The sequence below is a fragment of the Clinocottus analis genome, unplaced genomic scaffold (genome assembly GCF_023055335.1).
Source record: "Clinocottus analis isolate CAN_PGR_092001 unplaced genomic scaffold, fCliAna1.0.p SCAF_22, whole genome shotgun sequence".
NCBI classification, from domain to species: Eukaryota; Metazoa; Chordata; class Actinopteri; order Perciformes; family Cottidae; genus Clinocottus; species Clinocottus analis.
The window spans coordinates 11,447,549-11,591,727 of record NW_027175954.1 but is presented as its reverse complement, the minus strand read 5'-3'; the positions used below and the strand labels follow the sequence as shown (position 1 = coordinate 11,591,727).

The window sequence follows — 144,179 nt, the reverse complement described above, 5'->3', positions numbered from 1 at the left end:
ATCATAGGTTATTTAAAATGCTGCTCCAAAAAGTCATGAGATGATGGGAATAGCAGGAATGTATTTAAATGCTTGTGTGCTTAAAGCGGAAATCTTTAATATTTCTGTCCTGGTTGATGAAGAATTTCTATTTGAGTAAAAACAATATAGTTGTGCTCAGAGCACAGAGAAGTTCATGTCTGCAGAACTGTGTGTATAGTTACATTTTGTGTGTATGCAACAGAAAAAAACTGTAATACAACATGTATTTATGTGAATGGGAACACCAAGTTTGTGTTTCTGTAAATCTATAGATATTGCAATACCTTCATCATATAGGCTCAATCCACTATTGCGTGACCTTATTTGGCTATAGATATAGTGATTTAACAGACATTTTTTTAAATGAAAATCGTAAGGAAGATCAATGGATTTACTGCACCTAGCCAAGAAGTAGTGCACCCATTGTTCCCTGTCAAACTACAACTTTTAGTCTTCACACTTTTTGTAAAAATCAAAAAAACAACAATACAGTGTTAATTAGTGATCTCTGGAGGTGCTAATTATGTGGTTACCTTAACAAAGCCAGGCGAGCTGTAAACAAGATGAAGGATGGTTTCAAAAGGTAATGAGCACTGTTAAAAGACAAGACACTGATTTTCAAAACTATATAGCGACGTTCAGACGTGCATTGTACAATAAAAAACATCGGTCCAAATCCTTGCTTAGATGATATCTACATGTTTTAGTCCTTTTGTAAATGCAATGGTCCAGACAACAAACATCAGAATAAAAATAACAATAATCGCTCCAACAACAGATATCCACTACAGAACATTTCCTTTAGGCCAGTTCACCACGTCATTAAAGTGCTCGACATAACATATCATGAGGTAATATGATGCAGCAAGATTACTGCTTTGCACGTTGAAGCACTTTGTAAACTCTGTTTTTGTAGAGCACGATATAAATACAGTTATTATTATCCTTACACTAAATGACGGCAGCCTTCACTGTCTGTCTGATGGTAACGGCTCATATGCACTCTGATAATCACCTGGTCTTTCCTCACCACACAGACTCACAGATCATCATCAGCCATGTTGCTGTTGTCCAGCTATTTTACTCGACATATTGGCAAACTCGTGCAGTTTGCTATTTTTATTATTCACAGATAATACAAAACTTGCATCCTTACTTATTTACTGCATCTTTACTTATTTACTTACTTCCTTCCTACTTGTTTTATCTAAATTTTATACTTTCACTTGTATAGTTCAATGTTCTTTGTTGTTGTTGTTGTTGTTGTTGTTGCTGTTGTTGTTGTTGTTGTGTTATGATGCACCTTCCGCCAGGACGAATTTCTCGTTTTTGTACGAACTTACGTGGCAATTAAACGTTTCTGATTCTGATTCTGAAATATAAAAAGTCAATGAAAAGTTTAAATAGTCAGCACAAATTAGCAATAGAAGAGAACTAATATTTGTCTGTGCACTAAAAACTGTCTCAGTTTACACATGAAATACAGGCGCTAAATAACCCAAGGAATATTATTCCACAGATCCATATTCAAATATTTCAAACCTTTTGTTATTACATATGCACCAAAACTATTGTTTCTGTTAACCGCTCAATTCTGCATGCTCGTGAGTTCTCTTTGTGAATAAAAACATAAAATAACAAGTAACCTTTAGCACTACTGAAATTATATTCGCAATGATTTCAGATTGAGCAGTTAGCTTACATAATTGCACATCTAGTCAACACTCTCCTTCTCCTCTTATTAGTCACTCAAAAAGCTGTCATCAGTAAATACTTGTCCACATCCTTATATATTCAACCTGACCATGTTGCTTACTTGTATTAAATGAGAGCAGTGAGAAAGCTTTCTTTAGCTGGCTAACCAAAAACAACCTCTTCTCCCCCTTTCCTCAATTGCTCTTTAGGCTACAGCAGGTAAATAGGATGTGATGGGATTGGCTTCAGCAGGGCGAGGGGGGGTCAAGGTCGCCTGAGTACAGTGTCAGGAACCTTATTATAGCAGACAGGCTATCTAGCTGCGCTCCTCAACCACAACCCAACCTGATCTGTGATTGGTTGGGACTGTTGCAGATGGGGTCATGCTACGTCCTCCTGTCGGCACCAAGAGGACATCATGCTCCTCAGTAACTACACACATCCCAAAAGAAGACAGAGAGAAGCAGAGAGGAACACGAGTGAGATTTCAGAGGTCCGAATGAACAAGATTTCCATGAACACCCCTGGAGAGAGACAGTAGGGTGGGAGTCATTATGACCATAACCAAAAATAATAAACTGATTTTATACAGTCAAAGTGAGGAATATACATGAACTGGAAATTGGGAAGATTTGAAAAACATTCATGTTTGAACTAAATAAACAATCATTTCAAACATTGTTGGAGTTCATACAAAAGTCTGGCTCTTATTTGTCCTCAAGCAGTCAATAGTTTGTAAACTATGCGGCATTGTGCAATAATAAACATGGATAAACTGCCAGGATTTGGGGATGTTGTAGATTAGCAGTCTGATTGCAACGTTGAGCCCAAAAACCTGCAGTAAATAGTGTGCCAATATTTTAGCACAGCAAAGTCATGGTGAGAAGGCTGAATGGTCAAAGAAATGTGGGAATGTAATGCAGAGAATTAGTTTTTCACAGTCAACGTTCTTGTCTTTTTGTAACAAACAATTGGACCCACAATTAATTGTATTGTTTATTTTGAAGGGCTTGTTATTAGTTGTTGAGGGGTGAGAGGTCTACTTTGGATCTTATTAAGGTTCAATCAATCAAGGTCGAACTATAAGTGTTTGGGACGAGCCAGTAGTGACAGCAGCAAGAACTTTTGCAATTTAGTGGAGAGAAAGTGTTCTAGGATGAAATTTGTTTGGAGAAAAAGAGATTTGGGTTGGATTTTCATTTCGCCGTTTAGACAAAATTAACGTAATGAAAGGATGGAGAGAGGCGATAAGAAATGTTCCTTCCTCAGGTTATAAATAGTCCTTCCGTGTGATAGTAATTAACATTTTTATTGTAATCCATTCATCATTTCTTAATACAATTTGGGATTTCACATGAGACTATATAGCACGCATGTGTATACAGGGGTTCAAATTGTTTTCTACTAAACGTATTGTTAATTCTTATCAGTGAAAAAATTCTCCTCACCACCTAAAAAGACCTGTCGGCGTTTGCCAGGCAATTATTTTTAGCAATTTGTTACCAATTTACTTGGCTGGAAAAAAAAGAACAAAGCATCACCCTTGGTTCATCAGACATCCCTACCACACAGTCAGCATGCCAGCAAAACCATGTTTGATGAATGCAGTTGTAAAGCTTAAGGTTATATGTAAATGACTGCGTTATAAGGTCAAGCATCATTCTCATGAGGGAGAAACCCGTCTCATGGGTTTTTAATATGGAGGACAAATCTTTTATGTTGGATCTGGAGTGTAATTATCAGTCAGCATCATACGTTAATTTATAGCAATTTAAGTCATAAATTGTACAATGTTTAAACTTTGGTGTCCACAACATTTCCCAATAATGTCTCTGCAGCGCTCGAGTTACAAAATGCTCTTAAAACGCGGTTTAAAAATATGTGCCAAGAGCAGACAGTAGGTGTATATCATTTCAATAAATCTGAGTGAAGGAGACAAATTCATAGCTCTCTATCACGACTCTGATGGATACAGAGGAGGAGGCAGAGAGCACTCAGAAGTCTGTCTGCAAGCCCTTTAACTCACCGGCTGTCTGCACTGTAGGTGTGGTGATGCTGCAGGAAGAGACGGCATACACACACACACACACACACAGACAACTAGAGTGCAAACACACAGGCATCCACACACACATACACGCGCTTAAGTGCACTTGTGCAGACAGGGCATGTATACTGAAGATAACTGCTTTGTTAAGCACACAGCTAACACGCACACATCCTAACACAGTCCGTTTGGGAGCTGGTTCTCAATTGGATCCTCTGGATGACGAGAGAAGATGATCTGTGGGCTATTCCTAACGGCTGTCATCGGCTCAGGACACCAGTGTGGGGGTGGGGAGATGATGGCAGGTGGTATTATATTAACAAGGAACAATGCTGAGGAAGACAATCGAAAATATACTATATAAACAATGCTAATCAGGCGTTGTTTCATAAATAGGTATCAGTTTTAACTAACAGTGAAATGGAAAAGTGAAGACTGTTGCAATCGGTGCAGAACGCAATGACGTTGCTAACTATACGGCCCTTATGATGTTTACTTCCGAAATAAGGCACAAATAGTTGTGTAACTGATGTTTTTTAAAAAGCTTGAGAGAGAAATTCAAATCCAGCTTACTTTCTCACTTCTGCACACCAAACCAAATGTTAAATTTAATAGGAGAAGGCATATGCTTGTGTATGAGGGTTCATGCAGAGTAGAGACAGAGATGTTGCAGAAGAGACACTGTGCTGAAAACAAGGACATGAAAGAAGTCTTCGTTTTGCATTTGCTTTTTGGATATTTGGTATTATATCCCTCGCAAAACAAACATCACCATAAGTAATCAAGTCAGCCTAATTCACCAACTCTTGCAATGATTCACCAATAAATGGCATGCTATGACGCAGCTATGGGGGTAAATGGATACCAAGGAAACTAAACCAGGTCCCAGGGGTATCCATGCCTGTGATAAACTCATGGAAATTAGTCGCGGCTCTCTCATTAAAGCGATAATCAACTATGTTCGCTGAGGTTGTATTGATTGGAAAACAGTTTGATTGACAGCCATGCTAACCTCAGGGGCAGTTAGCAATGAGTCATGGTGAGTGGGACTTTTGAGGCATCCTCTGTGTCACTTGTCATATCCCGCCTCCTCGCTTTGATCCGGTGGGACACTGCGGGTCACAAGTCGTGACACTGTCTGAATGACCCACGAGACGATGACTGGATTCACACGCTTGCTTACTTGCACTGTGTATTTAATGCAAGTCATTTGATGACTAGGATGACCAAGGGAAGTAAGTGCACACACAGGTTTACTTTTTCAATAGATTGTGTAAGCTTCTTTTTTGTACTGTAGTGTGTTTGATCAGCCAGATCGTTCTTGCAAACGGTACCCTTGATCTATTGCCACCTCATCCTCGGTCTCTCCAGTCCTCTCCTCCCTCCAACTGTGTGGAAGCAACCACACGGATCTCTCCACCCACGGGTTATTGCTGAGAAAGTTGCTTCCGCCCACCTGTGGAGACACTTTCCCTCAGTAAGTTATTAAACATAACTCCCCCCAGTCATGATGATATTGGCTCACCGTCTGCGTGTTTGGTTTCATTTGCCTTTCGTAAACTAAACAGAGTTCCCCGCACGGTGCGGAAAATATTTGTTCAGGAGTGTGTGTGCGTGTGTGTGTGTGTGTGTGTGTGTGTGTGTGTGTGTGTGTGTGTGTGTGTGTGTGTGTGCGCGCATGTGGTGTCTTCAGGGTCATTGCCCACTGGCCTTCCATATTGTCTCCTGTGGGTATAAATACATGAATGGAGGAGAAAAGCTCAGTGAAGGCCCAGCAGTGAGCTAAACAGCAAACAAACACATAAAAATCTGTATATTTTCTGTCAGTGCCGAGCTTGTGCCTGTGAAAAGTTAGGTTTAAAAAGCAAAAGTTGGCAAAAGTCCCAAACATAAGACAAACAACCTCCTATTTTAAGCAGCAGCACATTAACAAGCTGTGTCGGAGCACAATAGCATTTATTGAATCCGATCTAAATGTTCTCCCCTCAGCCAAATGAAACCAGTCTGCAGTCTGCCATTGATTTCTCATCCAGGATAGTGACAAACAACCTGAGAGCTGATGTTATTGCTGAGCGAGGATGTAAAGTTTGCATTCAACCGTTGCTGCTGTTTAGCACTTCCCAATTTACAGTATTTAACAGGATGTTTGTTTCCTGAGTTCAGTAGGAATTGACCAAAGCATGTTTTCCTCTTTCGGTTGGGGGACAAGCTTGTTTATGGAGAGGAGAGAAGAACGTGTGGTTACTCTTTACAGCAAAGAAAATCCTTTGTCTCAAACAGGTCAACAATCTATCCAATTTGTTGGATAGATTGTTGGACTGTTCAGTACAATGGTTTGATTGAGAGTTATTTAGGAGCTTATTGTGAGCGAAGTAGTAATTTGTTAATTCCTTGATAACTACTCAGGAATGTGTTCGATGAGAGGACAAACTCATTGGAACACAGATACTGCCACACGAGCGGCTCCGTGACACTGCAGTCCTCATTGTAAAGAAACACAAATTGTGGACATTTTCAAATTTGACATTTTGACCCACAATCGGTACAAAAAGACAACAGAGGAAAAGCCTGCACACAATTGTCTGGTAATCTAGCTAACAGTTGTCAAGGCATTTCACTGTTAACCCCAAAATCCTGACCTGCTTTTGGCGCCAAATGAAAAGGTGCTAGTGTCATTCGGGTTCATCCCCTGCAATTTCTTCCTTAACTCACGTACAAATAAGGCCTATTGGGAATTGGGTTGCAATTACTACATTTTCCTTTAACATTTAATAAATAAGACATATTATCATGAATAACATATGTTCTTGATTTGCATACTACTAGAAGGGTGACGTTGCAAAAATAAAGAATCCAAGAGACAAAGAGGGAGAGAAACTCTGTCGGCTGCTTTGTGTATCCCATCACCAGCTCTTAATAGCCGCCCCTGCAGGTGTCTGTCGAAATATTCTTATTAAAGGGTTAAATGTTTGCGTATTCCCCATGTCCCAGTACAGAGTTGCAGCAGGCTTAGCAGGTGCAGAGCCAGACGCCTATCCTTTGAGCCGACAATCAGCAAGCTAACGGTCACTAAGTCAGCCAGAGCAAAGTTTAGCCAACACATTGTTGCTATAACTTCTCTTAGCGAGCCAGAGAGGTAAGCCGGAGAGGTAAGCCAGCCTGCCAGACAATTAGAGGGTTGAATAGCGTGCAAGGCAGCTATCCAGATACGTGAGGAAGTCAAGCAGACAGGGACAGGAAAGAACTGTGGAGGCAGGTGTAGAAGTAGGCTGGAAGATGTCAGTCCGTCAGACCGTCTGTCCACTGACTTGTCAGCCTATAACTGTCTGGTGTGTGTGTGTGTGTGTGTGTGTGTGTGTGTGTGTGTGTGTGCGTGTGCGTGTGCGTGTGCGTGCAACAGCACTTGAGGGAAATCACTGTCAGAGTGCTGGAGACGTGTGTCAGCCATGACCCCAGAGGATGACCATTGCGATTAGCAGGGCTGCATGCTTGTGGGTGTGGAGATGTGGACGGCGGCACTGTTTTGGTGTCTTGTCCTGTGTGCTGGATATAATTATCAGCATGTCACTTCATTGACAGAGTAAAAGCTTATTCCCAAATTATCTTTATGTGCATTGGTGATCACGCACATGTGTCAGCTCATGATAAAATGCGATCCGTGTCCATTCCATGTTTGTTTGTTTTGTGCGAGGCTTCTAATATTTCACACAAACATCACACACAAGCAGGTCATTGGCTTTGGCCATCCATATCCTCCACTTTGCTGTGATGCGGGTGTTTGCTGTCATGTGAGGTTAATACAGTATATGAACACAATGTGTAACCTTGTCTGTGACCTTCATGTGCTTTGACATGATGCGACCTCTGTAAAGGTTGGTTTTATCTGCAGTATCACAGTGTTATTCATCAATCTTTTGGAATGTGTTCACATTTGGGCGTGAATGGAATGGTGTTACAGTCTGGAAATAGTCCATTATTGTCATTATTTTGCTTTCGCCCACACGAATGCAAAAAATGCATTTGCTTATTTTCTTAGCTGGTTAACACTACAGTGATGAAATGTATCCATGGCATAGCCATTTTAAGTTTTAAGTCACGTACTTAAGTACAAATACTGATTCCCCAATTCAGAAAAAAATCAATTAATATATGTCACAGCAATCCTTTTGAATTGAGGTCCGGTATTTTCTGATCAGGCATCTGAGATAAAGGGACTATCAACTGCGATTGACTGAAATACTTTTTAATTATTTTTTTTTTTTAGTTTTTGATATTTATTTAATACATATTTTTAAATAATTGTCCAATTCATCCCTAATAACGTGTAGGTATGAGATCACATTTTTCTTAGAAGGACAACAGAAGAATTTGCTCATAATGTAAAATTCTGGTCTCAAAGTCAATGTGTTTTATGTTGGAAACCTGAAATAAGGTCTTTGATTCAGACTAGCTTGATTTTAGAGTTTTGTTCTACAATATGAAAAACATAGATACCCATATCAGGAATTTTTAAGCTTCTCCAAAACATCCTTATGCTGAACATCAGTCAGCCTTTAACTTCATGCTAATGTGAAGTCCTGCAATGGTGATGTGGTTAATTTATAGCCTAACATCAGCTTTTTACTTTTGGCCATCACATTTACACCTAAAAAAAAAATCATAAAAGTGGTGTTCATTTGTGAAGATTATCTTGTGGAACAAAACCTGTAAGTATCATAAATGTTTGTTTGCCCCAGAGCTGTCCGATAGGAGCGCTTATGTCTTGTCAGACGTCAAATGACAAGCTGTCAACATCGTTCAAGTTTCCTAGTTATAAAAAAAAAAACTACATTGTTGGAAAATAGGGGGAATCTGGAAGAAAGAATGACATAAAAAAAGATAAGTCAGGGTAGTTTTAAGGTCAAAAGCAAATGGTTTCATGTTGAAAGGCTTGTAGTCCAGGCAGCTCGTGTTTCAGTATGCTGCCAGAGTACTGCGCCTGAATCTCCATGAGGTGTCAAATGGCCTCTGCAGTAGTTACTAGCCATCCTGCATTGGTACTGTTACTGGAGATCTGCTGCTGTCACAGAACGCTCTGTGAGTGTGTATGTGCACACACAGGGAGTCCTGCCTTATTGCGTCTGTGCTTGTATTGATGTATGCTATATTTCATGTGCGTGACAATATTTCTCAATTGTGTTTTGTGTGTAAGACACAGCTGTTCTCCTATCTTTATCAACTATATTTTGTGATATGTTCTTATCGAAAAATGTGTCATATGTCAAATCCCCTTTTATGTGTGTGTGCTTTGCCTGAACCTGCCTGTTGCAAACGCCTCCCTCTCAGGGACAATACAATATCAATGCTCTCTTCATGTGCTTACTGGGAAATATGTTTGAGTTTATGGACTTCATTTCCCCCTCCCTTTGAGAGAGGCAACACGTCATCGAAGTATATCAACTCTGGCAGACTGTGTTGGCCCTGATGGTGAAACAGACAATAGCCAAGCCTCTTATAGCTCCTCTAGAGGGAAATACCCATAAAAAGTTAACAAAGGTCACCTCTTAGACGGCTCTCACAGTCTATTAATCACGTTAAGATGATTACGTAAAGGGAATTATCTATCAAAGCGGGCTCAGGCGGGTCACAAGAGTAATTTAGGCTTCTTTTAGAACGGGAACTTTGCTGGAAACGCTTTTCATGGGTACAAATAAGCTTGGCTTCTCTGTCCAAACAGATGCTGCAGAGAGCGTCACAGAAACTAGATGTTTCTGCTTCAGGTCCCCACATTCTATGTCTTTTAGTTTCTCAGCCCTATGTGGGAAAAGATCAATACATTTACAAGTATAGCAAGTAGTTACAGCAGATTCTAATGTGTTTTACATTTAAGCTATTAATAGTAATGTACAGATTCAGATTGTGCAAACAAATCATGGCTCACTAGTAAAATGTCGATAGGATCTCTTGTCTTTCTTGTTTATCACACTTTTAGGATATTTAAATTCTTCTGAGTTCAGAAAAATGTGGCCCAAAAACCTGCCTCTCCTCACCCTCACCCATCAAAAGCCTGGAACAGCTTGGGAGGCAGTGTTGTCGTGGATGAACCGGGGAACCCCCCTCAGGCTATGTGCGTCCTGGTGGGCCTACTGAACCTGAAGTGCATGAAAAACATAAAAACGGTGTTCAGTCTCCTTCTGGACATGAGTTGATTTTGAAACCCAATCAAAAAGATGAGCTTCAGAGTGCCTCAAATATTTTTAATGTAAAGACAACTTGTCCGGTTTAACAGTGCTCATGCTTGGTATTGCTATATAGCCAGTCCAAGGTTTGGTTTATTTATCTCAAATACTAATATTTGTGTGAGTGTTGAAGGTTCCAGGTATTATGTCTACTCATGCGAGGCAAGTTCTGTGCGTAAGTATACGTTGACATGTGTGTCTGCCTCACAGCACAGCAGACCATCTCTGTCCTCACCTTTGGATGCACCGGGTCTGTGTGAGACAGCCGGCTGTTCCTGCTGCTTCACTGATGTCATCACCAGCCCCCTACAGAGCGGGGCTGCATGTCTCCGTCTGCAGGGTGCAGATTGTTGGGCCATCCTCCCTTTCTCATCTTCCTCTTCCACCTCTGTGCTTCCTCCACACCATCCTTGCTCCAACTTTGCGTAACCTGTGGTGACAGTTGGTTGACAATCCCAGTGTGCCAGAAGCCTGCCAGCAGGACGTTGTGTTCCTCTTTCATACAGGAGAACTGATGAAAAGGGAGACCACCTACGGTAATTGATTGAACCCACCGTGTGGTTCAGTCAACAAGTAGGAAATTACCTTTTAGGAAGTAAGCAGCGTTCTGATTTTCTGTGTTTAAGATGGCATACAATTAAACTGAAATGAGAAATGTTCCGATGTTATACAGCATACTTAACACAGCATTACAAAACAATCTAAAAACAGCCACATGCAGACAATATTAACCTGCAATGATCAGCTTATTTCCCTTCCTGCCTGCTTATTTCAGACACATAGCACATGCCCTCTCTGTGTTTCTTTCCCTCTTGTCTAGCCCCCTCTTCCTCTCCTATGGGTTGTTTGCCTGATTGATATGAAATGCATTGCGTTTGAATCTTTAATTCTCATTAAAGCAAAGTGTTCAAGGCCTGTATAATGGCTAGCAAATTCAAAATTGTCATCAATTATCTATCTAGACCTCTCATTAGAGATTCTGGCCACAGTGTCGGGCTGCCGCTGCTGCTGCTGTCCCCGGCAGGACGTTGGCAGGTCCGCCTCCACTAATAAGGAGAAAAGTGCAAAGTCATAGAGAGGGGAGAGGGAGCGCCACACATTTCCTCTGTTTTTCTCTCATTTGTTCATTTGTATCTCTCTCTCAGTTGGTGTTAAAGCTGTTACATTATGCAGGCGAAAAGGATTGGCAAAGGATAAGGGCAGTTATAATATAAAAATACTCAGTGCCCAAATAGCTATGTATGTAGCAACAGGTCCATCTTGACATGAACTGCAGATTTGTTATATATTCGTTTTTTAAGGATGTCAATGTGGCAGCTCATGAAGACATCTGTACCAACCGGTATAATTATTTGTAAACAGAAAACATGTGCTGTTCATATCCAACTGATGCCTCCTAAAAACATGTTTTATTACTCTTATATTAACTGACGTGATTATTGTTTCCTCTCGGTCTTTTTACTATTTTCTCGATGATTTCCAAACACACATGATATAACACTCTTCAGTGTGACAGTTTTTAAAGAGATGTCAGAGTTGATGAGTCGAAGTCATTCTGAATCACAATAAATTACCAGATTAATGGGATACATCAGCTGTAGGCTATGTTCCTGCTGACTGTCAGCGACTTCTGGATGCGGTCTAGCAGCCAGATTTGGACTTTGTGGTGAGCGGTCTGCAATGACAGATGGGAAATGTTTGGCCTTGATTTTAGAGTCCTCTCAAAATGCAGATCAGAGTTGTTACTTTGCTTTGTGTACAATGAGGGAAACACACACCTTCATGCTCTCTCTTTGTTACACGCACACACTCAGAAGATTGCGTTTGCCAAGTCCAATCAACAGGACCCATGAGGGGCGAGAGGTAGAGAACCAAATTCAATCAGGCTATTGATTTGAGGGTGTGTTTGAAAATGGAGGGGAAGCGTGTGTGCGTGTGTGTGTGTGTGTGTGTGTGTGTGTGTGTGTCCTCACACTCAACACCATGTCAAGGCCCACTTTTGTCTAAAACAACCCTCCAAGTACTTCTATTTAAAGGTCTAGTGTGGCTGCAGCTGGAGAAATCTCTCATCTTCAGCCGCACAACCATTGTTGCATCTTACAGGATACCATGTGAGTTAAACTCAGGCTGACATGTTTCAACCCAGGCTTTGCTGAATATCAACATTACTGCAAAACATTGCGGCGAGGGCCTCATTTAAAAAAGTCCACTCTTGTGTCATAGACACTCAAGGGTACGTATGGACTAACATGAACAGACAGTTGGTACCTGAACCTGAGGGATTGGTATTGTGATATGCTCAGTGTTCTTTTAATACAACCTGCCTGCTGCTATTTGTTTAGGAGCTGGAACAGTGGCTTGATCCGTTTCTTGTCCTGGAGCCTCCAAACCTGAGTGTGTTTTCAGATTCACCTCACCTCTTTGCCTCCGGGTCAGCGCAAACATGATCCGAGTGCATTTATGCAAACGTGACGCTAATCTCAACTGACAATTTACGACAATCCATCGCTGTGACTGCTCTGTACTGATGCATAAAACTGAGCCATAAATGTCCTTGTTACTACACAACACCTTGTCTGGGTATATGAGCCACGATGAAGAGGCAGAAAGTGTGCCACGATAAATGGTATGCCCCCCGGAATGAGACAGCAGTTTATGTATGGAGGAAGAGAAGCACATTTTTTTTTTTACTGGTGTGCATGTGGTGTGATAAATCTCAAACCCTGGTGGCCATTTTAAGAGCAGCTTGGCCTGTTTTTGCAGACCCCCCAGACCTCTGTAAGGGAGGAAAAGGCAGGCCCCATTCTGAGATGTGGTCTTTATATTCTTAGGCTTAAACTGTACTGCATATTCAAACGTTACATTATTACAAAAAAGTAAGAGTAGCAACTCAGAGAGGCTGAAGGATAAAATACTCACAGTTCTTTTAATCATTCAATAGCCTGGATCTGCCCACAGCTAAAGAAATGCCCTCAAGCTCCTCTAACGGTGACCAATTCATCTGTGTGGTAGACATATAACATCACAGTTTGTGGTTTTACGACGCTGTAACTATTGTCAAACGATGCATTGTTTCCCCCCCCGGGTGAAGTTGCCAGATAGCTGGCAATAGTTGTTGAAAAGACCAGATACAACATCGTAATAATTAAGTTAAGAGGTGCTGGAGGAGGGCCCTCGCTGTTTCCCTCTGCTTCTAGTCTTTATGCTAAGCTAATCGCCTCCATACTCTGGCTTAATGCAAAGACATGAGAGTGGTTTCAATCTTCTGAATATGTGGATTTACCAACAGTAAATACTATGGATTTTTCCTGTGATTTGGGGGTTGAGATGCGAGTCAATAATCACATATATAGTTAAGATTCACGTCCGGGTGGAGACCTTTTTCTTAAATCGCTTTCTTTCATTTACTTACATCTGACCACTATTGCTATCTAATTAGAATTAGAATAGAAAGAAAACTGAAACACAATGTACCATAGTGAAATATTGTTGACCAGTAATATTCAAGACAGAGAAAGATAATGCTCGGAATTATTTTCATAAATGATTGTGCTCACCTCTCAGGACTAATACGTGTCAAGATTTAAAGCCTTTAATGGGCTGCTCTATCATTGTCTAAAGCATGTGCTGTCATGAGGACATGATGTGACTTTTGCCATGTGACCCCTAAGGTGAAGGTCACATCATAATTTCCAATATTGTTCGTTTCAAATGGTTCCTCGCTAATGCTTATCTATGAGACCACATCTTCATTTGACACACGTATGAAGCTGCTGAAGATGGTGGCATAGATGTCCCAATAAAACAGTCGTCATTGGAAATAAAAGTGTCATCCACATGAGCTACAGGTCAGACATTTATTTCCAGGTGAAAGAACAATGTACCTTGCCCACATGAATTGATTCACAATGACTCGGAGGCATGGTACTGTATGTTCGTTCTATTCTCTTCAGACTGGACACAAGGGGAAATCAATACTGCTCTCTGACAGGTCCGTAAACAGCCTCCATCCAATATTTACTGATGTCGAGGTTCAGCGGTCCTCCTCTTGCAACTGTCGCCATCTACCACACAGAGGTTTATATTTCTACCCAGGCCGAGTCACTCCATCACCAGGCCTCCTCTCTGACAGATATCCCCTTCTCCTCCTGCTGCTATCACCCACCAGGGTGGCAGCCGGGTCTTTAATCGATGTGGAGCCAAATGAGTCCTGAAAAAAGCCACATAGCCTGAGTTGGTGACATTGCTCCCAGATAAATTGATAAAGCTTCTTGTTGGAGATAAGTGGAGGCAGTGAGGCGAGCAGATAAAAGGACAGCAGACATAATGAGGGAGCTGAGGCGAGGCCCGCCTACTGTATATATGTAGTGTGTACATGTGTGCATCTGTCTTATACTGAAAAGCTTGACTGAATGAACACTAAATAAACACTCAAAAGTGTCAATTATTTATAAACACAGATGATGCCCAAAATTAAGAATCCATGTTTAATTTAACCGACAATCAAAATCCATGCATATAATGTCTCTGAAAGGATACGAGCAGTTCATAAAGGCTGTGCTGATCACATGTGATAGTTGTAACCCTGACTACAAGTGCTCAATTTACTATTTTCAAATGCTGGCATTCCTTTTGAACTGAATATCAACTCTCAAATAGTCTCGTCTCAGTTACATAATGTAAAGGCTTCCCTGTTTTATTGATATTTCTTAGTGGCTAGTTGAGTATTATCAGTATTGCTTAGTGTCAATCAACATGACATCCAAAGGAATAAGCAGACATTTCTACCGGCGAAAAAAACCCCTTTAAGCCATGTTGCTCGACAAACTTTATTTTTGAGCGCATGTGTCAGTTGGGACATTGTTGTTGTTGTCAAGACAGGTGCCTAACAGCTAGGTGCCATTCTGTGAGCAACTGTGAACAGAGCCCTTTGAGGCAGGAATACAAGTTTTCATATGACACGGATGTCATGTGGATTAGTGTCACCTTGATCAGCTCGAGGTTTGTTACTCTGTTTTTGCCATGAACTGAAAGTCCATGATGATGATGATGAAAGATCAACGGAATACAATTTGTGAAATTGATCATCTGAGCACCGTGAATGAGTTCACCAAATTTTACAGCAATTGATCAAGTATTTTTTTGAGATTTCACAACACAAATGTCAGCCTTAATTGTTCATAGAGAAAGTAAAAACAAGTAATAAGAAATCATCTAATTACATTATTTGGGGACCATGAATGTCTGTAAAAAAAAAAGAAAAATAGTGCCAATCCATCAAGTTATGTAAAAACTTTGATGGTAGTGCTGCCTACTCAATAGGAATTATCCTCTAGGAACCATGGATGCCTGTAAAAAAATGAAATGGCAATCAACCTGACAGTTGTTGAGATGTATTAGTCTGGACTAAAGAGGTGAACCTGCAGACAAACATTGCCATCCCAAGATTCACTCTAGTAGTCTTGCAACAACAACAAAAAGACTAAGAAAGCTGCAGTAAGAGCAAACTCCAATCGTGGCCTCTATGAGCTCTCTCAATAAGAGTAAAACCTCCAAAGAAATAGACAGCAGCTTTACATTGACTGAATGCTGAACTTTTAAAAATAGCACCTTGCTTCTTGTCAACTGCATGACCACACACATCGAGCCAATAATGTCACTGTGATGTCAGGGCAGCTCGAATAAGGGCAGAGATCATCACAGCTTTGGCTCTGCTTGGGCGCACGGCCATGTTATCATGGTTCAGCGCACGGCCCTCTGCTGTGAGTAACCAGGGGAAATACAGAAGAGCGCAGCATTCAATGCTGCACGCCATGGTACTCCATGGACTTGTGTTTCCCTAATAATAAAGGGCAAAGTAAAGACAGCAATTCATTTTCTCCATGCTTGAAATCGTTATCGTAAAGTCCGCCATCAATAGTCTCCTGGTTTATCATAACTGAAGCAAAGCATGAGTCAACATGTGTCCACAATGTCTTCATGTTTATCTCTACCACAAACACCATTGTTCAGACGGGAAGGGAAGTATGATCTCACAGCTGCAGGAAGAAAGAACAAGATCTCAGAGTGTTAGAGGTGGAAAGGCCAAGCGTGAGGGAGACACAGAAAGAGACGAGGCAAGCAAAAAGCCAAACTCAGACAGAGATAGCACACTCTATTGGGGGAGTTTGAGTGTGAGGATGGAGCATCTGCTCCTGCCCAGTGGGCATCCCAGCTAGTGCAAGCAAACACACACACACGCACACATACACACACACACGCTCAGAACCAAACTGCTGCTGATTCTAATGAGGCCAAGGCCTGCTGGGCAGTAGGACGGCTGTCCCAGCGTGTCTCCGGCTCTCTGATTCTTGTCCCAGAGCTGCTCACACGTCATCCACTGTTTCACACCATCCACACTGTTTTACACCCAAGCCCCCCTCCTCCCTTCCAGCGTTGGCTCTTCAGAGGAGCTTCACATTTACAGAGTTTGACAAGACTGGACAAGAATAGAAAAGACCTGGATTGAAGACAATAGAATACAAGGAAGTAATGAATGGCTTTACTTTGACTTCATCCGTTGTGTGTCATCCAGTGTTGTTTCTTAGCCTCCCAGAGCCAGCATGGCTGTAGACGCTTTGTCTTGTTACGACATATTGTAAAAAAAAAAAAAAAAAAAATCAAGATTCTGCGCTGGGAGATTGATTTGTTTGTAGCTACTGGATTTCCCTGAATTATTGTCTATATTGCTTGCAGTGTCTCTCCAGAAGTTGGAGCAATGAAGGTAGCAGCTGGCTGAAGTATGAGGAAAACAAACCATCAAAATGATGAATTAAGTAAATTAATCTTGTGGGTTATTTCCTACTAGTTATCCACTCCCCCTCTGCAGGCTCCCTGATGTGTTGCAATGTTTGCCTCACAAGGGCCCACCCACTTTATCTCTTCCAGTTTATTCAGTCTCTTTGAGTCTCTTTCATGCCCACTATTCATTCACTCCAACTCTATTTCCTTTTCTGTCTTAGAGTATCTCCATCATCTGAAGGGATAAGGCCAAACAAATCTGTCTAAAGCCTTTGCTGGGCTGATAGTCTCATAGGATTGATACCTATTGCCTCTCATTTCAAACGACACTAATGGCATATTGACGCGTGGTGCAGATTAACAGATTATTGTATTTGTGTGTGTATGATGGGTGGGAAATGCACTCATATCAGTGCATTTTCTAATTCAAGTCCAGGGCGTCTTTTCTGATCACTCAGAAGAAATCTCCACTTGTCCCTCAGCCCTCCTACCTTAAACAGGTGCACATTAGCATGAGCTATACCCCGCAGGAGCTGAATCATAATCGCTTGAGGTTCCTTTGATTTATTGTGGACTGACTCAGATCATAATACATTACAGCTCAAGGAAGAAATACAGTAATATACAGTAATTTAACCATTTGTTATTTCATTTATGTATTCATTATCATTTTAAAATGATGTATCTCTCTAATGTATGGAGTATAATCCTTTCTCACAAATACATCTCCCTTGTCAGACATCACGTCAGCAGTCTTTTGCAGATGGTTGTTGGGGCTTGGCTATTTTGAAAGTGATAAAACCACAGAAAAAAAAGAGACTTGTGGGGAAGGAGAGTGTGGTGAAGAGCAGGAGGAGACAAAGTCATCAAAAATATCCCCAAGGAGCCGTCTCAGCCTTTATTTCAAGCCTCGTAGCTAAACTAATATAGTGAAACGATGTGAGATGGCCTTTATTTCTCACCTGCATCTTCTGGGTGTGGGGCTTTGTGTGTGCGTGCACCCTTGTGCCTTATCATTGTTAGAGCTGGTGCTAAAATAGTACCCCACTGGCATTTTGTCCAATAGATTCCTCTTTCTGCTGAAGATTTAACTCTCCTGACCTCACACAATGGCACCACCATGGAAACGTTAGCTCTGGCATCATTGTGTGTTACTTAACCATCACACGCTGAATGCCTTATATTCAAATCCTAAGAGATCATTTAAACCAATTTAAGCTGATCATTAATCAGAGAGACAGTCACCATCATCAGAAGCCAACCAAAACATCTGTCGTGTCTTTGAAGTGAAAACTGGACCCTTCTTGCTGCAGCTTGGTTGTCCAATGTTCTTGTTAAATTGGGTCAAATGATAATGAAATTGCGCGTATGTGCGGCTGCGTCGGATGGCTTATTGCTGGCGTTCTCGCTCTGGTAGGGACAGTCTTCAATAATTTGATCTTTGACAGAGATAGATTGAAAGTCATAATGCCCATCATTAGAAATTCATATCAGCTGAAGATTTGTTTGCTACAATACCTGAAAGATCAGCAGGCGATTAAGCACAAAATCGTCAACCAAAAGCAGTCTTTCTTCATCGGTGAATACCATTTTGTCATTGTACCAGGTGCTGTTCGTGCATCCAATACATGGTTTGCCTCGCAGCACTGCAGTGAATTCAAATCCATTTCCTTCAGTAAAGCTATGCGTCCAGCTGAGGCTCTTTCCGTCTGCTCTGTCCTACTTAGCATCTGGAAAAGTAATTCTCATCAACAAGTTTGATGTGGTTTGCGTGTCGGTTTTCTCTGTTGCATCAATTTTCTCTCAAATTCGACTGACATCAGCTGGAGATTCTGTTCAAAGGAGTGAATGTGAATATCGGTCTAATTGTGTGTTGGCCCTTGCAACGCACAAGACTGTTTTCTGCCCTCAGTGTATGTTAGGATACACTGCAACAACAAAAAAAATATTTTAGAGTAGTGGTGTACATTTTAGTCAAAGTAGTCATGTGTATATTCTCCTGAGTGTATTCTACTATATTAGAGTCGTATCAACGTGGACATACTAAATGTAAGTAATTCCGCAAAATGTACTGCACACAACTAAAAATATGAGTATTTTTGCTCTCTTGTGGTCCTGAAAACATAATTAAATTATTTAAATAATCAATTTTATAATTTTTAATTAAAAAGGTATGGATTGCAACTCCTGATGCGTTGATAACAAGGCAGACATACATATGGGGCAGTTTTGATCGGAATTAAATATTTGGCCCATTTAGAGAAACAGGCTGTAAACCAAACTTTGACATTGTTTACAGAGCAACATTTTCATTCTATTAGAGACGTTCTTATGCCCACCTGCAGAATGTAAAGATGAAAAATACTATATCATATATATCATTCATTATACATATCATTATGTGTGTTAGCTTAAAAGCAGCTAACAGAAGGTTTGCTATGGAAATGGCTCCCTTAGGTTCATTTATCCAGCATTACTGAAAATGAAAGTATTGTTTTCTTTTAGCTGGTCCACGTTGTTTTCATTAACATTAAATACAAAGAAATAGTAGGAGAAAAGACAAACAGACCATCAACATTCCCTTCATGTGTCGACACAGCCTGTAATGGCCATTAGCGTAGTTACATTAGCTACAACAGAGCTGTCACATCGACTGAGTAATCAGATTTGAGAGGGTAATATCCACTTCCTCGGTTAAAGAAATGAATGATTAGTGGCGGACACACAGACATCCTCGATATTAAGATGGAAAAAATAAAAAACAAATTGAGGCAGCAGTAGAAAGGTCGTGGTCAAGAAGTCACAGAAGGCAGTTTCATGTGGGATATTGGCGTAAAGGTCTGGTCTCTTGTTCTCACCGCTGTTTTGATGAGTCAGTCCTGAGTCTCTCTCTCTCTCTCTCTGAGTTCAGCTCCCACCTCTGCCTCCACTGCTGTCACCGCATATCAGCAGCATTGCGTTACTGCTGAAATCTCACTTCACCATTCCTGATTCTACTCACCCACTCAGGAGACAAAAAAAGAAAGAAAGAAACAATGAGACAAAAAATAAAGGGAGAAACAAAACCAGAAACAATAATCATAAGAACACAGATGAGCTGAGATCACATCAAAATATCAAAATGTGGAGTATAATGTGCGATAATACATTATTTACATCTTCTCTGCGAACAGAAAATCTATGAAGGTTCACCTAATTTGCGAGGGTCATGTTGTGTTGGAAATTCTCCACCTCTAAAAAACAAGATACATATTGTGCAGGCATATTGGTGTGGAGGAAAAAATGTAATTAAATTTCATTCCACACCAAAATCTCCCTGACAGCAGACAGAGTGAGGACATCGCGAAACGTCTCAGGGGAAATTGAAAGAAAGAAGCAGTTTTCACATAAATTCCACCGTTGAACTGCACCCTTTAAGCTCTCCTCCACTGGCAGGGTGCACATAGGAAGCCAGCAGTACCAGTCGCTGATTGCATGATTAGCTGCTGCCTTTAGTAAATCGGATGCTAATTACACACAGATTGCAACTGCAAATAGAATGAATGCTTTCTGGTGGTGAGTCTTTGCACATCCATCAATCAATTCATGCGTCCATCAAGCCACCAATGCCCATAACATGAGTTAGTGCACTGCCTCATTGCCTCGCTATGCTTTATTGGTTGGATAGTTTTAGTAAATGTCAGACAGCAGTTATACTTCCTGCTGCTTGGCACCCTGAAGCTCTGCCTCGAAGACAGTAGATTTGACACTTTATGGAAGACATATGGAAGGGCCAGGACAAACATGCGTTGAAAAAGCCTTGCTGAAACCCAAGAAATAGCAAGAAAAAGGACAACTGATCAAAATGCAGAAACATAACAATAACTAGCACCCATCGTGCGATGGGATCAAACCAGCCATCTACAGGGCGATTAAGGGACTTCTACATATTTCCATTTTTTTGCCACTAAAGTGTTTTCTATTTTCACCTAATTTGTCTTAAACATACAATTGGATTTTTTTTTTTTTAAACAAAACATATTAATTTGTTGTTTGGCACTTAATGACATGAGTATTAAATGAATTGTGGAATTGCAACGAAATTCAGATGACAGGTGAACACATCTATAGTCGCAGCAATTATGCAAAAATGTATCTGCATTATAGTGATACTGTAGATGATGCTACAGCAACATGTGCACCAGTCATACTTGTACAAAACTCTCTTTCTAACAGTAGCCATAAAAAAGTGTCCCCACGATGAAGTTTGTTTAATAAGTCCTCATCCCAGCTAAGATATTAGACGAGTAATGACAGATCCGTTATCTCTTTTGGCCATTAGCCTTTGTGTGAAGTCATTACAGGATGTAATTAACTCCTATTGTACTAGCGACGGGTCATTAGCAAACGAGTCTTATGCGCGTGAAGCATCGATGTGATTTCATGGTGACCTACATGGGGTGAGAAGTTTAACAGGCTTTGCCAGGTTGTGTTGCCGCTGTGTTTACAGCAAACTGTGATCACCGAGCAGTTATGTTCCTATGATCGCCTACACAATGCAGATGAAGCGCATTGTTTCCTCACTTCGTATGCAGATGCCATTGCAAAGACATTCATCACAGTACAAAAGTGTTTGTGCTCATAGAACATGTTGCGTTCGTGAGTCACAGATATGGAAAACTTTTTTTTTTTTAAAAAGGCCTGTCCAGACCACGTCCATGTGCGCGTTTATTCAAATCAGCGTAGCTTCAGGATGCTCCTCGTTTCTTTCCGTCTCCAAAGAAACAACTGTCAGAGTGCAGGGAGAACATTACAAGTGATATTCCTGTACTGGCTTGTCTGATGTGGTTTGTGTTCTACACCAGAGAGCTCACTGGGATGCCACCCATTTATTGAAATATTTAGGTTCTTTCATATAAGGGATATTTGAGACTTTGCTGTGTTACAGTAAATCATAGGGAGGATCTATTTGTTTGTTTCCGTTGTATCTAGTGTAGATGATAAATCATTGATAGCTCCATTGAAATCCTCTTGCCGCGTGAATGTAATAAAACCCCAAACATCCTGGCAGATGAGCTGAGGCTGAGTATTTGTACAACAAGCCACTGGTTGTCAAACAGATCTCTGAAGCCACATTGGACAAGAGACATGTTCAGAAGGCAAGTCAGACAGCTGTCACAAACTGCATTTCCCAAGGTGCTCTTTATTTGATTAGTGCTTAAATTCTCACGCTTCAATGATTGCAAAAAGAACTGTCAAATGTATGTGTTGGTGGTAGTTTTTGCTGGGATTAACGGATGTGTTTTATGACAATGTGTGACAGAGGTATTACATGGACTTCTGAAATTATGAATGTACTGACATACAGAACCACGTTGCATTTAAACAATATCTACCCCTTACATTTAGAGGATGATTGTAGGTTTTTTTACATCTTTTATCGTCACTCGTACAATTTGTCCGTCACTCGTACCAATGATTAATTGTTGATCACTTTGAAACAACACAGAACTGAGGCAGTATTTCTAAAAAGAAGTTTGACAGGACAAGAAAACAAGCAGTCAGACAATTACACAGATGTTATACAACCCTCAAGTTAGCCGGAGAGGAGTCAGCTCATGACAGACAAAGGAGACCAGGACTCTGAGGTCGAAGTGAAAAGCGAAGCCCTTTCTCTGGAAGCATTGCTCATGTTCATGTACTCATTGGAGATACAAACTGATAAGACTGAACCCTAATTCCTTAACCCTCTTGTAAGATAAGTACAAGATACCTCAGTTGTATACGTTCACCACTACTGACTTCATCCTTGAGGTGCCCTTTTTGGGGTTTTCTTTCACATTTTTTTTATGTCTGGAACCTCTCAAGACGTCTGTAATTATACCGTGAAATTACTAAAATACATTTAATTTAATTGTTTAATTCTCCCCTTAAACTAGTCAATCTTCCAACGAGTGTTTGTGTGTGCACATGCATTTACACATTATTGTTGTATGTTTGTTTTTTAGTTGCCTTTCTTAACACGCTAAATACTGCCTTTTTCTATTTCTCTACATGTTCTCTCAGTCAGTGCTTCACTGAATAATATTTTTGTTTCACAATTAATTACGTATTTCGGACATTTTAGGTCATAAAACCGTGGCTCTTCATGCTGGCGGCTTCCAGAAAACCTCTCACCTTCCACCGATCGTCAGTAAATTCCACCAGACTAACAGCTCCCAAGTCCAAGTGTCATATTTGACTTCAACTGCATACATTTGCATGTAGAATGTGTGTACTGCAGTAGTTCATTGTGTTGATGGTCTACCAAGTTGATCGACCTGTCATCTGGGTAGATTACATGTCTCGTCTCCACGTTGATAGATTATCATGAACTTGCAACCTGAGCATGGTTATCCCCGGCTCTGGTTTCTTCTGGTGTCCGTTTCTCAAACAGCCGACAGATTTTGTGTGGTGTTTGTGGATTTACCCTTGCATCGGCTGGGTGTGCAGATGGGGAGGATTGACCTGCTGTGACCTTGGAAGAGTGCCCTGGTGGAGGACGACGGCGACCTCGGGATGGGCAGGACATGCTGCAATGCAGCAGAGCAGATCAGTGGCGCTGCATGCTCTCACCCACACACACACACACACACACACACACACACACGCACACACACACACACACACACACATAGACTGCAGCTCACCAACACACTTCACACTCGCGAACACACCTACTCTACATAAATACCATTAAACAGCAGAGTTCCACACAAATCAATAGAAATACACACACACACACACACACACACACACACACACACACACACACACACACACACTTTGTTTCCCTGGATAAGCAGTCGAGTCGAGGGTGTGTCTTAATCAACCTGCCACTGTCTGGCTGGCTGAAATGTACACTCCACCCACATTACTCTGCGTATTGAGCGGCACGTAAGCGTGCACATGCTCACACGCAGTTACTTTCACACCTCTTCGTAGATGCACACGTGTACACAGAAGGAGAATGCCTGTGGGTGCATGCACACACACACACACACACACACACACACACACACACACACACACAGTACTTGAATTTGGAAGTAACAAAGGAGCAATCACATTATTGAATTACACTTAATAGCATTATATAAAGATAATTACACATTCAAACATAATGCACTGATTCCAACATTTGTACTGTGTGCTCCTCATCATGCACAACATGATGTGGAGCAGCGCCGAAAGTATCTTTCCTTTTTCTCTGCACGTAAGCAACATCCTTCTTATCACAAAGATGTAGCCTATACTTTTCTTTTTTTCTTCGCACTGCAACAACAGTCACTGCTTTACAGATCAGGCGATCACTCAGTTCCAGCAAGGCATCCCATAGGAGGACAATATGTAGCAGCAGTGCCAAGATGTCTGATTTAAATACCAGCGTGGCACAGACCTCATTAAAGAGATTTTCCAGGGCAAATAAGTAAAGCATAATCACTTTAAGCAATCACATCAAACCAGATCAGCCTCAGTTTGCTTTACTGAGTGCACTGGTAATACCTAAACCCAGTGGACGACCTAATACACATTGGTATTTGTTGTGACCTTGTACTGACTTTCATTCATTTCCTGGGGGTGTGCCCATACTGAAGCATCACCATAACTATGCCTTACTTCAATGCAAATATTAGAGAAGTCTGCTGATGTTCTTTATGTTTTGTTGATAACAAGTCCCATAGAAAGACCAAAACCAACAATGAATCAATCCTGCTAACAAGTACTGTGTAGAGCCTGATATATGTTGTTCTTCTGTTGCTAAGAGCTCCATTGTCGTACTAAATATATTAAAAACACACCTACAAGCCCCACTTCTGGATAACGTGTTCCTTTAGTATAATAAACATGGGCACTGTATTTTAAGCCTACACGTAAGATGTTGCTGTGAATCTTACCAAATGTGTGTTAATGCACTGATGAAAAAAATACTTCTGTTTAAAAATTTCAGTGTCCAACTGTCAGGAAACTATTCCGTCTTTAAAATAATGAAACTATATATGTGTGATCTAATTGTAAAGATTTACATTTAAAAATGTGTAAATATTCAGTTGTAAAGTAGAGTTGCACCTATAGACATGGCTGTCTACACACACACACACACACACACACACACACACACACACACACACACACACAATGGTGCCGGAAATCCTTGGTCGTGCAGCAGATGTTATAGCACAACTGGAGTGAGCCTGTTGGCCGGGATGTGAGGACGGTGATGGGTGCAGAGGAAGGGGAGCTGCTGGTACAGTTCCAATAATTTCACAGGAAATTCCTCCCAGTTCGACTCTATTGTCTTCAAACTGACCGGAGGGGACATGGTGATGCGTGCTGTTCAACGTGAGAAGGTTAGGATGTGTTTTTGCTTGTTGTAATTCATCATAATCCCTATTATCACACTTAACCATATTGGTTCACACCTATCAAAACAACTGAGGAACAACTCTCACTCTAATCCTTTTATTATCATTGTTGATGTGTTCAGATAGATTTCTTAAACTTGTAATCGGCTTCCCAGCGTGTCCATTGTGACCTTGGGCCTGAAGGGTCAAAGGTCAGCACACACTTCGTCATTTCAGCACACTGAAATAAAACCTGAACAAGCGATGCACTTTTACATAAAGAAGTCTGTTTATTATTTGTTATATATCATATGCATCTTCATATAATAGTTCTAATACCAGTAAGTCAAAAATAATAATCATATTATATTTATATATAGATATATAGAAAACTAATCCAATAATCTACTTTTTACTTGGACTTTACTTCCTTGTAAAAAACAACATGGAGAAACGTATAATCTTCTCCCCAGCTTCAATATAGGCGCTTTACGGGAGCAAAGAAGATAATACAAAAAAGAAAAATTACACCTGAACATTGCATCTTATAGATCTAGAACATCTGTCAGCAGCTTGTAATGATGACCATCGCGGTTTAAGACACAGGAAGAGGTTTTTTTTTTTTTCTTTGCTAGAACACCTTTGACAAATATGCTTTTTGTTTGTTTTTAAATTCAGCTAAAATGTCTGAAAACATTGAAGACAATGGCATCCATGTGATCAGCTGGATTTGAGAGACAGGACATTATATTACACCAGTCTCATTACACACCGAAGATGATGGAAATCTAAAGATGAAGGAGAGGAGGGAGAGAGTGGTTAGACAGAGAGGGGAAAGTAAAGGTTTAGTATAGCGGGGTATAGAAAGTTGAATGTATGTGCTTCTCCGCCAATGATGTACATTTGTAAACAGAGGGCAGCAAAATTAGTGCAGAGTCCTCTACATCTTCTCTCACTGATCCTCAGCGTCCTCCCCTTTCTCTGGGTGCTCTCCGGGAGGTAGCCGTGTCACAATTGGAAGGGAGAGAGATCCATGCTAATCCATTGAGCTGCGGCAGTCTTTGCAAAATGTACCAACCGTACTAATAGCATTCCCCCCAAACCTCTTCTTCTCATAAACTCTCGATATGTAGAAATGAAAACTTGGAGGCAGGCTGTTTCAGGGCTGTGGACGTGGAAGAAGCCATGGACGGCGGCCCATCCGGAGTCGTGGAAGGTGGCGTCCCAGGGCTCTCGTGTCTATCAAGGCCAGAGACGCAGGAGGGCTGTACCACTGCAACCTCTGGTCCGTTTGAGGAGCCTAGCTGGTCCAGTCTGGGTCAGGAGGAGGCATCAAAGCTGCACAGGAAGAGAAGAACAAGAATAACAATTCATGTTATGGCCCAGACCCAGTGTCCCCCCAAGGCCTCAAACTCTGAACCCTCAGGGACTTACTGACGTCACATGTTAAGTCGTTGAGTGTCAGAGGCTGTGAGGGCCGAAATGGTGTAAATAAGAATGGGACGGCACTTTGAAGCAACATACCACGTGACCATGACAACATCAACAAAATATTGTCTAATTGTGGTACTTATTTTATACTTTTAACTCCCTAATTTAAACGTCTTCCAGGCTCTTTCTTTTTTGTCAAAACAGCTTTAATAACGAAATTAAATGTTTGCTGAATAAATGTGTGTGTAATTCATACTTTTAATCCTTTATGTTGTTGTGTAAATGTTTTTATCAGGCTGAACACCCACGTGCCTCTTTGTTTACCTTTTTTTTTTTACATTACTACATTCTTCTATTGGTAACTGGGTGTTTAACATCACATTGCTATGAATTGAGCATAATTCCCCCCGCATCTCATGCTGACTTAGGGAAATGGTTCATAAAGAGCTCAAAATGTCTGCCAGAGAGCCCTCGCGACGATTTGACATTGGGAAAGAACTAAACCCTTACGGGGTTACCTGAGCGCGTCTCAAAGCCTGTGAGTCCGTTAGGGTGGAGATTGAGATTGGACCTATTCAATTCAATTCAGTTTATTTTTTATAGCCCAAAATCACAAATACAAAATTTGTACACATAACAAACACCCCTGTCCCGGATCAGGAAAAACTCCCCCAAATAAAAATGGTAAAATCCCTTGCACGGGGTAAAAAAAGGATCCTCCTCGCTGGATGGACAGAAGCAATAGATGTCATGTGACCAGAATTAATAACATAACAGAGTTACAGCACATTCAATAGATATGACAGAAATTATTCATATGATGAGTAGAAGACATGGAACACGATCGAGACCTATGACATTGAAACATTTGGGAGGCACGATTGATTGATTAACTGATTTGATAAATAAGAAACGCCAACAGATAAATGCACCTGAGCCACCGTCTGCATTTGTGTTAGAACTGGAGACAGCAGTGTGTGGTAGAAACACGGCTTAATAGACTGAGAAGAACCTTTGAGGGATTTATTGTTTGTGCCTAGATGAGTATATGCGGCATTAAATGAACTTATTGTTGATCATGAACCTATTGAGCCCAGTCACCCAGTTTAATATAATCAGGACTACACCTTTTATCTATTAGAAATGACTCAGAAAGCATTATTCAATTTCATGATGATTAATACCATTAGAAGACAAACATTCTGTTTTTCACAGCAGACATTTTAGGAAAAGGTGTAATAACATTAGCGATGGCTCGATCAGTTCTGTTGAAGTGTCTGATCATATTGGAATAAAGCCATCATTCATTTCATTATTTAGTTTTGACCTGTAATGTTAAAATTCCCTGATGTGAAAAAGGCCTTTTGACCTGTGTCCTGACTGAACAGGTCACCTGACTCTCATCCTAACACAAAAATGGAGTTAGAAGCCAGTATTCAGTTCTTACAAAAATCTATCTAGTCTGTGGTTATAAATGCTAATAAATTGTTAAAACATAGATTTTGGTCCAGATGCACAAGAGCCAAAGGGATGTTTCACAATCTGGCAACCTAAAAGATGCTCTGGGCTTGCTCCTGAACTACAAAGCATTAGCAAATGATTTATTAACCATAAATAAAGCCATTAGTAACAACTTGTCAGATAGATAGAAATCATGTGGAAGCAAATGAAACAGACAGAGTTTAAGTGAGCAAGATATTCATCCCTGCAGGCTTTTGTGTTGCTTATCAGTGACAGATCCTTTTGTCCTGGCCCGTGTCTTTCTCTCCCAGAGCACAGAGCCCAGAGATGACCATATGACCTGACTCCATTGTTAGCACATCTTTGTTGCTTTTCTCAGAACTCGCAAAACCATCTTCTGATATGAAGTACACTTTGTACTGTTCCTTAATGAGTCATTGATATGTTTGTATGAGATAAGATGGAGTGGGCAGAAATAGCACAGACGAATGCAAAAGACAGGAAGGAGGATGCGTTGGTCCAAAGGTCGAAAAGGTCACCATCTACCAGAGAACGACGGTGAGAATGTGTGTGAATTATGCGTGTGTGTTTGGGCTAGTGGGGGCGTGAGTATCCTCTAGGGAGGAGGTATGTCTTGTCTTGCAGTCATTAAATATTAACACAACCATCTCGCCCTCCCACTGGGACCTGATTGAAGATGTAGGATGGCACACAGGGACAGGATAGGGTCACCTCGAGCTCTTTAGTCCCACTATAAACCCACTGTGACTACACATAGGCCAGACCAGGCATGCAAACACATTACTCATCTGGAGCTGGGACGTTGGCCCGACTCAAGGACTGATTTTGCACTGACACAACAAAATCTGAGATATTGTGTCAACTAATGATGATCAAGAGAACAGAGTGAAAATATTCAATTATTCGGTACAATCTCGACAGCTGATTGTCCAACACTACTGCTAAATATAAATAGGTTTCAAGACTCCAGCTATAGGAAGCAGGAATACACCCTCTGCATGGTAAAATAGAATAATGGGAGCAAATTACAGGATTATGGGCCCTCGTGGAAAGAGCACACAATGACCGTCATTGGCTGCTCTTCTGCTTTCAAAGACTCTAATTAACGCAAGGTGGTTGAAGAAAAAGAAACAGGGTGCAGAGGGGTTCTTACCTGTCCCATAGCTTCACATTTCTACAGTTGTTGGTGCAGCAGCCGGCTGATATCAAAGCTGCGACAAAGAGAGAAGAAGAAAGAGACAAGTTTTAAATGTGTTGTTTTGACAAGAGAAGAGTGCCTCATTAGTCTCATGATTTGGAGCTGACGTCCGTCTTTTTATTCTGCCAAAACCAGCGAAAAGGATTCATAAATGATGACTATTTTTTGTACGGAAAGGTATGTAAAAGAAGGAATTTGTAATGTCCATTATTGTCCCAGGCTCCACTTAAGCAAAAACTGACTGAATCATATATAAAGGAATATTTGGACATTTTGGATCATATAAGTCTGGCTATAGCTCCAGACTTGTTTTGACCTGAGTCTCCTCATTTAACTCCTGGCAAAAAAGCACATTAGCTTTTTTGCCAAGAGTTAAATGAGGAGACTCAGGTCAAAACAAGTCTGGAGCTAGGACGATATTAGCTTAGCTTAGCAAAATAACTTGAACTAACAAAACCACAGATTACTGTACTATTTGGATTGTCAACTGAATAAACAAAATAGCTATATTGTGTTAATAAGTGAGCTTTAGAGGTGCCGGGTGGCATAGGTATTTACATTGGACATGGCCAGTGTGTTTTCCTTTGCTTTCATACTTCACGCTAAGCTAGCCTTATTAACCCCAGGCTCTATCTCCATATTTAATTCAGACAAGATAGTGCTGTCAGTATTGTCATCTAACTCTGAGGCTAGAAAGAAAATAAGCACATTTCCTTCTATTTGCACAGCGCGTTACATCCCATAGGTTTTAATCTTTGTCTTTTGTAAACTCAAAGCCTTTTGGGGCAAAAGTAACAAATTGGATGTGCACATAGGCAAGCTTTTAGAATTTACTGAAGGACTTAGTATACTCCCTCGGCCCATGGCCACCACTAAATAATGTGTAGTATAGAGCAGCATCTACAACTTTTCCACATTCCCCCCTCGTCTGTTTCAATCTCTGCTGCAATGGGGCAAGTGACAGCGAGCAGAGTGGCAACAACCTTCACTGAAGATGTGAACCATAATGCGCGTGGACACACACACACGGACACACACACACGCACACACACACACGGACAGACACACACACACACGTCTGAATTATCTAGACTTTTCAAAGTGTTTCAAACGTAGGACTAGAGGATTACATGAAGGAGCAATAGCTGGACACTGAGGGCGCAGACAGCGAGATAGGAAAAAGGATATAGATTAAACAGAAAGGTGCTCTCTCCCACTGACAACTGTAGGACATCAAACTATATTGCAATAAAGATGTTTGACATGAAACACATGGCAGGCTCTCGACTCTATCTTGACATATCCGACCAGAAAATGCTGTGCTACTTTCTTTCTGCTTCGCAAGACAAATGTTGCCGTCAAACCAAACGGCGTTGACGTGAAGGTGTTTTAAAGTACAGGACACACAGCATCTGCCCTCGTCCTCTCTGGCTCTGTGAGCACTTCTGGTGAGAACTCAGTTTGGATAAAAAAAAAAATGCCTTTGCCTTAAAACTTTCCAAGCTTTAAAGAAAAAGAAATGCCTCTGTACATACTTTGCCCTTCAGAACAATTCTTGCATCCTCGCCCCCCCTGCTTGATATCTCACTCGCTCTCTTTCTCTCTTCCACAAACAGTTTCCTCTCCATGAGCCTATAATCATGTTTTCAGCACATTTCCTCTCCATGGTGCGCTAACATCTCTCATTAAAGATTCATAACGCTCTTGTGACCGCCGAGTTCTGTGAAAGATTTCAGTAGCCACCTTCACTAAGTTTCCTGCCCCTTCCGTCGCTTGGTTTATTTCCGTAGGGGGGAGGCAAGACCGCACAAAGAGAGAGGGGAAACTCCTGCAAAGAGTCGGGGGATGCAGCGGTGGGCTGCGGGGTATTTTCATTTGGAGGTCGGCATGTGCAGAGTGGAATTGATTTCACGGCTAAAGCAGAGCTCATAGAGCAGTTAGAGAGCGATAAATACACGACGACGTCACTTCCTCCTGACACTCGAAGACACAGAAGGTTTAATGGGCGTGTAGCTGACAGCTCTTGAGATGGTACCTTTGAAAGCAGGACAGCAGGACTGTCTGAACATATGCTCTGATAGACCGATGTAAACATAGTGTGGTCTCGCAGTGACATTGTTTTTGGATTAATGCCAGAGCGCTGAAACATTAAATTATGTTAGTTGTATTGGTGCAAAATGAACATTAGGCCCACTTTACCAGATGATTTTTCATAATAAACACATGTCTGCGAGGCCTTGTCCCCACCCTGCCGTATGAAGGTTGGCGCCTCGGTGTTCTTGAGCTCAATACCTTGTCTGGGACATCCAGATCCGTTTCACACATGTTTGATATTTTTTTGTATCATTTTGGGGGTCGTGCTGGCCGCCCTGTCCATCACAGCACCTGTGATGCTGACAGGCCGCAATCAGAGTACAACGACAACAAGAAATTTACAGTAAAAAAAGAAGTCAGTAATGAAAGACGCCACATTAAATATTTAAACTGCCAGTAGAAACAATACAGTTTCTTGTTTAACGCATCAAGCAGACTCAGTTCTGGGTCTTTGGACTCACTCAAGCCCGAGAACAATTAGCTTGAATGGATTTTCTGTCTCAAGGTCTGCAGTCACACACACACACACACACACACACACACACAGGTCACAAGATTACAAACTGCTGTCTTGCGATGGAGCAGTCCTGTTAACACACAGCAGTCATGTGCCAAAATACAAGAGAATCTCTTTAAAGTGAACTTGATCAATGTCAAATAAAACTTGCCTTGTGATCCCTTCAAGGAGAGTTACACGTAGAGAAAACATACAGCGCACTTGGACCGCGTTTGTTGATTTAGTTATAGGCAGGGCGTTAAAACCCAAATTGGATTTAACGGGATGAGAGATGTGTAGAGGAAAGAGGGATCTGCGCGGGTCAGAGCAAGAGTATATAGATAATGTGATTACTCACGAATAATGTGGGGCCTAAGCTCCCTTAAATTACACCTCTGTACACCAGAGCTCGAGTGAAAGGCTCTAAATTTCCCCACAAAGAGATGTGAGAGATTGGCTGGGGAGGAGCTGTTCCCACACTGAATAAATCACTGTTCCGGATGGGGAACCCTTTTCGCTGCTGCCAGACACCAATTATTGCCTCTGTAGAACCCAGAATCTGAGATCATATAAGAGATTCAAGAGTGTTTACAATGAATTGAGGGGATTTCTTTATTTCATGAAAATTGGGGAAATACGTTTGATAAACCGTAAAAAGTGTGTGGGGTGGATCTGTGGGGTGGATCTGTATAATTTGTCAGAACCAGCAATCACATTGTTATCGATGTCTGACTCGAGCCAGTAAACGGGAGAACCTGCTTTTCACACGGCTGCTCTTTCAATCCTCTTTGATCCTTCCAACCTCCCCACCGTCTCTCAACTGATCAATGCACGGTAATTTCACATGGCCATTCCCTCAGATCTTCTAAAAATCTGCCACATAAATTATTCAGGCTGGCTGGGCAGGCTAGCCTGTGGATGACATGCTAGATCAGTGACCTTCCGTTTAGCTAGCAGTCAATCAGACAATCAGGGAGACAGTCAGTAAGTCAGCGAGGCTCGCTGGCAGGAGAGCGACTTGTCTTGACGTCCCTCGGGCCGCTACAGTCAGTGCTGTTACGTGCAACTCTGGAGCACACGGCCATGAGCTCTGAATGCATAATGCTGAGATTATGAGTATGAGTGGCCGTAACACATTCACCGAGAAAACGAAAGAGAAAAAAGCCAAATATTTATGGACTCAAGTCCGTGTTTGACTCACAGAAAGGCCTCAGTCTTGCGAGGCTAGACTTCAAGTCGATACCGATTCAGGTCTGGGCTACTTCCTCGCTTTGGTTGCTGCCGCTCTAGATTGTAGGACCGGTATGCTGAGTGACTACACTGGTTGTCAATCCTGGATGACTCAGCTGTCAAGTCAGAGTTGGAGAGACCCTGGTGGCTTGTCTGTCTTATTCAAATCAATAAAAATGACACTAAGGGTAAACTCCTTTGTGTGGAGAAATAATAACACCCAGAAGTCATTTACTGAACCTGGCCTTTTCAAACTCAAGCAAAATGGCTGCCTGAGGATTTCCTAAACCCAGGAATCCACCTGTTACCTGCAATTATCTTCACGACAAAAACCAGACCTGCCCTCCCAATTAATGTAAGACCCGCAATTCGACCCGTGAATAGACACAGGCCACACGGCCACTCAATCTAAAGAACTTTATTTTCACTTGCACTCATGAAACAATACATTTAAATTACATTTGTTAGAATATATTTAATTGCTACTTGAGCCGGAAGTTGCTGTGCAGAAAAATAATATTGTCCACAATCCACGGTCTAAGCTGGGTTTTCCATTCTCCAATCACTAGCCAAGAAAAAGTATCTTTCACTCGGTATATAGCGATAACAATTTATATTATTATTTTTTTTTACCCATTACAAAACGTTAGCTGACCCCGGTGCAGCACTCTGTTCCTCAGTTCTTTTTTTTCCCTGACATTTTATGAAATATAACATGCCGCGCATTAAGTCATTGCACTATTGTTACAAAAATGATAAGAAATGTTACTTGAAATTGCTGTAAAAGGTAACGTTTGAAAACCCAACAATCATGCAACACAAATAACACAAAAATTAAAGAGGGCCAAAAAAACTAAAATTATGTGTTTGGGGATGATTCCCACATTTTGGGATTCCCACATTTTTGGAGCTGGAGCCAGGAGGTCAATAGCTTAGCATAACACAAAGAATGAAAGCAGAGGGGACAGCTAGCCTGGCTCCGTCCAATCTTCTCAAATCCTACTGCCCATTAATCTGTGCACAAACAAAAACAACACTTTGAGTCTTTATGTTAAGTTAAGCTAACCAACTAACCAACAATAACAACATATATTATGCAAAATTACAAAGGTCAATCTGACTCTAGGCAAGAACATAAATAAACACCATTAAATGTGCCGCAATTCTTCATAAGAACCATCTGGACTCTGAGTGACACGTAGCTTTATTGTCCATTCGGATGTCCTTATAATTCCCCTAAATCACTCGCTGCTCATAGTGGAAAATTTGTCTTGCTAGTTAAACATATATGTATTGTTATATGTATTTTAGACTCAGGCTATGTTCACTAAAATCCTTCCTAGTGTTGCTTCACCACATTTCCATTATTTAAGCTCACATGTATTGTCACATTAGACTCTGCAGAGTATGAGAATACAGGAATAAAAGAGGTAAAGTTGTCTTGCTGTTGTAATTAACGGTAAGCGTTGTCTGTCTACTGTGTAAGAACTATAGAATGAAGTGAGAGACTGCAGCGGGAAGGAACAGAAAATAACTTGAAGCCGTGGTTTCTGCAGTTTGACTCACTGTGAGGCTGAAGAGATGAGAGCACGAAACTCACCGGAGTAGAGCTGGATAATTGGAGCCTGGCGAGGCTAAAAGGGCTGTGTGTGTGTGTGTGTGTGTGTGTTTGTGTGTGATGTCAGTGACACAGACAGACGTGCATCTAAATCAAAAGGGAGAGAATAATCATTGCCACGTGCAAAATCATGCATGGAGTAACTGTAGACGTCACATTCTGAATAAGACCAGGAATTATTGTGTTTGGTAAGGCTAGAAATTGTAATCTTTGTTGTTAATTCTACCATTTCTGTATTTCATATTGAAACAAAAGAGATCAGAAGACCAGGGAAAAGAAAAAATATATCGAAGCGAGTGCTGGCGCAACATCAGCCCTGAATTCTTCTTTACATCTGTTGTCCTCCGTGTTCGAGCACCCTCCACGTTCTACAAGGCCTGTGTTGTCAGTCGCATTGGCGTTGCACGCATTCTGCTGTGACTCTCAAAGGTAAAATAAATATTTAAGCGGACATTTGCTAGATAAACTGCTGTTCTCCTTTTTTAACATGTCACCACCCAACACGTCTCATTGCTGTTGAATAATATAACAGGCGAGGACACAGAGTCAAGAACATTGGTTGGTGTGTGTGCATGTGTGTGCATGTGTGTGCGTGCGTGCGTGCGTGCGTGCGTGTGCGTGTGTGTGTGTGTGGCTCAGATGGGTCGGCATGAAACACAATATTGGTTATTGCACCAGCTGTGAATGATGTTAGATTTCCAGCATCCCACAATTCTTTGCGGCTTCCTCCAGCGCCAAGGATCAGCATTTAATGGCTTCTGTCTTCTCAACTCCCATAAGCCTTCGGACCTTGATGACCCATGTCCTGAGGCTGAAACTTGTTTACACTCTTCTCAGACGGTTTTGTCTCTCCTCTCCCTGATGAAAACTAATCCTTCTGCAGTAGTGTTAAAGGCCCTTTGTATTCGGATAGAAATAATTCAATGCATTGCATCAGATATATAAAAACAATGTTGAGGTACTTCAGAACAGGGCAGTGATGGATAGAATTTAGGTACAATTTTGTCCCGAAAAGCCTGAGGGATGAGCTAACATTAACGCTGGTTTACGGGGCCTTACATTTAGGTGTGGAGAAGCATTAACATAATTCTGCTCTTAAAATAAAGCATGTTTCACACTGCTCTTCTCACATTAAAGACATGGAAATAACAGTTTTAGCACTGCATTATATTGGATAAAAAGACTGCCTCCCTCATCAATGTCTAATTGCAAAATAAACTCTCAAATCTTCAGCCAACATTTAGAGAATCTTGAAAAAGTAACACCAAAGAAGCAAATAACCATCTACTACAATTCAAAGCAACCCAATAATTACTTCAATTTCCTGTTCTAAAGCTCTCGGAAAGCTTGTTGTAAGATGTAATTAAATGCACCTTTTTGCTATCATAATAATAAAGGAAATGAGTTTGTCAGTCTGGAGCAGTGGGGGGGTAATGAAATTGATTTCAATATCTCCGAGAGGAACTCTCAGAGACCAAAAGACTTCTCTGGAAGAGAACTAGTAAGAGATAATGATATGAATACGGCCGAACCTTTTTATGCCGGGAGGATAAGCCCATTCATCCGCAGTAATGGAAGCTGCACACGTGCCTCGCTGTCATTCTCATCAGGAAAAACATTACATCAAATGCACATAATGCACAATATGGGCCGGAGATTTATGCCCCAGGAAATAGATAACTACATCCTGCGTGTTGGGAATGGAGGAGGTATAAAAACGTTGTCAGCTGCAGCGGTTTTGACTTGTTATGTTTCCAATATGTTATCTCTTTCTATCCCTGTTCTTAACAGCTGGTGAGGCTGTAAAAAGCATCACCGTGATGGCAGCAGCAAAGCAGCTCATCACCTCAGCTTGATCAGTGTTACAAGTGCACAACAGACACGCACCATAGATAAGCTAGCCGAGCATTAACACAAGAAAAAGAAGACACATTCTTCCTCTTACGGATTAAAAATGGGATCCATAAGCACGAGATGCAAACTTTGATCCCCTTTTCAGACATGGAATACATGTCACTGTTATGCAACATGAAGGAATGATGGATTTAAAAAAGTGTTTTTGCCATAAGCCTTTAAATTAATAAATTTCCTGATTTCCCTCATACATTTTTCACATCATGCAAAATAATTCTGCTTCTTAATCTCTAATGTTTGAGAATGGGAAAGCAGAGCATTACAATATGTTTAAGTTGAGGAACGTTTAACTAGTTATGAAGCAGTTTCGATTTTATACCGATCAGAATACGTGTCAGCTAAATCAGACGAAATCCTGCGGGTTCACCAGCCAGGAGCGGAGCTTCGCCTCGCTGCCACACCGGTCCACGCTCAGAGTCCACATCAGCACCACGCTGCTGCAGACCCAGGTCGTACTGCTGGGCCCACTGGAGGGACGGGGGGGGGGGGGGGGTTCACAGAAACACTACCGCCAAAATAAGAGAAGGGAAAGATTCTCATAGTAACTTTAACTTGGGGTGTTCGCTGAAAGAAAAGCCAAATTACAAATTCTAGTCTGACTGTGATGTTGGTTGTAATGTATTGTAACTAATGTAACTAATATTTTGTTTAGTTTTTTTCTGCACCACAAGTAGCTCACAATTGCCTTATTACAGTGGTACGCATTCTAGTAAACTAATTTTCTTTGTGCATAAGAGGTGATAATTAAGAACAATCGTAATGCACTTCTCTTAATTTGGTATAAATAATCAATAATCGACATTGAATTGTACAAAGGTGAGGTAACCTGAAGGCTTTTTGCATTTCGCATACTACTCTGTTAATGCTCCTTAACAAACTCGCTCAGGCAGAATAAACAATATAAATAACTAATTGAATGTATCCAAGTCAGTATGAGCTGAATAAAAACTGTCAGGTCTTCCTTGTCACAAACTATGGCTGAAAGCAGCCAAACACACATGACACACTCAGCTGCATCCGTCCAGCTCCACTCCCCTCCTTCACCTGATGCCCGCCGACTGCCAGCTCTCAGCGTGTCACACAGCTACCACTGAACAACATCATCATGCAACAGCTAAACATGGTTACTGCTGGTGACTTTGGGACTGACGGAGGTTCCCTCAGGTCCCGCGCTGCCCTCGTACATGGCGGCGGCTCAACTTCCAGTTAATTACCTGGCCTAGCGAGCTAATTTCCTCTTAGCTCAGTGGGCCGTTCCCCATTGGCACGGCGTAAGAGGACAACGACTGCTCTTCGTTCCACTGGGTTTGCGTGTCTACCGGATGACTGGGGCTACTGTGGAACATTTGTCAGATACCTCTGGGGTTTGGGCTGCAGCGACGCCCGCACACGCCAAGCAGCCTCCGTCATAACTCACACAGCTACTTAGCTGGGGAGCTGCTGGTGGGGGGATATGTTTGGATGCATCCTGCCGTGGCCAACTGCTCCACGTCTACATAATTACTGATTGAATAATCAGTTTTAAAAGGTAGAAAATAACATTTACATAAATCAGAGTGCCAGAATACTGCACATGCAACCACACGTTCATCTTAATTATATCTCCAGTACATTAGCCTTCTTCTTGTCTCCCCCTGATTTATAATTTAGCTTGCCAAAAACATGTTTTTGTTCTCTTGTTGGGAGACATTTCACACTCCAGTTCCCATTGACATAACTGTTGCCATGAGTTTTCAGATGGAATTATGGGTAAATGACCTGAAAAGCAGCATACAGTGTTTGCGCCATCCAGGAGAAGCATGCTTTAAAGAGATGAAGATGAGGGCGGCTTGATTAAAAATGACAATGATATTCACCGGAGGTAAATAAAAAAAAGCCTAATCATGCATTCCTTGGTTAATGGCTGCACTCATGGTCTACGAGGGAGTTTGGCATAATTGGTCTCAGGTGTGATTACAAATTCAAATGCCATGATAGCATTTAAAAGTACAATTTTCCCTTTGGTTGTGATAAGGACATCCACATTGTAAAATGAACGTCTCCAATGGCCTCAACACGAACTATCTCTTGAACTTCTAAACTGCTCTCATTCCTTCACTGTCAGAAATGATAAAAACACATGAAGCAGAAAATACCTTCACAATTTTAGAAAGAAACATTCTGCCCGTCTTTGCAGAACAATACTCAAACATAAATGTTTTAAACAGTTATCAGTGACAGAAACACAAGAGTATGTGTCTGAACAAGTACATCTACACATTGTGCCACTTTGGTAAATTGAACTAGTAATGAAAAGGAAAAGACAGCATGGCCAGTAGTGACGTGGTTATCTGGTTATAATACTAATCTATTTGAATTACTGCAGCCTAATGCTCCCCCAAATCCTTTCAGCCCAAGCAGCTGTGACAAAGATTGGAGTTTCTTTATGGCTCTTAGGCTGTGAGACTTCACAATTTGTCGAGGGGTTGCGTTCTTCAGTCTTCATCTTGGCAGACGAACGAGGAAGAGGAAAGCAGGGAGTCAGAGGAAGAGGGGAAGATATGTTGCATAGAGGAGCGCGATACAGAGAAAACAAGCAGTAATACACTCAAATACTCCTCATCCCTCTTTCCTCAGCCCTGCCTGGCAAACAGAACATCCTCCAGCGTCCTCAGAAAGAGGGCTTTGTAATCAGAGTTTTCTTTCTGTCCGACAGCTGGTTGTTCACACTGGCAGCCAATTAGGATGGAGAGAGAGAGAGAGAAAGGCAAGAGAGAGGAGAGGAAGAGATAGCCAGTGACAGTGGAGAAGGAGAACACTATCAGAGGCCAATGCTTTAGTGAGGATTTCCTGTTTCAGACAGGCAGCACACTTTCAAACAACAGCCAGAGGAGCTGGATAGTCTGAAATGATGCTACAATTACATATTAATAGAATGAGAATGAATGAGGCAGTTGGATAATCTGTGCTAATTTAAACAGATAAAATAACATACAATGCACAAGAATGGAGGATTATGCTGCCAGTGTAGGTCAGTTCTTATTAGGTCAAAAATACACCAGCCGTATAACAGCGCCACGCAATGCAAATTAAGGAAACACATATTAGACACAACACAAGAAGATCAAGAATCATCTTCGCCCATGTACTGACACATGCTGAGCATTCAGAGGAAATATATTCCCCAACATGTTGAGACAAGCATTTAAAAAAGGCGCTGCAGGAAGCTCACAATACAATGGAAATTGTTTCAGGGGGAAAGAGAGGATGTGACACAATTTTTGTTGTCATCACATCATGATGTGTAAAGTCCACTGGATGCAGCGTTAGAGACGGTGACCCTTTCATACCTATGAAAGTGAAGCCCAAACAAGAAGAAACAAGTGTTACTTTATCGTATGAACTGTATATATTTGCCGCTGATTTTGTTTCATTTTTTGGGCCCCATGACATCATCGACTAAAAGATTGTAATTCTATGATTTGGCCACTATGTCGAAATGCCTTCAGTCCGGTGTTGTTCCTAGAGGCTTGGTTGTTATAGTCTGTGGTTAACGATGTTATTGATAGTCCGCTATCTTTCACTGTGATCACATGATTCAGATATAATAACAAGCAAAGGGCCAACGGTAAAATCAGCTAACGGCCGTTGTCATTTCAGGAGGCAAAATTAATAGCTAGAAATGAGGCTTTGTTGCACGTTTGTGTAAACTTCAGTACACATAGTTTCAGCACTAACTACGAATTTTGAGTGCGAACCTGTCATCATTGTAAACTGCATTTGTGCCTTGGAAGAACAAAAAGCCTGACACAGCACGAGTAACTAAAGGTGTGTGTGTATATGTGTGTGTGAGTGTGTGTGTGTGTGTGTGTGTGTGTATGTGTCTATGTGGCATTCATTGGCATCATGAGGGCAGAGGTTCTCACACACACACTGTAGTGTCCTTTTTTCCCATGCAGCCTTTTTTTTGTGCCTCCCGATCATCTGAGCAGCTTAAGCTAATATGCAGAACTTGTGATAGCTAAAGCAGAAAACATGATTAAGTCTCTCCTCTTTTTGAAATAGACCCTCTGCAGTGCAGAGATCCTATAAGCTTAGCAAACAGTCTAGGTCAGGAGACGACAGTGTTCACAGCTGATTAGCTTCCACGAAGAGCGAGTCTATCACATGGGAAGACGGACATATTTGATCTGGGTCTCAGCTGACCTAAAGGTTTCATTGTTTATTTGTAGCTACTGAGTCTTTACAGGCCCATCACTTTATAGGGGCAAGACAATGTGTATTACGATTCAGGAACATGTTAAATTCTAAAGTGGCGTGTAGTTATTGTATTTTTTTATTCATGCACTTGCTCCTCCCTGAATTCTCGAAATGCCTTTTTAGGTACACCCCATTGTCTGTTACTGGATCATGCATTGTTAAGATAATAAGGCTTCTATTCTTCTGGCAGAATTTTTTTAAATTTCTTTTCATTTTACAAAGCAACTAAGAATGCCTCTCGTCGTTTTGGAGACAATAGGCCTCACACGGCTGTAGACATAACAGAATACGTGTGAAAAGCTCATCAAAAGATGCAGCAGCAGTTTGTGTGAAAAGGCTGCAGAGGTCAGAGTGATGTTTTGCTTTCATCTTGGATTTTGTCAGGAATGTAAATGGCCTCAGCTTCAGAGAGTGGCACGTGCACATGAACCTTTCATTTATCTTAATAAAACACGGCTGCAGTGACACTGGATAAGACACAGCCACCCAAATCTCACACACAGACATACACATACTAGTACACAAGCAAATACATCACAAAAATGAAATAATACTGTGCAAAGGGCTTAGAGGATAATCCAAGGGAGTGGAGTGTACTACATCGTCACAGGAATCAAATTCCCTCTTCATCCAAAAAAGGACACGGCGGAAAGGATGGGCCGGTGGATGCTCTCTTTACTTCTCCCTCACAGGCATCTGTGCATACACTTCCATTTCTGCAGTGTTTGTATATTTCAATCTGTCAGCAAAATTCCACAGCGAAACACATCCTGTCTGGTTACATTTTGATACAATACATTTAGTATCAACACCACAGAAGGTAAATTCTTCAACCTCCGGCTATAGGTGCTGTTTGCATGTCTTGATGTAACCGTAAATATAACTGTAAATACTGTGTTTTGACACTTGAAGTTAGCATCCTTGTTAGGTCAGTGGAGGCATGGCGTCCCAGTGGTCACATTCGTGATAAAGATAAGCAGCCATTCTGACAGAGGATATAGGACTTTACAGCAACACACCCACTCACAGACACATTTCTCTCACACACAGGCTTAATGAAGTCTTTATGAACCTGGTTAAAGGCTATTTGGTGCACACATTTCACTCTGAGCTAAGTTCACAACAGTTATGCCACAGTTGGCAAACCACCAGACATGCGGGCCAGTGAGTGCCCAATTAAGGATTTGCAGGGCATTAATGTTGCGTGGCCTTTTGCAGACATCATATGGGTTTCAGGTTACAAGAAGATTGAAATCTCACATGACGCGACAGAGAACAGAGAGATGAAATATAATCAGAATGATGATCCAACTCAAAGTTGTGTGTGTGTTGTCTTCACAATAAAACCCTCTGCAATCAGTAGAGATTGCAAAATGGCTCAAGAGAGCATGTTCACAAGGCTGTTATTTGTGAGGCTACAGTGGCTGTATTGTAATCGTTGTACTCCAGCGATTGTGTTTTTTCATTTAATAAAGTTGTGAGGACGTTTACAAAGAGAATGGTCACAATCGAAGTAGCAGAGGTTGAATAATCCTGACGCTTCAAAAGCACTATATGTCGCATAATGCAGCTCAATATTGTCTCTTGTAGGCCATCCTTTTCTGTTTTTTTTCCGCAGTTTTATGTTTGTAACAGTCTTTCTGACAACATTTTTTTAATCTCCAAAACCAACGAGATGACCCTGATGACATCACAATTACATCATCAGGGCATCAGCCATGACAAAGCTCCTCCAGAGCCACAGATTACATTATACAACTGCTTCATAGGCTAGGTAGTGCTCCGTGTGATGAGTAAACACATCTTTATGTGTAAAGAATGCACCTTTGAGTAGCACTTAAAGAGATAGGAAGAAAGCACACACATCATTTCTTTGCTTTCTAATCGTCTATTTATAAATAAAAACATATCCCTCCAGTAATTCATAACTGACAGTACTTTATGAGAGGTAATTGAACTCCTTCCTGTACATGTTAGGTTTACTCTGCTCTGTGTACACTCTTTCTCTTGTAATATCAGCCTTGTTTTGCAAAGTCAGGCAGATATTTCACCTTGAGGAATTTGTCCTTTAGCTTCTGCCAGCTCTGTGCCACTCAGCAGTTTTTTCCCCCGGACTCCAGAAATCATTATCAGCCACTGTGGGGTATTTAAACAGAAGCCAAGTTGGTACTTTGATATTCTTCCTACTAGCTGACATCCTTAACTCTCACGCATCTCACTGAGAGAGGAACGACTGCAGCAAAGTCAGGGCGGAAATTCTTCGTCCAAGAGGTTTATGTGTGTTGCAATGCTACAACGCACACCGATATCTAAGCATGGTTCATTTGAGTCGAATCTGTTCAATTTTCATACAGGAGGTGTAAAATAATGAAATAATCTGAACCCCTTATTTTTTCTCTCATCCACTGAGCCAACCCACATTTCTCTCGAGATGCCAAAAAAATCAATAATGCTGTAAATCTTTTTCAACGGTCGGAATGAGGAAGAGTATCTGTGTTTTCTCAATCAAATAGGTGCATCGGATATCTCGCTGCAATTCTTCTTTTTAATTTTTACATTTCTGTAGTGAGAAAACAATCTCTACAATGCCATTATCCTTCTTGCACAGAGAGACAACAATACGTTAGCAAAAAACCTTGAGAAGCGTTTGTTTTAACTGTTGGTGCAATCGTTTGTGTGCGTGTGTGTGTGTGTGACACAAGGTCATCCTCGTCACATGCATATATCACATTACAATGCACACACACCTACCATTCATGCCATTGTAGATGCCCCGATGGTGTGGCGACAGCTCGTCTCCTGCCGGCCTCCTCTGCCCATCTCTCACAGGGCTGCCAAACTTCACATGGTCAGGGCTCATACTGTACTGGTGCCGATGAGTTTCGGGGCTGCCCCCCTGGACCACGCAGCCTTTTTCATGGTGCTCAGAGGCCCCTAAATGTGCCTGCCTGGGCTCAGGGCTTCCGCAGCCTAAACTGCTAATGCTGCTCCTGTGGTGCCTCTGATAGAGCTCCCCGCTGCCTCCCTGACCCAAGAAGTGCTGCCTCTGGCCCAGGAGGAGATCAGAGCTGTGGTGCTTGGGGTGCTGCTCCGGACTGCGCCGGCCCACGTTCCTCCCGTATTTTTCCGGACTGAGGCCCCGCATGACTCGACTGTGGTCAGGCACAGATATGGAGCCGCAGCGGGGCCGGCAGAGCTGGGGCAGGGTGTATGGGTACTCCAGGCTTGTACTCCGGTGGCGCCCAGCAGGGTGCTCAGGGCTGGGCACCTCCCTGTCTCCTCCAGTTATGCCTCCTATTCCACTGATGCTGCTGCACCTGGGTTTGTGCACAAGCTCGGGGCTCCCTTTTTCCCCACCGCTACTAACCACACCCACTCCTGGAGCCAGGTGAGGCTGCTTATGTTGAGGGTGATCGGAGCTGTCAACGCTCCCTGCGCTGGAGGTGCTGCTCCCGTCCCCCACGTCTCTCATCAGGAGGCCGTGCCCGGGCACCAACAGCAAACTACTCTGGCTGTCTATGGAATTGCGGCACCCTCCCATCCCTACACTCCCTCCCACTACACTTCCTCCGACCCCACCTCCCACCCCTACCACCCCTTTCTCCTCGTCCAGCAGCAGACAGAGCTCCTTTAACTCCAGGTTCTCCCGGATTACCTCGTCCTGTCGGAGCTCCAGCTCCTTGAGTTTCTGGAGGTAGAGGGTCACCTCTTTGCGCATGATGCTGGCACTGTAACGTCCGAGGCGCTGCCACTCCCTGGATACACGCTTGCCTTTCTGACGGTCGTCGTCCAGGAAGCAGCACAAATCCCGCAGCTCACGGTTGTCCTCCTGCAGCTTCTGATTAATGTCCTGAGGGGACGAGAAGGAAAGCACAAGAGGGAAAGAGAGATTTAAACTGAGGCCCTTATCATGAAGACACTCCCATAAAATAAGACAATGCTGATCAGGGCAGAAACTACTCAAATGAACTTTTGATTTGGTGCAAAACTAAAACAAAATGTTTCTTCTCTTGATTCCAACTAAACTCCAGCAACATCATTGCAACCACCGTCCAATTTCAATTCAATTCACCACTCTTTTAGATATCAGTCTAACACTGCATGCAGTCATAATGAAATGGAATCCTAATCCTGTCTGTCTTCCCCACAAAAGCACTGACTCGCTGTGTGCCATTCAATGGGAAGTAATATAGGGTGGAATGCTCTGCAGAAGCTGGAGAGGCCACACACAGAACTGGGTTAGAGCAATGAAATCACACGCCCCTACCATTTCACACCCAGCCACGTTTACTTAAACATCCCTCCTTCACCTACCCAAGAGCTCATTCCTCTCTCCCCTCCCTATCCCTTTCTTACCCTCCAGCTCTTTCCTGTGTAATTAGGCAGCTTGGATGGGTGGAGAGGTGACGAGGTCTCCGAGAAAGGCAAATGATCCCCATGTGTTTCCTCCGAGGCTACTTCAGGCTGCGTCTCAGCCTTATCTGTTAATATTGTGGATATTGTGCCAAAGTCCACTTAATAGCAGTGCAGAAAAGGAAGGCAGCATAAAGGTTACTGAAAAGGCGAATGTTAGCATGCTTGCAAAGCAAATGCCACGTTGCTCGAAAGGCAAAATTGTACTGCATACTAGGATGTGCAGGAACTGTCTAGGAATGTGAGGTGTGTGTGTGTGTGTGTGTGTGTGTGTGTGTGTGTGTGTGTGTGTGTGTGTGTGTGTGTGTGTGTGTGTGTGTAGTTTAGAGAGAGATCTGGACACCAGATTTGAGCATTGGCATTTGAATAAAGGAACATGCAATCCTTTCAGAATTAGGATGACTTTTTACCTTATAACTGTACTTAGACTTGCTCTATTTTTTAAGCTACGTTGTAAGGACACAATTTGGCATTGATGTCCCTTCCGGTGGTAATTCAACTCTTAATTAATCAACTAAAACCTTAAATTGAAAAAAACAATAAATGAAAACTTATTTTCATAACTTAGGTGAAGCTGCCAAAACAGCCTGCAGGGTCTACGTTCATCCATATCATCCGCATCATATTCTCATGCAGGCCCTCACAAAGGCGCGTTGAACTCCAACGACACCATCTATTCTCACATCATGCTTCATCGTGCTCGCTTCAGCAGCTGAACATTCCTCATGCTATGCGCGTTCTCAGGTGCGCTCCAAAAACTATGATCTCATCCTTCACCAATGCGCGCGCCCTCACCTTCAGCCCCCTGATCTCGTTCAAGTGCAGCTGGAGGCTGCGATTGACCTCTCGGATGAGATTCCCGTGGTCCAGAATCACGCTCATCTTGTCGGCCTCGGACCGCCTCAGCCGCCGCACCAGATCCTCCTTGGTCCACTTGAGCAGCTCTTCGTCAGTCAGACCGGAGATGTCCTCCGCTGGACTTTCGGTCTTCGCTATCGACAGCTGGAGCTGGGGCTGGGGCGGCGGAGTCGCCTTCTCCATTGGCACGGCTCCTCCGGCACCGACAAAGGACAGAAAATAGTCAGAGGCTGGTTGGCAACCTCAGCTCGCATCCGCTCCCCGGTCGACTTGAGCTGGAAAACGGTTACCGGCAGAAAGTCAGTCGCATAGTTCGGCCTTTTTTTTTCTGTTGCTCGCGACTCCTCCACTCTCTGCTCGAGCAACAGCTGACGACGCCGGCTGAGAGCGATACAGTGGAGAAGCTGCTCTGCTGTCTATCACTGCAACATCCTCACAGCCAGGTTGTACCGTACGTGGCCAGCCCACTTACAGCGCGACTTATCGCCTCGGTTGACTACATCAAAATGGGCTCCCAGACGTGGTTAAAGTGAGAAAAGCCTCGGTGCACACACCTGCCGCCTGTAGGTTCAGCACACTGCGAAAAGAGAGAGGAGAGAGTCCGCTGCGCGCGGCAGAAACATGGAGAGAGGAGAGGGAGCAGCTCTCCCCTTCTCTCTCTCTCTCTCTCTCTCTCTCTCTCTCTCTTTCTCTCTCTGTCTCTCTCTCTCTCATTCTCTCTCTCTCTCTCTCTCTCTCTCTCTCTCTCTCTCTCTCTCTCTCTCTCTCTCTCTCTCTCTCTCTCGCTCTCTCTCTCGCTCCCTCTCTCGCTCCCTTTCTCTTCCCCTCCAGGGATTTAAGCTTCACCAAAAATGCTGCTTGGTTACAGCGCCACTTAACGTCCAAAGACACGCTAAACAAGCGGTGTGAAATGCTGAGTTCACTTCCTTTCGGAATTTACGCTATTACAAGGGTGGAGGGGGGTTGGCAGGTTTCCTGCAGGTTCCGAGTTCCCCCCGACTTGACGTATTGTTGAAATGTGTTGACACTTGACAGGTATACTTTGCGGGAAATGTACACCGTAAGATTATAAATACTTCAGTATTCAGGCTAAATCACTTGGCATATACACGCGAGCACGACGCTATCGTTCTGTTCGGTTCAAATGTCATTCTTTAAATTACATTTATTTTATTTTTAACGTCTACTTAAATCAGATGAAGTGCATTGCAGTTGAAGTTTAACTACCGACTTGAGTTGTGCAATTTTGCAAAAACTGTGGCCAGGAGCAGTTGGCCATCGCTCACTTTCAGTAATAGTAGAATAGAAATCTGCAAATTAAGTGTTCATTAGCTTCATGTTACTACTGGTAGAAATAGATTATGAGTAAGTAAGTCTGTGTCTAATCATACGTCATCACACTGAACAATATTTGCGTCAGATCATAAAATCTACAACTACCTGACACAGCCGTTAGGGCAGATACCGGCCTTGTAGCGGTAGGTCAATACTTTAAACTACATTTCCCACAATTCATTGCGCACGCATAGCACGTCCTACCGCCGTCACCGATGTAAAAGCCAATAGGAGACGCCTGAATTTGGAGTAACACGTCATTTTAGTAAAGCGCAAGAGCCGGCTGGCAGGGAGCGATCCCCTCACTGTCGTATTCCTGACCTGTACATCCGTCTGCTTTTATCTCCAAATGCTGTAATTTCTTTTGAACACAACCGACTATTTCACTCGTGTCTAGACGTGAGGCTAATTTGATATCCAAGGTAAGCACTCGACTTAACTTTGCTCTAAAGTAGGCCGCTTCCACTCAAACGGGACAGGAAGTGGGCTAATGCTAGCTAACGCTACATTCCGTTAGCTCGCCCAACCAGCCTCCCGGCGAAGCGTCCGCTTTGCTGTTGAGTGACAGCCACGTAGAGATATTTGGCAACGATGATTAGCGCTCAAGTAATGTCGTTTCCACAACACTATCGTTACTAGTACACTTTGTTCATTTCGAATTAGAAATGCTGTGCACGGCAGATAACGTGTCTAATCTTCGCTGGTGGGTCCATCATAAATGATACGTGGCCTGTGCTGCTCATTAAAGCTAGCCGTTGTGTACATCCAACATAAATGGTAATTCTTTCTATGATTTATAATACAATTTCATGGTGGCTTTGTACTCCACTTGAAACAAAAAAATAACGTCTCCAACAAACTATGTCTGTAAGGCAATACACCGTCAACAAGCGTATTGACTATTTATCTCCTCAAAAGGATGTTTTCAGGTTGATTGTTTTTTTTTGTCTTTCTTCTGGGGGTTTAGACAAAACAAAATGTTATCTCTCTCTCTCTCTCATAATATAAATATATATATAAATAATATATATATATATATATATATATATATATATATATATATATATATATATATATATATATATCCAAGACGGACCTATGTAAGACATCCCAATGGAAAAACTGGAATAAAGGAATGTTTGTAATTTTACTTAAATAAATTAACAATAGTTTATTTTGTAAAAAAAAAATTTGTATGTTAATATGTAATGACCTTCCCTAATACACAGATGTTTGACCGAAAGATCATCTTGTATGCTCTGAAGTCTTGTGCCCAGCTGACAACTTACTTTTGTTTTTTAGTCATCTTTTCAAATGCACCTTGTGAACATGCTGAAATGCTGTTGTATTGCTTTGGAAATATAAGGCTGATCAGATAGCTGTGAGAAAGAGGGAAAGTTTACAGTTGCTACAACAGGATCCTAGTGACACTTTGCCAAAGGTGTGACGGGCCAACAAAGGTGTAGTCTAAAAATATTACTGGGAGTCCTTTCTACTTTTGGAGAACATGCTTGTCAGGTTTTCTTATGACACGTATGTGCGTCATGCTTCTGAATATCTGCGTCTTATTTTAGTATGACGGTGAAAGGAGCACCTGTATAAAGAGCGGCTCACTGCAGTCAGTAGAGAGCAGAAACTTCTTTAGGCTGTTGGACTTAACAAAGCTCACTGTGATCTATTGGGCTCTTTCCCTGCTGAAGCTCAGTGATGGCGTCCTACCAGGAGTTTATCCAACAGAACGAGGACAGAGATGGGGTGCGATTCAGCTGGAACCTCTGGCCCTCCAGCCGCCTGGAAGCCACCAGGCTAGTGGTCCCAGTCTCCTGTCTCTTCACACCACTCAAGGAGAGGCCAGACCTTCCACCGGTTCAGTACGAACCAGTTCTGTGCAGCCGGGCCAACTGCAAGGCAGTGCTTAACCCACTATGGTGAGTTGAATGGGAAACAATGCCCCTTCTTACAACTTTTTAATGTTGATTTTAACTGCAAGTTATCAAAAACAATGATTTGATTATTAAACCTTTTTTTTTGACGTATATGGTATTAATTTTTTTAGCCTTATTTTTTAACATGGGAATTAACCATTTTTGAGCCAACTATGTTCTTAAAATGTCTTAATTTTAGTATTCCTTGAGTAAAATGGGTGGCATTGCAAATATGCGTACGTGGCTCGCTATCAGTCACAATTACACTTTTGCCAAATGAGTGCATCCCTAACCCAATTGTTTTGCTGACTCCTTCACAGTCAAGTTGACTTCAGAGCAAAAATATGGGCGTGCAACTTCTGCTTTCAGAGAAACCCTGTAAGTCCTGATGTTCACTGCATACTTTAGTTTGATATTATATAGACTGATCATTTGTACTTGCTGCACTCCTTTATTAAGGTTGTTAATCTGGTTCTGTGTCTTTGCAGTTCCCTCCCTCTTATGCAGGCATATCTGATGTGAACCAGCCAGCGGAACTCATGCCACAGTTTTCTACCATTGAGTACATAGTACAGGTAAATACTACATGCATGTCTGCACTCTGACCTCACATGTATGCAAGGAGATTGTATGTACTCTAGATGTACTCTGTTGTTGGGTCAGTGTCATCAGAAAAAAGACCGTATACTTGGAGGGCCACTGGGACTGATATTGACAGTGTCATTAGTGAAAGACGTTTGTCATAATCATGTAGTGTTTGGATATGTTAATATATACAGTTATTAAGATTATACAAAACTATTATTGACTTAGTAGCTAGGGCTTATGGTTAACAGGTGTGGCTTCATAAATGCTGCATATGGTTTTCATAATTAGTATGAGAGGGTCTCTGCCAGTGTAAGTATGTGGAAACAAAGTTTGTGATTTTCAATGAAACTTTTTTTCTCTGACCTATTTACAGCGTGGACCCACGGCCCCTCTGATCTTCATTTATGTGGTGGACACATGTTTGGAAGAAGAGGACCTCCAGGCCCTCAAAGAGTCCCTTCAGATGTCACTCAGCCTGCTGCCACCCAACGCCCTGGTCGGCCTCATCACATTCGGACGCATGGTTCAGGTTCACGAGCTGAGCTGTGAGGGGATCGCCAAGAGCTACGTGTTCAGGGGCACCAAAGACCTCTCCTCCAAACAAATCCAGGTTGGTGGGGCCAAAGGAATGAGGAAACTGAGATACGAGACAAATTAGGAGATTCATGTGTGAAAAGCCAACTGTAATTATTTTTTTCCTTTTTTGGTTGTGTTTCAGGAGATGCTGGGTTTAACAAAGCCAGCAGCATCAGGACAACCTGGTCGTCCTCTGGCACCTCAGGATGCTGCAGCTACTTGCAGGTGAGGAGGAGCATTTACGCTTAACTCTGGTCTTGGTCGGTTAATAGAAGCCGTTTCCAAAAGTTATAAAAGTACGCTTTTCTTGCCTAAGGTGTGTTTGTGTTCAAATACAGGTTCCTTCAGCCCGTTCACAGAGTTGATATGAATCTAACTGACTTGCTCGGTGAGCTTCAGAGAGACCCGTGGCCCGTCCCTCAGGGCAAACGCCCGCTTCGCTCAACCGGTGTGGCGCTGACTGTTGCTGTCGGCCTGCTGGAGGTTAGTATACAGACATTCTAAAGCGCACATATAATTGTACACAAAGTGGAGGCAAATAATACCGGACTATGAGTATAGATACATAGTTACTTTATTATTTTTTCTTACATGTGGTGGTTTAACACTTTTTAAATAAAAAACAAACATTCTCTGAATACAAATTTAATTAGCAGTCCTTTAATGAGGCTTTTACCAGTAACCTGAACTTTGGCCTTTTCAAGATGATTGTGCCACATGTAACTGTTAGGAAAGACACACACTGCCTGATGACTATCTTCTGCACAAACGGTACTTGAGCTTTGCCAGTTCAAAGGCTCGTTTCTTATTTGCTTTCAATCTTTTCCCTCCACTATCATTATCCTTTTTTTTCCTACAGCTAATCTGAGTGGTTATATAACGCAACAGATCCTTCCCCCACTGTACTCTTCTTCAGCAGATAGGAGATGAGGCCTAATTAGAATAAATTTGGTGGTTTTAGTGACTCCAGATTTGTCAAGAGACATTTCACTTGATGGTTGAATCTTTTTACATAAAAATACAAACTGCACAAAGTGGTTAGAATCCACCATTTGTTGGTTTGTTTATTTGATTGCTCTCTGTGAATGAGTACACTTTGTCCCTGTAGAAATGAATCACTGTTTACGTGGAACTTAAAAGCAGATCTCAGTGGCTTTGTCACTATGTGGCATACTACCAAAAGTCTGTTTCTTTGACTTTGCCCGACTCCTGGACTATGGACTTGCCCTTTTGCTTAAAACTACTTCCCTAAAAGCATATTGGACATAAACAACAAACATGGCTATTGTTTCTACTCACAGTTTAATTCTTTATTCCTCCTCAGGGTACATTCCCCAACACAGGGGCTCGTGTGATGCTGTTCATCGGAGGGCCCCCCACCCAAGGCCCAGGCATGGTGGTGGGAGATGAGTTGAAAACCCCCATCCGTTCCTGGCATGACATCCAGAAAGACAACGCTCGCCATTTGAAGAAAGCCACCAAGGTAAGCAAGTGCATAAACCCTCTGTATGTCTTTGCATTTGCAACAGTATTGTATTTAAGTTAAATTTTCCTTTTATTATAACTTACTTCTTCCCCCACACAATAAAGTCAAACATATGTAGTACACAACGTACTTGAGGTATGTTCACTGACATTATGTCATCATTTCATGTCTTGTGTCTGCGTGTTTTTTTTTGCATCACAGTACTATGAAGCCATGGCCAACCGCTCAGCCGTAAACGGCCACTGTATCGATATCTACGCCTGTGCCCTGGACCAGACGGGACTGCTGGAGATGAAGTGCTTATCTAATCTTACTGGGTACGTCAGAACTTAGTGTTTAATTGTTTGAGAGTGTCAGATTATATTAATCTAACCATTAGGGATGTGGTATTATTTTTTTAAACTCATAAAAAGTTTGAAATCAATCAATCTAAACAATTTGTTATGTATTATCAGGGGGCACATTGTTATGGGAGACTCGTTCAACACCTCCCTGTTCAAGCAGACCTTCCAGAGAGTCTTCAGCAAAGACTACAATGGAGATTTCCGCATGGCCTTCGGTGGTGTGCTGGAAGTGAAGGTAAAGAAGTGATGAAGTCATCCGAGTCATTGTGAATATCATTGTTTGCTGTGTTTGCACTCAAACTTTGTGATTCTTCTTTTCAGAGCACAAAATAAATCTGTACTTGCATACTCATGTTGTGTGTCTTTCTGTGTCTACAGACATCAAGGGAAGTGAAGGTTTGCGGGACCATCGGCCCATGCGTTTCACTCCACTCCAAGGGCTCTTGTGTTTCAGAGAATGTGAGTCTCTGTCCAGGAGTCAGATTCCTTCCTTCCCACAATTGAATTGTAATCTGAGCGCTGCTGTTTACTGGCCTCCGTCACAATATGCTCTCTGTCTTGTGTAGGAGATGGGTATCGGTGGCACGAGCCAGTGGAAAGTGTGTGGTCTCAACCCCTCCACCACTTTGGGCATTTTCTTTGAAGTGGTGAATCAGGTAAAAAAAAAAAAAGTATCTTGTGAGCTCTGATGGGATTACTGTTGGCAGATTAAAGAACAGTTGCTAATCGTATCTCAGAGTGAATAATTGTGACGGGATGAAGACTTTGTTTTGTGAAACTCTTTAAACAATGGCTTCTTTTTGTGTTTTCCTTTTTGATAGAAGGCCATTTGTTCAGCTCATTCAAAGAGAGAAGTGATTGACAATAGAAGTCTGACTGTCTCTACTGTTTTGTGTTTGTGTGTAGCACAATGCACCAGTCCCCCAAGGCGGCCGAGGGGCGATCCAGTTTGTAACCCAGTACCAGCACTCCAGCACACAGAGGAGGATACGGGTCACAACCATCGCAAGGAAGTAAGACACCATTAACGTGAACTTCACTCCATGTCTACCTGGAACATCATTTGTTTATTATTAATAACAAGCTAAGTTATTTTGCTGCACTGACTGTCACGATCTGCAGTGATCTAATGAAGCCAAACAGCAACCTGTGTACTTGCGTCATTCACACCACACCCACGCTCACCCGCACCTCTCCTGCTGTTCTCCCGCCCTTCGCTTTCTTTCGTTCTGTCCCCACCTAAGCTGGGCAGATGCACAGTCCCAAATTCAGCACATCGAGTCGTCATTCGACCAGGAAGCGGCCGCCGTGCTCATGGCTCGGCTGGGAGTCTTCAGAGCAGAGTCAGAGGAGGGACCAGATGTTCTGCGTTGGCTTGACAGGCAACTAATCCGCCTGGTGAGTGACGCACACACGCCTCCCTACCTACGCTTTGTGACAAGAACAATACATAGTTAGCATTGTTTGGATTGTTTGATAAGAATTCCTTCTGTCATTATTTACGTATGATGTGCCAGATTGTGTTAGGTGTGTACTCGATGTTTGAACAGTGTTTTGTCTCACCTGGGTTTCAGTGTCAGAAGTTTGGCCAGTTCAACAAAGATGATCCTACATCCTTCAAGCTGTCTGAGTCTCTGTCCCTCTACCCACAAGTAAATGCCTAGAATCTATAATATTTACTAAATAGTTGTTTTTCCTTAATCATTATGGATCTGATTAAAATATGACAACATACATTTTAATTATAACATTTTCTCTAATTTGTTTTGACTGGCATTAGACATTTTTTTGAAAAACTAACTTGTTCATCTCCTCCTGCAGTTTATGTTCCACCTGCGGCGATCGCCCTTCCTGCAGGTTTTCAACAACAGCCCCGACGAGTCGTCCTATTACAGGCACCACTTTGTCAGGCAGGACCTGACTCAGTCGCTGATCATGATCCAGCCCATCCTCTACTCGTACTCCTTCCATGGACCACCAGAGGTCAGCCTCACACTGTCCACACCATTATTATTGTTATCAATGTTACAGGAGCATCAGCACTTTACCAGAAGCTTCAGAAAGTCTTCATCAGAAATGTGTGTCAATGCTGATTTATGTGGTGTTTGAGTTGTTCAAACTGTATTCTGGACGTGTATTTGTTCACAGCCCGTCCTCCTGGACAGCAGCAGTATCCTGCCAGATCGAATCCTGCTCATGGACACTTTCTTCCAGCTGGTTATTTACCACGGAGAGGTGAGGCAGTTTAATTCATTCAAACATTTGACACAATGGATTAATCTCCTTTTAGTTGCACTAAAGTTCCAAAAACCTAGAAAGTTGTATTTACAGAAGGCCTTTCTTAATGCTGTCATTTCCCTCTTTATTTACAGACCATAGCCCAGTGGCGTAAGGCCGGCTACCAGGAAATGGCAGAGTATGAGAATTTCAAACAGCTGTTGCTGGCTCCACTGGATGATGCCCAGGAGATCCTGCAGACGCGCTTCCCCATGCCGCGCTACGTCGACACAGAGCATGGAGGCTCACAGGCTCGTTTCCTGCTCTCGAAGGTCAACCCATCACAGACCCACAACAACAGCTACGCCTGGGGACAGGTACTGTATTATAAGCTACAAATTAATACTTGAGAAAAAATTGCTTTTAGAGGTCAACTACAGTTTTCAGCACACTATCTAAAGATGTCAGTGGATTTTTACTCATTTCACTTCCTTGTGCAGCTTCAGTGGGCTGAAGTTATTTACAACCTCATACAGCAGTTTCATAACAGTGTAAAGCAACAATTTTCCTTCTTGCCTCGAAATCAAGACTTTAAAACCACAGGATTGTCTTCACCCCTGGGGGAAAAACAAGCTGTGCTGTAAACTGAAACAAATTTAAAGTCAAACTGGACATAAAAAGCAGGTCTTGGATTTGCCAACCTCTGAATACAAGTGTGGGAAATTGAAAGTTGAAATGAATTAATCTCCCCCGCATATTAAGAACTTTACCCTGTTGTTTATAAACACTAAATACATCTACAGCACTCCAAGAATGATATTATCTAGAGAACAAGCCCCTGCATAAGCCAATCTTAGTGATAAACCAGTTTTGTTCTACTAAAGTGATCATGGGATCAGAGTATGTGATGCAAAGATCTGTCCGCAAAGTGCATAAGTCACTCGGCCTCTGTTTACGCTCCATTTGTTTTCTGTGCATCTGTAGGAGACGGGTGCCCCGATCCTCACGGATGACGTCAGCCTGCAGGTCTTCATGGACCACTTGAAGAAACTGGCAGTTTCCAGCTCTACGTAGACGTCTATTTCACCACAAAGAGATCAGACATTCACGTTATGACATCGGGATACAGTAACATTTATTTCCCCTGTTTTTGTAAAGGAACCACAAACCCAGAGAGGCCACTGTGTATGCTTGCTTGATTGTGTCCTTTCTGGAGTCATGTGTGACATATCCATGCAACAAAATGAACTGGATGTAGGGGGCAAATCGCACATTCCTGATATGAAAAATAAGTAACATTTTTACTCATTTTCATTAACTTGTTATTTATGAGAAATGGCTCCAGCTCTCAATCGTGTCCCCATGTAAGCAATATCAAACCCTCTCTTTTATATTTGATATTACCTCTGACATACAAACTGATTAGATTAATATTAATAACTTTTGTTTTATTTTTGTTTGTTTGTCCTCTAAATATGTCTACTGCATCAGAATTGGTGACTGGTGCTGTTAAAAAGGATGCTTGTATGTGTTTGCTTTGTCTATAGCTAAAGATGGTACCGGTATGCGTCGGATATTCTCATTAACACATTATAAAGGTACCTTCTATGGCTGGTGAAATGTTCACAGGGCTCATCGCTCTTCTCACTGATTGCTTGTAAATATTATACACATCATATTTGAGGTATAGATTTAAAATCCTACATGGATAGTGATTAATGTTCTGAGTAATTGAAGTCAAATCAACTCAACAGAGACTGACTCTGTTGTCAATGACGAGCATTGAGCTTTATTTTTAACTTTATAAGGCACTCTATAGTTTAGTCCTCATCACCATCTGGTATTTTGCACCCGATGATTGCCTAAGTGTCTTTGTAATCAAACCTTACTGTGCTGTAAGTCTGTATCAAAGGGATAGTTGTTTGATTTAGACCCTGTCTGGATCCCTAATGCTGTCCATATAAAGCCCTGTTGGCAGGAAACGGATTCAATCTGCGTTGTCTGTCCGAGCACCAGCATGCACGTCCCATTCACAAAACATTTTCCTGTGTTGGAAACACAGAATTCCAGAGGATTTTCTCATGGAAGTCACAGAGGTAACTGGAGATGCTCAGTTCATTCACCAAGCATCTGTTCGGTGACCTGCAGCAGAGGGAAAAGCCCTGCTCCTGCCGTCTAGCGGTGAACATTTGCTTGCTGCATGTAGACAACAGTAGGTGGCACGGCACTCTCTGCAGATTGGAAGTGAGACTCCCCCTCAACAATTGTCTTTTTTTTTTCATTTGTTGCTACTGTACATAATGCCTGCATGGCACGCCATCTCAATCATAAAACCACTCGCACACACCATCTACTGTCCCTAAGCTGATTTCAGAGCACCCAGACAGTATGATTTCGAGGATAAGTGAACGGCAGATTATGAAGCCTAATCCTTGGGGGCTATCTGTTTAGAGGCAAATTCCACTCTTAGCAGCTTTAAGCGGAAGTTGCCACTGAAATACAAATCTGTGTCTATCAAGAGCTTAGGCCTTACAATGTTGAACTTCGAAGCCACATATGCTCCAAAGGTATTCAAGGCCACGTAAAAAGAGATGCAGCCGATCGGCTCTTAATCTCTTTTGACATACTACTGCACGGTGCCAAACGCTCCTTTTCGGTCTGCGCGTTTTTCAGGTTAGGTTTGTGCAGCTGCATGAGATGTGATGCCACCCATGGATATGACATGATCTCATAAAGAGAAAGCAATCATGTCTTCCTTTTAATCTGCGTGTCCATCTTGACCCATGTATAGGCTGCGGCTGTGCACGTTCGATGACGTTCAGAGGAACAAAAGAACATTAAAATTTGTCTCACTTTTTTTGTCTACAGTGATCATTCATGATGCTTGTGTCCATGTGATGCCCAGGCTTAGGCAAAGCTGTAAGGAAATGTGTTGTCTTATTATCTCCTATCAAATCCTAACGGATCAGTTCTAGTCCAGCGGCCAGAGAAATCCATTCCGGTTTCTGTCCCAGATAACTTATATAAGATTTCTATATGCAATATGCCATAGCATGTTTATATAACTATAATACACAATGCTGTTGTCAAATGATGCTTACCATTAATAATATAGTTCTGTTCTTTTGCTCTTTAGATTACATAATCTAAAACTGGAATCTGAATGTAGATTCATGTTGTGTGTGAGTACATGTACAATTATTTTAATTCCACCAAGGCTGACCACCACAGATGTATGAGCTAATAGTCCTTGATATGAAATAACACTGCAAAAAAAACATTAATTTTAATAATAGTAGTATAGTAGTAATAGTCATCTTTATTTTGCAGATTTCATCAAATTTGATGGAGCGAGAAGTCTTGAGTAGTAACCTATTAATTCTCTTTACTTAAACCAGCCTCTGGCCCACAAATAAAAGTTTTGCAATACTTACATATTTACAATATTCACAGTTTTTCTCCATTTGCACAAAAAGAAATCTACAACTATGCACACATTTCTTGAAGAAATGACATGTTAGTATGTATTTTCGGACCGTAAATCTCAGAGACTCCATTATGTTCACTGAAATAAAACATTCTAAATCAGCCAGGACTGAAATAGTAAGGATTGCCACTTTAAAACAAGACCTGTATTCTTTTGTGGTCACAATGTGACAGCGACGGTGATTATGTACGGACAACATACCTCATACACATGATGAGAATGTGTATGACGTAAGTTGAGCTCCTGGACCCAATACCTACGACAACCCTATGATTAAATACAGTAAAAAAAATGATCTAAGAGGATCGAACATATGCGGATGATGGTAAATGTAACATTAGCATAATTAGATATTATTGTCAAGTCAGGAGACTGCGAGATGCCCACCAGTGTAACTAAAGTTTGCTGACATTAGCTAATATTGTCAACCATGTGCCAACGGCCCAAATAAGGCCGGAGCAATAAACCCAACAAAGTTGTGTGGGAGTATGTTTAATAGTTTTTTATTCATGTTTTAATCTGTGAGTGGAAGATTTTTTTAGTTATGTTACATTGTCTCACTTTAAATATTTAATAATATTGTTTTGGTCACTGTTGTGCTAACAGGTGAACCACATCAACCCAAGTTGCTTATTTGCATCTCTGGCAATATAAAGCGCAAAAATAAGTATGTCCAAAATTAAAATTCTGTCTCAAACATTAACCCCACATTCTTGGACAGAGGTAACGAGTTTAGTCTAAGTCCATCCCAGATTCAAAGATTCAAAGTGGCCAAAAGCTGTGCCAGAGAGCCTGAAGCCCAAAAATGAAATGATCACGATTATGCATAATGCAACACTGCACAGTATAATGATCCAAAGACGAAGATATTCTAAGATTAGTAATGTGCATTATGTCACTGGATGTCAGATGTGAAGTCTGTCCGCAGCAAAGGACTTGAAATGTGTTCACTTGAGAGCAGGGATTAACGTCTTGTTATTGCCACGAATGATCACCAGCCTCGTGGAAGTCAAAAACAGTGTTTACTGCTGATTTTCAGTAAGACCTTTGCCAACTGTCGGCAAGAGAAGCCGGGTGACATCGGGCCACGAGGGACTCGTTGGAGCTGTGAGATGTGTGTAGACGGACAGGATCCCTCACACATGATGGGATGTGATGACGAACCTGGCAGTATCACAGAGGCTCTTCTTCTCCTGGAATCTTTTCAAACATTACCAGAGCAGTCCCCAAATTGCCTTTCTTATTTATATGCCTATAAATAAGCCTGCGGGATAAAGAGCAAGTGGTATTTGAAGTGGGAGAGTTAATCCTGTCTAAATGCAGCAGTAAACGTGCCCCTTTACAACCTTCAACCTTCTAATGTTCAAGATTACGCCAAGGTAGTAATACCGACCGTATCACCAGCAGCCTGTTCAGCCGTATTTGGGGCACTTTGGTGGCCTGATTTGTCCAATTTCAGAGTCGTGTTGGAGTGCGGCTTAGCCTCCGTGGGGCTGAACATGAAGGCGTGCTGCTGAGGTGACAGAGAGATCAGGCCTATCTGGCCTCATTTACTCTGGGGTTGTAAACTCAGTTGGCACGAAGGCTCAAACGACTGGTCTTTTTAGCACATTCTCGCACAGAAGAATCCCTGTACTCACGGGAAACGTCTTTGAAATGCAAACGTTTGTGTTGTCTCTGCACGCCAGCGCAGCTCAGATTAGAAGACGCGCAGTCTTGCGGATCATCTTTGTGTGTGTAGCTCTACAGACCCATCAGTCTGGTCAGTCGCTGCAGAAGCTCATCACCCTCTCCGTTACCAATCATCAGGTTCTGTTTTCTTCTCGCATGCCCACTTCTTTGCCTCTGGCAGAAACTCCCTAAATTGTTTTAATTTTTATAACACCGGCGATGTCATCAGGTTGATCCTGAACCTGCAGGGTGGTTCTCTCTGGTGAAAGGGTGATTGGCTGCAATCTGCCTTCCCTCCATGACGTGTTCGCCTCCTCTATGTACATGTGTATGGCCATGAGATTTTACTGCACTGTTTTAGAGAAAATTGACTGCAAAGTCATTGAAAAGGACATAATGATATTGCTATTCATAATTCCACAATCTTCCAATATTTAAACAGCTATAAAAGCTGATCCTTAAATTTGAAAAAAATGTCAATGCAGTCTTGTTCAGGCTGACCCCTGCCATGCCCATGTGTATGACCATGAGATATTACTGTACAGTTTTGGAGAAAAGTGAATTGAATGAATATGTGGGCTCCCTTGACCGCAGTTAAGTTGTGGGCGGGGGCGGGGGATAAAATAGAGTGCATCACATCATCAGAAAATCACACACTTGATGCATGCGAGCGTCAAATCCTTTGGCAGCGTGACATCCTATAGGCTGGACGCTGGTGGGAGGGGTAGTGGAGGGGGCGGCGGGGGGGTCGTCGCGCGTGGAAGAGGAGGAAATCAAAGTCTGGAAATGTGACACTCTGACACCCGGCTGAGCTCAGTGTTGGGATGCTGTCGGTCTCCTCAGCATCAGTGAGATGTCCGGTGACTGCGGAGCGCCCAGTGGGACCGTCACCTAGACAGCTGCCTTTGGAAACCAACCGGGGCTCGCGCGTCTCCTCCATGAACTTTCCGGTCCTCCATTCTTCTCACGGACAATGAAGACGACTCGCAGGTGCAGAGCCCTCTGGTCGGTTGGCTTGAACTTCTTCGCCCTCTTCTTCTCGATAACCGCGTTCATAACGACGTACTGGTGCGTGGGGACCCAGAGAGTCCCCAAGCCCAAGTGCAGCAAGCTGCGGACGCACCAGTGCATCGACTACGGGGTGAACGAGACCGACCCCAACAAGGTGGTGTACAGCTGGGAGACCGGGGACGACCGGTTCCTGTTCCGGCAGTTCCACACCGGCATCTGGTTCTCCTGTGAGGAGAACATCCACGATGAAAGTAAGAGCAGAACGTGTGTGTGTGTGTGTGTGTGTGTGTGTGTGTGTGTGTGTGTGTGTGTGTGTGTGTGTGTGTGTAGCCACTGAATAGCTTTGGTTTATGCCTCACTGGGAGAGAGATGTTACGCTCGTTTGATGAGATCTTTAACTGTTATTGCACTTGCAGGGATAATAATAATAATAATAATATGTGTTATTTGTATTGCGCTATACAAGGTATAAGCACTTTACATGGTAAAGACAAACAAAAGAAGCAACAACAACATAAACAAGAGGCATGACAAGGTCTATAAGTGAGGTCAATAGTGAACAAAATAAACATATACTGAATTAGTATCATAGGTTAAAAGCAGATTTAAATCAATAATACATTATATGACTACTTCACCGGTTGGTTAATGAAATAGTTTTGATGAGGGTATAGAAAAAGCTTTTTTTTAATTTTATTTTATCGCTCTTTGAAATTATTTTAATATGCCTATATTTTTATTGATACAATTCATTAGAAATCTGTAAAAAAAATCAATTTGGGCTGTGATTAAAAACAACTTTTCGATATCTTTTATTTTCATTGATCATTATTGTCATGGCCATCACGGTTGACTTCTTATGCCGTTGTCTCAGCCTACATAAGACTCATCGTTCCCATTTTAAAACATCATCCCACATAAACAGATGTCGACCTTTGAAAAGGATTTCCGTCCTTTTAGCGCCTTCATTTATCATAATGGAGTGCTCCATTCAAATGGAGATTAGTCGCTCTCTTTAAATTGTTCCCATTTGTGACAATTTCACAATAATCGGATAATCAGTCCGCTGATCAAATTGCAGGGATCCAGTACGGTCTGTTTTTATCTGGCATGGAAGGCAGAGCAAAAAGCAGCACATGGGAGCTTCAGTCTGAAGTCCCACACAGATTTAGTTTTGTACTCTGGGGCCTTAATTGTGTAGCTGGGCAGCACTTGATAGAGACACAATGTGATTGCTTCACAGCTTAAGCCAAAGGAAAGATAAAACTGTGAATGATCTCTTATGGTGCTTCATTTCTTCACAGAAAAAGTAATTTGGTAATTTAACAACAAAGATCTCAATGGGGGAAATGAGTTGGTAATGTGTGTCAGAAAGGGAAAAGTCAAAGGTGGGATCAGAGCAGATTAGTCCTCTCTGGTTAGTTCACTGCAACGTGATTATGAACTGTCCCAACATCCATCTTCTAACTCTATAAAAAACTTTTAAAAAATCAGCTTATAACTGTGATAATGTGCCAGTTATGAATTTGTTTATGACGCTTAAGACTAGAAATGAACCACTCATTGAGATTACTAAAGAAGGAATTCCTAGCACATGTCCATCTCATCAAGTGTCTGAGCATGGAGGAGGAGGAGGAGGAGGAGGAGGAGGAGGAAGAGGAGGAGGAGGAGGGGGCTGAGACAGCTTGAGTTAATAAGGATTATGTAACAGCGGCCTTGATGAGTTTTTCATCAAAACAGCTGTTGCCACCCTCCTTCTACCTGATTAAAGTGTTCAACTTCCAACAAATCCAGCAGCATGCTCTGCTCAAAAGCTGACAGGAGGAAAACATTCGATCTGAAGGAATGTGTTGTGTTGAGGTTTTTTTTTTTAACATCCCGTTTGTTAAATTGACATGGGCTTTTCTTACAGCTTCAAGTCTGTTTAAGGTTTGACAGGCACAGGTGTAATTAAAACAAAATCTTTCTAGAATGACATCTCTATTTTATTCTACTATTGTAATTCTATGCAAAGCGCCTGTGATTCAATAGAACAGGAACCAGATGTCAGGCGGCGTTGCCAACACACCAGCTGGTGACACTGAGTCCAAAGCCCCCAAAAAAAGCTTCATTTTTGACATATGCCTCTTATTCAACACTCTGTTTATTCATTTTGGAACTTACGACCTCTGAACCCTGCTGTTGCTGTGTGGTCATTGGACAGGAGGTCATTATGTATCTAAGCCAAACACACCTGGACAGACATTGGGATTTAAAGACATATTAGGACTTGGACTTGGATCTGCTCAGTACTAAGAGCATTTATTTATTTTGTTTAGTTTAATCCCAAACCGCTCTGCTCTGACCTTTTTAACAACTCGCATGTCCTTTGACCTCTTCCACAAACAAAATGACCTACTTATTTCTGAACTGCCACAAAGGGAGTTCAACATAAAGTATTGGCTAAAGATTCCACCCATACCACAATGACTGAGTTATGACAGTATGTTGTGTTTCTGCTGCAGGTGAGATGTGCAGGAGCTTCATCGACTTGGCCCCACCTTCAGAGAAAGGTGAGTGTCCACTGCTCATCATCAGGGGGTCCAACGATGATCAAAGGTTCTCCAACAATCCCACGAGGACACTTGTGAAACAGCTACTATCTGTTACGTGGAGTGTTTGAATGCTGCTTGACTAGAAAGGTCTGTTGTATTATCGGGCCTTTCTCACTGATCCGCCAGTGTTCAACGATGTGGAATGGCTGCAAGCACAGCTCTGTCTTTCCACAAAAACGTTTGTGAAACTATCAGACACTGACAGCCTGAAGGCAAGGTGCACAGTACAAGATTGAGAGCTTTTCAAATGTCTCCGAACCGCTCTCAACAAGGCGATGCCTAAGTCGTCGCTAACAGCGCTAAAAATATAAACTTAAATTGTGCCAAGAGCAACAGGCCTGACAGATTTCATAGTGTCTCCCTGAGAGGGAACCGAAGGGTGGGTGCTACACTTCCATAACAAACCTTTGGGTCAGGATGGCGTGATTGTTACCTTGTACTGTAACTACTTACATAGCGTCGTGTTTGGTTTGCTGGTGCGAAATTCTATAAGCAGCTAACTCTCATTTTGGACATCGACTGTTTAATATGAAACCACACAGCCACAAATAAAGCTGCACACATTTGATGTTAACTTTGAGGATCTTCAGCTGTATTGGCGCTGTCGTTCGAGGAATACTCATTTCCTGTCTCTCAGTGAAACGATTCAATAGGATCAAAGACAAGAGGAAGACTGCAATAGAGATGTAATTATGCTTGGCTTGATTCATTGAAAAGCTGAATGGGATTTGGAATAGATTTGAGATCTCTAACATTTGAAATTGATCATTTTACATCTTGGACATGTGACATCAGCATATCAGTGTCTTTTTATAATACAATGAATAATTTAAAATTCCATGTAATAAAATAGAAGTTTGTTGAAAACCCTTGTCAACTATCATCTGTACTTAGAGTGACTATGTATGGACTTATTGTAACATACTGTAAATATACCGTAAATTATCCATCCATCCATTTTCATCCGCTTAGTCCAGGGTTGGGTTGTGGTGGCAGCAGGTCCAGCAGGCCGACACAGGCCTCCCTCTCACCGGCAACATTTACCAACTCATTATGGGGGATCCTGAGGCGTCCCAAGGCCAGCCAGGTGACATAATCCCTCGAGCGTGTCCTGGTTCTTCCCCGGGGTCTCCTTTCAGTTGGACGTGCCTGGAAATATTAAATGGCCGTCGTCCAGGAGGCATCTGAATCAGATGCCTGAACCACGTCAGCTGACTCTTTCCGAAGCCGTAAATGATATGATATGTAATGTGACTATTCGTCGTTATCATAATCAAATGGGCCCATTTTGCAGGGATGCTGTGGCTGTCTCTGGTTTCTGAGATGCTGTACATTGTTCTGCTGGTGGTGGGCTTCAGCCTCATGTGTTTAGACCTGGTCCACTCCAGCAACGTCATTGATGGACTCAAGCTCAACGCCTTCGCCGCTGTCTTCACTGTCCTCTCAGGTTGTCACATTTTATTTATTATTACTTGAGATTGATTGTTTGTTTTTATTGTCACTAAGCACTTTGGCGCAATTGTTTGTGATTCCATTTTACACAACTTTATAAAAGATCAGGCACAATTTATCGTATCCCACCTTGTGGTAAACAGGGCATGATAATTATGGGGTTCAAGGCTAAAATTGGCATGTCCTAATTTTGTTTACATACCTTCATGTTGTGCGTACATGAAAAAGCTTTACGATAAGTCTGCACTTGTGGAAACAAATCGTCCTAATGATGAAGAATTTTTCGTATATGGTTTGTATTTGGCCACGCAGCCATCTAACCATCTACATGTTGTCTACATTTCGTCAGGTCTTCTTGGCATGGTGGCTCATGTGATGTACACACAGGTCTTCCAGGTCACTGTCAGCCTCGGCCCACCTGATTGGAGGCCCTACAACTGGGACTACGGCTGGTCCTTCTGGTAGGCCTCCACAGTCACACAGCAGTTTACCAATATCATACAAAGCACTGCTATATCAATACAATGAAGTCAACTTACCCATTAGGAGACCAGATGAGGGTTTCCATTCTGCCTGCCCAAAATAGTGTGTTGTAGCTCTGCTCTCACCCCAGCATCACTGTCTCTAATGAAAACAGTCCAAAGCTCTCATGTTATGGTAGGATTAGGCTTTGGTGTCCAAAGCTCCAATACAGGCGTGATTGGAATTGCATAAGGGGATGATATTTCACTCCTTCACAATATGCACAGGATGCTGAAAATTTGCTTTAGAGGCTAAACAATTCTTGACCATTTATGGGCATTACCCGACCCGCATGAAAAGTACATGAGAGGATGATTGTCTGATCTCCTATGTGGGCCGGCATGCTTGAGGGGAGCAGAAGGAACTTCCCATCACGCGCTGAATTGCAAAGTGAATTTCTGATTTTCTATCAGCATGGCATGGGCGTCCTTCACCTGCTGCATGGGCGCATCGGTGACCACGCTCAACTCCTACACAAAGACCGTCATCGAGTTCCGGCACAAACGCAAGACCTTTGAACAAAGCATACGCAAGGAGCACGCACGGGAGGCTTTCGGATATTTCCGGGAATGCTCCCTGCACTCCATCTCCAAATCTGTGGAGGTTTATCCCAGCCACACCCCCAAAGGCAGCAGGAAAACTCCCATACCTGCTGACTCTCTGGACCTGAGTGACATTGCAACGTCTTTAGGGGAAGAGCAGTGCTGAACATGACCGGACAGTTCTCAGTGTTGCAACTTGATGGATGAAAGCGCTGATGTCCGGATGTGGTCGCCATTCAGTTTGGACTGACAGGATTTCAGGATGCATCATTAGCTCTTCCTGATTCACTGCCTTAATCGTGGGTCAAACCAGCTTCAACTGGAAAAAGTGGACGTGAGCTAATCTGATGGATGTTTTCACTGTTTGTGTAACCAACCAAAATTGTAATGGTTGGAGAAAATGTGAAGTAGATCACAGAATTAGAGCGAGGGCCTCTGAGATGCTAATAGCCTTATTTAACTGGTTATGAAACAGTTTAATACTATTGCCTCTTCATGACTTTCTATGCCTAAACAAGACCATCAGTGAGAAGAGTGACTATTTCTATATTGTCATTCCCAATCTGAAATCGGTGCCACCGTGGTGGATTTTCGCGCAAAAATCAGATGAAATTATGTTGATCCAACAGAAACAGACCCAGATCCGTTTTTTTCTGACACTTTCGACCTGCAGTCCGAAGCTCCGTTGGGAGGAAGACAGCTCAGCACCCGGCAGCAGCGTCTCCTCCTCCTGCCAGCAGCACAGCTTCAACTCGCTGGGAGAAAACTCAGACCCCAAGCTGCTGGAGACCCGAGCCGTAGTGCTGGGCCCGCTGGAGGGAAGCCAGTATGAGGAGGAGCAGAGCCAAGACTGAGTGGGGAAGACTGTCAGACCCCCGCTGCAATAAAATTTGAGTTTTTATAAGAGGACTCTGGTGCTCAGAAACACTACCACTTTTGTCAACAGGGTCCGCCAAAGTAAAAACTTCAAATAAAGTTTGAACATGTTTCAATCAAGCAATAAATCAATGCAAGGACACCGCTTACTAGTTTTCATTCATTGGGGAAAAAAAAAGCCGCAAAAAAATATTGCAAATGATGTGCCTACATATAGAAATTGTAAACAAGTTGTGAAGTGTAAGTGTGCAGTATTTGTGTACACAGAATGACTGGAAAGTTGTGTATCTTTTTTTCTGTTACATGTTCACAATCAGTTACTTTTACTGTATTTATATACTAAGCCCAAACGAGCAGTTGTAACATCATAATGTATCAGGATAAACTGCAGATCAACTCATATCATGGACCTTTGCAGTATTTTTAAGTTCGAACACTTGATCTCATGACCAACAGCCAATGTAGTATCACATCTTTTTCAGTGCAGTGTGTAATGTAATTTGATGTTTCTGCTTTGACTGAAGTAAAATAAATACTCAATGCTGTGGAAATGTCTGTTGTTTGTTGTTTTTAAGACTAATATGCTGAAAATGAAAACCCCTCAAAAAATGTGTTTCAGTTATTGCTACTTCCAGGCCGTAAAGGTAATTCTTTTAACAATGCAATCAAACTGACCACAATTTTTTATTTAAAGCGGAGTATTTTTTATAGGTCCTAAAACGTGTCTGGAGGGGATCTTTAATATGACTGAAGAATCACTGACCTAGATCAACGTTTGAGAAGACAGATGTGTGACAAAACCTAAAACTAAATGGCTAATCTGTCGCATTGTATATCCCTGTAATCCCTACAGAGGGCAGTGTCGTCTTAACATTTTAACAGACTGTTTGCACATTATGTTTTATTCAGTTCATACTGGTCACTATAATATTGATGATGAAACTGGATTATGTCAGCTAGTTTTATTTTGAAAGCCATTTCTTACAATATAATGTAATGCAAGGGTGTGAAAAATGTGCCTTCTTTCTTTTCACTTTGCCCGATATTAACAGGGTTGTTGTTTTTTCATCCATCCACATGTGTAAATGACAGGCGGTTGTTTAGTTTATTTGTTTTCAGGGTTCATTTGATGTTTTGTTGTCTCCCTTGGCTGTTGTGTTGGATCAACTCAATCCAGAAGAGTGTCAAAAGGTTTTTCTCATAAAGCCCTCCGAGCAGGAGCGGCACTGATAGGGTGTAGTTCTGTTGTAAATTACATTCTCTTATATTTGAGGTGCTAATTGGTATGTACTCATTTCCCAAATAGGAATTGTGATGTCAGCTGTAACTCAAGAATCTTGTATAAATGGCCATTTTATTATTCTGTGTGAAATGTGATACTTGCTCAGTTGAGCTCACCTACTTGCGGACCTGGGCAGGTGGTAGGTTCTAGTTTGGTGAGGCTGAGACGGGGAAATCCCTTTCATTGGATCACGGGGAGAAAGGAGTTTCAGCTTGCTTTTGTTTGATGTTGTTTTTTTGTTGTTTTCTTTCATTGTATTGAATTTTCAGGGTTTTGTGTTCCAGTCAACTTTAAGTCAATAAAGGACTTCTTTTTGCACTACTCGTGTTTATTGACCTGCTTCTTCAACATCCCTTTTTAAAGTTTTGTCAGTGCCAAACCATCTCACCTGCCCTTCATATTGGATAGCAGCACTACTAAAGGACAGTGACAAATTCTTTTGTTTTATTGAGTATGGAGTCAAGCTACATTTCACAGATTATATAATAATAAAACTGGTATTAATCACACATAAATTACATTAGGCATAAGATCAGGCCAAGTATGTGTTATATATATATATCTTACAAGGCAGTTTCAGAAAGATTTTACAAAAATACAATATTTTGGTTAAAAAAAAAAAAAAGTGCATAAAGAGGTGAACCTGCACTCTCTTCGAGCCTTGCTACAGTAAAATCTTATCACTTTGTTCTTCTGAATTTGCAGCAGGATTGAATAATGCAATTCTGAACAGAAATCAACCTTTTTGTTGATATAGTGACGCTAATTTATCCATGGGTGACAACTCAAATCTCAAAGAGTGCTTTCAGTCATCTTTTCAGTTGTGTTCCTCTCCCCACAGTAAGACGAAGTCAGGCGACCTTGGTCAGTAACCGTCATCGTACTCATTCTGGGCCTGTTGACGGGCCAACATGGCCTGTATGAGCGCACTGGAGCCAGCTGGAGCTGAGTTCTGCGGGGGAGCGGGGACCCACTGAGGGACGTCCTCTTCCTCTGCTCTCTGTCGGGCTTGCATGACCTGCATCATGACACTCGACACAGAGGATGGCAGGTCCTGTGCATCATCTGCTCCCTCCTCCTCTGCTCTGTGTCTGGCTGGCATCGCCTGTGTCACGGATGTGGTCACAGGGCTTTTCGGGAAACCTGTGCTGTAGTAATTGTCCCTCTCTTGACCCTCGGCCCGCTGCCTGGCCTGTGCGGCTTGTGCGAAGGCGCTCGAGAATGGCGAGTGTTTGTCTTCATCCTGGTCCTCAGCTCTCTGGCGGGCCAACATGGCCTGAATCAGAGCACTGGAGGTGGAGATGTCGGAGGGAACAGACACTCCACCAGTGCTGCGTCTCTCTTCCTCCAGTTCAAACTGCTGGCGGGCGAGTAACGCCTGAACCATGATGTTTGAATTGGACTGACCGGCTGAAGAGCGGTCATCTGGGCGTTGCTTGGAGTGCTGAGGAAATATGCAGGAAGGTTGATAACCAAAATCTGTCTGAAAGGTGAATATTTACCGTGCAATATTTACCTTTTTTTGATTCTTCTGTTTTAATTTTTTATCCGGCGGAGATTTTTGGAGGTTCTGGAGCTTGTCTAGTAAGAATGACTTGTCTTTCCCTTCCTGGTGGTAGAAAATGATATGGGGGAGGGAGGGAGAGAGAGAGAGAGAGAGAGAGAGAGAGAGAGAGAGAGAGAGAGAGAGAGAGAGAGAGAGAGAGAGAGAGAGAGAGAGAGAGAGAGAGAGAGAGAGAGATTTCAAAATGCAGCCAAGCGTTAAGCAAACAAACCAAGCACAAATATACAAATCAACATTATAAGGATATTTTTAAACACACTCACATTAACAATCTGTTGTTTCAGTAGACCAATAAGCTGCTTGCGGCCCTGAGTGACTTGCCAAAAGATGTACACAATGACACTAAATAGGAAAAAATTATAAAATTAATGACATATTATTGTAGACACTATTTGCATAGAGACAGAAATAAGCTCAATTGTACATGAATACACACACAACCACACAATGCTGTCCCAGTATGTATCAGGCTATGGTTCTATAGTCAAATTAATGTCAATAAAGTGTCCACCACTTTGGACCTCAATGTTCAAAGCGCCTCTGATCCTCAGTATTTACACATTCAGTTGATGCACTGCAAATTCACATCTAAAATATTCTGCTGTTGAAGATCATGTAATATAATGGCAAGATTAAGATTATCAACATTAAGAGCGTAACATCTGAGCAGGTATAAAACAATACATTGTTGTGTTTTTTCCCCCTGAGGTTTAATCTGCATGCCCAGATTAAGTGAAAATGTGTTTTGCAAAAACTGATTCACAACTAGATTTCCTCTACACCAACACAATCCATGTCACACACTTACATGATGATGAGTGAGATAAAATAGTAGAAAATTTCACTTCTGATGACATTTTGGTAGATCCAGACGGCCCATTGAGAGCCAGCGATCTCCTCCAGATCATCCATCCACACTGCAACCACACTGAAGGTGTTGTTGAGTCCCCGGAAAGGGCCACACTGCTCCGAGGGCGTCAGGCTACAACGCAGGACAAGATGGGAAAAGCAAGACTTAGGTTTGCTTTGTGGGGATTTGTGTTCAGGTAAAGATTGCAGCTTGGATCAAAGACTGGAACTGGTGACTTTATTAGAACGTTCTTTCTTGTGAAATAATGTTATTTGCTCGAGGTTGTGAATGTGATAATCAAAGTTTATAACATTAAAAATAATAAATGTCCTCGTACCTCCAGGCGGTGTATGCAACCATGGACAGGGCACCCACAAAGAAAGGGAAGAAGAGGAGGCCAATAAAGATGGTTTGCATCTGAGCTGCTCTGCCCGTCCGTCGCGGGGGCTGACAGTTCTGGATCAGGCTGACCTGGACACACACACACACACACACACACACACACACAATGCGCCACGTATTATTATTGCAATACTTCATGGTATTATTAAAGTTTACAAAACCATGAGCTCATTTCTGCCGAAACATGAAATCTGTTTCACTACCTAATAAAGAACGTTTTGAAAAGCATTGTTTCCAAGGTCATTCAGCATGGTCATGAAACATACAACAACACCAGATCTGACCTGGGTCAAATTACCATTCATACTGAATTAATTTACTCTGAGATTGATTGACCTTCCGTGGTGTAGTGCAATCATTGTGTTTATTCCACAAACCCTACCTGTCAGTGGGATGAAAGGACTAAATTAAATTATTAAACCAGGTGCACAAATATGGTAACATAAGCCTAAAACTGTGTATAGAGCAGCACGAGCAGCGATGGCATTGTGTCTTCCTATGACTGAGTCATCATGGCAGATCAGTTACAAATCACCCAGGCCTCTAAACTTTATGAACCGGCATTTACCTTCTTTAAGTAAAACATAAAGAAAAATTTGAGGATCTGGATGGCAGGCAGCAGAGGAGAGAAGTAGATACCAATCCTACAGGGAGATAATAAAGTGTAAACTTAGTTTTAATATTAAATGAGCACTAGAAGCAGAAGAGAAAACACAAATTCTGATCTTGATTTAATTGAGTAAGTGTTCAATGTATTCATCTTACCAGGCCAGAGTCTGTGCATAGATGAGTTCAAGGACATTTCTGGCTACGTCGAACTCTGGTACCCCCAGACGAGGTAGTAATCTCGTCCCAATAACACTGTTGCAAAGAAATTAAGATTGCGATTTAGGTTAACCGACCCTTATTTATATGACTGTGAAAAATAAACTGAAAGTTTGTCACTCACTTGCTAAGAAACTCTCCAAAGAAGGATCCCAACATCAGAAAAAGGAAATCAACAATGACCAGCCGGTACAAAGCCTGGCCCACAATAGACTCCCAACACTGTGAAGAACACAACAGGTTCATAAATGACCATACATACGGACAAAACTAATATTGGTGTATTTGAAGATGGCAAGAAAAAGTTGATCCCTGTCAAACATACTGAAAACTTCTTCGGCACCACATTCATCCAGTAATAACACAAGACGGCCAGAATGGACATCTTGAGTAACACATTTCTTTGAGAAAAGAGACAAAAAAGGATTATTATTGCCCAAAGGTATATTTTAAATTTATGGTAAATAGGCCTGTTTGCTTTCTTGCCAAGAATTAGGGAAGAAGATTGATACCACCACTTGTACAGTAAATACAAAACTGGAACCTGTAGCTGGTTAGCTTAGCTTAGCATAGCATAAAGACTAGAAACAGGTGGAAACCACTCATATGTGTATCAATGCTAATTGTGAGTTTAGAGGCGAATAATTTCAATTAATAATTGAGCATCAGAGGAGCTGCTTGGTAGTTTTTGTTACCTTTGAACAGAGAAATACAAGTTATTACCCCCTGGTTCCAGTCTTTATGCTAAGATAAGCTTGTGGCTCCAGCTTCATATTGAACAGATAGATCTATCGATCATCTCATGTAATTAAAGCCAATAAGTGCATTTCTCAAGGACACATTCCTTGATCACATGTCCTTTCATTCATATGATATAAAGTGTCCCTGCTGTCTAACCTGACGACCAGAGCGTAGATCTGTCTGCGCTGGTTGGAGTACTGCTCAAACTTGTTGAAGAGGGAGTAGAATAGTGGGACAACCAGGTTCATCAGAGACACCACAAAGGGAACCAGGAGAGTCTCTGCCTCTTGAAGCAGAGACCAGTTGGCAGCATCTGTTGCCCGCTATAAAGATAACAGGTGGAGGTCAGCTTAAGATAGCGCTAGACAGAAAACACTGCATGCAGGAATGGATCAAACCCTGCACTGTCGGTAAATGACTGGACTCATTACTGTAAGTTGCAAGCTTATGACACATGCTCATACAGATTTTAAAGACCAAATACTTTACAATGCCATAAAGTATTATCATATGCAGTTTATCTAAACATGCAAAGAAAGAGGATTTCTTTGTTAATACCGATTTTAATGGGTAAATTATTTTTCACACGGAGAAGAAACTTTTTTTCTGTTCTCTGTATTCTACATCAACCGGAAAAAATGAATCCAATTCAACAATAGGACTAATTATTCAATCTTTACTTCTGTACCTGCTGTTCGTATTGGCAGAGATAATAGATGCTAGCTCCACAGCCCACAGCCAAGCCGCTGGAGAGGAGCCAGGAACCCAGATAAACCCCAAAGTGCTTCAGTTTTTCAGAGAGGGTTAGCAACTCCCTCTGAGCCTTCTCTGACAAAGACTCCTGAAGAGATGGCAAGAGGATAATCATGGCCATGAAAAATAATGAGGCTTTATAATTTGTCTTTAAACAGGAATTAACCTCTGACAGAGCAAAGTTTTTAAAGTCTAATGTGTGAATATCATTTACGACTACTTCCAGGATGTAACTACAAAGCTTAGAATAGCAAGTTGAATTAGTGAAAATGTACTGTGTAAACACGTCATTCAGAGTGGCTTGTTTTAGATATATTTCATGATATGGAGGTGAAAAAAATCCTTCAATAAACAACTCTCTCTTTCCTGGTGTCCTGAGTGAGAAAATGGGGGTTATACACAGGAATATACCTTGAGTTGGACACGTAGATTGTTTTTACGCTGTCTCACTGCTCTCTCATTGGTAATGCTAAAGTCCCAGCTGCAGAGAAGCTGCCATGCACTGTTCGAAGTTGGGTCTGCTAGTACGTAGTTTTTCTTGAATGAGCTGTTCATGCTGCGAGAGGGAAATAGGAAACATACATTTCTTTGCATCCAAAGGGCTGTTAACGTAAATGACAAAGGCCATGTGGAACAAACCTAACATTCTGTGATCTACATTATAGTTACAAAGAAAATGAACAAACCTGATGATGAGTGTAATTCCACACAGAACCATGTAGACCGCAATGGTGAAGAAATAGGCCAACTGCATGTTGTACTCCCCATGGCCACGCAGGGTTTCATTGCTGTAGCCACCGTAGTACATGACAGTGTACTGGAAGTAACCCTGGAGAAACCAAAACACATTTACTATGCATTGGAAAAAACAAGCATTTAATATGAGCATCCATATTAAATATTGTTTTTTTTTAAATTATGACAAATGGACATTCAATATTCACTCTCTTTTTTTTGGTCGCCATCAACTCCAGGGAGAACTATTTGAGTTTAGCTGTTAAGTGCTCCACTACGTTCACCAGTAGTAGTTGTTAACTATGTCTGGGCAGGTATAAGTATAGTGGTTTTATCTGAGTTTTTATATTTTATGAGCTGCCTTTGGTGGGAGTGGACCAAAAGTTTCTGAAAGTCAAAAATGAGCTGAAAGACACTAAAAGGCTCAATAATGCTGAGAGGAATACAGAGAGTAATTTCATCCACTAATCAGACTAGCTTTAAATTGCACAATGATTTGAATAAAAGTTATGATAAGTATGGACCATTTGGATAGTTTCCAAGTCTCCACTTACAGCTCCAGATAGTATCTCCAGTCCTCTGAAGCTCACATTGGGAGGTATGTTTGGAGAGGGATCGTAAACAAGCAGCGGGATGGTGATGAAGCCAAAGTTGAACAGGAAGGAGAAAATGTTGAACATGAGCAGCCACTTGAGGAAGACGAAATAGATGAGGACACTGGAGCCAAACTTGCCACCAATCTCTTTCATGATGCCTTGCCACAGCTCCAGGGTCTGCCTGGCTGAACTTATACTGTAACCACACCTGCGGAAAGACTGAAAGAGCAACTTGTAGACAGCACATATGATGACATCAGATGGGTGTACTCAGAATGAGTTGTTTGAGAATGGCTTTGCAGTGGGTTGTTTACTTACCAGTGACACATTCTCAGAGAAATCTGCGAAACAGGAGAACTGGTGAGATTGCTTGGAGGACTTGAACGCCAGCACCTGGCTCCTGTGGAGGTAATTTAGAGCAATGTTTGGTTTGATAAGGACATTGGTATCTTAATAAATCTCCTGATGAATTCGATACATTGTGTCACAACGTCGAAAGAAAACCTTTGGACTTTCTGTCATTTTTTGTAAAATGTACTTGTGATTTGTGCACATATATGTATTTTTTTTTCCTGTGATTTCTATTACAACTCTGATTGTACGGTTCTCGGCAGGGTGTAATGATTAACCTTGAGGGAAGCTGACAAGGAAGCGTATAAACTTTAACTGCTTGTCGGTCAAGACCCACCTGATATGTTTCTTCTCGTCTAAGCTCATTGGAAGATCCCGAATGGCATGAATTCGTTCTCGTGTTGACAGGGCAACAAGCTCCTTAACCAGGGTCTGTTCCTCTGTCACACACAAGATGACAAGATAAGACCTCCCTGTGATCTTTACACAGGCTCCCATCCAGAATGTAGATCAGGTTTCACTCTTCACATTGCAATCCGCCACACGGCCGCCACAAGTTCTTACCATTCTCCATCTCGTTCCTGATGGCATCCTCCGTAAAGGCTACTTGGGTAGGATCCCCGTTAGGAAACATGCTCATCCTTCTCATTGTCCTTCCCCTCCATCTCATTGTCGTGGTACCTGGAGGAACGCACATGAAGAGAAGAATGTGCATTGCTGATGGGTAGCGATCGTCAAAGAAATACTCCTCAGAGCTTAATATATAATAGTGACCTCACAAGGCAAATGGGAAGGGTCAGCTTTTATTGGCTACACAAACTAAAGGTTTTCCACAACATTTAGATTATGTTCTTCAGATTAAGACAAGCTTTTCTCCACAGCCCCCTCTGTTTTATTTTCTTGGCCAACTTCCTTGTCTTTCATTTAATGTCTTGCTGTGCGTATGCTCCATTAATAATTATCCAGAAGGACTTTCCTAAGGTCATGTAAAATAAAGGTCGACAGGTCAATATTAACCTCACATTTACTTTCAATCATTGTCTTGTAATGCACTTATAATGGATTTTTATTTAAATGAATTTCATCTGTCTTGTCAATGTCTGTTAAATCACGATCTATCAAAAGACTCCAGACTGTTAAACAATTCCATACATTTATCTGTAATAGAATTTCTAAACCAACCAGGGCTGAAATGTTCACGATTGTCACCTTAACAACTCTGTCTGCATGTTTTAAGCAACACCACAACAACAGAGCGGAAGTTAACTGTGAAAAGAAGATGTAATCTATCGAGTAAGTTAGTTTAACCATTACCTGACATTGCAGAAGAACGGGGCGCAGGAGATGATCGATCATACTGGGAGTCAGGTGGGATTTGGAACATACTGTGATCTGAATAAAAGTACGAAGATACAATAGAAGTATCAACAGAAGTGTCCCTTGGCAACACATAGAGGCACATACCAGCTTAGAGTCAAATGAGTAGTCAACACCAAATGATGTTGCTTATTTCCTGTGATATAGTACAGAGAGCACACAGCTATGCAAATGTACACAGAGACTTTTATTCTCTGTCTATTATTCTCTGTATTCTCTTTTACTTTTATTTATTCTGCAGTTCAGCTTGGTCACTCACGGAGGTCATGTTGCGACGTCGGACTCCCTGAGCGCGTTGCCATGATGCCCATAGGGAAGCTTTCTCTCCCCCTCCAGCTCTCCTCATGCCAGCCCTCCGATGGCGCTCTGCCCGCAGCATCATCGCCGCTGGTCTGACCAGTGGAGTAATGTCCGTCTGGCCTCTCACCCCTGGCATAGGGGTTAGTGTGAGGGGCTTTACTAGGAGACAGAGACCACACCGAACAAATAACGTTAGATGAAAGATAAATGGTTTCGGTCATAGTTTGTTCAAGATTTCAGAGCAGGGGTTATCAGTTCTGGAAAGGAAGTGGAATTTGAAGATCATTACCTGTAATTAAATGACATTGATTCATCTGGGTACTTTTAAGGATATCATATCCTACAAGGAAGTGCAGGATTACGTTTCTAGACTAGAAAATAATGGACTTGCATTTATGTCCCTGAAGTTTACTGGAATGTCTTTTTTTTTTTTTTAAACTTTTCTTCAGACTTCAACATTTTTACCCAAAAACTAAATAAAAACTGAATCTCTTACAGCCTGGGAGGATAAATAGCATACTGCTGCTCGTTCCTTGAGGACATCCTGTTCATTCCCTCACAGCACAAAACATGTTTGCCCTTTGATAGCAAGTCAAGACACAGCATTCACTCAAACACGTTCTTTGAAATATCAAGGTTTTTCAAGATAAATGATTCACTGATGAACATTTCAGGCCAGAACCACATTTTATGTTTTATTACCACAAACCTTCTATCAATTTCCAGAGTCTCGCTGTCATGGTAGGCAGGGTTGAAGAATCCTTCGCTTCTGTAACTTGTCATGAGATCTGTCAAGTGTGTCCTTTCCCTCTTCTTTGGAGACAGCGATGATCCGTCAGTTACCGTGTCGCAGTCACTCTTCAACTGTATTTGTATAATCCAGGTTCAGTAATACATTGAAAAAAAGAAGCTCTTTAGATAAAGTTATCATGAGAAAGATAAGAGTATTTGCCTTCATTACATGATGCCCTGAGGCTTCAGTTGCTAGAGAAATCAACTTTAATATAGCCTAAACAAAAAGCATCACATGTTGAGGCCAAGTGCCTGTTGTCTTTGCTTAGAGTGACAGCTACATTGTGGGTGGAAGCATGTGTAATTTGATCTCTTGTTGCCATTCTCATCTGCTTATCATTAATTCATACAGTTGGTTTGGTTTCCACCACATGCAGTCGTCTACGGTTCTCATACAGAGTCACTGAAGGATGGCAGAATAGGAAAATCTGAATGACAATAAACAAAAAACTACAGTCTGACAAATCAACAAAGGATGTTAAGAGAGAAAAAGCTCACAGAGACTATAAGTATATGAGCTAATATATTTACAACACGATGCAAGTTGTTGACAAACAACATTCTGTTCTGTCTTTAAACCCTGCTTACCTGGTAGTGGTGTGATGGTGGGGGAATGACAGAAGAAAGTCCTTACGAAATGCTGTAGAGTTTGAGGAAAGTGGCTTCTAGTCTTGGCCACAGTTCAGGCCAGAGGAGGGACCTGTGAATCAGCCTGAGAAACACCATGCATGAGATAAAATGAAGGACTGTCTGGCTACCAGGAAGTGCGTGCTGAGCTCATAAAGGTAAAAGTCCACTGCCTCATGAAAGGCATGTAAGTCCCATGTGGACACTTTGGATTGTGACAAAAATAATTAAACCCCTAAGGTTGATGTTTTAATTGGCATCCAGGACATCCAGGAGTCCATGTTTTATCTGCTATGGGTTTACCTAATGTTCAGTTATTCAAGTTGTCGACATAGACATGCCAATAATTAGATAGATAGATAGATAGTAAAACATACATAGATATAGACAGATATGTCAAGTGTGTGTGTGTGTGTGTGTGTGTGTGTGTCTACATATATATATATATATATATATATATATATATATATATATATATATATATATATATATATATATATATATATATATATATAGAGAGAGAGAGAGAGAGAGAGAGAGAGAGAGAGAGAGAGAGAGAGAGAGAGAGAGAGACAGAGAGGGTGAGAGGGGGGGGGGGGGGGGGTAGGGTGACTGCAGCTCAGTGCCCATCGTTCAATCAGAGGATGGTAGTTCGAACCCCCAGCTCTGCTAGTCCATTTTGACGTGTCCTTGAGCAAGACACTTAACTCCTAATTGTTCCCTGTTGCTGTGTCTACAGTGTATAGACAAAGATGTATGTCGCTTTGGATAAACGCATCAGCTAAATGAAATATATAATGTAATATATATTTATAGATACACAGATATATATATATATATATATATATATATATATATATATATATATATATATAAATATATATATATATATATATATTTATATATATATATATAGATATATATATATTAGATATGTAGACATATATATTTATAGATATAGATAGACAGATATAGATGGATATATCACAAAGTTGTACTCTAGATAAGGGTTTAAAAAGCAGTAATACACATTAATTCTTTAAAATATACTATATATTTCATTTAATAAAATAAGACGGAAGAAAATAAGAAAAATACGAAAAGGGCAGAATAAAGGCGGTGGGCTGAATAGCTGCTCCTGGATCCTGACAATCCTCCCTCATTCAGGAAGTTGTGTGTGGGACGCAGGGGAGTGTGTGTTGTCTTCCTGACAGCGGAGTCAACTCCCTGTTGAACGACAGTCTGCTCGCTCAATTGTTAACTAATACTATCCAATAAGTAGCTATTTGTTATTCTTTTCAGAGGCAGACACCATGGAGGTCGACTCAGGTAAACTTGACGTTAGTTAGCGTGATACTCGTGTTTGAAGTTGACGTTTTGCTCATCGGTAAAGTTAGCTCGGTCCCGTGGAACAGCGCGAGCTAACAAGCTAACGATGCTAGCATCAGACCAACAGCTGAAAACAACCGGCGAACAACTTTTGGCCTGCTCGTAAAAAAAAAAAGGGTATTTTTTTGTTGTGTTACAGCGTTGAATGAGTTGTTTGGTTTCAACAAAACTAATACTACAGTGCGTTAACTGGTATAAGCTCCTCTCTGGAATGTGATGAACCGCAAACTAGTCGCTTTACTCAATAACAAGCTGCCTCTCCTGTCAGGTTAATCAATAGGAAATCTCTGCTTCTGACAGTCAAACAAAGTGGCAGTCAAACATTCATGATACTGATATCTGACACCTCTGAGATATTCAGCCCCACTCAAGATATTAATATGGGGATTAAAGTTATTATATATATATATATATATATATATATATATATATATATATATATATATATATATATATATATATATATATAAACTGTTTTTATTGGGAAAGTTTGTTATGGCAGACCCAAGTATGGGAAATAATTTTAAGACAGGATTGATGAAATTGGGATCAGTATTTGTTCTTGCACACAAATATTTTCTTTTCTTGTTTTGTTCAATTCTCCGTCTTCTGTCACTACAACAATAATTGACTTCAGTGGTGAAATATTATTACATTTCATAATTTGTCAGTTTTAACCATATCATAACTGTTGTATAGTTTATATTAGACAGTAGCCTTGAGCACCAAATCATCAAATATAAGTACTTCTTTAGGATCTAATCATATCTATATTTCTATCCTCCAGTCTTTTACACTGATCATAGTGGAAGAGTCAATAGCAACCCGCTGTTGGACCAGCTCCCCAGCTACCAGTCCCTGCTGTACCGCAGGAAGTCCTCAACGGTTGGCTCCAAGCGAAGAAGCAGCTCCAGAGTGCGACTTGGCTCCTCTGGCAGTGGGAAATGGGGCTTGAGCACTGTCGGTAGAAATGAGGAGAAACAGAAGAGTCTGATGGCTCAGAAAGCGATCAGGGAACTACCCAAGACCATGGCCGAGAAACGTCAAGACAAGTAGGAGAAAAAAAAACATGTTAAACAGACCTAAAAGGATCAACTCATTTATTATTGTTGTCTATGTTTAAAAAGTACCTTATTGCCAAAACTTCTCAACAAACAATGTGTTTGACTGTTAGAACACAGCGCTTGGAAGAGAATCGAGAGCTCAGCGGTTTGGGACAGCTAAAGATGAGCACCCGCAGGCATCTGAGGAGGCTGAGGGATGATGCCTATGAATGGCTGAGCTCTTTGAAGCTCTGGAGGGGAGACATCCACCTGATCGAGGGTGAGAGATGAAAAATGAGATGCACTGTCCTGATCCTCAGAGGCATATATTGATTTCTACTTAGGAAAGCCCACATGAGTACACACATGTTTGCTCTCACAAAAAGTGTGTACCAATCGTGATATTGTTGTCGCAAAAGTTGATTTCTCTTTTCCTTTCCACCCAATAGGGATGTTCGGCACAGGCATCCTGTCCTACTTCTCCTTCCTGCGCTTCCTGGTCACGCTCAACTTGATCATCTTTCTGCTCATGTTCAGCGTCGTCATGCTACCCATCATCATAGCCCCGATCGCTTCAGGAAATATCACCTACAACCAGTATGACGGTGAGTGGATGCCTGCTTGTTTCGACCTTGAGCATAAACTAGTCATTGCATAGTTTTCAGCTTGTTTGTTCCTGTGTTTTTACTGCAGGAGGTTTGTGCAGTGTTTATCCAAGCAGCGCCCGTCGAGGTCTGGTCATCTTTCATGAGCACATCACAGATCTGCTGTCTGGTGGAGTAAGTACTTTCACTTCAAATGTAATGGCTTCTGGACAAACAAACAAGGTTTGCATTTGGTTTCTTTACTCATTTTTGTGCTTAATCTGCAGGGCTTTCTGGAACAAACCTATCTTTTCTACGGCTACTACAAAGTGGACAAAATACACTTTCCAAATGCCACTTACAATTTGCCGCTGGCCTACCTTCTGGTCACTATAGCCTACCTGTTTCTCAGTCTCATCTGGATAGTTAAAAGGTAAAAAAAAGACAAAATTATGGGGAATTAACTGGAGGTTTTTGTAAATGTTACACACACAAATAACTTTTCTTCAAGGTCTGCCAACGGATTCAAACGTAATCTGGTTCAGGATGAGGATCGCTTTCAGAGCTTTTGCAACAAGATTTTTGCTGGCTGGGACTTCTGCATCACCAACGAGAACGCAGTGCGGCTGAAGAGAAGCAGTTTGCTCTACGAGCTTAGGGTTAGTAATTCATTAGTTGTTCAGTAATGAACAAGATGTTTTGTGGGACAGAATTTAGCAGGAGCATGCTCAGAGTACAATGAAAGAAGCTCTTCGTAGTATGACACAAGTGCAAGATTTTGCATTTTTCAGCATGTTTTATATTCAAAGGCCTTTTAAAAAGCTGTTCTCGGGCATCTTGACCGATTTTATTTATTTCTCTCAGAATTGAGTTGTTTGTTGCAAATGTATCCACTGAATGTTTGTCTGCCTCTTCCTAAAATTGCATATTCTTTGATCCCCAGACGGATTTGGAGGAAGAGAGGATCAAACAGAAAATAGCAGATCGCACCCGTAAAGAGAGATGTCGGATTTACCTCATTCGCTTCATTCTCAACCTTTTTGTCATCGCCGTACTGGCTAGTTGCTTCTACAGTATTTATGAAGCCACCATCTTCTCCCAGAAAGTACAGATGGATAATATAAAGGTAATAAAATGTTGCTTATGTCCTTAACCTCCACTTGGCCTTTTATTCTTATCCCCTTTCCAAGTGCTTGTTACCACTAGAAACGTCCTTCAAAGGCTTGTACTTCAAACCAGATATTGTTTGAGTGATACAACACATTTTTGTCTTTTATCTTCTCGTTCTATACTTTATCTTCTTTACTAAAATTAGCTCCTGACTTTTTAATATCCTCCTTCCATTTGGGGGGAGGGAGCGTTTATGTATTCAGTTAAGACAAAATATTTCAACCGACAACATTTTTTGCTTGATTGCAGGACAACTTCATTGTGGATCTCATCTATGAGTATCTTCCCTCAATTGTTATCACCATGGCCAACTTCATCACCCCCCTCCTCTTCTCTGTTATCATCAACTATGAGGACTACTCACCTGCGTTTGAGATCCGCTTTACGCTTATGAGGTACAGTGGACTTCCACTCATAGACTCATTCATTGACCACTTACTCGCCGCTTCTCTTACTGCTAAAGGTGTACATGAGAAGTCATTGCATTCGGAGACAAGTGGTATATGTGCCAAAAAAAGATGACGCAAAAAGTAGGATTTATTACATGAAGTCAGCGATACTGTCAATAATGACAAAAATGTGTAAAACGCTATAAAAAAGATTTTGTACTCAATTCATTTTTGTCCTTTTTCCCTTTCTTCGCAGGTGTGTGTTCATGCGGTTGACCAGTATTGGGGTTCTGCTCTTCTCTCTCTGGTCTCAGATCACTAGATGTGAACAGGATCCCTGCGTTTGTGGCTATAACCATAAGCTTTACTCTGTAAGTAATTTTCTTGCATTCCAATGCAATACACAATAAGGATGTCCCGTATTAGGGTCAATAAAGTCATTTTAAAATTGATTGGTACCAGTTATTGAGTTACACCGAGCCCAATCCCATCCTTTATTTTACATCGGCTATCACATAAGTGTTCACCCGTGAAGCTTTCGTGCACACTAACACAACAAGTGCAGTCGTCATCAGCTCTGCCTCACTCTGCCTCACTCTTGCATGGAAGAGCAGGGTCTGAGCCCAGCATGCTGAGAAACAACACACTCCATAAACGACAGATAAGCACAATATGAGACTTGTTTATTTAGGTTATTCAACTCATTTATGTGCACTTTTCAGTTCAGCTCAGTGTGAGAGTATGTTGTGTTTTGCTATCATGTAATGTGCATGGTTCTCAACATAATACAGTTTATTTGAGTAACTCAAAGAAACTCAGGCAAAGGAAAGCAACAAACACAAATATAAACACACTGTTAAAAGGAGAGATGAATTCCAATGAGACAGCGATTGAAAATTACAGAGAGGGTTTGTTATTTGATACCTTGTTATTTTGTAAAAAATAAAGCAGCTTGGATGCAGGCGCTTTGTTGTCTTCAGTAATGCATAAGCTACTCAATTGTCAATCATATATATCTGATGGATTTGAATAACTTGAATGTACTTGAATTGTGCAGCTGTATTATCTATGGAAAGTATATGTATAGGATCGGGAATCAATATTAAATTAATCAGAGTGGGATCTGTGATGTAAAAGCTTGATGGAGACATTCCTAATATACAGTAATCTCTTGGAATAATACACAGGTGCCAGCATCAAACCCACTTTTATCTGTGTGTCAACATGCTTACCTGTAGCTCAATGCTTAATGACTTTCTGAAACTGAAAGAGGTTGCAAAGCTATTAGGATAATGTTTTAGATTGTACATGTACATTAGTTAGATTAGAACTACAAAAGGTATGTGATTTTTTTTTTTTTGTGGCCCTGATACAAATATTTCCTTCATTAGTAAGTGAACACCGCATTTGTTCGGGTTTCCAATATGTAATACATTCTCAAACTGATTCTGGGATGGGTCTCCGAAATAGCTCCCAACAATGTTATGGTGATATATGTACTGTATGTGTGTGTGTGTGTGTGTGTGTGTATATATAAATTCAAAGTACTTTTTAATTACTGGTTTATTTGTTGTCCACAGTGTTGGGAGACCCGTGTGGGCCAGGAGATGTACAAACTCACCATCTTTGACTTCATCATCATTATTGCAGTCACTATCTTTGTAGAGTTTCCCAGAAAGTAGGTTCTCATCTTTTTTTACTGTCTTGCCTTTCCTCTGGTTATTTGGTTATTACCATGCTGGTGAGCAAGCTGGTGGACAAAGACTATGTGGCAGTCTTGCTCACCCTCAGTGCTTCAGTCATTTGTAACAGTTGCCTTGTGTTACTCCTCACTTCTCAGGCTGATAGTGAACTACTGTGACTGTGGCCTGGCTAAGTGGTGGGGCCAGCAGGAGTTTGCTATTCCTCAGAATGTGCTGGAGATTGTCTACGGTCAGACCATCTGCTGGATCGGCACATTCTACAGCCCGATTCTACCAGCCATCTGCACTATTAAATACTTCTTTATCTTCTATATAAAAAAGGTTGGTTGATATATCAAACTTCTTTTATTTTTGACACAGATCAAAATCAGATGTTTTGGAAGTTTGCGATGTTTCACCTGCTTTGTGTTGTAGGTCTCATTGATGACCAACTGCCGCCCGGCCACACGTCCCTTCCGAGCTTCCAGCTCCAACTTCTTCTTCCTGGTGGTGCTGCTGATCGGGCTCGCTCTGGCCTGTCTGCCCGTCACCTTTAGTGTGGCACAGTGTGTAACGCTGTCAATACGCGTGTTGTGTTAATATTTCAGTTTATGGGCCATGTCAATATTTATCTCCGGATTTATGCTATTAAATATACATGGAGACTTGATATTTGACGTTTCTGTCTTCTGCTCGTCTCTGACTAAATAAATAAAGCATCGCTTGTTGCTACTGTTTACATTTACATTTCTTGTTTCACAGAATAAACTCTTCCCATGCCTGTGGACCGTTTGTTAACTACAACACCTCCTGGGAGGTGTTGCCAAATACAGTATCTGAGCTGCCTCATGGAATCAAAACACTCCTCTTCGCTCTCTCATCAGAGGCCTTCGCTGTCTCCTTCTTTGTTGTCACATGGTACGTGTGTCCGTCAGGTATTCCAGCATTTAACTGTTAATAGCAAGTGGTGTTTACTGTCTTTGGTTGTAATGTTCAACGCTTTCCTTTTCCACTGCAGTTTGGCCATGTTTTATGTGATCGCACTAGCAGGAGCTCACAAGAGAGTTATTAACCAACTAAGGGAGCAGCTAGCCATGGTAGGTTTAAAAAAAAAAAAAAAAAGCGTAGTCTTTTTCACCCTGTCTCTATGTTTTTCTCATTTCTTCATCATACATTCACCGTGCTCACTCAGTATTTGAGTTTTCACAACAAAAAAAAAGGGGATCTACTATCTGTCTTTTTGTTTCCCAGGAGGGCCGTGACAAGCGCTTCTTGATCCAAAAGCTGTGCCAGACCCAGAAGCTCTCGGTTGTCAAATCACCGGTGTCCAAATCCCAGCCCCGCAAAAGCAGCAGAAGCAGCCCCAGCTATCACACCAGCTTCTCCAACAATTTTGATGAAGGTGTGTTTCTGGCACACTCACTTCACGACTCCTCCACACACGTGTGAGGCAAGGGCCCGATGTTACAGACCAGAGACCAGCGACTGGACCAAATGAATATCTTAAATGATGAGCTGCTATGGACTATTGCTATTGCTTACTTGTGTTGTGTCTTTTCTGTGTTCTTTTGTTGACAATCTTATTATCATAAAACTATTAGGAGGACATAGTGTTCAAGTATTTTTAAACCGGAATGATCATTGCTGGTCAGATGGTTTGTGGTGTTTTTTTCTTGCGGCACGCATCTTTTCCTTCTGAGAAGGACTTGACTTATTATAACCACTGGAGTTTGAAAAAACATTCTGAATTGTATGCACTTTAAAGGTTTTAACATTAATGTTTTCTTACTTTTTTAATTTTTGTGTTTACGTTACATTCAGATCATTGCGTCTTGTGTGTTTTTACCGTTCGTCATTATCAAAAACACTCGGGGTGTATAGTGATGCAAATAACTAATACATGTTCAATTAATAATCTGTAACTATGTAACCGTTTTACCATTATTGTGACTGTTTTTAAAGGTTTTGTATGAATTTCCCAAATACTGTACATAAAAGCTACATCATATACACTTCTCTTTATCAACCAAACAAAAAGGAAACATGTTAATGACAAAGCATACAACAACACACATTTATATATTTATATCATGAGAGAAAACAATAAATAATCCAACCGTTTTGTATCCATGTATCTTGAATTATACAAGTGGACAGGATACAAATATTATTTCACTCCCAATACCTCTGATGAATACAGTTCTATATCAGACTAAATGTTTTGACTTTTGCAACCAACAATCCTTGTGAACACTGAATATGTAAATACAATTATATAACAAATATTGTCTGGTTCAATTGCAAGTGAAAAAGTGTGGGGGAAATGGAAAACTCAGTCTTCAGTCAATAAGTTATTAATATAGATTTTAGCTGTGTTATGTTTATCCTGAATTTTTACACAATCATTTCAACCAGAAAAAAAAGGCTACTCAAAACTGTTATATTTTTCTAATAAAACTTGTGGGTGATTTAGTTTTTTGAATTTGTCAGATTTGGGGACTAAATGCTGTTTTACTTTATTATGGCGCATTTGGTATAACTGTGGTGACTGGACAATAAATACTGAAATTGATCAAACAATCTTCAATCTGTTTGTCCATTTCTTTTTCACACGCTCTCGTTGCTGTACCACCTCCAAGCCAGCAGAGGTCGCTCCTCCTGGGGCTTTGCTCGGAGCTTGACAGCAGCTCAGCTGGTACGGAACCGGAGACAGCGTGCTGTTGCTCGGCTCATCGAGAGATCAGTCAGCTAAAAATGTTGAGAATTACGATCCGGGCGGACGTGGGAGCCCTTTGGGTGTTATTCTGCATCACCTATTCCCAGTTCTTGACCGTATCCTCGGATGACATAGTGGTGGCATGCGGCGGGTTCGTGAAATCCGACGTTGAGATCAATTACTCCCTGATCGAGGTGAGAGCGCAACCCCCCTCCGACTGGCTCGCGGCTAGCTAGCTAGCTAGCAGTTAGCGCGCTGGTTCCTCGTAGTGAGCTGAAGGTTAGGCGGAGGCTGGAGATTTTGTTGAATGGTAGTTTGAATGAAACGACCACAGCAACAGTCTACTTTATCTCGATGTCGTGTTTCTCTTGCTGGCAAACACACATTGGCACAATGTATGAGGCGTTAGTTGCACGTCAATGTAGCTATGTGCTAGTTTGCTGCTGCGGGTGTTTTCTCTGCGCGGTCACGGTCGACTGAAACTCTGTCATTTTACATTATATTAACGTTGTTGTACCTTGTTTGTGTTGAACGCTGTTCACTCTTGTACCTTAACCTCGTGTGTTTGAGAGGAGTACGTTAAATACTCGCCAACAGTCCTAATCCCTGCTCATTCACAGGTTCCATCGGATTAGCCATTTGGATAATTAGTGACATTAACTAAATCCCAGATAGACTGCTGCGTTTGTGAATGACAGCTGATACTAATTACTCGGCGTAGTATTAGCGTAAAAGCAACAGAGGCTGTATCCACATCAGCTACGGTTTAGTGCTCGGAACAATGTAATGATCAGTTTATGTCTTCTTTCACCATCAGATCAAACTGTACACCAAACAAGGTTCCTTGAAATATCAAACGGATTGTGCTCCAATAAATGGCTACTTCATGATCCCTCTCTATGACAAGGTATGAGATTCACCCCGTTGAGAATTTTCAACTCTTTTTGTTTTCTCCGACTAATGATTGTAATCTTTCGACTGTGTCTCTTATACACAGGGAGACTTTGTTTTGAAGATTGAGCCACCTTTCGGGTGGAGCTTTGGTAAGATTATAGTATGGCTCAGCCCCAAGTACATGCTGCACCCCCACAATTTACCACAACAGCTGTTACCAAATGCGACAAGGTTGTTTGCACTGTCTATGTTCTTGCTTCATCTTTTGATCTGTGATTTATATATATTTTTTCTCTCACCAGAGCCGACCAGCGTTGACCTCCATGTGGATGGAGTGAGTGACATCTGTACAAAAGAAGAAGACATCAACTTTGTTTTCACTGGCTTTTCAGTCTCTGGAGCGGTGAGAATCTTGAAAGATTTCATGCCTCAATAATGGAAATGTGTAGCCTTGAACAACCTCGCTGATGTCATAAATCTCTCTCTCTCTCCTCAGGTTCTGAGTAAAGGCCATCTTCTGGGTCCAGCTGGTGTAGAAGTCAAACTCACCCGAGCAGGAACAGAGGAGAGACTTCAGAGTGTCCTCTCGCAGCCTGGAGGAAAGTAAGTGGCTCTCACCTTTCTTTTTGTTCTGGCTCTACACGTGTTATTCTGTAGTAAGCGTATGTCTCTAAAATTGTTTGCTGTTTCAATGGCTTTCCTTCTTTGGTCTTCCTAAAACAGGTATACCTTTTTAAAAGTACTCCCTGGAAATTATGACATCACAGCTGCCCATCCGTCCTGGACTCTGGAGCAGGTTGGTACCCTCACTTCACTAGACGGTCTAGAAAATGAATGTATCTTACGTGATATCGTCCATGACTTTTTTAAGGAACATTTGCATTTAGTCTGTGTTTTTTTCTGTTTGCTGTGTCCCTTACTGGAGATAGGAAGTCCAAATATGTGGTGGAGCTGTGGAGTCGTATGCTAGCAAACCTTCCTGCAAACCTAACATTTTAAACTTCGGTATCTTCTTTACTCTTGGCACGTAGAGATGTTTTTGTCTTTTTTTTAGGGCAACACTGGGGATAATTTCCGGGAGGTGGCACGTTTAACATTTAGACTGCTCGTTGATCAAATTACTTTGCAAGACATTTTCCTCATGGTCACATTTTTCTTTACCATCTGTCATTTCTACCAAAATATTACCCACATTCTCGAACAGATTGTTATGTTTGTTATTGAGAAGAGAGACCTTAGAACAGACACGCACTATAGAAAGAAAAAAAAAATCCATATTTTTGTTCAGAATAATAACTGAATACACAGTATTGCTGACATGCATGATGTTCAGCAGGTTTATAACTAATGATCTTCAGCAGTAATCTCACTGCTCCTAACAGGGACATTATTCCCGTCCTCCCGTTAACTTCCATGGTGACCTTTTCCGTCTTCCTTCAGAGCACCACCTCAGTGCTCGTGTCCAATGCCAACGCCCCGGCTGTTGAACATCTGGTTGTCGGAGGCTACGATGTCTCGGGGGAAGTCCGCAGTGATGGGGAGCCCATGAAAGAGGTCACCTTCCTGCTGTACTCGGCCACAGTCAAGAAAGAGGTAAACCAACGTTATTTAATGTTTTTGGAAACAGTGAGGAGCCAAACTGGATAATGATTTCTTTCGGTTAGTCTCACCTATTCTGCATTATTTGCTGGAAGTCGGTATACTTCCATTTTAGATGTAGTTTATTCCTGGAATATCATGGAATTTTGTATGAATTATAAACCCAAAACTAATGTATTGCTTCATATTTATCCATGTGTGTTCAGGTCATTGGGGGCTGTAACACGTCTCCAGTGGAGGGGGCAGATTCTGGGGACAGCTCCCTGGTCTACCTGTGCAGCGCTTTATCTAGGGAAGATGGGACCTTCGTCTTCCCCTCACTGGCCAGCGGAGACTACACCGTGGTAAGCTTTGTGCAAAAAGCAGAAGAAGGCTATCACCATTTCTAATCTCAGTTAAAGCTGTCATGCTTAAGATTCCACTCCTGGTTGATTTGGTGACCTGTGCGGGAACTTTTAACTGAATTTTCTTGCAGAGAAGTTGGAGCTGTGCAGTTTGTTGGATGCAGCTTTTTATCCAACTGCTCACTGTGGCTGTTCCCTCTTGTTCCACTACTCTCAGGAATATTTAAAACAGATTGGCTGGGACAAATTCTAAAATATTTAGATTGTAACAAATTGGTCTCATGCTGAAAAGCCGACATCACAGAGATTGGCTTTTGGCATAATAAGCATGTTGACTGTACGTCATGCTGTAATCGAGTACAGTCATGGTAAACTCGGCCACTACCACTAAAAACTACCATATCGTACGATAATCACTGAATGCAAGGAAATTAAGTGGGTATTGCAGGACAATGTACAAGCAGTTAGATTTAATATTTCTTGTGAATGGATTATTTCTGCCAACAATTCTACTTTTGTGAACTCCTTCCCTTCAGGTGCCCTTCTACCGGGGAGAAAGGATCACGTTTGACGTAGCTCCTTCTAGGATGAATTTCAATGTGGAACACAACAGTTTGAAACTGGAGGTAAAGAATACAATTATGTCCCAATACTAGTTTTAGTTTATTAAAACACACATCATGTAAACACATTTTATCCACGGTACTGCTTTTTGTTACGTAATGCTTTTTCTTCTGCTTTTCACGCAGCCCATCTTCCGCGTCATGGGCTTCTCTGTGACAGGCCGAGTTCTCAACAGTTTGGATGGGGAGGGTGTCCCCGATGCCACAGTGTCCATCAACAACCAGATCAAAGGTAGCCATACTAGAAGACTCCATGCTTTAAAGCAACAAAAATATCTAACTATTTTGAGGAAATGCTGATTTGAATAAAAATGTAATACATTAATTGTGTGTATTCATTGTTTCATATGTAAACACACTTTGCTGTTTGGTCTTCAGTCATCAGCAAGGAAGACGGTTCTTTCCGGTTGGAGAACATGACGGCCGGTACATACACCATTCGGGTCAGCAAGGAGCTCATGCTCTTTGAGTCAATCACAGTGAAGATCGCCCCCAACACACCCCAACTTCCTGACATCATCACAGCTGGGTACGTCTGGCCTGAAGACATTTTCACAAATAAATCAAATTCTTACATTATAAATGCTTTTAAATTAATTAGAACACATCAGCCTCAGTGCGCTCAGCTTGTTTTTTTTTCATGTAGCCACATTGCTAATTAGCTTGATCTAAACTCTTTTGTTGGTCCCGCACAGGTTCAGTGTGTGTGGCCAGATCTCCATCAGCCGCTTGCCTGAGGGCATGAAGCAGCAGGGCCGCTACAAGGTCTCTCTGACACACCCAGGCCAGGACAAGGCCTCCAGCAGGACCATCGACTCCGACCCTCAGGGGGCCTTCTGCTTCCAGGCCAAACCTGGAGACTACAGTGTCCATGTAAGACTGGCAGCATTTAGTTTGTGATGCCTCTGTGCTGGCGACAGCCGTGAGCTGTGGCCTAAAGTTTTTAGGTTGTCAGTCTGAAATTCTAATTCACTAATTTGATGAGAATATATTTTCAAAATGACTTTTGATAAGCCCACAGTTTCATTTACTAATTTAATGAACAAGTAGCAGCCCGTCAGCTCTTGATTTTCAGATTGCTGATTTTTGTCTGTTTGCTTTTAACAAGGTAGCTTTGGTTGTATTTCACTGTATTCAGGTAACGCTCCCCGAGTCGGATGTAAAGGCGGGCCTCGCTCTGCAGCCTCAGGCCCTGGAGGTCTCCCTTGTGGACCGGCCCCTCACAGACCTACTTTTCACCCAATTCATGGCTTCTGTCTCTGGAAAGGTCTACTGTTTAGGTGACCTGATAATTTGTACTTAATTTGTTTCTATAATAGTAATGGTCTGAAATATGTCTTCAACCCGTAAAATATTACATTCTTGTTGACCTCCAGCATCCTGTGATGACCTGTCGGTAACCCTGCAGCCAGTGAGTCGCCAGGGAGAGAGGAAGATGGTGGCTTTGTCTGGCAGCAGTGACATCCTCAGCTTCTCCTTTGATGATGTTTTACCAGGGAAATACAAAGGTCAGGACTCACTACCAATAACACTTCCCATCTTTAATAATTGCACTAATAGTAATTATGATATCATTCCTTGCAACAACTCAGGGGTTTAAACACAATTAAGAATTGGAAACTGGTGGTTGTGAGGAGTTCAATATTTAAGGAGAGAACAAATGCAAAGTCAGCATCCAAGTTTTAACTCAGAGAAATGAAACTGACCATTGTTTATGAACTGATTCCTCCATCCTATTCATTTTCTATTCAGAATACTTATGACTCTTTGAGGATTGGGTGGAAATCCATTAGTAATTAGCAGCTTCTGATCATGAATGATATTTAGCACCAGCTTTCAGGACGCTCAATTATTCAACCAGTGTTTCTGTCGCTTCTGGTGTGACATCCATCTCACCCGTTGTTCAATACACACAATCTGTGTGGTGCCTGTTAGCTATCTGCACACACAGCATCTTTTAAGGAATGTTTACTCAGCTCTTATTGTTACCAGACCCACACACTTAAGGAAGTTTACTTTTGATGATGAGATAACAACAAAATCTTGTTATAATGATAATTATAAGATAAGCCTCGACCTGAAGTGATCACGGCTTCAGAGGGTTTTCCTCCTCGGCTGCTGTGACAGAGTTAATCCTTTTTAACAAACATGCACATCTGTTATGTGACTCTGCGTCTGTTTGTTAATTATTTGTTGTTTCCTCTTGTGCTTTCTCTCGTCAGTGAGTATTCCTCACGAGGAGTGGTGCTGGAAGCATAAGTCTATGGAAGTGGAGGTGCTGGACTCTGACGTTTTGGGGGTGGAGTTCAGACAGATTGGCTACATCTTGCGCTGCTCTCTGTCCCATGCCATTACTTTGGTGAGTAAGCAGTACCTAGTTTGCCTTGTGTTAGTTGTCACAATTGTTCTTCTGATTGTAACTGAATGTTTTTTTACTGTACAGGAGTTCTTCCAAGATGGCAGCAAACCTGAGAACGTTGGCGTATACAACCTCTCTAAGGGAGTCAACCGCTTCTGCCTTTCCAAACCTGGTGAGGACGGTCATTGTCCTGACCTCTCATGCGCTAAACATAGCATGAGTTAGCATATCAAGACCAAAACAATATCAGTGCATCAAGTGTCCCCTTGTGTCCCACTTAGAGTACAGTGTCAGGCTTACCTACAAAACTTGAGCAAAGTAATTAACCAACTAAAATCTGCTTGTCCAGGTGTTTACAAAGTCACCCCTCGCTCCTGCCACCAGTTTGAGCAGGACTTCTACACCTACGATACGTAAGTATTGAGATGTTGTTTCCATTTCTGTCTGGGTTAAAAAAGGGGTTTCCACTCTCTGCAGTTCCACTAAGTGCCAATTGTTAACCTGTGTCCAACAGCTCGGCCCCCAGTATCCTGACACTCACCGCAGTGCGGCATCACATGACTGGGCTCATCACCACCGACAAGATCCTAGATGTCACAGTTACTATCAAGTAATGACTCAACATGGTTACGCTGCAGTATGCTGTGTGCTGGTATCAGCTGCTGGTCATCCTCCTGCAAATGTCCAGCTCGTGTTTTTTGTTTCCTCCCTCGCTCAGATCATCTATTGAGAGTGAGCCGGCGCTGGTGCTGGGTCCCCTGCGGAGTCTGGAGGAGCAGAGGCAGGAACAGCAACTGCAAGAGATTCAACTGCGCCGCCAGGAACGAGAGCGCCGCGCTGCTGAAGAGGACAGCGGTGCCAGAGACGATAGCCCTCCAATCCAAGAGAAGGCTGATGAACTGGCCGGCCCCTTCCACTACGAGTTCTCTTACTGGGCCAGGTCAGTTGTACTGCTTTTTTTTGTTTATTCTTCTTGGTCTTCACTACATGGACAAGGGGGGATGGCAATCGTGTCAAAGGAAACGGGCCTCTTGCTTCCTACTAAGTGCTCAATGTCTTACAGCATTGCTCAGTGGAATGAGCAGTTTTTGTTTCAGTTTTTCCACAAAATGTCTCTCTTAAATGATACCACAATGTTCTTAAACACATGAATGTGTTTGTTTCTGGGTTCCATCAGGTTTGTGTAGTAGATTTCTCCGATACCAATTCACCAAGTAACGTGTACCACGTAACCTTACATCGACGTGTCCATGGCTTACAGATGTAGCTGCCACAACCAATAAAATTGAAACAGCCTGGCCAGCTTCTAAAAGATATCCTGCAAAGAGCCTGTGACTTTGCCTGACACCTGTCCCTTCATCGTGAAAAAAATGTAGCCCAAAAAAAAGAGTATAGTATCTATACACTATTCTTGTGGAAGGAACTCTTGCACTATGCGAGGTCTCACAAATTATGGTTCAAGGTCAGTTAGGAGTGACTTGTCCCTCTCAATGACCATACTCTGACTTGAAAAGACTGAACGACTGATGCAAATCTTCCTTAACCACATCCCTGATGGCCTCCTGGGGTCCACTAAGAGGATCCTGTAACATTACAATCTCACTCTAAGGGAATGCATAGACGAAACCACTTGGCCAGGCATTGGCAACAGTATCCATCCCAAGTGAGACACTGGTGTCCACCAAGGAGAACCACTATAAATTGGACACTCTGAAGTGAATATGTCCACTTGGGTCTGCCAAATCCACTGCACTTCTCAATTCCCCAGAGAGGCATCTGGCGCTGAGTTTGCTTTGCCTGGGAGATGCATCGCCCTCAGGGATGCTAATTGTGGATGAGCCTCTTGAGCTCTAAGGGACTTCAGTGACTTGATCCCTTCTTGATGGTTCATGTGAAACAGCTGAGGTATTGTCTGTCTTAATGAGCACATGTGTGTCCTTGATAGAGGGAAAAGGCCTCAGCCCCAAGTACATGCTGCAGAGGACATTGATGTGCTTGTCCTCTCTGAGGGCTCCTTCCAAGACCCCATGTACCACATTTTCTTGAGCACTGAACTCAAGGATTTGCCTGCAGTCATCAGCTATAGACTATGCTATGCAGTGTCTTTGCTAGGTTTACAGCTTTAGGGGGCGGCGGGCCTCGACGACACCGACAATGACACAAACATCAAAAGCATTACTTTTTCTCTAAATAACATAATTTTGTGACATCTGTGCTTTTAAAAATAACAGAATAATGGACAATAACAATAACTTTCAATTTAACCAAATTGCCCCGTCAGACCACAAAAAAAGAAAAAAAATTGCAACAAATTGGAACAACGCCGTGCGCGATACAGAGAGGAGAAGTGTTTACACGCGACCACGTAGAGACAGAAATGACAAGCTGTCGTGTAGATCCCGTCAATAAAACTCTTGTTTTATGCTATGGCTGCATCATTGCGCAATGGGCGAGGGAAAACCAGAGAGGGAATTTCAAATTGGAGTCATTCAGGCCACAGTATCTCAACACACTAACACTGTGGCCCGGGACAGCGGGATTTGTCCTCCAGTGCCTCATTAGGAAAGAGGACCAGTGAGGCAATACACTTGTCCACCGGAGGCATGTGAACTGGATGTGCTGAGCAGAGCTGCTCCAAAAAAAGCAGATGAGGGAAGAACATCAAAAGGCGGGGCTGCAGGAACAGTAATTCAGTCAGGACGCAAATCTGAACCTCCAACAGATGTTTACCTGCCCGCCTACTCGCCTAAATTACAGTGTAGACAAGTAATTCAAGTAGGGAGTGTGGCTGACCTTGGTAAGCGATCAGAACCTCAAACTATGATCACAGCAGCTAATTAAGACCAACCGTACTGTACGCTCCAAGATGGCTCAAGGCCAGAATATCCAGACGCCAGCTGTGGGCTCACCACCAGAAAGGAGATCTCGACCTGTGTGGACAGAGTGGAGTCATACCCACTTTGTTTACTGCCACTCATAGTCGGGAAGGAATGAGATGGAACTCCTAACACTTTGTAACCTCATTATTAGTAATAATAGCATCATGTTGGGGAGTCTTGCTTCGTCTTGAACTCATGTGATGATGCAATTAGGTAATCAGACTGTATCACTGCACAGGGCGGGAGAGAAGATCACAGTGACGCCCTCATCGAAGGAACTGCTCTTCTACCCTCCTGAGGTAGAGGCCACTATCACTGGAGGTAAACGCACACACACGCGCGCACACACACACACATTCTGTAGTCTTAACAAACTTGCTGTGGTTCCATCTGTATGGGTTGCATGGAATTGGAACAGATAACTAATGTTTGAACTCTGTGAACTAAAAAAGTAGTTTTTCTCTCGACAGAGTCGTGTCCAGGTCGGCTGGTGGACATCGCAGGGCGTGCGGGTCTCTTCCTGGAGGGCAAGGTGTCACCAGAGCTGCAGGGTGTTGAGATCTCCATCACTGAAAGAGGAGCTGCTGCTCCACTCATTACTGTAGGCACTAATGAGATGGGAGCATACCGGTATGAGAACCCAGCGCTTTACACAAGAGATAAAAACCAGAGGGGGACTGTTACAGTGTTTACAACACAAAGAGCTGGACACAGCTTTCCTATAATTCTTGAGCCTAAATGTTTTGTCTTTCTGAAAGGAAACTGAGTCCATATATTAGGGTTCTGCTTGAAGTTTGTGCTTAACAAGACATTAATATTCAAAGGTGCCAAAAGAAGTGTAGCATCAACTGCGGTGTGTGGAGCCTCGTTGAAACCCTGGCAGTGACATAGTTTGCTGTTCAAGCCCAGAGAGTTAAAAAGTCCCTGTTAGTGCAGGTCAGCCAAATAGATAATTAAATGACCATCTGTACCTGAGAGAGCAACCAGTTTGTGCAGTTTGTTTTAAAAGGACCTGAGGCTAAACACATAACAGGAGCATGGCTGAGAGCGTTTAGTCCATGAAGCGCTGCATCTGTGTGTCTGTGGCGTGAAAACCACACTGAGGTTTTCAACTGGCCCTGCTTGTTGAAGCTTTCACAGATGTTCTTCTTCAGTGGTCAAACACTGGAGATGATCAGCTTGTAGCCATGATTGAGCACACAGACATGCTTGTTATTGAATTACCACAAACAACAAGCTTCATCTTGTACATATTGTTTAATGTATATATGTCCTGCACTTTCTGAGGATCTTTAATTGAGCATAATTCCATTGAGAAATCATCTAATAGTTAAATTCCTAGAGAATTGGGATATTTCCACTTCTTACTTAAGGATTTTTTTTTACCAAACCAGAGTTGCTGATTGTTAAAAGACAAACCAAGAATTGTGTTTTACGATGCTTTAACAAGGCAATCAAGCCTGCCTTGGTTTGTTGTAAGAGAGAAACTTGAATTTGGAAGGTCAAAGATTTTAATGCTTACTTTACGCGTAAGAATATTTTCTTGGATGTTTTGTGAGTTTATTGTGGTATTATGAGTATGATACAGTATGCATCCTGCAGACATGCTGTCCTAACCTCTGTTTGGCCCCTCCCCTTCCCTCAGCGTGGGTCCACTCCACAGCGACCGACAGTACAACATCAGTGCCAGTAAAGAAGGTTTTGTCCTCAGTCCTGTGGAGGGAACCCAGGGAGATTTCAAGGCGTTTGCGCTGGCTGGTGTCACCTTCAAGGTACAATGTGACCAAAACTGACTGCCATACATATTTCATCTCAGTATTCACAAGCCTCTTCTACCTAAGCACTACTTTAGTTGACACACATGAGATCTAAAACCCTTTCTCTGCCTCTCTTTCCCTCAATGCTTTAGATTAAAACAGAGGATGGTCTTCCCCTATCAGGCGTCCTCCTGTCTCTCAGTGGAGGACAGTTTCGCTCCAATCTGTTGACTCAGGACACCGGCCTGCTCACTTTTAATAACCTGGTACGGATCCAACAATTAAATAATGAATTATTTCATTTCTGTGGTGTTGGGATGTTCTACCTAATGTGTATATGTTATGCTTCCCATTTATTAAAATAACTGCTTTTCTGCCCTCAGAGCCCTGGTCAGTATTACTTTAAACCCATGATGAAGGAGTTTCGCTTTGAGCCGGTGTCTCAGATGATAACAGTGGAGGAAGGTCAAAACCTCAGTATTGACATAACTGGCATCAAGACTGCTTACAGGTAAACACATGTTTACTTTGATGCTGTTTTAAGGGATCTATCGCTTAAAAATGTCCACAGACCGTAAGTCTGATCGATGTCATGGTCTTTCACTGTGTGCCCCAGCTGCTACGGAGCAGTGCAGTCTCTGAGTGGGGACCCAGAGAGGGACGTGGCGGTGGAGGCGTTGGGGCAGGGAGAGTGCAGCCTGTACAGCGAGGACACCGTCACCGATGAGGAGGGTCGCTTCAGACTCAGGGGTCTGTTGGTGAGTGTACCAGGACAGGGTTAAAGGTCAAAGTTGAAGCAGCACTTTAGCCGGCATAACAGACCCGTTCATAGAGAGCATATTGATTGGCTAAAACGCTCCACTTTTACTGTACCGTATCCGCCTTTTTACCCTACACTTCATATGGCCTAATGAAAATATTGTTTCCTTGCAGCCCAGTTGCAAATATCTAATTCAGCTGCGACCGGAAGGCAACGACCACATAGAGAGGGCCTTACCACAACACAGAGCTGTGGAGGTAAGAAGCAAAGTTCTTACAGGTTCACTTGTTCCACATGTCGGGTTTATATGACTGGTTGTAATATTAACAGACAGGATTTTACAGCTCTCATCAAGTCATCACTGCAGCAATTATTTTATTTATGTATTCATTTTCAAGAGAGTAGAACAGTTGAAATACTCTGTTTATTGTTACAACCCCAACAGAAGCTCCATATAGTAGCTGACCTGGAGCTTATTATATCAGATGATCTTCATCAAGAGGTGGATTTTGTCTAATTGCCATGGAATAGTAGATTTTAACTTCAAGGTCTTCTCACTGCTGAAAAGTTGAGCACCAATGTTCATCTGGGCATCTCAATTTGCTGATGAATTTCATGAGATATGATCAAAAGCTACTAATCGGACATTTTTTGAAAGGTTTTTTTTACCTCTACTTAAATAGCGCTCTTAATCCTCCAGGCCAACCAGTAACAACATGTTCAATGTCATACAGTGTTTTTCCACTGAAAGCTGGACAGGACGGTATGAAAAGGTCTGTAATTGAATTGTTAATATAATGGTGGGAACGCTGTGGTTATAAGTTATCTGCAGCCTCATCATATGGGTCCTTTCTCTATGCAGAACAAAAGCAGCGGTAATCCCATTGCACTTTTAAACCTCTTGGTTCATCATTTTAACTTGTCTGAAAAGTGCAGGCTTCCTAATCTCTCGGGCAAGGCTGGAAATGCCTTTAATTCCACTTAATTCTCTGTTATTATCACAGCGAGTGAATTGTACGAAGCGTTATATTCACACTTCACATTTGGAGTGAGCTTCAACGTTGTATCTGCACATTGAGCTCCGTGTTCCCTTTCAGGTCGGCAGTAGTGACATTGAAGGGGTCAACATCCTGGCCTTCAGGCAAATCAACCAGTTTGACCTCAGTGGAAATGTCCACACGTCCCCTGAACATCTCGCAACACTATCGGTAGGACTACTTGTCTTAAATTATCCCTACTGTCCACTTTGGTCCTTTTTTTTATTAAACTTTTTCCTCACCTTCTTTTGTCCAGGTGAAGCTTTACAAAAGTGACAATCTGGACAACCCAATCAACAGCGTCTCTCTGGGACAGTCCCTCTTCTTCAACTTCCCTCCCTTGGACAGAGATGGAGAGGTATGCTGCTCTCCTTATTAAAAAACAATGTTGTAAGCCCAAACTACTGAAAATTGTTTCTCAGTCCTAAAACTTAAAGTCAGATTGTCTCGTCCACATTACTTCTCCTTAATGTTGATCCAATTGTATATTTCGCTTCTTTTATAGACCGTGCATCTAAAGTTGCCTTCCTCTCTCTTCTCCAGAGCTATGTGCTGATGCTGTACTCCACGCTGTCGCGCTCCCAGTTTGACTTCACTCTGCCACAAGTCACATTCACCTCCAACGGCTACCACAAGCACATCACACTCACCTTCAACCCCTCTGTAAGATGCTTCTTTCTAGCCCGCGGTTTAACCGGACGAATATTTCAATGAGTTTTTTTTGTTCAAGGATATTATTTTGTTTTTAACGCTAAATTGCAGACATATTTCTTTCATCATTGTCTCATCTCAGGTTGTGTGTCAATGTGTGTGCTTTCTCACAGCGTAAAGTGCCTGACCAGGATGTTGCCCAGGGATCCTACATAGCTCTGCCCCTCACTCTGCTGCTCCTGTTGGCAGCATACAACCACGAGAAGGTACACGATCACCTCCATCTGCTGCAGACAATGTGTTTGAAGATCATTTCCTGATCGACCGTTGATTTTCTGAATGGATTTAGTTGCAATAAATCACACTGGAATTTAGCTGCATCATACCCAGGCCTACAATTTGTAATGACACCAAGAAGAATGCCTGATTTTTATAATCTGTGCTATTTCACAAAATCCCTTTTCGGAGAGTTTCTTGATATTTCTGTTTTGCAGGTGATCCCCCTCCTCTTACAGCTGGTGAACCGCATCCAGGGAGTGAGGAGCATGGCCCAGGTCAGCGGGGACAACGCTGCTCTGGATGAAGCCAAACGCCAGGCTAAGAGACCGAAGGCCAGACGTACATGAGGACACAACCACGGCTCACCTCAGACCACATCTTTGGACATTAAATAGTACACTTGCAGCCATGGTGACCACCTCACTGATCACTGCGAGGTTAGCTCCTTGAGTAGATTCACTAAATAAAACTCTTAATGTTTGGAGCGGTTGCTCGTGAGCTGTTTAGTGCACTGAGATGTGATTTCAGAGTGAAGCCCAACACGAACCACTCGACGCGCATTACCACCACCTCATCAGCTGATCAGATTCACTGGACTGAGCTGACATTTTACAGGTTGCTTTCTTCTGTTTGTTTTTTTTTAGAACTCCAGAACTGTCATTGTTTCAGAAAATTGTTAATATTTGTGATAGAATATGAGCCATTTTTATACCTTTGTAATTTATCTAAGTCAACAAAAGTCTTTTGCTTGTGTTTTAAAAGCACTTGAATGCTTTTGATATCAGTTCTAACATAAATCAGCACTGTGAGGCACCGGGGATGATCATGTGTCTCACCAGCGTTTGGGTCAATTGAAAAAATAGAGAAAAATAATTTGTCAGAATTTGTGAAAGATTCAATCATAATTTCTAGTATTGGATATTTAAAATATAAAGTTCAATTAAAATGATTACTGTGAAATCAAATGAGGATCAATAACATTTTGAACTTGTGAAATGATCAGAAATATTTGTTTTGTATTAACGGTCGCATGAGTAATTTGTAAATATAAATTTGTAATGAATATTATATTTCTTTTTAAACTTCATTTCACAAACTCCAAATCTTTTTGACCCAGTAGATTTGATAGTAAACTGAATTGACGCTTGAATGCCATCACAAACGTGGGAACAATATGACTGAAAGACAGCCAACGTTGTTGACAAGCTAAAAAATGCTTTGTCAGTGTCGAACATGTCATATGACACCAATGAGTTACTGCAATGTACTCCTGATGGTACTTTATAAGCTGTTAAGTGTGACGCAAGATTGACTTCCTGTCAGTTTCAACTTAAACAACTGGGGGTTGATAGGATGCTGGAAAGTTTGAGTTTGGTTTAAATACTGTGTGAGAAGAAATTTAGTTTTTTGTTGTTGTGGGGAGGGGGGCGGAGAGAGGGGGTGGGGGGGATAGGAGATACCAGTTGATTAATTTATTAACATGTTTAATCAGAAGTGAATGATAACTTAGTTTCTATGCTAAGGAATATCCTTCAGAAGTGTTTATTTTAAGATATTCTATCAGATGAAGTTTGTGACAAGTTAGCAGCATTAGATTTAAGAAGACTGACATCCATACAAGTAAAACTAAATTAGAATATCTACAAAGGGTCTGTCATGACTTTAGAAAGATAAGGCCGAATAGTCATTTCATAAGCTCCTTGTCTTCCCACTGAGCTGTGTGATGCCCTGTGAAAACTATGGACCCCAATTATTTCTCTGTATTTAATTTATCTTCTCTCAGTTGTGGCTGACTTTTGATGAAAAGGCCACTGAGTTAAGAAATATTCCAATAAATCTATATTTAGTGGGAGTTTGGTTTGGGTGGGAGGATGAAAAGGTGGGGTGTAATTGTCATTTGGTCAGAATCTGTATGAAAACAAGTTGTTGAGAAAATTAATAAAGTTTGACTGGAAGGAAATTGACTTGACTGTTTTATGGTTTCTCCTCTAGTGTGAGACTGTGAGACTTTGTTGTGTGACTGTGTGAGACTGTTGTGTGTGAGACTGGTGTGGGATTATGTTGTGAGACTGACTGTGTTGTGTATGAAACCGTATTGTGAGACTTTGTTGTGAGACTGTGTGTGACTGTATTGTGTGTCTGTGTGAGACTGTCGTGTGACTGTGTTGTGTGTGTGTGACTGTTGGTGGTGTGGGGCCAGTGGTGTGGTGGGTGAATCTCTGAGGAGGAACTTCCTCTTTAGCCCAATGGCTTAAAAATGTATGTGGGGTTTCAAAGTGTTGACTGCAAAAAATAATTCGAATACAGAATTTTCTGACTAGCTTCCATTGTCTGGCGTTAGGGTGCTAAAATATCATCAGTCGTTTGTACCACCAATAAATGTGCTGGTGTCACCGACTTGGAGGTCACGAGGCGGGTTGAGTCGGCGTCCATTGTTTATTTCAATAGTATTAGTCTGACATACAGTCGTTGACTACTGAAGTTGTCCAAGTAGGAAACCAGCCTGTTAACACAAGAGATGGTAACAGAAAGCTAACACAGGAGGAAGGTTACATAACTGATTCAAGAAAATGAAAAATAATTGCAATAAAGTGCTTGAGGCCCCACGTCCAGGTTGTCGTCTCCTCCACTATTCTTGTCCATCATAGAGGGTCAGAGACCAGCGAAGCAGCAGGTTAACCTGGATTGGAGCGGGCCTTGAGCTCTCAGCGCCACTTCAGTGGTCAGCAGTGTGACCTCACACCAAGAAGGCGAGGGTTCGATTCCCGGATCCTGAGCATTTCTCATTTGGTGTGTTGTCTAATGTGGCGACATGTAAGGGATCACTCCGGGGTTCTCCGGTTTCTCCCTCATTCAGTGTATATACAATCTAATAAATGATTCAATAAAATGATAAGATAGATACAAAATACCCAAGACAAACTATTTCAAAGACTTCTTCCTGAAACCAGACTGTGTGTCTTGACTGGGTTAACTGGTTTGAGGTTATTGGACATTTGGGAGAGAAACAAAGTTCATCATACTTGTAGCACTGCACGTGACAATGTGGTGTCATCTTTTAGCAAATGAATATCAGTAAATAAAAAGGGAATGAAGTTACAATACTGCCATCATGTGGAGATTGACCAGACAACATCCAACGTTTAAGATTCAAGATGGTTTTACTGTCATATGCACAAATAACAAACGTTATTCTATATCTATACAATGAAAAGCTTATTTTGTTCGGTCCCCCTAACACAGAATTACAATAAACTAACGTAAAAAAATATATACATAAAATAAGGGACAAGATATAAAAGATATAACAGTATTGCACAAAAATATGATAATATGATATTAGTATTGCTACGATAAAATCTGATAATAGTATTGCTCATTGTATCATACATTATGCACTGCTACAACATTGCAATTTGTTGGAAGGTTTACGTGTTGATGGTATTTCGGGAGGACACTCTTGAGGTTGCGATGGTTGAAATCGCCTGGCGACAGCAAACACAGCGTCCCAGTGACGTCCACGCCATGTGCGGTGTAAAGCGTAGTTGGGTGTCTGTTCAGCTCATCTTGTTTTCAGTGCAAGTGATCCAGGTGTCCAGCACGGGGCATTGTGTATGAACCGATTCCTCCATCCTATTCATATTTATATTCAGAATACCCATGACTCTCTGAGGACTGTGTGGAAATCCATTAGTAATTAGCAGCTTCCGATCATAAATGATATTTAGCACCAGCTTTCAGGACGCTCAATTATTCAACCAGTGTTTCTGTCGCTTCTGGTGTGACATCCATCTCCCTCGTTGTTCAATACACACAATCTGTGTGGTGCCTGTTAGCTATCTGCACACACAGCATCTTTTGAGGTATGTTTACTCAGCTCGTATTGTTGCCAGGCCCACGCACTGAAGGAAGTTTACTTTGATGATGAGATAACACGATCTTGTCCATCCATCCATTCATTATCAGCCGCTTATCCGGGGTCGGGTCGCTGTGGCAGAGGGCCCAGCAGGCCGACCCAGGCTTTCCTCTCTCCAGCTCATCCTAAGGTGTTCCCAGGCCAGCTGGGAGATACAATCCCTCCAGCGTGTCCTGGGTCTTCCCCGAGGGTGAATGACAAATGAAATATAAGATGTTTCTAAATTAAACGCAGCTCGAGAAGTTGCAGTCAACATCTTGTCGCTTCGTCACTGTGAGTCACCGACATTTTTCGATGGAAAATGTCTTTTACCTGAATCTTTTTGAAACCCCAAATAACTCCGATCACTTTGAAACTTGATTGCTCTTTCTCGACAAGGTGTCACCAGAGCTGCAGGGTGTTGAGATCTCCATCACTGCAAGAGGAGCTGCTGCTCCACTCATTACTGTAGGCACTAATGAGATGGGAGCATACCGGTATGAGAACCCAGCGCTTTACACAAGAGATAAAAACCAGAGGGGGACTGTTACAGTGTTTACAACACAAAGAGCTGGACACAGCTTTCCTATAATTCTTGAGCTTAAATGTTTTGTCTTTCTGAAAGGAAACACAACATTAGTATTCCAAGGTGCCAAAAGAAGTGTAGCCTCGTTGAAACCCTGGCAGTGACATAGTTTGCTGTTCAAGCCCAGAGAGTTAAAAAGTCCCTGTTAGTGCAGGTCAGCCAAATAGATAATTAAATGACCATCTGTACCTGAGAGAGCAACCAGTTTGTGCAGTTTGTTTTAAAAGGACCTGAGGCTAAACACATAACAGGAGCATGGCTGAGAGCGTTTAGTCCATGACGCGCTGCATCTGTGTGTCTGTGGCGTGAAAACCACATGGAGGTTTTCAACCGGCCCTGCTTGTTGAAGCTTTCACAGATGTTCTTCTTCAGTGGTCAAACACTGGAGATGATCAGCTTGTAGCCATGATTGAGCACACAGACATGCTTCTTATTGAATTACCACAAACAACAAGCTTCATCTTGTACATATTGTTTAATGTATATATGTCCTGCACTTTCTGAGGATATCGCTTTATCTGATGTTCATCTTAAACACATCAATAAATCCAGTAAGAAATCATGGGGAAATATTCTGAACGTCCCTGAGAATCATTTCATTTTTAAATGTTGGGTTTCCACTCCACAGCGACCGACAGTACAACATCAGTGCCAGTAAAGAAGGTTTTGTCCTCAGTCCTGTGGAGGGAACCCAGGGAGATTTCAAGGCGTTTGCGCTGGCTGGTGTCACCTTCAAGGTACAATGTGACCAAAACTGACTGCCATACATATTTCATCTCAGTATTCACCAGCCTCTTTTAAAAGTGTTTCCACTACTTTAGTTGACACTTTTACAATATCTTAGGGTTGCTGTGTTTTGTTCACATTTACTACTTCCAATGATTATGTGGTTTAAAGTGAATATGAAATGATACAATGAAAAGCTGCTGTTCATACCTGTTTTGTTTTCACAAAATACAAGGAAAAAAAAAACGTCTCTCCTTTGCTGTGTGCTGTCAGTGTCATCCTCATATTGCTTTTTAAAAAGGTCTTTAATTAGACTATGAGATCCCGGCACAAATGATCAGTGTTGGTTTTGCTTTCAACCTGTGTGATGAATGGCTTTGAATCTTTTGTACAATGTTCACAACGAGTTTTGTGTCCTTATGTATCCTTCTTTTGTATATCCTGTCTGGAAAAGAAATATAGAGACATTAAACTTACTTGTCAGCCTCATTAAACCCACAATTTCACTGAGCCATGGCTGATTGATTGATTGGCTATTGATTTAGGAGCGACCTAATCTGCAAATGATTATATCAGATCAGATGATCTTCATCAAGAGATGGATTTTCCCTAATTGGCATGGAATAGTGGGCTTTTACTTATATTTCTTGTGAGCACTTCAAGGTCTTCTCACTGCTGAAAAGTTGAGCATCAAAGTTCATCTGGGCATCTCAATTTGCTGATGAATTTTATGATATGATCAAAAGCTTCAGAAAAGCTACTAAATGGACATTATTGAGAGTTTTTTTTTAAAATCTCTACTTAAATAGCGCTCTTAATCCTCCAGGCCAACCAGTAACAACATGTTCAATGTCATACAGTGTTTTTCCACTGAAAGCTGGACAGGACGGTATGAAAAGGTCTGTAATTGAATTGTTAATATAATGGTGGGAACGCTGTGGTTATAAGTTATCTGCAGCCTCATCACATGGGTCCTTTCTCTATGCAGAACAAAAGCAGCGGTAATCCCATTGCACTTTTAAACCTCTTGGTTCATCATTTTAACTTGTCTGAAAAGTGCAGGCTTCCTAATCTCTCGGGCAAGGCTGGAAATGCCTTTAATTCCACTTAATTCTCTGTTATTATCACACCGAGTGAATTGTACGAAGCGTTATATTCACACTTCACATTTGGAGTGAGCTCAAGGTTGTATCTGCACATTGAGCTCCGTGTTCCCTTTCAGGTCGGCAGTAGTGACATTGAAGGGGTCAACATCCTGGCCTTCAGGCAAATCAACCAGTTTGACCTCAGTGGAAATGTCCACACGTCCCCTGAACATCTCGCAACACTATCGGTAGGACTACTTGTCTTAAATTATCCCTACTGTCCACTTTGGTCCTTTTTTATTGAACATTTTCTGCAGCCCTCCTGCAATTCTAACAGCAGGACGGGATAGAATTAACAATGTAGAAGTTGTACTACTTTTTTCTCACCTTCTTTTGTCCAAGTGAAGCTTTATAAAAGTGACATCTGGACAACCCAATCAACAGCGTCTCTCTGGGACAGTCCCTCTTTTTCAACTTCTCTCCCCTGGAGGAAAGATATTCTATCAGATGAAGTTTGTGACAAGTTAGCAGCATTCGATTTAAGAAGACTGACATCCACAGAAGGAAAAATGAATTAGAATATCTACAAAGGGTCTGTCATGACCTTGAGTTAAACTTAGAAAGATAAGGCCGAATAGTAATTTCATAAGCTCCTTGTCTTACCACTGAGCTGTGTAATGCACTGTGAAAACTATGGACCCCAATTATTTCTCTGTATTTAATTCATCTTCTCTCAGTTGTGGCTGACTTTCGCTGAAAGATTAAAAAGGCTGCTGACTATTTACTGAGTTGAAAAATATTCCAATAAATCTATATTCAGTGGGAGTTAATTAGTTTGTTAGCGTGGGAGGGAGGATGAAGAGGTGGGGTGTAATTGTCATTTGGTCAGAATCTGTTTATTCTTTCTGTTGCAATAATAAATAGAGTTTGACGGGAAGGAAATTGACTGGATTGTTTCATGGTTTGCCTCTAGAGGGCAGTGTTAGTTAAGGTGAGAATATTTTCAGAAAGGGGTTCAGACCTGTAAACTCCAGAACTAATATACGATATTCATTATTGATTAAAATAAAATAGATTACTCCGACAACATCAATACATAGTGAATGGGTTTTCTGCTTGGGGTCTCTTCTCCCCAGTAGTTATTAAAAACATTACCATACATTCAGGGTGCAGCCTGGACAAACTGATATTCAGCTAAAATTATCTGATCGTAGTAAAAAAAATCCACTTTACTGATTCTCAGGTGAAATATTACTGTTGTGTAAAGGAAGTGATGAAGGAAGAAAAAAAATGTCTCATCTGTGTGGTTTGAAAGTGTCAAGAGAAAAAAAGAAAGATATTAATAATTTAATCTAGCTTCCATTGTCAGCTCATAATAGACCGGACCCAACATTCATCAATTGTATAACCACAGCAAATTGCATCGCAGCTCGACACAGATCTTGTGTTAGGAGTGTGTTATCCACACTCTTGTGTTTGTGCTAGTTGGAATATAACCGAGTGGTGTCATGAGGTGGGTTGGATCGATCAGAAGACAGTGTTTGTTATGAATAATATTGAAGTAATAGTTCAACTATTGCTATTATACCTGCTACAGTTCCTGAACTGAACTTGCCTATAAAAGATTAAACTGACAAATCATAGCAGTAAAAGCGCAGGTGGAAGTAAGAACATGAGTGACGTCTGCAGTGGCACTTCGGGTCCTGTAATGTGCGTGCTGGCCTACTAGCATGGCTCACAGGGAAATATTTATGGGATGTATAGCATGTAAAGGCACGTGATTACGCCACGTCTTTTCAGCTGTGGCATGTCAGATTTTCTGCTGGTAAAAAAAGGTATATATTTTTCTTACAAGGGGCAGAAATACTCTGGTACATTCACAGCAACACATCTCCGATACACCATTCACTTTTCAAGGTAGTGTTGCTTATGTGTCAGCAAGTTACTGACACATCCCGGCAAAGAGCAACTGGAGTTGTGTTTGTGGCTGCCTGGAGAATGTAAGTTCAATATTATTCTTTTCAAAACTTCTGGCTTACCTTCTATACAGTCTCGTGGCGTGTTGCATAGGTGGTCCAACCACATGACACTCAGGTCCAGCCAATTGGAAGGTTTCTTTTTTTTACTGGACATTTAGAAAATGCCAGATTGTGAGCAGCCCCTCTTCTCTCTTGCAATGTACAGCCAGTGTTTAACTCAAACACATGCCAAGTGTGTTCATCCGTGTCTCTCAGCTGACATGGTTGCTTGCGGGTATTTCAACAAATATGCTGCCCACTCAGACAGTCCAATCAGAACGTCATCTTGTGAAACTAGTCTGATGAACCAAATGTAGTTAAGTGGAGTAGCCTATTCTGTCAGGTAGCAATACCTTTAAAAATTGCTTACTGCTTTTATATTGTAGGTACAATTATGGTTGTGTGTAATATTTTCTTCACTTCTGAAATGGACATTATATAGGTAAGTATGTCATTCTGAGCAAGCAGTTGCTTTCCTTGAAAAACAGCGGCAGCTGTTTAGAAATCCTCAGTTCAAATAAATGCGCTCCTTTGTTTATTTACCCACGCCAATCTTTTACCTCGCCTAAGTTATATGAGCAGATGGATGCATTCCACTAAACGTCACCAGAGAACACGGTTACCCGTGAAACCAAAACACCCGCATTGAACACAGATAGCTGGCTGCTTTGGAAGTTAAGATAAAAACAAATAAATCATTATTCGTCACAAAAAAGCAGTGGTGGAGGAAGTACTGAAGTTTAGTACTTAAGTAAAAGTACAAGTACCCAGGAAAATGAAAGTAAAAGTACTACATCAACAATCCTACTTCAGTAAAAGTAGAAAGTACTTGCTTTTAAATTTACTTCAAGTTTTAAAAGTAAAAGTACTCACAATGGGTTGTCTCTCAATGTCTAGGGCTGTACCATTTTAATAAAGAATACAGATATAGCTGCTGGTAAAACTTGGGCCTCTACAGAAGTCACTACAAGTAATAATTATAAGCAACAACATTTGTTTATTAAAATGTAGTGGAGTAAAATTATAGATACTTCGGAAGCGCATTGCATTCACTGGATAAAAAAAGTAATTAGGCCCCTTTTCTCGTAATTACGACATCCTGATCTCGTAATTACGAGCTCTTTTATAGTAATTACGAGATACTGATCTCGTAATTACGAGAAAAGAAAAAGGAAACGTCTGTAAACCCTTTCTCAGTTGCAATGATGGCGCTATCGCAGTTCGCAGTTAATCTGCTATTATTACCTTCTCGGTTTGAGACACCGAGAAATACTGATGTTTCTGAACAAATGAGGATTGTATTAAATGCATATGTCAACACTGCGCAGGCATCTCAAGCCGTTAGGATTGTTCAGGCGGGGAGCCCAGTCTGACGTGCTGGATGTCGCTCTGTTTCTGCAGGAGCGGTTGAACCAACACGGGATGCTTCATGGATACACATTCATGCTTTTGAAATGCATCCAATCTGGTTTGGTAGTGACTCAAAGAACTGTGCGGCACCTTTTAAAAATCCTAGATCCTCAACAAGTACAGCTGAGGCAACGGGTCGGTCTAAGAAGACGTCTGTCTTGTTGCATTCGCTCAATGTTTTCCTCTGCAACAATAAACCATAAACCATAAACCATTGTCATGCAACGTTTGCTCGGCCATTTTCTTCGGTTTCCTGGAAAAACATATGTTTTGCTCCTTCATCAACAATCGTCAGTCTCCTCGTTAGCTACGCTACCTGTACGCTAGCATAACAACAATAACAACAACTCAATCAGCTTTTCTGTCGCCACGGAAACAATGTCACATGGCAACACATAACAAAGCCTCAGTTGTAGATAACAGCTGCAAAATGTAACGGAGTAAAAGCAAAAAGTATGCACTATTATTTTTACTATAATGAAGGTACGTAAAAAATTACTTAAGTACAGTAACGAAGTACAAACACTCTGTTACATTCCACCACTGCAAAAAAGAGGTTGTGAGGAGCTGGAAGAAGATAATTCCAGTGCAGTTTAGCCGTCATCGTTAACCGAGGCCTTCTCCTGCACCGGTGTCTCCTCAACAAGTGCCAATCACTTGTGGAATATAAATTGGCGTCAGGGCCTCACACAGACTAGACTCTTTGTCTCTGTGCTCCTAGAAAGAGACGAGAATGAAATCATCTCAGTGTTGAGCCGCTGCGTCTCCTGCTGAAAACACCAAAAGTAAGTTCATCTCACATTTTGGCGCGTGGGGACATATGTAATGTTCATTGGTTATAGTTTTTTCTGGGTGTTCAATTGGTTTTAATGCTACGTCTGCCGTCTTTTGTGTGTGTGTGTGTGTGTGTGTGTGTGTGTGTGTGTGTGTGTGTGTGTGTGTGTGTGTGTGTGTGTGTGTGTGTGCTAGCGTGGCATTATTAACATCACTGGGCATCTCGTAGATAGGAATATGTGGCCGCTGTACTATGCCCTATGTTCATTTAGTTGGCAGCTAATCTCTGATCAACATGCATCCATTCTTGGGGTATTCTGTCCATATTCTGGTCCATTATTCTCGTGGATACTGAAATTTGAGCAATTGTCATTTTAACAAATAGAATAAACCTGCTTTGTTTGCAATCAACAGCAACACCTCCTGTGAGGGTTTGAAGTGTGACAATGGCTAATACTCATGGGTCATGTTGATATTGTTTACTGCTGCTAAACACACTGTTGAGCATGAGGGCCAGTGAATCTTAATCATGTTGAAATAATGAAATAATTCATGATGACAATAGCGAATGTGAAATACAGTTAACAAGAAGCTGACATATTCACATTTAGTGTCCAGCTAAAAAGATTGGTTGTGTGTTAGTGGGCACCTGAAAGATAAACATGTGTTATCTCAAGGATATTTTGCCAAATGTCAGAACGGGTAAAAAGAGAGGAAATAAAAAACATCACAGTGTAAATACTTTTCAAAACTGACATAGCGTCCACAAATGTAAAAAACAAATTAAGAAAATTAATTACAACAGTAATATTGTAGATTTCTTTTTAGTAATATTTCTTGTTAAAATTACTTTCCTTAAGAGTCTCAAGATTAAGACGCTTAAACATTCTGCTTGTCGCTCAATGTGCGACCTTTAGACGGCGGCTGGGCTCATGTCTTGGCATTTCGTCTTGATGAGATGCAGCCAATTAGTTTGAGCCACTCAGATCAGCGGCTGACAGAAACGACCCGCGGAATGAAAGAAGCAACAACAACAACACACATCAGGGTCAGCAGTTTCATTCCTCCAGTTCATACTAAATGGCAGCCTGTTGTTGACATGAGTCATAGTTTATTTATATTTCCATTATTAATATTTCTTTAGAAAACGGTTTAGGTCGCTTTTTCTGTTGCAGCCATTTGCCCGACGGTGGTGATTATGATACAATTTAATGACATTCTCGCATGATTTCACGCAAACTGTTGCTTTTCCCTTTTTTTTTTTTACTCACTGTCATTACCGCCGCTTTCAAAGCACTATGTGTGTGCTTTACACGACTGCTAAGTAGCTCCTGAATCGTATTTCCGGGACTTATCCAGATGCTCGGGGGCTTATGAGAAGTCCCCATCAAAGTGTGGATTAGTGGACGTTTTTTAAACCAGATAATGTGTAGCGTTTGTTGTCTCATGAGAATTTTCCACACCGACAAAATAACTGTTAACGCTTTACCACTTATAACCTTTTATAATGAAGGTGTGCTGTATTGCAGTAAGTGAACCTATCCAGGGTTTAATAAATGCAAATGAAATTGTATGAAAGTCCCTATAACATCACGGCAGGTCCTGTGTCTGCTGTATTTGCGTCAGTGTGTCACCTAACATACCCCCCTCTCCTTTCATGTCACCCCACACTGCAACGGCCTCCTGCACAGCCTGAGTCACCCCTACCAGTCACAATGCATTGGCCAGGACACAAGTCATTGTCGAGCAGAAGAGCGAGGAGGCGGAGAGGGGACACCGTCTGTGGCACATTTAGCAGACGTTTGATGAGAAGGCTGGAGAGGGGGAGAGGATTTGAATATTCATAGGGGATGATGACAAGACGGGCAGCGGTGAGAATGATGTGTTATAGTATCTACTGGCTGCTTTGTGTGTGTGTGTGTGTGTGTGTGTGTGTGTGTGTGTGTGTGGCGACACAACCCAGATGGACTCTTTAGTGCCAGTTTCTGTCAGACCGAGAGGTGTGTCATGTCACTCTTTTATAAAAGCTAATACTAACTTACTGTATGCCAGATGTGATGATGGCTGAGGTGGCTGTGCCTCCAATAATGTAGTCAGAGAGATCAAAAGTGCACAGAAGACTTTAAAAGTCTGGCATCAGTCATGCATACTGTGACTCAGAATCTGAATATTATTGTTCTCTATGGGTTTAGTCACACCAGCCATTATTACAATTATATCACCATGTTCATTGTGTTTGCTTGTAGAGGCAAAGTCAATTTACGTAGCGCTCCCAGCCAACACATAGGATTCAACTGTGGTGAACTTTGATATTCCCGTTTGTACTTTTGATGAATTGCAAATGGTCTTCTTGACAGAGCTGACCTTTGAGAGCAGGGAAAGCCATCGGGTCAAAAACGAGGGAAAGTATCATATTAGTTTCGGTGCACATCCAATTTGATATGACTGCTCTGCCGAAAGAGTGGATGGTACCAAAGCGTTCCTTTGAAATAAACGTTCAAACTCAAAGCTGCAATCATCATTTTTTTAAACATTTTTTAAAAAATGTTAATCATTTCACAGCATTGCACAACAGTCTCTGGATTTATATATATATATATATATATAAAATCCAGAGACTGCTGTTTAAAAAATAGAGGTTTCTGAATGTTTACATTCTTTTAGAGGTTTAAAGCATGTAAACATGTATTATTCTAGTAGAAACCAGAAGTGAAAAAAAGCTGAACATAAGGATTTAAATAACTTAACTAACATGGCCCTGTGTACCTTGACGTCCGACGCCAACGCGCGTGGATCGTGCGTTATGCGCGCCAAAGTGAGGGCTGGTAGCACCGTTTTATCTTCTTTAGTGAAGGAGTCAGCTGTCGACTGCTGACTCCTATGAGAGGTTTGGATGATGCAACCTGATGACGGATTGCGTGTCATGCTTCAAACTGTATGAAGCCCAATCGAGGGCAATAGTTTTGTTCATTTGGGAAAAAAGATTTGAACCTAGTTTTGGTCTTGAACTTTGAAAAATTCAGCAATGTATTTGAAATAAAAATAAGTGTTGAATATCATTTCGATTCAGTTGTTTTTCTTTTTTCATCAATATAGTTTTTGAGTTTTCAGTAACATAATTTATATTTTCAACTTCCACTCTTTTTTAGAGAGTCAAATTTTTTCGGGTTCAAATCTTTTTTCACTTTCAGATTGTTTTTTTTTCAGGTTGAGACTTTTGGTCTGGATCTGCATGGGGACAAGGTATCAACGACAGGGGCGTGATCTCATGAGTGACAGCTAACAAAGAAGGCTGAGAACCGGCCTCTACCACGTTGTCTTCAGGAAATGTGGTTACTTTCATACAGCATATTCACAGGATTGACAGTTACCAAAATTGACGCGAGTGACAAAATGGTGTTTAGCAAGTGGTTTTAGACCATACTAATTGCAGTTTAAGAGCAATGCTCGAACGCCTTGTGTATCAAATGAGCGTTCAGGCTCTATCACCACATAGGCTCTTAGATATGTTTGTTGGCAGGCACAGTGATAAGAGCACAGACACTATGGTAATAAAAAAGCTGGCAGGCTGTGGGTCTCTCTCTCTCTTTTTCTCTCTCGCTCTTCAGCTCATGGTTCCAATACACTGGTGCTGAAGTCCATACTGTCATCTGTACGGTCAACGGAGCCTGACGAAAGGGGAGGAAGAGTGAGACAGAGGGCGACGGAGGGATGTCTGGTGTGTGTCTATGTATACGCGGGAGAAGTTGTAGAAGTCCTTGAACAAAGTCACGTTGTGGAGGAGGACAAAAGAGGCGGACATGGCTGCTGCTGACACCCTGGAAGAAGCCTTGACCAAAGGGCTTCCATACACAAAGGCCTTTCCCTGAGTGCATCAGTGGGATGAGCTTTGAATGTTAAATATTTAACTGCAGTTTGCAGCGCTACTATCGATTAATGCCCAAGCAGTCGTTGAGGCCGGCCTTCTAGACCAGGTGTGGGCCTGACTTAATTCAAACAACAAAGTCATCGGACAGCTTTTGTGTGAAACGCGTGGTTATACATCAGTTTCCTCTTCATTAAGAAAAAATGTTCATTATATTCAACTTTGCTGCATAGATTTCCACAACAGAAGTCGTGTAAAACTTGCACTTTGCTTTGGTTGTCTATGTTTTACACGGCGAATGTGAAAAGCACTATATTCTAATGAGGTTTTTATTACATAGGCACAGTTGTCCCACACATTAAACAAACAAGACGCTGTTTCTGGACTCAAAGCCAGCATTCCACGCGTCAGTCAGCACCGTCATAGAGACATAGCTGTGTCTCTGGAAAATGTCACTTCTTTTAATTATTGAGGATAATGAAACGAGGAGGAGAACCTCTAAATTAAAGTTTCCTGGTCTCAGCCTTCACACTTTGCTGAGCAGGGGAGGATACTGATGATGCCGCTGGATACGACACACATGTTTTCATTAGGTAAATACCTTTTTTGATAAATTGGATTAATTAAGTGGGTGAATAGTCAGCCAAGTGATGGCATAAGATGGTTTTGTGTGCAAATTTAATTCGATAGGTGTGCGGTGCATACAATTAGGAGAGCTGTGTATAGATGTGCAGCCGAGGGGCTGTTCGAGAGAGGGAAAAAAATAGGTATGTACGGTGTGTTTGTGTGTATGTGTGAGGAGAGTCTTATCCTCACTGACCTCCACTGTTGGTCAGCCCGAGGATGAAGAGATGACACAGTGGGAATGGGTAAGCCAGTGCGGGCAGCCTTTGGTGCGGGAAGATGCATGGATGGAACGTTGTCAGAATTTAAATGCGCTGTGTGCGGCTTTAACGTCACAAACAATCATTAGCACATTCATTTGGAGATATTCATTTATTGTAGTGTGAACAATCAAAGCTGATACGATTGGTTGTATCTACCACTATGCTACATCATAAATAATACCCCGCTGTGCCGAAATCTCCATAACTGTGTATCTAGAGCTTCTAGAGTGGCTTGCAGCAGCATGTAGTGTAGTTAACAGAAGTTCAGGTCAGTTAGAAATGATTGACAACAAAAGAAGATGTTGGCAGTTTGACTAAATTGATAATAGGCGTCCATGTTAGGGTTTTATTGAATGAATAGGACAGCACTAGTGGTTTCAACCTTTAAACAGAGCTATGTCTTTTTTGCTATCGTTACAAGCCTACTGTCTCCTGGCTGAAGCAACTTATTGAGCGTACCACAATTTGTGTTATCAAATTCCTCATTAAACACTCAGAGAGAAAGCAACAAAAACATTACCCAAATATCTGGCTCCAGGTGCCATCTCAAACCTGCAATAACAGATTTGTGGCCACATGGGGGCAGTGGAAGGAAGCCATGAATACACCTATGCATATTCTAACATTTTAAGTTGATATAGTGAAACAGTTGTTTATTTCCACATCCAGCAGATACAGAGCAACACAGAGTTCTGAGAGGAAATATCCGTCTCTTTAGCTGCCAAATGCTCCACTGCACGCTCAGCAGCAGTTGCTTGGCAATGTGCAGGTAACGTGAGTGTTACGTGTCAGGCTGTGGCGCCTGTGTTTGTGCTGTCTCCCTTACTGCCCTATTTTCTCTCTCCTTCCAGTGTTTTACTCTTGAGGTGCCAATAAGGTGATTGGCCCGCAGGCCAGTCATGCTGCTCCTTGGTTCCCACAGATTTACAAGCTGGCCAGTCAGCAGCGAGGGGCCCCGCAGCCTGAGGAGTTCACACTCCTCTGCTGGCCCTCTGCTTGTATAAACTCACACCGTTGTTAAGTTTTAATTGTGTGTGATGGGAGGTTGAGGACAGTAGATGAGTTTGGGGTACCCTTTACATTTGGACAGACACACACACACACACACACACACACACACACACACACACACACACACACACACACACACACACACACACACACACACCTTGGTCTTGATACATTTGGGTTATTTGCGAGGACACCTATTTTTGTTGTTGTGAGAACAGCATGTAAAGCCGTTTCCTTGTTTTTATTTTCAGAGGTAGGAGTTAGCCAGGCCTAGTTTTGTTGAATATATTTATATTTGTTGGTGCAGCCACATTTGTCCTATCATCTCTCAAATTGATTGATTTTAGTTTTGAATTAAAATAAATCATGTTAAATCGTTACTTCTACTGTTGACGTTCACATTCTTTGGTTGTCACAAGTTCCAACTTTCTCTGTTACGACTAAAAAAGGGAATATAAGAGTGAGTTTCAGAGCTTTTTTAGCTGAAAACCCTGCTGTGACTGCATAGAACGCTATTAGTGACGGTGAACCGAAACGGTGAAATCGATGGCTTGACAGCAAAACAATGAGCTGAAGCTCACTATAAAGCTTTTCATATCTGAGGGGAACTGCAGGGTTGGTTAATAATGCTCTTAAGTCTTCGATGTGATCCATTGTTGATATAAAAACAATGTTTGTGAATTGTCTATAAGAATAAATGGTTCAAAGAAAAGTCACATTTTTGAATATGTGCATGTTTTCCGTGAAGTCTTAAGGTTTATATAAACCACCCCAATCAAAGTGATGATCTCAGTGGACTTCACTCAACCCTGCCACTGAAATGATGTTTACGCAGGATTGCTTTGGAGCCAAACACAAGAGCAGGTGATTTCCCTGATTAGTTCCTCCCCTCTGCCTGAAGGTGTGTTAATCAGTGGAATGAAAAGCTCAAGTGTTTGCTACAGACGCACGGCTCTCAACGGCACACCGTTTTGGTCTACTACCGAGTCTATCTTCATCTCGCGTTTTGATCTTGTTACTTAATGTTTATCAGCCCCTTCAATCAGTTTATCTCTTTCTCACATGTTCCTGTAGCCCAAGTGCTGTCAACTTCACATCGCTCTGCCCCATCCTTCTGTTGTTCTTGCCATCCCTCATACTGAAGAGCATGCCTTGTCTTTCCACTGTACGTAAATAATACATGGCCTCTGAGTCTTTCGATGCGGAGGGAGAATTAGATCCCTGGTCTGAGCTCTTTTTTTCTGTCTGCTCACCTCCTGGGACCCTCACGCTCACAGCGGCTGGCCAGCTGCTGGGAGGAATACTGAGCGATACAGTACATTAACACACACGCGGCGTTAAAGGCAGGTCACCCATCTATGCAAACCTTTGTATACTCTGCATGTGCATGAGCACCAGACCCTAATGCAAATACAATATCCAAAAACTTCACGAGCTGCTTCCTGGTTATGATGTAGCTTTATCTTTTTCAGGATAATGGTCCATCATCACTTGTTGTCTTAGGTAATTTATTGTGCATATCCTGAAACTGCATTGGAAACATCTGCTCTCAACAAAACAACCCATAATGGAACACCAGCTTCTGGGTCCTTTTAATAAAATGACAATTACAAATTCACAGCTAGCTTCTCTTCCCCAGAAGCCCTTTTGAAAACACGACATCATAACAGGGACAAATGAGAGCAAGTCTCCCTCTAATTGATAACCTCATTACCTATATCTTCTAAGCTATTAACAGCACCCCGCTCAGTAGCGCTCGGGTCACCACTGGGACTCGCATATGAGAGCATTGAACATTAAATTGAGACAAGTTGGCTGGGCCTCCGTGTGCTCTACACTAGCTTTCTGCTGTCAAAGGGCTCCGCCGGACAGACTCACATCTCAGCGGGGTACCACCTGCAACCAGGTGCACTTTGATGATACAAACAGAGAGAGGGACACACAGGAATGTTGGACAGAGGGATCTGGCGATGGAGATGTCAGGTGTCCGAGATTGTTATTGCCAAAGCTGACAATGTCTTTGTTCTTACACTTTGTGAGGTGTCTGGATGCGCTTCAGGAGAAGTATTTGAAGGAAAAGACTCGTCAGATCATGCACCTTTGTGTCTGTACTAATGTTTGGTAACAACATCTGACCTGCGCTGTTCGTGGGTTCATCCTCTGAGCTCCAAAAGTATTTTAGTAAAAGGTTGAAATTTTATTGGTACATGTTTACACATCGTGACTCTGTGTATGTGTATGTATTTCACCAATCACAGACAATATTTGCTTAAATAAATTAGTGTTGTGAAAAATTAACAAAACATGTAGTTGTGTGAAACCTACTTTAATAGATGAGTACTTTTTAATTTCCGATCTGATCCTTTATTATATTACAACTACCATTCATGGTGTTGGAAATTGACTGCAAAGCTTCATGCCTGGTCTTTATTGATTAAACGACTACTCGACTGCCTTCTCGACGGTTATTTAGTTAACTTCATAAAACAGCAGTATGTGGTTTTCTTGTCCATATTTATCTTCTTTTTTTTTTACATTGATGATTTGCATTGATTGTTTTCTTAGACAACTGGCAAGATCCTGAACAATAACTAAACATTCATTTTAACATGCACAGAAAAATGAAATACAAAATCTTCAGACAATCATGTGACATTAGTCATAAGCTATACATTTCCAAACTATGAAGTTACATATTACACATCCATCTAAAAGCTCAACATGTTTATTTAACTCATCGGATTCCTTCTATTTACATCTCTATATGCTAAGTAAATCTAAACGTTTTTTGTTGTTGAGACCACAAAACTACTTGCATATTACACTGCAAAATATCTTCGCGCTTCTCTCCCTTTTCTGACAGCTGTCCAATCAGCCTCAATCATCAGGCGTGCTGACGGTTTATTGGTTCTCCTCAAAGGCCTTAAGATACCACAACTTATATGGGAATTCATCAAAGCCCTGCTGTCATTATTGATGAGCTGCTGAGTATTTCTCCCATCTATGTCAACATTTTTACGCTTCACAGGATTGAAGTGGATTTAAGTTATTTTAACACTTTTGCTGACTGACAGGTTTACATCAAACATTAACATTAACAACATAACAAATTGCTGTTAAAAGAAAAACTATCCTGAAAAACTCTATACAGGAATTTTTGGGATCTCAGTTTTGGATTTGTACCAAAAGATGAAAATCAATGCCGCAAAAAAATTCCCCTTCCTGCAGATATTTCATTCTCCTCAAACGCTAAAGCTGCACAAATCAACTTTTAAAGGCATCGCTCTTGCAGACAAACCCACGGAGAAACACCCAACTCTGTGTTTTGTGTTTCCACTCTGCTCTACGGAGCACCTGATGCAGCTATAAAAGAAGTTCTCCAAGTGATCAAATTCCCCCCCTTTTTATCTAATAGACTGACGCCCATAAATAATTTCCATTCTGTTTTGAACAGTAAGTATAATTTAATAGAAAGGGATATCCATCCTGTCAATGTCTTTTCCAGTCAAAAGCAGAAACAGAAGCTGGTAATGTTAACGGTTTATCTGAGCAACTAATATGCAAATTTAAGCGTTATTATTTCTATCACTTGACTTACCAAAATTTTGACATCTGGATCCTTCTCGTCCATGCTTGTCAAGATTTATTTAAAGTTTACAAGTGTCTTTTATTGGCCATATTACATTGAAATGTAAGTTGCCGTCCCTTCCCTTAATTAGGATCACTGACCAAACTGAAGTTGTGGTCATGGAGGAGGCCGCATAGTGTGCTATCAAGTTAGCCATTGGTTGAACACAATATACATCCACTCACACGTTGACACTTAGAGACTGGGAAGCGCTTGCTACTATAGCCAATCTTGATCGTCCCTTTGATGTGAAGTCAGATTTGGACGTGAACAGCGGTGGTGGATATATACAAATAAGATCAACAGGATGCTTACCGAGTGTTTCCTGATGGACGCCCACAGGAAGGTGGACGTGAGTGGCAGCTTGGCAGCCAGTGGTGGAGAGATCCATCATGTCATGACAGGAAAGAGAGGGCTCTGACGTCTTGGCCTGCCCTGAGAGGCCAGTGCCTGTCAGCTTAATGAGGCTCCCACTGACAGGTGATGTGGTTGTTAGATTGTGTGTGTGTGTGTGTGCGTGTGTGTGTGCGAACGTTTGTGTGCGGGAGAGGATTTTCACAGAAGTTGAGCAAGTGCATCGTTAGTATGACTTTCGCAGTTAAAATTTCTGTTATATCTAGCACGTCTCCAACAGCTGATCCTGTCGACGCAGATGCTTTTGGCCCCATTTGTATATCTCTAAGACTCGGGAGATGACCACGGGTTTGTTTTCCGACATAAGCCAGCACGGCTCACAAGTGATATTTGTGCAGCCACTGAATCTCACCCGCACCACAATCTAGAAAAGTCTCTTGAGTTCCCCAAAGTCACTCTAACCTAAACAAGTTACTACAACCTTGTGTGAGTGCACCTGCAAACCTTGTCTGGATAACTCTTTAAACTCTTCATCTCTAACTTCCTTTTCCCCTCCAGTGCGCCTCCCTGCCACGGAAACTCCCTCACCTCTTCCCCTCAAACCACCCACTCATCTTCTTTCCCCATGTGAGGGTATTAGGTTCACACAGTAGAATATAGATGAATCCAGCATTGACACCTCTATTGATTTCTTCCAAACCACAGACACCAGGGATAATGAAAAGGTTTTCCTTGCTTCCCCCCAAGTAGCCTTGCGTCATATTTCTTCTTGTGGTCTTGAGGTGAAAGACCAATTGAAAGAACTGGGCTCGATACCACTGATGCGGTAGACTGTGATTGTCTGATGTGTTCACTGTAATCAGTGTAAAGTGTGTAGGTCTGACCTGTAAACAGCATACACATGATGAAAACATCTGTTTGTTTTCCATCAATTGGCTATTGGGTAAACACTGTCCTCTTAGTTAATGATGCTACGCCTATCAGTATTTCAGTTATGTGTGGTTTACAGAGATAATGGTGACAATTTACCACTTGATCATTATTTGTAAAAAAAAGTTACTTTAGACAGCAGCAGGCAAAAGCATATTATTTTTAGCTGGAGACTCAGTTTTTCCAGCTAAAGTGTTGACTGTTGACTGCAGATTTTATGAGCTTTGCCTAATTACTTATGCTTATAGCTCCAGCCATGTTTTTTTATGTGTCCAGCTGATCCATATTAAAACAATGTAAAGGGGTCGTAAATGCACTTATTGCTAGCCACATACACATTATGGTAAAAGACTGAATCTAAAACTCTGTGTCTTTGACAAAAAGTCAGTATTCCCACAAGTGGACGTGAAGGCTATACTGTTAAAGACATGCAAAAAAGTGAAGTATTTGTCTTGTTTTGCAGGTTACTGTATATCTAATTATGATCCCAGTATATTGTGTATGATCAGGAAAATCTTTCATTCTAACACAACCCTATTTTGTTCTGAGCAAACATCCTTTTTAGGATTTTCAAACCGCATGTTTCCACTTACAACATTAAGAGAAGCCTTTGATGAGGCTAGACTGATGTCTTTGTCACAAGTTACTCTCTCTCTAGTCAATTTTAGTAAAAGAGGGAAAACATTATCTGAACTCACAACTATTCTTCAGCTATAAGTGATATTATCTAAAAGTATGTTATATTTAGGAATTTATCATCCTGCAAATTACACCCAGAGGACTTCTTTGAGACAGTGTTGTTTCATTGTCATTATATTTTGGGGTAAATACAGTTTACAGTGACTGTTGTTAAGCAGCCAACTGGGAAGTTTATGTTGCTTTCATACTGATTGAATGGGGATTCAAGTCGTACATTGTAGACTGATGGACTGCCCGAAGCAATGGTGGCCATTTGGGAGCAGCGAGGGGCTGATTTCTCTTATTTTAATCTGGTCACACTGGGCTGGGTGTGTCCTCATTTGGTTGCTCGTAGCTTTAATGGCAGCAACACTCTGAAGGACTTAATTACTACCCAAGCAGCACTCAGAGATACGCTTGGAATGTTAAAGCCACTTGCCTTTTTAATTGCTGCCATTTCTTTCCCTCTGCGAAAAGAAGCCTCTCTTTTTTGTTCGTATAAAAGAGTTTGGAGAAGGCCAAAGTACAGACGACAAAAATAAACAATGTTACACTAAAGCTAAGATCTGTGGGCACATTATTTCCTGGAGTCTGTCAGTGTCTGAGATTTTGATATTGATTGAGAGACATCACTTGGAATTTTCCCTGTCCAGTGTCAAACAGCGTATGTGCTTAAATATGTTGTGTCTTTATTGATTTCTTCATGAAGCTCTGCTCAGATGGAATATTGAGCGATTCCTGCGCCGCCACAGACTGCTCGGCAATGTCTTTCTGTTTCTCTGCTCCCAGAGGGGCGTCTGGTATCCATGACGCTGAAGGAAGCAACTCCTTTCATAGGAACATGACGGACAGGTGCCCAGTGCAGGCAAGTGTTTGGTGTCGCTGCCTGCAGGCTTGATCTCTTGATCTGGATCTCTGGGGCTGATCTGCTGTGACTCTGCATTAAACATGCGGATGAAAGCGGATCGGCCCTGATGAGCGATCAGGTTAACACTAATGAGCTGGGGTTAGATGGAGATATATCTATATGGCGGTCCGTGGTGTTGGTCATTAGGCCAGCTGTAATCGCAGCAAAAAAAAAAGTGTCACAGACCGACACTCTCATACAGTCCACTCCGCCGCACGGCTCCACCATGAGCATACAGGGCGAGGGGACTTACCGGGACTTACCTGTGGAAAAAAAAACAACAGGAGACGCCGTGAGCAAGGTGGGAGTTGCACTTTACGTGCGCCGCGGCTCACTTTAATTGGTCCGTGTTTAAAGATGGGTCGGGTGGGTTGCTGACATCGCCTCAGACCCCTGACGCCCTTTACGCGGGCCGATCCCCGCCCTGGCGTCGCTACACGGCACTAAGGACAGCTCGCACTGGGCCGCGTCCCTCTTCTCGGCGAGGAGAGAAGTCACAGCAAGCACATATTCCACGGCCCTGTGCAACGGCGAGGTCCGGGCACGGGCGCTCTAAAGCACGCGACCAGAGCCGGCGTGCCACCTTCGGCATGAGCCTTTCCAAGCCGCTCTAAAGCCGGTCGCGGCGCACGAAAGTAGAGGAAATGCACCCGACGAGGGCCAGCACAGCAAGGAGAGAGCACAACCTGTCGGGTCAACAACAATGCATGTTGTCCAAATCTATCAACAAAACCGCCACACTGACCCTGCACAGTGCAGACATGACATTGCAGCACAGCTGTAGCGGCAGCAACCTCTATCCGTGCCAAGGAGAGGCCGCGGGGAGAAGCACCAGCAGCCCCAGGTGCAGCAGTAACAACAGCACTGTTGCTAGTTTATAATGACATTAAAAAAAAAACAGTAACATAATCAGCATTTCACTCACCAGATGCACAAACAGCTCTGTGAGATTCTAGCTTCAAGGTTTTGAAATTGTATTATTATTATTATTATTATTATTTTCAATCATATTATAAAATAGTTTTAACTTTGTAATTCTGTTTAGGCCAGCAGAGAACGCCTCGCTGGCCCTGACAGCCCGCCACTGAGATATATACGTACAAGCATTTGGTCACGTGATTAATAGGTTTTGGTGCCACAGAGCTACAAGAGACCAAAGGCATGCAAAAGAGAAAGGAGTGAGGTAAAAACCACCGCTATTGTTTCCTGATTATTTTCACCTGACCACATTGTATTTCAAGGGTACACATCCTGCACATTTAAAAATAGCATAAACTGTCCATGTAACCTCATTTAGGAACTCCTCAAGGGCTTGAAATCATGAAATGATTTATCAGAGTTGACACATCAATTTCTCTGCACTCACAAATTCTGCTGCATATGCTCGCTGCATATGCTTTTGGTCATGAGATTATTTTCATATGAACGCTGTCACAGATGTACATTTTCATACAATAGAATGCTGTCACTTTTAATCAAACCAGCACATTTATCAGTTTGGAGCTTTGAAATAAAATCCATCCCCTATGCATTACTTTACATCATTTTCATCTGTAAATTAATATTCAGTGGGGAACATAAATCTATCATGCAGTCCCCCCTTTCTTTTTAAGTATATCACTATTCAGACTGCCACTAATGAAAATAATCCATTTAATATAACGGCTGCATACTAAAGGCAGTTGGCTGACGCATATGTGGCAAGCATATTAAATATCTTAAATATCAAAGAATGTTCATATCCATTGTTACAAAGTAAAGTAAATGCAGAGATGTAAGTGAATATAGTACGCTCAGTCCTCTCCGTCTCTCAGCTTTCTTATCACTCCTTCGACCTCCTTTCATTGGCCTTTTGGTGCTTAGCCGAGTCGGCCGTCTCTCAGGTTTGTATAAGAGAAGTTTGGAAGGAGGACGGTAGTCAGGGTTTAATTCCTCCATGGCTTTTGGTCAGCTAACTGGCCTTATTGGAAATCAGATTGTGTGACCTTTTACTGTCACTGATTTTACAAATCTCTTCCATAATGTCAGGACTGCTCTTCCAGGAATGTAGGATTTTGCTGGAAGGTCCCACTGGCATTTTCTCTAAAGGTCACCTGAGCCATTCACTGTTATTTTATATGACTCTTAGAGTATGCTTCTTCACCCATATGTCCGATAGTATTGGCACCTTATCGGTGGACTGAGTCCTTCAGTGTTATAGTTATTGATTGCAGACGAACAGGTTCAGGTGATGTCTGAACCTGATATGTTAAAGCTGCTGAGTTAGTACTGGATACACCAAAACTGGTTTGAATAATCTTTTCAATAGGACAATGATTGGAAGTAAAAACTCTCCGACACTAATTCATTGTTGCATTCAAGATGCTAGTTTGTGATGATTAAATCCGCTCTTTTAATACTCTGATTTCTTCTACTCGTAAATTAAGTCCTACATTTATATTTGGAAAAACAGAAAACGCAAGCATAAATCTGAGTATATACACTGCTATTCAAAAGCTACCTGTTATATTGATGTTTTCGTGTAAATCAGACACCAAATGTAATTCGGGCAGTAGCAGCAGCGCGGAGCTAGCAGCAGTGCTAGCTTGCTACAGTGGGGACACCCATCGAAGGTGGGAGCGGCTTGTAATCAGACTTTTACGGTAACCCTATTTTATGACCACAGACTGTGAACGTTTTGAGGGAAACTTGCCTTGCCTTGCCTCCCGTGTCCAGAGAGGTGACACTATGGAAATTTGTTTTTCATGTTTGCCTTCGTGAACTGGCAAGTTCCTGGGCTGGGGTCACATCAAGCACAATCAAATTAAGGATCACATGTGGGTTGAGGTTATGTATTTATGTTATAGACCACGGCATAGATAGAAAAATGTTGCATCTATCATGTGCCTTGATAACCACGTCTTTATTTTTGTAATAATGAAGACAAAGATCCCCTAACTTTAACAAAGTAGTATTTTAACCCAAAACATGTTTGCTTATAACCTTAACAAAGCACTTATTTAAACTAAACTCTGATGTTGTGCTACACATTACACATTTTGTCATTTCATGTGGAGGACTTGTTGACTTGTACAGCTGTTTGGGGAATGAAGCGCCACAATGCTTTTTATGATACTTTGGCTGCTGTGCATGGATTACCAAAATCAGCCTCTGTTTTTGGGTTTGTTGCAGACTATGAACAGCATATCCTCTATACACAGCACACCGTATCTTGGAGCAGTGCTGACAATGCATTGAGTGTGTGAACGGTGAGAAGCTCATGCATAAGAGCCTGTTGAAACTCTGGGTAAAATAAGACCAGGATGAAAAGTCTTATTCTGCCATGAGCATACAATAGAATCATGTCGCACAGCAGGATTGCATTTATATAATCTGCAAGGAATTATCCTTTTTTTTTTCATTGCAGCCAAGAGACAGAGCTGTCTGTGCTGCATCATTGGTCTCAACAAAATGTCAAAAATGTGTTATTTTCACTGACTTCCATACATATTATGTCTGGTAAAATCTTTTGATGATGACTGTCTGGGTCTTTATTTTTTTTTAAATATTGGGCCTTTTACCCGTCCAACATCTTTTAATATTTAGCAGATGAATCAAATAGCTCAGAGTGTGCGCACAGATAGGTTTTGTGTGTGTGTGTGTGTGTGTGTGTGGTGTGTGTGTGTGTGTGTGTGTGTGAAGCTACAGCATGTCTATTTATATTGCGTGTGTATTTCTTTTTTTTTGTGAATATGTGTGATTGGACACACAATTGTGAATGCATGTGCACACGAACGAATGCGCTGACGAGTAATTGGTTTGGGCCGCAGAATCACCGGTGGAACAGCAGAGGACAGGAGGAGAAGAGAGAGACAAGGAAAAGGAAGAGAGAGGACGCTTTGCTTCAGCTCATTAGCCAACGCCTCTTAGCTTGGAAATAAATTGGGTGAGATTCCACCACTGGAGAGGCTGATTAGTTCATTTTTCTCCTCCCCCACAACTGATCCGTCTTAGGTGTAGTGAGGCAAGGCCGCCCCTCTCTCTCTCTCTCTCTCTCTCTCTCTCTCTCTCTCTCTCTCTCTCTCTCTCTCTCTCACACTCACACACATGCCATGTGAGGCCAAGCACGCATACACTCAAATTAGTGGCCCATGGGACCCGGAACAGATGTGATTGAGACAAGAGTCCGATGACTTGCAGCTTGCAAGTCTGCAAGTTCAAAGGTCACCTCAACCTACAGTGTCTCTGCCTAGCTGGGCTAACAGCCAGCAGCTGGGCTCCATCCAGTGGGTCCGACAGCAAAACATGCAGGGTGATGGGGTTCGTTGCTTATTAGGAAAGCAATGCCTGTGATTCTGGTGGCTCTGCAGAGATGTGGGGTGCTTTGCCAGCGGAGATTCTTGTCCACTGATCACTCCTCACATAATTTTGAGATATTGTCACTGTCATCGCTTTGGCAGTGGAAAATGCCTCTTTTGCATTATCGCAGACATCATAGCGGAAAAGGGTATAAAAGCTGACATTTGGTTCATTTCTTGTCATTTTTAAAAACCCTGGAATGTGGTTTACAATATTAGCATGCTGCTTAAAACAACGGCTGAACACTTAACCAGGCTGAAAGGGCCATTGTCATCTTGAATGAAAGCGCCTCAATTTGTGAAATACAGAATGGTGATGATTTTTCAAAATATGTATTCGCTGCAGTAATTGACTAGAATACGTGTTTAGCTGAGACATTACCCAAGAGGAGTGCAGACGCATGAGCATTTCATCCTCAGGATGTGTTTGATGAGTTTTGTCAAGACTCCCTGTATATGCATGTTTGTTCACCCCCTCATACTCATTTGCACACAGCTCATCAGAGGACATACATCAATAGACATCAATAGACATACTGCCTGCATGAATGATTGACCAGGTGCACGTTCAAGTGCTAATTTTGTGTACAGACACATGTGGCAGAACAAGCCTGTTCAAAACTACATAACCAAATGCACGCACACACACACACACACACACACACACACACACACACACACACGCTTTAATGGTCAATCACAGAATGGCCTGTCATCTTTCTCCCTCCACTGCTCCTCCCTCCTTAATAACATCATTAATCAGGAGTGTCAGCGCTGAGATATGGGTCGATAAACAATTTGGTGCAACATGCCTAATGGAAACTGGAGTCATTTAATATATTCACCTGCTTATAAATCCTCCAGATTAGACCCTGCTGTCTGAAACCCGCCCATCATAGGTATTATGCAATATTTTATCTAACATGGGGTAACATATAAATGATTTAAAGACATCTGTAGCATACCCGCGATATGTACTCCAGGGTTTTATCACTCACCATACCTGACCCCAACACCTGTTACACACCTCAACGTCTTTGGCTCTCTGTGGAGCCTCTTTCAAGGTTGATTGATGTCTTTGATTCAAGTTTGATGTTAATGGACAAATTACCAATAAAACAAATGATTGTTCTCGTAAAGAATCTAGATTTTAACAACCGACGTGACAAGCAGTTATTAATGTGGTGGGAAGGCGATGATCTCCGACTAATAGGCCCCATGAATTGGGATAACAATATTATCACATTTTAAATAATCTGATAGCCAAAATTCTACTCGATATAATCAAATAATATAAATCATGGATCATATAATCAATGATTATACAAACAAACAAGAAACATATACTGTGTGTGTCTTAAACTACATTTATATGCTGTCGTGATGCTGGATTGGACGGGTTCGGGATGAGTTTACTGGAAAATATCATAGGTTAAAGGGCGGGTCAAAAGTATCAAAGTAGCATTCTGAGTGAGTTTTAATAACATAGTAAAACATTGATAGTCCACCTTCGCTTCCCCTCCTCTCTCTCAAACACAAAAGCACACTGTGCTTGAGTCGCTTGTCTGTGTCCTTGTCTCAGACCGCCTGACAGTTCCTATAACTGTTCGTGGTTTGCAGGTCGGGTTCGGGTGTCTGATTAACGCATGTTTATGTGGGTCAGGCTGTGCCAATTGGCCCTCACAGTGAGTTTGTTGATGAGTTGACTAATCGGTTGTTTTGGTCTTAGTCGACTAAGAATTTTTTCATCAATCACACGTTTTTTATTACTCATATCTTAATTTCAAGAAAATCTCTCGTAAACACCACAGTTTTTGTGTTATTTCTCTGACAGTATAAATCAACTAATCAATTAATCTACATAATGTTATGGGTTTTAGTCAACGACAAATTTCTTTGGTCAGCCCTAGTGGGAGTAAGTAATGAAAATAAAACGCTGACCAATGCATCAATAATAAGTCAAAATGTGGACATGCATTTCAGGTTAATTGGTGACTTTGAATTTGCCCGTAGATGTGACTTGCTGTTTGTCTCGACTCTGTGTTTCATTGGCAAACTGTTCAAGGTGTTCCTCACCTTTGGTCCAATGTCAGCTGTGGATCGTCTCCACTTCCCAGAGACCAAAAATGGATAATCAGGCATTGCTCAGTAAGGAAAGGCGTTCAAGACTTTAGTAAAAAAACAACTTTGATTGAAACTACTTTGGTCGGAACTACTTCGGCATCATCTGTGGTTGATAATTAATTTCAGGCACGGGCACAAAGTCTTGATGGGAATAGAATCACACTTTGTATTTTCCCACATCACACCCTCAAAAATGGATGTACAAAGTTGTGCACATAAACCAACATGGATTGAAAGAGGACAAACTGGAGGCGATACATCCACGTTTGTGGGTAACTAGTCGACACACTTATGCCAGACTGGTGGGGGGGGACAATGTTAACTGAATTAGTCATACATACACAGTTTCATATCTCACTCTGTGTGTGTGTGTGTGTGTGTGTGTGTGTGTGTGTGTGTGTGTGTCCATACATACATATCCGTGGCTGCTGCCTGAAATATCTCTTGCTGTCACTACATCAGCCTGGTGGGCTGTGAGGTGGCTCTACAGTTCTTTCATGTTTAGATAAAAGATGTAAAATATTTCCCTCCTCAGAAGCTTGACGATACTCACTTTAATGATGTTATTGGCTTCTTATCCTTCCCTGCATAGTCTTCCTCTTTCCTCTTACCTTTTACAGCTGTCATCTGTTGGTAATAGTGCCTATTATGAAGACATAGGAGACAAATGCATGTACTCATTAACACACGTTCCACGAGGGCTGGATTCCTGGCTGAGCCTGATCTTGAGCTGGCCGCCTCTCTCTCGTCTTTCTGTGTCAGCCCCCCTGAGTGGCATAAAGCCTGAGTGGACATGGCACCGTCATCTGACTGGGACAAAATGGGCAATGAGTAATGACAGGGGACACCCAGCCCATTGGCTAATTGTCCTGAATAATGAGCTTGGTTCTCCTCTCTGATTGGTGTTGGAGGTTGGCAGGTCCATCCACAGTTTACAGCGCAGTGTCGCTGAAATGGATTTCTCGGATGACTGCTGAGGTGGCAGGAGTCAAACCTCCATTTCCCATCCACCCGCTGAAACATACACACACTGTGATGAATAAGCCCTCGTCGGCTTCTGCTCAGCTCCTCTGCAGAACAAGGATATCACTCAGAGAGACACTGCTTTTGGTTTTGTATTCAAGCTGCAGAGGACTTGCATTTGCAGGCTTAGCTATTTTACAGAGCCGAGAATATTTGATTCAAATCTTCTCTAAGCTGTTGTGAGAGGGAAAGTGAAACAATTGCATTTGCATGTACCGGAACCACCTGTTCATTTTCAGACTTAATTTCTAAAAAAAATAGCTGTCATTTGTTCTGCATCTTTAGCTAAAACACTTTAGTTTTTTTCTGCTGTTTTGTGGCCCAATCCTGTACCAAAGAACAAAATGAACTATATGTATGTATCTTGAGTGTGGCTAGCTGCTACTGGTTTCCCACTGGTTCTCTTGATTGGGTTGTCAAATTGTAGCCAGCCTCTGTGCAGCATGCAGAACACAGACCTGATTGCAATGGAAACCAGCGCTGACAGAAAACAAGGGGGGTGGAGGAGAAAGAACCATGTGATAGACGATCGGATTCATGAGTTCAAAGAGCTCGCTCTGGGCTCATGTATTTCACTTGTTTTAATATAAAATGGTGATCTGGGACTGTCCTGGGATTTATTAGGGAACAAAGCAATAAATAGAGGATTGTTGAAATGAAAGGTTGAACTCAGGTGCACAGAAACAAAGAAAGAACAACAGCGTTCCACTGCATAGAGAAACCTGAGTGAAAACAAATAGGCTTATTTAATTTGATTTTAAACACAAATAACATAAATTGTTGAGAAAATTCACACCTATTCTGCAGGTCCGCTAAGCTTGACTGAGCTTATTTAAGCTCAATGTTTACAACCTTAAAGGTTCTCTATTCAATATCCAGAGCATTGAACAACTATTTGTCTTGTAAAGATATAGTCAAGTATTATCTGAGCATACAATAAAGGGGCTCCTCTCTTTCAGTGCAATAACTCTGCTATGACTGAAGGAGAAACCTAAATGTTCATTACAATTGAGGTTTTAGACAGAAAGAAGTATGGTGAGTTTTCACCATCAGGAAACAGGATCATTGATATTGGACACATGCAGAACTATTGTTCCATTACAGCATTGTTCAAATGTTCATTCCCAAGTTTGTTCTTTCTGAATTATACACCATTACTACAACATAACTAGAAATAAGTCATTATGGCAAATTACCTATGATTAAGTTATGATTATGACAAGGCAAATGCAACACTTACTATAGTTCTGGTGAGGGAAAGATTGCAGTGTCGGTTTAAAGAAGAGAACAGTAATTGTAGAGTCGTTGCCGGTCATGAACCATGGTCGTCCACACTGAAATCCGTCTTCTCACCCATCCTCCAAGCATTTTGTTAAATATAGGGCATGCAATTTCCTGCATTGGCGCTGAACATTGCTGAGGGATGTAAACTGTGAGATGCAAAAAAGTCTAATGATCGTAGTTCTGGATACGGCTGTTGTTGTTTTTTTTACAGTTACACCTCACTATACTGATTATTACAAGGAACACATGACAGCGATGCTAACAAAACAATAAAACACAAATGTTTAAAAGAGGAGGCAACCTTTTATCTAGTTATAAAACATGGCATGCTATCTCCTTTCCCTTCCATTAAGATCAAGCTAAAAGTCTGATGGCAGGTTTATGTGACATATTTTGGTAAACAGATGCAGATCTGGAGACAGCTGTCTGCAGTGCTTTTACTTGGTTATTATAATCTGTTTCATATATGCTTATAACTGTGTGTTAACATAAATATGCATTCTGTCATTACCAAAATATTAAGTCATGTCAAGTAAAAAAAAATATTAGTGGGATGGAGGGGGAGCGGAAGTGGAGGGGGGGTCTCTTACTAAAAGTCTTGTATGTCATTTATCTGATTTTGTCTTTTTATGGCTGTCACCCTCCACCCTCTCTTTCTCTTGCCCCCTCTGTGCTGAGGCTTGCAGGGACTTCACACAGCCCACTCACTGTCTGCTCATCAACTCTGCTACACACGGACACACACACACACACACACACACACACACACACACACACACACACACACACACACACACACACACACACACACACACACACACACAAACACTCACACATAATCATGCCCCTCGCCATTCCATGGCACCTTGCAGCACAGCAGTTCGCCTTCGGCTGTCTGTCAGCGCCTCCCCCAAAAACATACCGGGAGCAGCGGTAGTATTACTCCATCAGCAGCCGAGCTGAGCCCCCCCCCCCCACCACCACACCCTCCTCTCCCTCTCCCTCCCTCCCACTGAGACAACCCACTGGAGCGTGACCACACCAGGTGGGAGACAGTCACATATAGTGCCAACTTTAAAAGGAAGTGGTTTGACTCATTCATAAGTCTACATTTATGGATTTCTTTCTTAGAATATCTAAAGATTGTTACAGAGACACCCAGGTTCAATTGATTGCATTTTCTGTTTTGCTATATTTACCAGCTGCAACAGCAACACTGGTATACATCCAACTAGAGGGGAAGGATATAGGAGGGGTCATTGTCCACCCACCACATTAAGCCAATGGCCAGATTTGTTGTAGCGGCTGGTGAGATCTTATTGCAAAATGAGAAATGTCATTTTTAGTTCCTTACTTATAATAAATACAATTGCGTTATGCAAGATTAAGCATGTGTGAATTTGAGTGTGACTGTGTTAGCTTTGTGATCTTGCAGGGACAGATGTATCTCTAATTTTGCATTGAAGAGTGCAGAAATTATGCAATCAATATCAATTTAATAAAGATATTTGCAATATCAAGTTATATTACCAGAAATCACATATACGTCACGTCGCAGCTAGTAAAATAATTTGTGTAGGGTTCCAGGCATCCTTTTGGTTTCTGTCATATACCAACAGCATAAAAACTGGATTACTTAATTCCATAATATTGTTCAAACATTACTCTTAAAAAGCTGTGTAATCCCTCACAGTTACCACACAGTCTGCATTCTAATGTGTTATATGTTTTTCATATTTCTTTGCATCACAACCTGGAATTAAACATATGTTTTTGTTTTTTATGATTTCATGAAATGGCCCCACACAAAATCGTCAAAAAATTAAATAAGAAAACCCTTTTTTTTAAGTAAAAAAAAAAAAAAAGATACCTGAAAAGGGCTGCATGTATAACGTTCACCAGGAGAGACGTGGGAGACTCCAAACAGCAGGGCTCTGCATACCACAGGCTATTATCCGGTTAAAACTGTCCAGGCTGTCTTTCCACTCAGCGTATGTTAACTTCTGACCTGCTGGGACTCTAATTAGCAACAAGTGGGTAAAGCCAGTTGATGAATTAATTGTCAGCCGTGAAGTGAGAGTGGGGAGACCACCTCTCAATGCTTTGCCATCAGCCTGTATCTCTCCCTGTATCTCTGGGTTTCCCAGAGAGTCTGGGTCACCTCTATGCCCAGCCCTCCTTGACTGGATAATTAGCTGCCCGGCCCTCGCTGCCAGCCCCATGGATTTATGATGGTGATGGCTGGCCTGGTCTCAAGGGGGATGGTGTGTGTTTGTATGTGTGTATGCGTATGAACCAATGAGGCCAAGGGAGACATGGCTGTCGTACTAATGAGGGGACACAAGGTTATTTACGGCAGGCTGGACCAGTGTCATGGATATGGAGATAAGGTAATACTTGGGTAATAAATCATTAAGAATGTGTGGGAGTTTAAGGGGGGGGGATGCTCACGAATGAGTGTGTGTGTTTTCAGTATCATCCTCTTTCTAACAATTCTACTGCAAGGACAGGGGAGCCCTCATCTTCATGATATCCCTGTTTCTCCTGCGTTCTTCCTCTGAGACTTTTATTCAGTAGAAAACTGAATCTGTCACAGGCATCTCTTTACATTATGTATCACACTTTTTTATTTATGTTGCTGTGAACAAAACTAAAACTCTCTCCACCTCCGCTGTAGTGACTCATCGGCGCTTCATCTTCAGTGCATTACAGTGCCATTCACAGCTGAGACTGAACATCCGTTGGCTGCAGGTCAATGGGAGACAGGTGCTGTGGTGAAAAGACCACACTTTTCAAAATGTTGTTCCTGTAACATTTCGGTAAACATTTACACTGCTTGCATCAGAGCAGCTATTAGTGTGGTTCTTCTTTCATTTTTTGTCACAAGCGGGAAACATTTCAAGGGCTTTAGTGTCATCAGCATGCAAAGGAAGTGGAAGTGTCTGACAGTGTAAACCAGAAGACCACTTTCCTGAGATTATGGGTAATAAAATGTACTTTAAAGGCCCGGTAGACAACAGTTTAATCGACCACTCCAAAAAAAGCTTCCTATCTTCAAAGATCATTTACACTGTTGAAATTAAAAAAGTCTTTGCGTGTCTCTAGGTTTACATGTCTGTAGCGTTTGAGGTCTTTTTAAAACATCTCCTCCAGCACTGAGAAGATTAATAAAAGGCCTCTTTGCACAGTATGCACCTGTTGCTGATGTTATTCTCATGAAAAAAGCAAACCTACATTTCATAAATGAAGCTCAGACAATTTTCCTGACAAGTGATTTGACCTTAGGATTGGCGTCTATTATTAAAGTGGAGTACATGTCTGGTTGTGGATTGGCTGCACTGTTGGGTCTGACCTTGTTAACCAGAGAGCTGAACTTTGTTCTCACCTCACTCTTTTTTCTGCTTCAATCAGAATTTGTCCTCCAGCAGAAATGCAGACCTTTGACCCTGTGCGCTTTTGTAATTTATGTTTTCTTCAGTCTGACTGTTACGCCACGGTGTTTTTGTTTCATGCTACAGACTTTTTCCTCCCAGTGTTGGACGCCCACAGGGAAAAATCACCTTGTCAGAGAGAACATAAAACGGTAGGTATTTACACTCCACTTGTATCTAACTTAGTGGCCACCCACACGGCCACTTTCTTTTGTACTTGACGGTCTATACGGACCTCATGAATTGTATTATACAACACTTGTTTTCATTAGATCAACTCAGTTTAATCATCAGCTCCAGCTCTGAACAGTAGTGATGGAAACATGACACCCTCGTAATAAATAAAATCAATAGGGATTTGGACAATTATTTATTACATATAAAACACATGTTCTTTCCAATGCCATTTAAACTGAAACCAAATAAAAATCTTCAAGAAAAAAGAGAGACTATGTAAGTTACATATAGAAGTAACCCTTCTTCTGGTGCCGAGTGGAGCATCCATGACATCCAAAACTTTGTTTGTTTGTGTTTAAATAACTTACATGCACTCATTTCGGTGGAATAGCAGTATACGTGTGAGCAGGTACACCTCTTCAAGGGTTCACAGGAAATAGCCTCACCACAGAACAACATTACATTAACCCCATAATGTGTGTACTAACTATACTATAAATCATTCTTTTCAAAAAGTACACTTCCAAGCTGCTGCAGGCGCCTGATCACGTCAACAACAACATGAAGCGAGAGCTGCACGCTTTCAGTGAAAAGCCAAGAGAGTTCAGCACATACCCCCTCAGGTCTGCATCAGATAAGTCCCTCAACACACGCTGTCAGATATCTTCAAAGATCTTCAAGCTGCTGAAGGAGTGAACGAACAGAAACATACATGGGATGTAGTGTTGGCAGAAATAAAGCAAACCACTTGAGGTTTTGGCTTGAAACAGGCATGTTGCTGTTTTTTTTTAATTCTTCTTCATACAACACAGACCTCTGTTTAGAGAGGGAGGAAGCCAAAGTTGGGGCTGAGACTGTCAAAGAGCTTAATATTCCCGCCTAGCATCTGTTAGCTCCATCGTCTGTTGATATCCTTTTGAATGGCTCAGTGGGAAAACGCGATGTCAATGAATTACACCCCATTATCTTAGCTACCTCGCTTTGTCATCCAGTTGATGGGGCTGTCGACTGTATGCCTGGACAACTCTGGCTGTTTGCCAGCGTGTCCTGTTGATGTAGCCAACTTTATCCCCTTTGCCAGTGAGCTGTGACTAATATGAAAACACATCTGACATCTGGCTTACTCAATCTGCTGGTTTTAAATAGATGTTGGCTCGGTAATGCATTCATTCGCTCTTTTCTTTAAGGCGGTGACATCTGCCTGAGCAGTGTCTGGGCAAGGTGCAAGAAATCCTCAGATGGTGACGTTTGCACTGAGAGCAAGCATGAGAAGATGCTTTTTTGAATGTGTTTTATTGTGGGGAGAATGTTTACAGACATTATCTCTTACTTTCAGTATCACTGCTGCCATTATGTGACCTTTTCGTGTTACTTTTGGTGTTTTAGTTTTATTGTTGCTGCCCAGGAAACTCCTGGCTGGTTCAGGTCATCTGGCTTCCGAGCCTTTCTGCTGAAAATGAAAAATCTGGTGACTGTGTGTGTGTATCAGAGCAAACACACTTTATGCCAGTCGTTGCAAACTTTTTTGGCCTGCGACCCCTTTTAAAAAAGCTAAGTCTACTTGTGACCCCTCGTCACAGGTCACAGCCTCATTGTGGTCATGGGTTATGAGCAGTTCAACCAAAGAGGGAATTTTTTTTTTGTCCTTTTAAAATTGTTTTATTTTAAGCATTATAAGTTTTGAAGAGATACAAGTGTCAAGTATTTCACAAGAAAGAAACAAATATGAGAGAAAAGTCAAAGATATTTTTAAGTATATGACATTATATATTTTTTCGAATTCCTTTAATCGTTGGATGCTAATTTTTATTTTTTTTCAATCTCACGTACCACTTGTAACGCCTTAACGTACCCCCAGGGGTATACGCACCCCCATTTAAGAACCAATGGTCTATATACCCCCTAGACCGGGGTAGGTACAGTGGCAGTGACAAGAACAACAGTATGTGACAAACCCTCCATTTCCTTATTAGGGAAAAAATCAAATGCTATGAAAAATATAAGTAACACAAAAAAGACTTGTGTTTATTCTAATTATCGCATATGTCAGCTTTAAAGTGCTCTGATAAGTATCTTATGAAAAGTATGATGAAACAGATATGCAAAAACACATACACAAAGAGAATCTATTGAATTAAAACCACTGATACATATTCTGTAAGGCATTTGAATGACTGTCAATCCACTCTTTGGCCTTTTGAAATGCACATTCTTGAACTTTAATTGCTGCTTAAAAGAGATATTCATCCGTGAAAAATGAATCAAGTGACTCTGTGGACGTGTATTAACAAATCCACAGATATTTAGGATCTCTCAGCTACACAAGCATCTTTCAGCCCGTAGTTTAGTTTTTCGACCGCAAACTTTAATGATTTGGTTTGCTCTCTATGCTCTTGTAGTGTTGTTTAACTGCAACAGGCAACTAATTTCAGTTTTAAAAAAAAAAAAGCAGTTAAGCACTGAACAGCAGACAAACAAAGTTAGAGAGTCGTCTATGTAAATTTGAAATTAGTGGAGACCACAAGGACTTTTAGGAAAGTGAATATTGGACTTGAATTCATCAGATGGCCCAAAACATGACTCCAGATGAATGCTCATGTGGCTCTGTGTCTGCTGGATGGGCAAATAGGCAACACATTTACCCTAACAACTTTATAAGAGGATACTATGTTTAAAGTGTTTACAGCTTGTTTGGAAAAAACCTTGAAACTTTACTTCTTTCCAGTGACCTGATGAAACTTTACTGCCTGGATGGCAATTGTGAATTCTCCCTCTTCACTATCCGCACCCTTTTTTAACTTCTTACATTATTTGTAATTCAATCTGTGAAGCTCAGTCAACGAACAAGAAAACTGTTGAATAAAAGAAGATATCTCCGAGGCAGGGCGATGGCTTGATGCATGTTCACTGTGCTGTAAAAGATCCTCCGCTCTTAGTGTCTAATTACTCCTCCCTTTGTACATCCGCCTCTTTCCTCTTCGGTCTTCTTTCTCTGACCTCAGGAAAAACAATGAACAAACCCAACTGCTCCCTATCCCATTCCCTTACCCTTCCACTGGCCTGTTTCTTTTTTCTTTATTTTAATTTTTAGCAGAAAGAGCTAATTCATCAAATGCCTCACATTTATCCCGCCCGCAGGCTCGCTGACATTAGGAGAACCTTTTGTTTCTGTTCACTCAGTTGCTCACACCAAATCTACCCTTGTGTTTGGAAGTTCCATTACTCAAAACCATATTTAATTATCAGGGTTTTCTTTGGGGTTTTGGGCTCAAGAAAAAATAAATATGTACCTTGATACTGTAAATAAGGCAAAACCGGAATATTGTTAATTGCTTTCACAAACATCAGCCTGAGCACTTTATGGTCTTAATACACAAAATCCCAGCAATGCTTCTCAGAATTTGAGATTAAGCTCCATTCCTTCCATATTGGTGTCATGTATCTTTAATCATCACAGATTAATAATTAAATGACCATTTACAGAAGCGGTTGATAATTAGTGCAGAGTCATTGTACATCCCTGGCCTCAGGTTACTCCTCTGAAGACATCCTGCTGTTCCGGCTAAGGACAAAGCAGCGGTCTCTGGCGACATTTTACAAATTCATGCTTCGGTCTGCAGAAACAGCTGTGGTGCATTTAAGTACTCTTCTATTCCAGACTGTGGAAAAGAAGGAAAGTCCAATTGAAGTATAGTGTGACATGCCTTCATAATCTATTTTTTTCCAGGAGTTTTCATGATTAAACAAATTGATGGTGTTGTACATAATTTCTGCAGCTAAACCTATTTTCATTTACTCTTGTTACTGTAACAGAGGTAGTTTTTTAATGTACCTTTTTGAATATTTTCAGAAATTGGTAATTTCCCCTTTATTTGAGTACTATTCATCACAAGCTATTTGTTACATTTGAAGTCACATCTGTGACGGAGTCAAAACAAAAGTCGGTGAAAAAGAACATTGATAAATGATCAACTGCAGCAGAGAAAGAGCTGCAACTGTCTGCAGTCGCAGGAGGGCGGAGCTCTTAGTACCCTCAAACAGCGGTAAGTATGATATCGCATGAAAAGTTACTCCTCATTTGTTGTGGGTTTTCTCATAAGAAATTTCATCTCGTTACTTGCATAAAATCTTTTCAAAATATTTGCGTTTACTACTCAGTCAGGTTTAAGCAACAAAACGTCTTAGTTAGGTTGAGGAAAATATTGTGGTTTGGATTAAAATAACCACAGAACTACCGTGACTACATTACTCAAGTAACATTGACTTCTTCTCCTACGTGGTGAATAAGCAGCGGCCTCCTGGCTGAAAGATTGCTGGTTGTTGGACCCATCCATAATTCTCACGCCAGCTCACTGTGTGGTTTAGCGGTTTACCTCCTTGTCCATACGACATGGATAACATACAAAAACATTTCTGTGGGATATCTACAAATAACTGATTATCTTTTGTATGTATAGCTGTGAATGCTGGATGGGGTCAGGCTGCAGAGCTCCACGTCCAGGGAGGTGAAACACCCAAAAGGATGTTATAAAGGTTTGCCTTCACAGGCCAGGGCACCTCAAAGCACAATTGTTATTCTTGTACCTCGTTGTTGATCTTGTTTGTAATTCAACGTTCAAGGAAATCTATTTTGGAGCCTAAATATGTTCTTTGATAACACATTAACATTTAGTCATTAGTAATTAGTCATTTAGTACATTTTAACTGACTTACTTTTGACTTTTACTCCAATTTTACATTTTTTTAAAAATTAACAGTACTTGAGAACAATACTTTTACCACCTGTAGGCAGTAATAATTATGAGGTGAAGCACAAACTATTGGTAATTAATTGCTAAAAGAGCGGCTTAGTAGACTAGAAATGCTGTGATTGTTAAATGTTTCCTGAATTTCAATGAAATGAATATGCATCATGTACTTATCCAATATCGCCCATCAGCCCCAATTAAATTCTCACATGTTATAACCCAGGTTGTTTTGTTCTCTCCTCATATGATGGTAGGCCAAGTACTGGGGCTACAGTTCAAAGTATCAAACACAAATATGTGTTCTAATGAGCAGTGAAAAGTACAGGAAGACCTCAGCGTTCTAACGTTTGCTTTGTGTATTTTCAACAACAATGGCTCATTTATGGCAGTATACAACAATAATAAACATCTAATTCATACTATGAAGCATGTAGTAAATATGGAATACGTATCAGAGCTTGTTCACTGTCAGTTAAAACACTTGCAGTCTTGAAAATTAACCGTCATGAGTTTTTAGTTTATTATTTCCTCTGGGGTGACTGAGTATTTCATGCTCAAAAGATGCCAGTGTTTACAGTAACAGATACTTTTCAAACTATACTAATACTTAGTGATATGGCCAATATATATTTTATTGCCTGGACACAACGCAGACATGTGGAGTCATGGATCATGTCTCAAATCTTCATTTTCACAGTGATTTTTACATGTGATATTCGCTCCCTCTCAGGCTTCGTGTCTCTTCTTTTGGTTTATTGGCTGCTGCACGGCAGAAAGCTATTTTGTTCATATCCGCTTTCAGCCTTTGTTATTGGCTAAGACACAATGATCTTTGTTCTCCCATCTCCAAAGATTTAAGCAAAAGCTGTATATGGATCCATTCACTGCAACACAGACAATATTCTCAATCTTTGTTGCCGTGGATTTAAAACATCCTCAAATGCCCCCGCCGCCCCTCCGTCTGTCTGCTGCCTGGGGTTGGAGCTTGTTCTTGCCTTCTTTGCACAATCTGCACAAGTGTTCTTGGCTTTTGGTCGCAGCAACTCATTCATGAAGGTTTTTACTGTGACAGAAATAACTTGGTTATTAGAAACACGTTCTTTAGTAAATATCTTAACTTTCAGTCATCAAGACTACAAACACGAACCTGAACACCATCCTGACAACTTATCGAAATGTGAAAATATATAGATTAATTATTTTTTTGGTTTTCTGAAACCTAATTTTTATGTTTTTGAAGGAATAGTTTGGCATTTTGGAAAATGAACGTGTTTGCTTTATTCACGAGCGTTAAATGAGAAGATTGATGTCAATCTCACGTGTGTTTGTTACACAGCAGCCAGCCGCTGGTTCATTGAACTAAAAACCAAAACCAAGCTAGCATGGCTCAGTGCAAATGTAAACCAATGTGTATCTGATTTGTTGAATTGATACAAAATCCTAAGTCTAAATATGAGGAGTTGTGATGTACGTTGTGGGTTTCACTACTTGTTCGTCCGGCGCTGGGATTTCCTGCCGTCGTTGTCGGCTCCATTTGGATTCCATTTTCCTAGAAGTATAAAATAAATGTTATTCGTTCGTTCAGACTTCATGATTCTAACAAATCAGCGTTTGGCCTAATGAGGTTGGACAGGTTACCATGGTTACTCGACTCGTGTAAGGAGGCTCTCAGGAAGTGGCATGGTACAATATAGTGAAGTGCCTCCAAAAATGTATATAATCACTCCTGTTTATTCACATAACAGCATGTTGCACAATCATATATTGAGTATATGCAGTGCATAATGTGCAATTTCAGACGCAGCAACATCCGAGACCCTTTCTGAATCAACATCTGAATCCAGATGTGAAACAAAAACAAAACATTTCACCAATGCATTTTTTTTCTTAAATATTCTGCTAATGGGACTCAAAGGATAATCTCCTTAGTTTTACTTAAGAAGACACTGAACACATTACATATAATGCACTAGATTTTTTTAAAGGATTAAAATATAAATGAATAAAACAAAAGAACTAGGATTCAAGATTACGTTGGTTTAACGGCAACAACAACAACAATAGGTGTAACACACGTATAAGACAGGGTTTAATATATATGTATTGTATACACACTCACACACGGCTCTCACACACACACACACGCACACACACACACACCAAGCAATGGCTGCCATCTGACAAAAATAAAAAAAGAGGGAGGAAGCACAAAAAGACAGAGGAGGAGGTGACGGGGAGGAAGAATAGATTGGGATAGAGAGAAAGAAGCCAGCATACTGATCTTTCATTATAATCCTGTTAATGTTGAATAATTTAAGTATCTCCTTGCAGACATTAATTTCCTATCATCTACTTTGCCTCTAATTCACTGAGAGAATTAATGAGGATTGACATGGCTGCTCTTTCTTGTGCCGTGAAAGCCAACATGGAGCTGTCGATAAGCAGAATGTGGTGGTGGAACAATGGGCAGCTGGTTATAGCCTAATCGTTTATTTTACATTTCATCCAAGCTTTCATTAGCTTCCAAGAAAATAGGGCATGAAAATATATGAAATAATGTTAATCATCTCCAGTAATAATGATTATCAAATGTATCAAAGTACTTCAGAGATGCTGCCAAAGAAAGAAGTTAAATTACTTTTTAAGTGAATTACGCATATACCATCATCTCTACTGGCATTATGTGTGAAAGGTCACCTCTATGCAGTGGAGTAGACATGTCGAGGACAAAGCCATGCAACTGATAGGCCATCTGTTTCAAAGATTGATAGCTCACCGCTGTTATCAATGATATGCCCATGTGCCTCTTAGCATTCTGTGGATCTTCATTGTTTTTCTTCAAGGACATCAGGGGTACAGTATACAACACCATATAAAATGACATTCGGCATGCAGGGGATAGAGTGGGAGGAATAAAGAGCGGATACTGAAAAAAAAATGCACCACTGTCAACAATGGTACCTCAATAGGTTTGAAATATAGGGTTGTAACATTGTGCAGCTAGGGCTCGTCGTTTTAGGCTGGAAAGGGGAGGAATATCGCCAAGAAGAGAGGGGGGTTGGGGTGCGGCTTCAAAGATCTGCCATGTTCCAGGCCAACTTTAAGGGAAGGGAGGGGAGCTGCAGTGACATTCACATCATAGGCACCTCAGAGGAATTGTAGAAAATCTTTTTTTTAAAACTAAGTCTCCATGTAAAACGCTGAAGGGGAACCACCTTAATTCATTTTTTTATATGTTTTTTTAATCGTGAATCACTCCAGCTGTTCCCATCTTTTGTTTAGAGTTTTCTAATAGCAGACATCTTGGTACTGTGAGTGAAACTTTGGCTGTTTGCCCATTCTCCATACTTGGGGAAATTTACTTTACTTTTCAAAGTATTCAAATACTTCGGAGTGAATATTAGAATATATATATATATATATATATATATATATATATATATATATATATATATATATCTGCGTGAGATATGGAGTCAACAATGATCTTGGCATACTTGATGGCAATTTAATTGAAATGTCAGTCGAGCGACAGGGACTCCAAATCCACAGAATCTGTGTTTTTGTCTCCCCGGTGTCTTCATCTCTTTCTCCTCTCTTCTTTCTCACTTTATCCGCTCTGAGTTACAACTTCATCTTTCAGCCGTAGCCGAGGACATGCATCAGGTGACGCACTCAATGTCGCACTCATTTGACCCATCACCCCGACAATGGAGGCTGACCCTGAGCTGCTCCTCCGATTAATCACCTAACCTTCCCTTCCCTTCACGCCAGCTCCCGCCCTTCCTCCCTCTTCACCCTCCCATCCGAGGGAATCTGAGGCGGCCCGGGAAAAAAAAAAAAAAAAAAAAAATCGCCACAGCTTCCCCAGCCCACGAGGGTCAAAAGACAGTCGTCCACCATTCCGCATGACTGCCACTAAATCTGACGAAAGTAAATACCCATCACCGTCTGGGGGCCATGAACAGGCTTCTCGCCCCCTCTTCAACTTCGACGTACTTCAACCTTATTATACTCAACTGGGAGGAGAATTGCGGTGCATGAGCGGAGAGAGCCGTATTTAGAGTTAATTGCCTCTGGCAGGTGAGGACATCAGTTCCACTGTGTGCACAGGCAGATGGCTCACTGGAGGCAGGTTCAATCAACTAATTGTAAAGTTCTGATAGGGCTTCGGGGGGCGTCGACCTAGAGACGAGGTTGAGGGACATGAGTCAGCCTGACCGGCACA

The 144,179-nt window shown here is 41.6% G+C and overlaps 6 protein-coding genes and 1 long non-coding RNA gene across 10 annotated transcripts; 5 read left to right on the top strand and 2 right to left on the bottom strand.

The window, feature by feature from the left end:
* Positions 1-25,453: 25,453 nt before the first annotated feature.
* On the bottom strand, positions 25,454-47,027 carry ccdc85al (coiled-coil domain containing 85A, like). Its single transcript, XM_068588742.1, has 4 exons — positions 46,035-47,027; positions 43,578-44,676; positions 29,191-29,248; positions 25,454-26,462 (listed from the first exon to the last, which is right to left on the bottom strand). Exons 1-4 carry the CDS (start codon positions 46,278-46,280, stop codon positions 26,444-26,446), a joined length of 1,422 nt encoding a protein of 473 aa, XP_068444843.1. The 5' UTR covers positions 46,281-47,027; the 3' UTR covers positions 25,454-26,443.
* sec23b (SEC23 homolog B, coat complex II component) lies at positions 46,238-56,550 on the top strand. 2 transcript variants are annotated; one of them, XM_068588741.1, is made up of 19 exons: positions 46,238-46,540; positions 49,133-49,360; positions 49,678-49,735; positions 49,846-49,932; positions 50,319-50,555; positions 50,664-50,746; positions 50,860-51,004; positions 51,846-52,004; positions 52,209-52,324; positions 52,463-52,586; positions 52,730-52,810; positions 52,918-53,007; positions 53,258-53,364; positions 53,596-53,749; positions 53,926-54,003; positions 54,173-54,334; positions 54,500-54,586; positions 54,724-54,945; positions 55,553-56,550. In XM_068588741.1, exons 2-19 carry the CDS (start codon positions 49,140-49,142, stop codon positions 55,640-55,642), a joined length of 2,301 nt encoding a protein of 766 aa, XP_068444842.1. In that variant the 5' UTR covers positions 46,238-46,540; positions 49,133-49,139; the 3' UTR covers positions 55,643-56,550. The 2 variants fall into 2 exon arrangements, with proteins under 2 accessions (XP_068444842.1, XP_068444841.1); XM_068588740.1 differs by lacking the exon at positions 46,238-46,540 and adding an exon at positions 47,668-47,854.
* Positions 56,551-60,699: 4,149 nt separating this feature from the next.
* On the top strand, positions 60,700-66,013 carry LOC137793172 (germ cell-specific gene 1-like protein). The gene is made up of 5 exons (XM_068589177.1): positions 60,700-60,988; positions 63,242-63,289; positions 64,626-64,778; positions 65,133-65,244; positions 65,719-66,013. Exons 1-5 carry the CDS (start codon positions 60,700-60,702, stop codon positions 66,011-66,013), a joined length of 897 nt encoding a protein of 298 aa, XP_068445278.1.
* Positions 66,014-68,572: 2,559 nt separating this feature from the next.
* On the bottom strand, positions 68,573-77,282 carry tmc5 (transmembrane channel like 5). Its single transcript, XM_068589247.1, has 20 exons — positions 77,209-77,282; positions 76,459-76,658; positions 76,137-76,214; positions 75,387-75,503; positions 75,160-75,262; positions 74,790-74,871; positions 74,430-74,690; positions 73,827-73,969; positions 73,552-73,696; positions 73,076-73,228; positions 72,544-72,710; positions 71,972-72,047; positions 71,771-71,868; positions 71,587-71,682; positions 71,390-71,465; positions 70,757-70,890; positions 70,378-70,551; positions 69,833-69,911; positions 69,522-69,614; positions 68,573-69,449 (listed from the first exon to the last, which is right to left on the bottom strand). The coding sequence occupies exons 1-20, from the start codon at positions 77,280-77,282 to the stop codon at positions 68,871-68,873; spliced, it is 2,928 nt and encodes a 975-aa protein (XP_068445348.1). The 3' UTR covers positions 68,573-68,870.
* A 1,834-nt stretch (positions 77,283-79,116) lies between these two features.
* On the top strand, positions 79,117-86,755 carry LOC137792862 (transmembrane channel-like protein 7). 2 transcript variants are annotated; one of them, XM_068588647.1, is made up of 16 exons: positions 79,117-79,247; positions 80,095-80,359; positions 80,482-80,630; positions 80,800-80,955; positions 81,044-81,129; positions 81,222-81,367; positions 81,446-81,593; positions 81,878-82,060; positions 82,354-82,499; positions 82,750-82,864; positions 84,074-84,171; positions 84,334-84,517; positions 84,611-84,741; positions 84,938-85,093; positions 85,194-85,272; positions 85,427-86,755. In XM_068588647.1, exons 1-16 carry the CDS (start codon positions 79,232-79,234, stop codon positions 85,622-85,624), a joined length of 2,256 nt encoding a protein of 751 aa, XP_068444748.1. In that variant the 5' UTR covers positions 79,117-79,231; the 3' UTR covers positions 85,625-86,755. The 2 variants fall into 2 exon arrangements, with proteins under 2 accessions (XP_068444748.1, XP_068444747.1); XM_068588646.1 differs by having other exon boundaries at positions 80,770-80,955.
* A 144-nt stretch (positions 86,756-86,899) lies between these two features.
* nomo (nodal modulator) lies at positions 86,900-101,491 on the top strand. Its single transcript, XM_068588644.1, has 31 exons — positions 86,900-87,085; positions 87,709-87,798; positions 87,889-87,934; positions 88,088-88,188; positions 88,282-88,388; positions 88,509-88,581; positions 89,226-89,378; positions 89,591-89,728; positions 90,265-90,354; positions 90,478-90,583; positions 90,730-90,880; positions 91,047-91,224; positions 91,490-91,631; positions 91,728-91,859; positions 92,574-92,710; positions 92,795-92,882; positions 93,060-93,123; positions 93,225-93,320; positions 93,429-93,650; positions 95,828-95,910; positions 96,060-96,219; positions 97,235-97,361; positions 97,499-97,612; positions 97,730-97,857; positions 97,963-98,104; positions 98,280-98,363; positions 99,204-99,314; positions 99,400-99,501; positions 99,687-99,806; positions 99,968-100,060; positions 100,289-101,491. Exons 1-31 carry the CDS (start codon positions 86,930-86,932, stop codon positions 100,418-100,420), a joined length of 3,666 nt encoding a protein of 1,221 aa, XP_068444745.1. The 5' UTR covers positions 86,900-86,929; the 3' UTR covers positions 100,421-101,491.
* Positions 101,492-110,208: 8,717 nt separating this feature from the next.
* On the top strand, positions 110,209-126,702 carry LOC137793188 (uncharacterized). 2 transcript variants are annotated; one of them, XR_011078194.1, is made up of 3 exons: positions 110,209-110,578; positions 111,485-112,438; positions 126,637-126,702. It is a non-coding gene; the product is annotated as an uncharacterized lncRNA (long non-coding RNA). The 2 variants fall into 2 exon arrangements; XR_011078193.1 differs by lacking the exon at positions 126,637-126,702 and having other exon boundaries at positions 111,485-113,075.
* The last annotated feature ends 17,477 nt before the right edge of the window (positions 126,703-144,179 follow it).

Excerpts from the sequence above, each read along its gene's own strand:
- LOC137793172 (XM_068589177.1), top strand. The coding sequence starts at position 60,700 with ATGAAGACGACTCGCAGGTGCAGAGCCCTCTGGTCGGTTGGCTTGAAC. Across the intron at positions 64,779-65,132 it reads TGTCTTCACTGTCCTCTCAG|GTCTTCTTGGCATGGTGGCT; the intron begins GTTGTCACATTT and ends ACATTTCGTCAG. Across the intron at positions 65,245-65,718 it reads GACTACGGCTGGTCCTTCTG|CATGGCATGGGCGTCCTTCA; the intron begins GTAGGCCTCCAC and ends ATTTTCTATCAG.
- LOC137792862 (XM_068588646.1), top strand. Across the intron at positions 81,368-81,445 it reads CTCATCTGGATAGTTAAAAG|GTCTGCCAACGGATTCAAAC; the intron begins GTAAAAAAAAGA and ends CTTTTCTTCAAG. Across the intron at positions 85,273-85,426 it reads TAAGGGAGCAGCTAGCCATG|GAGGGCCGTGACAAGCGCTT; the intron begins GTAGGTTTAAAA and ends TTTGTTTCCCAG.
- nomo (XM_068588644.1), top strand. The coding sequence starts at position 86,930 with ATGTTGAGAATTACGATCCGGGCGGACGTGGGAGCCCTTTGGGTGTTA. Across the intron at positions 92,711-92,794 it reads TGTCCCATGCCATTACTTTG|GAGTTCTTCCAAGATGGCAG; the intron begins GTGAGTAAGCAG and ends TTTACTGTACAG. Across the intron at positions 92,883-93,059 it reads CTTCTGCCTTTCCAAACCTG|GTGTTTACAAAGTCACCCCT; the intron begins GTGAGGACGGTC and ends CTGCTTGTCCAG.
- ccdc85al (XM_068588742.1), bottom strand. The coding sequence starts at position 46,280 with ATGGAGAAGGCGACTCCGCCGCCCCAGCCCCAGCTCCAGCTGTCGATA. Across the intron at positions 44,677-46,034 it reads ACGAGATCAGGGGGCTGAAG|GACATTAATCAGAAGCTGCA; the intron begins GTGAGGGCGCGC and ends TCGTCCCCTCAG. Across the intron at positions 29,249-43,577 it reads CATCTACAATGGCATGAATG|CTTTGATATCAGCCGGCTGC; the intron begins GTAGGTGTGTGT and ends TCTTTGTCGCAG.
- tmc5 (XM_068589247.1), bottom strand. The coding sequence starts at position 77,282 with ATGACAAGTTACAGAAGCGAAGGATTCTTCAACCCTGCCTACCATGAC. Across the intron at positions 76,659-77,208 it reads ACTCTGGAAATTGATAGAAG|TAAAGCCCCTCACACTAACC; the intron begins GTTTGTGGTAAT and ends TCTGTCTCCTAG. Across the intron at positions 71,683-71,770 it reads TTTGGAGAGTTTCTTAGCAA|TGTTATTGGGACGAGATTAC; the intron begins GTGAGTGACAAA and ends TCTTTGCAACAG.
- sec23b (XM_068588741.1), top strand. The coding sequence starts at position 49,140 with ATGGCGTCCTACCAGGAGTTTATCCAACAGAACGAGGACAGAGATGGG. Across the intron at positions 53,365-53,595 it reads GTCACAACCATCGCAAGGAA|CTGGGCAGATGCACAGTCCC; the intron begins GTAAGACACCAT and ends TCCCCACCTAAG. Across the intron at positions 54,946-55,552 it reads ACAGCTACGCCTGGGGACAG|GAGACGGGTGCCCCGATCCT; the intron begins GTACTGTATTAT and ends GTGCATCTGTAG.